Here is a 142,423-nt window from a genome sequence, read left to right as displayed (position 1 = left end):
CTGCGGCAGAATATTCCTTTAACTGGTTAGTGCCGGGGTGTCGCCCTCGGTGTGTGTCTGCGCCTTTTGTTGACGTGTATGTGGCCCGTTCACGTTGAGAAGTGATTGGTATCTTCACCAGATATTGTCTTTGACCTGTTTCCGTTTGTCTGCGCCACACCGCTGCCATGTGTTCTCTCCGATATTTGTGCTGTCCATGCGAGTGTGCACACGTCTGCGCTTGTGAATTGGTGGGAAAGTTGCGGCACTTAACTTGTGTAATTGGTCAGCAGTCATTAAGTAACACAAATGGCTGGCTATTTATCAGCGTCACTCTGCAGGAGACATGCACACGCGCACGCGCACGCGCACACACACACACACACACACACACACACACACACACACACACACACACACACAACCTAGCTGACTCTTTCCACTTGTCTAGACACTCATGCAGCAGTATTGTGGGTTGTTTTCAGTACACAACAAAGGCTACAACCTGCAGCCATTTGCCACTAAGTGTCTTGTCTGGTTGCTATTTTCGTGGAAAATAAAAAATAAAAATCTTGCCAACTCAGGAAAATGATGTATTTTCTGTTTTTGTTTGTTTGGCAAAGAAGTGATACCATCCTCAGAAAGCAGCATCACGTACAGAAACACCATCAACATGAGATCCCTAAAAGAGTGACATGGATGCCGAACGTAGTTTTTGACTGACGATCTCTGAAAAGTGCAGTAAAGAAACTTAATGATAACAAAATCTGGATGGAAAAGTTAAAAAAAACAAAAGATTATTTTGGGTAATTCATGTAACTGCCATCTTACATTTTATAGACAGAACAAATAAATCAACAAAATAATCAGCACATCCCATATTAATGAAAATATTTCATAGATAAAGCTGCCAATTATTATGATCTAAAGATTAAAGTAAAGTACATTCATACGACATTTAGTGCAGGTGAGACTTATATATATATCGCATGGATATATACATATATATATGTTTGATTCCTTCATTTGATGCAGTATATATATTGTTATACAGGTGCCTATGTACTGTGTATACTCTTCCCTCCATCCATCCTCCATGTGGGTTTTCGAGGAGAGCCTTTGGGACACTCCCAGTCAGACCACACACGATTGGCTCAAACCGCATCACACGGGTCTTCCTCTCGCCCATATATGGAGCTCGTGGGCAGGGCAGAAGGGGGGGGGGGGAAGTGTGAGAAAAAGGATCTGTCTGTGGAGCTGAGTGAGCGGTGTGGAGGGTTCACTCTGCAGGGGAGTGTGGAGGAGAGAGGCAGAGATGTCAGTCCTGATGGGGATGAAGGGTCCTCACGTTGACAGGCTGTTCATCTTGAAGGTTTCATTTTGTATCAATCACTGCAAATAGCAGCTCATTTTTGTCAATCTGATGGAGCTTTTTCTTGGAAGAGACAAACGGGAATCATTTAGGACTTTGTCAGTTTAAGTTGTGCTTTGGTGCTGTTGTCAAGGCGACGAGAGAGCTGGTAGTCACAGCTAAAGGACGCTCGCTGAAAGCAGAATTTGTTACCCAGTTAGTTCGGGCAGTTAAGTGAAGTTAACGGGAATGTCGGAGCGATGCAACATGAAGGCCCTGTCGGCCGCTCTGTGCTGCTTCTACCACAAGAACTCTGTCATCAACGCCAAGGTGAGAGAAGCAGGAGTGTGTGCATGCGTGTGCGTGTGCGTGTGCAGCAGGTATCGATCGCCCATCTCGGGTGTCATTGAACTCGTGTCAGTGTTTGTACTTTGACTGAAATCCTGTATGGAAAGCACGTCGTGCATGTGCACATGTGCAGGTGCTTTGCGCATGCCGCAGACTCAATGCTGTTTCCCGCCATGTTTTAATGAGAATATCAGTTAAAGCATAAATCTAAAGTAGTGATTTGTTTGTGGTCTTAGTATTACAAATTTCAGAATCGGCTTTATTGGCCAGGTATGTTTTCACGTACAAGGAATTTGACTCCCGTTGTAACTTGCTCTCTCGATGTACAAACGCAGAAACGGACATAAATAGACCTATAAAAACATAATATGCGGCTAAACAACGGTGCAATTACACCTAGTGCAAATGGTGATGGTGCAGTTGAGTATAGAAATATACAATTTTCTTTTAAGCATACATACTTTTTAGGACTTCTCTAATCTGTTGTTTAAAGAAGAGCACAGGAAACGTACTATAAGGAATTATTAAAAATAAAACACGACCCCATATTGCCCTGAAGAAAACAATCTTCGGTAACACCTCCAGCCGGAGCAAAAAAAAATCTAATCACACTGAATAGTCCTCCTCTTTCCTCCTCACTCTCTCTGCGAGTCGAACACTGGGCTTTTATTACTCGGACCAGACTCTCTCATAAATGACCGACTGTGTGACTGTCTGGCTGAGTGTGTGAGTGTGAGATATATGGCCGGCTTCATCCATAACCGGAGCTGGCGGCAGACAGACAAGGCAGTGTGTGACGGTAGCCAGGGGTGAAGACACAGATAGTTATAGACAGAGAGGTACCGGGACGAGGGCGACGGTCCTCATGCGGATGATAAATTACTAACTTGTGGTAGTTTGTCTTCTTTATGACGTCAGGCGAGTATATGGATGTCGTTAAGTGGATTGGATGGAGCGAGCAGCGGTGCGGGAGGCCGAGGTGACGTCGTCTGTCCCCCTCTGGAGATCAGCCAGGAGGTTCTCCTCAGCCAGGTCTCTAACATTTACAGCGATTGTAATGGTGTCTGTGCCTGGAGAGACGGGAGAGAGTGTAGATCTATGTCACGTGGATCTATGAGAGAAACTTCTGAGGTGCTCAGACCTCTTCCGCAGTCAGATATTTATTTGGATGTCCATCCAGAAAGGAGCAAAAGCAAATCTCGATTAAAGAAAAACAACAGTTTCACAACAACACAGTTCATTACAATCCTAAATGGAAACAGGAACATTATTTACAGACCTTCTCTGGACTGATGCACCAAGATCATGAATCAAAATCAAAAAGTGCTGATTTACCTCCCAGGAGCCCACGGGACCATGAACTGACCACGCAGTCTCACTACACGCTCCATTAGGTGGCTGTTCTGAAGCTTTCAGACATATTACACAATCTCCATCAGCAGATGGTTTTCAATCTGCTCAAATATAGATTTTTTTTTCTTTTCTTTTGGGCACTTTAGTGGATATTAAATCTCAACTTTAAGCCAACTTTGATGATGAGTCCTAAAAGAAAACAATGGACTTTCATGTCAGCATGCGGCGTCAAAGCTTTTGAAATTAGACATCAAAAATACGTCGTCCATGGAAACATCTTTCAGTTTTCACTTCCTCTCACCTCAAACACATATTTCACGTAGGTGTTATCCAAAGGCGGCTGCACTTGCTTGAATTTGTCGTAGATATTTCATCTCTTCGGTTCTAATTTACTGCGATTCGCCTCCAGTTAGTTAGAAGCGAAGAAGCCCTTCAGGTGAGAGGTGAAACTCGAGCGAGTCCAGTTGCTTTTGGACAAACACGGAGACTCAACATGACCTGGATGAACTCATACTTTTGTGTTGATAACGCTGACTTTCTGTGTCGGAGAAACAAATTCAGAAACACTGAAATAATGACTAACTGAACTGGTTGGTGCAGAAAACCAAGAATCTCCACTCACAAAATCTGATGTGCCTGAGAAGTTCAGCCTGAGTTTACGATGATACTGATCTTAAAGTATTATCTAAGTTACTTTAAAGATGGAGTTCATCTTTTAAGTTTGTTGGCGTTGAACTTGTTATTTAGTTTTGTTCCCTCCACGACTATCACAGACACTTCTGCCCTTGTCTTCCTCATCTCTTGCCCTTCTCTTGCCCTTACCAATTGTTTCCCTCCATCCTTCATCTGTGCCTTTCTCCTTTTTCTTTTTTTTTCCATCTCTCTGTCTCTACTTTTGACTCCAAACAGCCTGAGGTTTTGTTCCATTCACCCCTTTATTCCCTCGGCCATCTGCTTCTCTGGGAGGTCGCCGTTTATCCACTTCCTGTTTCTGTGCCTGCACATGTGCTGCTGCCGATGTCCTCAGTCGTCATCCGAGGCCTCATTGATTTTTTTTTTTTGCCATCATAAATCATCATAAACAATAATAAGAGACAGTCAGAAAACAGAGAGTACATAGGAGATTCAGCAGCTTATGTTAGCTACACAGTAGTTGTAAACATGCAGATTATATTTCCTCCCGTGGGAGAACAACCCAGAGCACGGAAATAAACAAACTGCACAGTTTATTGTCAGTCTGCTGTTGCAGCATAAGCTTATTTTTCCGTAGAATAATATATAATATTATATATATTATCTGCTAGATAAATATTTGTTACTGTTTTTTGATCAGTTATTTGATTTTATTGAGTCCTAATCTCATGCACAGTAGTTTCAAACCTAAAGAGGAGTCAGACTGGCCAGGCACCTATCTTGATCCAAAGTTACGGGCATTAAGCAGTGCCTCCAGGATTTCAAGGTTTTTTTTGTGACTTTATTTTGCCGCGCATTTTTCCAACCGTTGTGATGTAATTTGTGGAGTTTTAAGTGATTCTTTTGTGGTAAAATCGCTGGATTTTTTTTTTTTTTTATTTGCCAACTCCTGCAAATATTGCAGAGATTGCTTGAATTTGCGTTAATTATTGCGATCGCAAGGTTCACGATTAACGTGCTGCGCGAGCAGCCGTCGTTCCTTTGGTTTCAGATTTTACTTCTGTCTCTGCTTCTGTCCTGGTGTTTAATTTTGGTACATCTGGTAATGAGTCTGATCTCAAACACAAAGCAAATATAAAGTGACGCACACACCACCCGGTAGACAGCAGGTTCCTAGAGATGGGCAGTGGTGATGATTCCCTCTGACCAATCAAATGCCTCCTGGCCCAAACACAGGAAGATGCATCTATTTAGTTGAGTGTAAACAGGAAAGGTTGAAACCGTTTGATGATGGAGCCAAGATGTGAAGCTGCAGAAATCCAGTCATTAGCTTTCATCAGCCTTCCACAGCTCTGATACCGTCCATCCAATTCAATGTCAGAGACAGACGCTGAGTGTTATCATGAGAGTGAGTTCACCCGAAAGACACTTTTAGACATGACAGTTCAAAGCTCACTGGAGTTGGAGGTAATGAGAAGGTTTTCGCTGAGTTATCATAAAAACTTTTCCGTAACTTTCTACTGGATGGGTTTTCCAAAGTTGCTGCACTCCTGACTATTTTGCATTCACGTTGCAACTTTTCAAGACTTAACCTCAAGTTGATTTGACAGTTGGGTGGAGGCGTACAGACATACTGCTGAGTGCCAGAGACACAGAGAGACACTGCAACTGAAAACCAAGAAGAGAAAGATGAAGATAAGAGGAAATACCAGACAAACAGCAGAGCAACGTGTTGTTATTTTTATGATGATGATGATGATTGCCCCCCCCCCCCCCCCCCCTGAAGCCCAGTCGATGGTATCTCCTGTCTGCACAACTTCCTTTGTTGGTGTGTTATATGAAATTCATGAGATGATGGTTTGTGCCTTGTTTTAAGAATCACACACATCTTTCTACCTTTGCAAATTTGAAATCAACGAGATGAAAATGAGACTAAATGGTTGAGTGCTAAAAGTAAGAACAACATTGACTGTATTGACCCGATGAGAAAAGTAGCGGGGAAGCTGGATGCACATGTGCAGTTGATGTAACGCTGCACCATTAACACCACGATATGTCACTCCTGGCGCTGGGTTCCCTCTAAACTGTTGCAATGCCCATAATCCTGTGCAATGACATCACAGAAGGAGGTTAGCCTGAGGTCAGTTTGAGATCCAAACCACGACGAGGGCAGCTTAACTCAAAACCTCTTTCCCAGTGTAGATCTGATCCAGAACAGAACTTTTCTACTGGAAGAAAAAAAAACGAGCTCCACCGACCATCGATGGTTTTAGCGCCGTGTTCTTTCGGTTAACCACGCTGGCTGCGATCTGTCTCTCTCTTTCCATTTCCCACTTTTTGGCATCTAGTTGACACACATCAGTGCTGACGATTAGCAGAGTCGCAGCGCGTAGAGAGAGACAGGAGTTCTTAACTGGTTGCATTTGACAAAATGATCCCGACCGAGTCCGAAGCTTTATGCGAACCCGACACGCGACCCGTCGACCCGATCGTCAGGATGTGTCGGATCAGTGCCGACTCGTGAAAAATAACCGGGGCAGTGCTACAAAAGATTAGTTGCGGATTAAGTCTTGAACATTTTTTTTGCTACTGGAGCAGCGGGAGAATTTCCCTCTTTGGTTTTCTAGTAGTGTTTAAGTTGTAGCCTTAAACCGGCGTGTTGCTCATTTTAACATGATTCAAACTGAGCTTCTTCTTCCAACCATTTCTACAACACATAATACCCTGCACACTCTTAGAAGTGATAATGTTGAGCGCAAACCCAAAGGTCAGCAAATAAGCAAAAGAGTGAACCAAAGGTTCACTGCTCTCACATAACGCTGCAGCGCCGAGAGGATCGGGACAAGATGAGGATTATACATTACGTCCACCGGCGTGTAGCATGTGTGAGATGAGGAATCAGAGTTATTACGCTAAAAGGTTATTTGTGATCACCTCGCTGCACTCAAAGGGACAAGCAGCTTACACAAGTTGTCCGCCACTTCTGGTTGGTCAGCGCCGCTGAAGACCTGCATGGTCAAAGAACACACAGAATAAAACCTTTAGTTAAACTTAAGAGTTAATGGAAAAAAAAAAAACGTTCCATCCCCGTCTAAAATCCAGGAAATCCAAAGAAAATCCAATCGCTGTTCAAATCCTTGTGAACAATGGCCTTTGTTTGTCGTGGCAGATTACTTTAAGGGCATGTCTGGTCTTTTAGACCGCTGAGAGAAGCGGCGAAGGCGAGAATGGACGACGGGTCGAGTGGTCCTTCTGATAAATCTGATACTTCAAATCAAATCCAATGCAAATCACTGCCTTTATTTATCAACGCACGGTTGTCCAACCAAAGAAAACACACACTCACACATTCAGATCATTGTAGAAATAAGCGTGCATATTATAAATCTGAAATTATTGTATTCATCCTTACTCCAACATATGTATTAATCCTGGCAGCTGTGGACCAACATGGTCATTGTTATCATGTTCAAATTGATGCAAGCTGTCAGTTAATTTGTGATGTGGTCAGAATAGACATTTAGTACTATTTAATACAACTATAGCATTCAGTAAAGTGCAATAAATCTCGCTTAAATCACTGCGAAGTATCTTAACGAAGGCAGCTACTGCCGTGCAACTCTGATGTGTCTCACCAAATAAAATCTGGGTATTCTGTCTGTACGATTATTTGCAGGGACAACTAAACATTTAAATAGTATGAGTAGATCTCGATTGAAAGTCTGTTTTTTTCAGTGTGGAGAGGTCCGTTATGCATGATTGGAAGTGTTTTTTTTATATATTTGAGGTCAATAAACTAATATTAGTGGGCTACAAGGTTTTTTTTGCATTAATTAAGTTGTCTTTCTGTAACTCTTTACAGAAGTAAATAAGTTCCTTTCCCTTCCTCTTTGCTTCTTTAAGATCAGTAGAAACAAGTGGTTCTTCACACTTCCCTTCACCCTTCAGTCTACGAGTCCTCTTCTATCCGTCAGTGTCACGGGACGACGACACCGAAAGTGTCACGGGACGACGACACCGAAAGTGATTCTAGTTACTAAACAGGTTCACGTGAGCTGCGGCTCAATGTCACGGCATCACATGCTTCATATTTCATCTCCGCTGAAGTCATTCACTCCTGAAGGTGTCTCGCTTTATGGCTCGAGCTTGAAGTCGTAAACTTGTGCAATCTTTGAGCCGGGAGACGAGAAAATTAGGAAAGGAAATGAGGAAGTTGGAAAAGGCAAGAGGCCATAAAACAGGCCAGTACAGTGCTGTGTTGTGGTCTCACACACACACACACACACACACACACACACACACACACACACACACACACACACACACACACACACACACACACACACACACACACACACACACACACACACACACACACAGAGAGAGAGAGAGGCTGGTACAGTATAAATGCAGCCGCTCTGAGGATGACATCATATTGCGGGGTCGTATTAAAGGCCACCCTATACAAACACACCCATCCTCCATGTCCATCTCCTGCTTCTCCTCCCCTACATCCTTTCCTCTTCTCCTCCCCCTTTGCTCCATGACCCATCCATCCACAACCCCCCCCCCCCTCCCCTTCTCCCCTCCTCCCCCCTCAACATTTATATCTCCAACCTCTGACTGCAGATGTAAAACCGTTTTATTGTGTCTGTTGTAATAAGTCTAATAACCACATGGGAGCGTAATCAATAACAGAGCCAGATAAGCAGAGATTAATATTAACCACCGGGCCCTTGTGTTTTCAGTTCAGCTTGTGCGAGTCTAAAGTCGCCGTGTAGCGCCGGTACAACAGGAAAAGCATGCTGCTGTTATGAAGGGTGTAACGTTCGGCTATGTTAAATGCATCACAACACACAATGAAAGAAAAATATACGGGTGGGTAGTTCTGTTTCCTATTTTGAAGAAGACTTTGATCAAACAGGGGAATATATATTGGAAAAATTGTATTCAAAATTCATTTTTTAGTTCAGTTTTCTACCTCAAGATGAAAACAGGAAAACACACACAAAGTGTTTCAATCAATTGTTGATGCTCACAAAAAACAGAAAACGAAGTCTTTTTCTTTTTTCCAAATTCATCAGATAATACACAGACCGTAAGGTTACCGAGATGTCCATTGATTCAGTTTATAAAAGAAAACAAGAAGAAATAATGCTGAAATCACTGAATGTTTCTGCTGCACACAGTCATGTAATTTAGATTTAGAATGACAGTTCAATTGCACTGCCCCAATTACTTCCCACTGCTGCACACACACACACACACGCACACGCACGCACACACACACACACACACACACACACACACACACACACACACACACACACACACACACACACACACACATTAGATACAAGTCATGTAACACTGGCTGGTGGCTCCGGTTTAAACTAGAAAACAAACAAAATCAGAGCTTTTTGACGCCACGACTGGCGACGAGTTGGACTGTGTTTCTGTGTGGAAGCTGAAATACGAGATGTTGATTTCCTGTCAAGTGTGGAGACGTGGAGACGTGGAGACGTGGAGACGGAGGGCAAAGGGGTCTATTCTAATGACTTTAGAGGGAGAAAATATGAAGGAGAGAGGTAGAGATGCAAAAGAGAGGTGGAGCGATGAAAGGATGCTCCAGGTTTTAGTTTCATGGTGACACTTACAGACATATTTCTAATTTCATGCATGAACCTGCCTCAATAATTCCTTTTTCAGTGTTTGCTTGTTTGTGTGTGTGTGTGTGTGTCTGTGTGTGCGTGCGCTGATGTATCTCCGCCTGCCTCGACCCTCTTTAACGTTCACTGTGCAGCTGATTTTTATCGCCGTTTGCACAAAGACCTGATTTCAGTAACTTTCTGTAGAAAAAGTGACACATCTTCAGTCACATCTTTACAACTATTATATTGTTATAAAACCACATATCGAACACCTCATCCAGCGGGATTATCTCCCAGTTTAAGCTGTTTACACAGTGTTGAGCGGCTGCAAGTGTTACTAGCTCTTTATTGTGATTGGATGAGACATTAGTGACAAAGATCCTTCTCCATTCTTACGTGTCTCTGAAGATTAACTGTTGCCACACATAAAACAGGCACTGAGCCTTTTGATATTGATATTAGCATGAGCAAACAGTTGCGTAACTCTTATCCACTTTCGTTATTTAATGGAAAATTCGTCACTTCTTTTTTTGTCGTGTGCAGCAGGTAACTGGAAACCATGACGCCGGATGTCGTAAGCACACAACAGATCACTGATTAACCTTTGGTTGGTTTTTTTTTTTGGCAGAGGATCAGAATGAATATAAATATAGATTAAAGACCAAATTCAAAGGTGCCGTGTATCGACTTTACTGCAGCACAGGATTAACGTGAAATCATAAAGTAGGTGGAATTACTGTCCACAGGAACTTTCTCTGACAGTGAGGTTACAGAATAAAATCTTTGTGTAGATTTTAATATCTAGGAAACAAAAAAAACAACTAAAGTATGATGTATTTTACTAGAATAAGAAAAGAAGAAAAATCCAGCAACAGGTTAAACAAAGTTCAGGGAAGTGTCTGCGTCACTCGACTGTGTGTGTGTGTGTGTGTGTGTGTGTGTGTGTGTGTGTGTGTGTGTGTGTGTACATCAGTTGAAGGTGTGTATGGAGGCAGGTCTGGGCAGCTGGGCGGAGTCAGGATGATGACATCACATTAGGTGGGCGATAAAGAGGAAAATCACTGAGGGAGCAGACGAGGGCAGAGAAAGTGTGTGTGAGCACGTTGGGTGAGAAAATGACTCGTGTGTGTCCGTGTGTGTGTGTGTTTTAAAAGTGAGCTGAGATTATTTTTTTTTTTGTCATTGTGTGTGTGTGTGTGTGTGTTTGTGTGTGTGTGTGTGTGTGTGTGTGTAGAGTTTGTGTGCGTCTGCTATGAAGTTTGTGCTTGAGGAGAAAGACGGCACGATGCAGAGACCCAGCAGCTGTCATGTAAGTGTGTGTGTTTGGGGTGTGGGTGTGTGGGGGTGTGTGGGGGTGTGTGGGGGTGTGTGGGGGTGTGTGTGTGTGTGTGTGTGTGTGTGTGTGTGTGTGTAATGTGCTGCAGGTGGTTGTGCTGACTCGACATCCTGTCAGGATCTGGGAGCTTTCTGTCCTTCACTTTTCAACTTTCCAAACTTTCTTTATACACAGTTGGTGTCAAACTTACTGATCAACTCTTCGTCGTCTGAACTAGATCACACTGAGAAGTCATCTGTCCTGATATCTTCAATTTGTAATGTTTCATGTTTAGTGTGACCTTCACTCATTGTATCGTCTAAAAGTTATTATTATTGTCTTAAAGCCCTTTGAAAAAAACTGCCGACCTTTCGTTCTACTTTTGTTTCTTTCCAGATAAAATTTACTTAATTTGACTTAAAAATAATTCTTGTGGAATGTTTTTATGACCATTCGCTTTTTAGCTTTTTCCTACTATGTGTGGTGTAAAAATATATTCCTATTGTTATTATTAGCAGTAGTAGCTGTGGTGGTCATGATATTAGAAGATAAGGCAGAAGTGATGTAGTAGGAGTCTTTAATAGATCATAATAATTATATATCATTTACATCATTTATATTGCTAAATGTCACAGTGCAGGTCGAATGTTGAGTAACAAGATAGACAAGCATCATTTTTCGCTTTAATATGTAATTTATTTATTTATTTATTTTTTTTTATAATTTGAAGCTATAATGAATATTCAAATACAACTGGGATATAAATCACCTGGTCAGAGCCCTCTAACTGATGTCCCCAATGATGAGACGGAGTCTTAAATCATAATTTTTAAGGGATATAAAGCTAAAAATATTGTGATCTGTTGCGCTGCGCAATGAATGAATGAATGATGTGTCTTTGAGCTTTGACCTTTTTGATGTTTGTTTTATGTAAATAAGGAACTGAACTGAAATTCACTATTTAACATTCACCGTCATCGGTGATGTGGCTGGATGGACTGAAGAAGACAGAGTCGTGTGTTTCTGTGTGTCGCTCAGCAAAATGTCAGACAGATTAGTGAAGTCTGCGTTCTTTGTATTTATTATTTTCTCGCAGTTCTCCAGAGATCAGTTCATCCTGGACTGTCCGTCAGAGAAACTCCGCAGGGAGCTCGAGGAGGAGCTGAAGATGAACTGCGAGGAGCCGAGAAGCCACGCATGGTACCACGGGGCGATTCCCAGACAGGTAACACACACACACACACACACACACACACACACACACACACACACACACACACACACACACACACATAAATCTGAGTCACGAGTCCCTCCCTTTAAAAGCCTGGTTAAAAACTTGTTGAGCCAGATCACTTATCATTAGCCTGCCAAATTGTACACTCTGTGCTTACAGGAAGATTAAAGCTTAAGTAGTGGCCTCAGCAGCGGCACTCAGGTTGTAACATTGGGTCAACGTATAGAAAGCCCTCTTTCTCTGTGGTGGTGTGTGTGTGTGTGTGTGTGTGTGTGTGTGTGTGTGTGTGTGTGTGTGTGTGTGTGTGTGTGTGTGTGTGTGTGTGTGTGTGTGTGTGTGTGTGTGTGAGAGAGAGATAGAAAGAGAGAGATTGTGTGTTCCCTCAGAGGCAGCTCTGAGATGTAATCGTTTTTAATAAGCTCCTTCCTTTGGCTAAACTAAACTATCATTATATACACTATACAAACACTCTTAATTAAAGTCTGTAATTGTGTGTGTGTGTGTGTGTGTGTGTGTGTGTGTGTGTGTGTGTGTGTGTGTGTGTGTGTGTTTTAGGGAGAGAGAAAGAAGAGGGGCAGTAAATGTAACAAGACTTAAATGGAAATAAACAATGATCCAAACATAATTTTTTGAAATTACATATAAAGTCTAATATCTGTGAATCCGATTTTTTTTTTTATGTCTGTATTGACTCAGTGAACCGTGATCCATTGTTGAGTATCTGTTCCTGGGTTTTTTTTAAGTTACATAATTGCTTGTTTTGACACCGGTGCTTTTCATTTGGAGTCGTTTTAAAGTTTACTGTTGTCGGGAGCAAAAGTTTATATTCGTTATTTATCATAAATAGGATTCCTTCCTTGACTCTTTGTTCTGTCTTTGAAATATAAGAAAACCGTAATGACAATAAATGTCACATTCAAACTGACCTCAGAGTCCAAATATAATCGTTTTACGATCACAACAGACAAAAAAATGCATCAAATTCACACATTTAAGAAGCTGAAACTCAACAAATATTTTGTGTTTTTACTTTAAATCTGATATAACGTATTAAAATTTTCACAGAGTAATTATCTGTCATTTAACTGATTGTTAGATGTAATGAAATAACAAAAAATGCATCAAATTCAAACATTTGAGAAACTGAAGCTCAACAAATGTTTGGTACTTTTACCTGAAAAACGATGTAACATTTATTGAAGTAATTTTCGGTTATTTGACTGACTAATGCACTGAAACGCATGTTTGGATTGTGACAGTAAAAAGTTAGGCAAAGAAAATCTACAACTAATGAACTAATCTGTTTATAAGCTTTTTCTGGAGATCATATAAACCTGCAAATTCCTTTATGCTTTAAACATCAGTGCGAATATACATGAAACTGTTATATTATCTATATCTGTTGCTCACTGGATGAACAGTAAGAGGTTGAATGCTTTAAATATCTTCGTGTGTTATGTAACAACACAGACCGGCACTGAGCTCATAAAGATGGTAAAAGTATACCAGTCCACCATTATTAGATTTAATTAAATGTTTGTGTGTGTGTGTGTGTGTGTGTGTGTGTGTGTGTGTGTGTGTGTGTGTGTGTGTGTGTGTGTGTGTGTGTGTGTGTACGTACCCACGTGACCACTTCCCGTCTTCTTGTTCCAGGTTGGAGAAAACTTGGTGCAGCGTGATGGAGATTTCCTGATCCGTGATTCGCTGTCCAGCCCAGGAAGTTACGTTCTGACCTGCCAGTGGCGAAACGCAGCTCAGCACTTTAAAATCAACAAGAAGGTAAAATAAAGTCCATGAATGGTCTCAAACAAGCGACTACTCGAAAGGTGGTCTCAAAGTTTTTCTCTGCGCCGTGTCCTACCATCTTCTGTAGCCTCAAACTTCTTTAAGTTTCAGGACTTTTTAATCTTCTCTTTTGTTCATTTTTTGTTTGTTTGTTTATCTCATAAAATTGAGGCATATTAAGGAATTTTCTTACCACCAGAGAGCAAAAGGACTAAAATGCATCCTGATGAAATTTCGACAGTCCAGAATTTAAAGGGTGTTTAAGCGACTTCTTTCTTTTACTAATATATCGTTCCTTGTATGAGCTTCAGCAGCTCTCCTCAGTTTAACGAGCCGAGGAAGCGATGCGTGTCTGCAGCTGCAGGCGGCGTATTGATTCTCGGAGGGATCATTTCATTTACGCTTCATTTGAAGATTTATTAATAGTAAAAACAACCTGCAAGGTATATAGTAAAGGCTACAACTATTAGATCTATAGCTGGTAAATAACTTGCTGTTTGTTATCTCTCCTTCAGGTAGTGATGCTGAACGAAGCTTACTCCAGAGTCGAGTACCGGCTGGAAAGAGAAGGATTCGACAGCGTCCCTGCACTCATTAGATACTACGTGGGCAACAGGAAACCCGTCTCACAGGTGGGTTTCATGATTTTGATTTTCATCTGCGTTTATTTGTGAAGCAAGCACAGGCTTAAAACTGTGCGTGTAATGTGTCTCAAACACGGCAAAATACATCTGAAATGTTTGTTACGATTCAACAAAACGATAAATACTAATTTTTGAACCCATTTTTCACGATATCCTGTCTGAAAAAGACGACATGTTGAGGTTCTTCTTCTACCTGCACGTTAAAGGTGGTCGGGGCCATCATCTTCCAGCCGATCAACAGAGGGCTGCCGCTGCGCTGCCTGGAGGAGAAGTACGGCCTGTCGGGCAACCATCGAGAGGCGGGGCTTATGGCCCAGGAGAGGCGGAGTCAGAAGCGTCTCAGCCTCAACATCACCAACGGGCACGCGCACGACAACGCACACGCCGTGCACGACGGCACGCACTGCCAGGACGACGGCTCGGCGCGAGGCAGCCAGCTCAGGTTTGTGGAGCAGAAATGCACACAAACACACGAAGTGACACCCAATCAACAAAATTCTTCAGTGGCTCTCATCATCTGTCATTTCTAAACAATCAGACATGTGTGATATGTTGGATTTGATTGATTCTGTTTTAATGACTGTTGTACTTTTTAGCTCCAAGCAATGCACATGTATTTCATAAAGTGACTAGTGGGCTACAAACCTCATAAAACAACTTACTGCACTGCCGTATTTAAATAATGGAGACCCGCCGTCACTCAGTCATCCCTCCTCTTTGTTTCCTTTAAAGTCCCCTCACGCTTTTAAAGCTTTTAACTCGCAGCCCCGAGCCGTTTTACATTCATCACCCTGGCTGAAGGTTTGTATATACGACATGTTCCATATGTATCATAAGTCCTCCATAAATAAAAGAGGTGGTGTACAGCTTTTCTTCTCAGAGGAACTGAAGTGTGTAGATTTACACTGCGTTTCACTGCATTAAGCCTAATGTATGGGGCCCGCCCGAACCTGTCTGAGAGAAGACAGAGGGGGGGATGAGGAAGGAATAAATATATGGTCCAGAGAGGGACAGAGCAGAGAGACAGAAAAAAGAAAAAAGAAAAAAAAAAAGAGAAAGAAGACAATAAAAAGAGAAAGAAGACAAAAAAAAACAACTAGGAAAAAGACCAAAAAAAATAGAAAAATATTTTAAAAAAAGACCGAAAAAGGGGGGAAAAGGGATCAACGACAAAAAAAGACAAATAAAAAGACAAAAAAAGAGAAAAGAAGACAAATTAAATGTGAAAAAAAGACAATAAAAAAACAACAAAGAAAAAAAAAAGAGAAAAAACAAAAACGAGGGATATACGGGAACAGAAAAGTTTTTTATATTTAAAATAGGTTTGATTTATTTCTCCTCATGTGTCTGCGTGAATATGTTAATTGATGTTTTTGGCGTGTCATCACTCAGGCCGAAGGATCGCTGCGGCAGCCAACCAGCGAGTCTCAATCAAGTCCAGGAGAGGCGACGCCCGCTCAAGGCCCACCAATCAGAAAGCTTCCTACCTCTTGGTAAGTGAAAATCATGTACTTCAAAATAAGAGCCTTTGAATTAAAATTAGATCTAAAATTCTTCTCCTTTCTCCTGATCCAGGATCCAAAGCGCCGCCCCTGCATTCCCCCGACCCGCTCCTCTCCAGCCCCAAGTCTCCGGTGTTTCGGACGGGCAGCGAGCCCCTGCTGAGTCCTTCTGTCCCGCGTCGGTCGGCCGAGCTCCTGGCAGGTGAGCTCACATTTCGCAGGGCGAGGACCTGCGCCGAGTTGCCTAGCAACCGTGTTGTTTACCTATTCTTCAGGACCTGCTGCACTAAATCATGCAGCTAAAGAATTAGTCATATTACAGTATGGTTAAAGATGTAAACCTACACATACAGTTCTGTTGTCCTTTATAATAGTATAATAGGCCTTATTAATGCAGGACGTTTCATACACAGATTTCATTTATGGTTTTCTTTGAATTTTTCTGTTCAGATTTACTGAATTTAACCACTAAGGGTTAATTGTATGTAAAAAGCTGTAAATGACCGAATATATAAATACATTCGTTTTCTTTATACAGTGCGTTTTACAAGAGGTGCAGAAAAGAAAAAAGAAAAGGACACAGTAACACAACACGTAATGGAAAAACCTGAGACAAACCAGAATAAAATAAAATGAAGAATTGAATAAATACATATTTAAGCCGTAGCTGAGGAGAAGTACAGTAAATGAAGCTGATTTGTTGCTCTTTTTTTTGTGTGCGTCTGTCTGCAGGATGAGCCACCGCCGGTACAAATAGGAATCACCGATAAAATAAAGCAGCCTCGTTCCAGACCTCTAAATTACCGCACACATCTCAACTCGTATAGAAATAAATGAAGTGAAACTAAGTGGCAATTTAGTCTGATTATCAGGCTAAAAATAAATCTGATGCGCTCGCCAAGATTCGATAAAAAGCCCCTCTGGGAGGTTAAAAATGAATCAGTCTGCCCCCCCCCCAGTGTGTAGGTGTACACACTCACCTTATTTACTCCTGTGATTGCTTGATTGCGAGTCGGAAATTAGATTTAGTCCTGTTCTCTGGTGGCTCTCTTTCATATTAAACTGTCCACTGTCGCTGTAAACACAACAGAGCTTTTGTTTTGTAAATCAGATATCAAAGGGTTTCTACATGGAACGAATAAAATACGCTTCCAAATACGAACCATTTTTTTATAAACATGATAAAACATACAGGACCTTGTTTCTTCCTCCAGGTCAGGCGATCCGAGGCTCCGACAGCCAGCTGTGTCCTAAACCGCCTCCCAAACCCAGCAAAGTGCCTCTGGCCCGGCTGCCTCGCTCCCCCGGCCTCCAGCCTCTGGTTCCCTTCTCCTGCTCCTCCAACTTCACAGACTCGTCCCCCCCCATCTTCGCTGTACCTCCGCTGGACTCCACGTGTGTGGAAACTCCTGGTTCGTCCTGGAACGGAGGTAAATATATTTGTTTTTAGTGGCACGTTCATGAGCAACTGTATTCAGACAGCGAATAGAGCAGATTTTCTGTTGCCTTTTTTTTGATGTTGTTACGTGAACGCTCTTAACGAGGAAGTCAGACGTCACCAAGTCTGAACTTTCCCACTTTCCAGCTGCCTGAACGCACCATTACGTTTTTTATGGTAAAAATGGTCTTAAGTATCTCATTTAAATTGCAAGTTGGAGACTGACGTGAATGTTTTTCTCACTTTGTGGTAGAATAAAGACAAACTACAGTCCCGGAGATAGTAGCTGCTTCTCCTTATTTATAGGAAGCTAAGGTGTTTAATTCATGTGCTGTAGCTGCAGTTTATTATGTTGGATATGTCACATCTGTCCAGGAACTCCAGATGTCACATTTACACGAATATTTATCCATCGTTTTTAAGTAAACCGATTAACAAAGATGACGCGGTTGTTCTTCCTCAGCTCCTCCTGTTCCTCCAGCGAAGCCCCTGAAGTTCCAGCACCAGCTCCTCCTCGCGGACCCCCACAGCTCCTCCTTCTCCTCCTCCTCCTTCTCCTCCTCCTCTGGACTTTTACCCGCTGAAGGTGCTCAGTATCCCGACTCGGAGGCGATAACGGGACGGACCGACCGGCTGCAGCCGAGCCCCGCGGACCGGCGGTCCTGCAGCCCGCTGGAGTGGCAGCAGCCGAACCTCATCACGGACCACGAGCCGGGACTCCAGCTGTGCAGCTACGTGGAGCGGCTGAAGAGGGAAGGGGAGAGAGGGAGGGAGGAGGACGGGGAGGAGAAGGCGGCGGGAGGACGGAGGGGGCTGGACAGGAGCTCCTACCATCACGCCATCGCAGCTTTGGAAAACACCAGCGAGGAAGAGGAGGAGGACGCGGGGAGGGAGAAGAAGCAGAAGGAGGCAAAGGAGAGGAGCGGCTTCCAGCGGCCCGTCGTAGAGACGGAGTCGGCGTTCAGGCCGGCGGAGTTCGAAAGTCGACTCCTGCCGGCGGAAAACAAACCGCTGGAGATGGTTGTTCTGAAGAGAGCGAAGGAGCTGCTGCTCAAACACAATCACCACAGCATCGCCAGACACCTGCTGATGGCCGACTGCCAGGTACACACACACACACACACACACACACACACGCACACACACACACACACACACACACACAGCAGATAAACATAATGAGACAAGGGGCATGAAATGTGATCAAAAACAGCCACTTGTAAAATATTTTTTTTCCACCCTACAGGTTGCCAGGATACTCGCAGTGACTCCGGAGGTCAAAGGTCAGATGGGCGTGTCCTCCGGTCTGGAGCTGGTGACGCTGCCGCACGGTCGACAGCTGAGGCTGGACCTGATGGAGAGGTAACGTCCGCACGGAGTCCAGATGTTGTACACGCATTGCGATCCCTCCAACAGCCGTTGGGCGGTGTTGATAATATTGTAGTAAGAACTCCCCCCCCCCCCCCTTCCCCTCTCCCTCCCCCCTCTCTCTTCCGTCTCCCAGGCACCACACCATGGCAATAGGCGTCGCCGTGGATATTCTGGGATGCACGGGCAGCGTGGACGAGCGGGCGTCCACCTTGAACCGCATCATCCTCGTCGCCATGGAGCTGAAGGACACGGTGGGCGACCTGTTCGCCTTCACGGCCCTGATGAAGGCTCTGGACCTGCCGCAGGTAACACACACACACACACGCACACACACACACACACACACACACACACACACACGCACACGCACGCACACACACACACACACACACACACACACACACACACACATGCACACACACACACACACACACACACACACACACACACACACACACACACAAAACGAACATCATAAACATAATGAAAAAACAAACTCATAAAAAAAAAAATATATACTAATTCACCTGATTTTACCGTCAATAATTCTCCATTTTAAACTCGCTGCTACGCGACGTTACACGAACACGCGTCTTCCCGTTTCGAGTGAAAACATCCGGTTCGATCGAGACGCTCAGAGTCGACGTTTGTCGTGCAGATCGTCCGTTTGGAGGAAACGTGGACGACTCTGCGGAGGAACTTCACACAGACGGCCATCGGCTACGAGAAGATCCTCAAACCTTTCTACAAGAACCTGTATGAAGGCGCAGGTAACTCCACCGACACATGCTGATCCGAGTACCGGAGGTTTCATTATCGAGAAGTAGAGGAATCAGAAAGTGTGCTGCAGCCCTGATCTTTTAAAGTTTGGGATGACCTTTCAAATATTCCTTTACTGCATAGGTCCAAAATTATAATGACACTTTAGATCAAATGCTCTGTTCAGTTTTCTTTTACATTCACAGCAAAAAAAAAGAAGAAAAAAAAGAAATAAGACAATAATAAATATTCACCTGACGTGTCTCTCCTGCAGCGTCCTCTCCAGCGGTGGTCTGCGTGCCCCTCCTGCTGCCTCTCCTCACCTTGATGGAGCGTCCGTCCATCACGCCCGAGGGGGCGGAGCTCTGGGAGACCAGCGACCAGGGCTGTGACATCATGGTGCGCCACCTGGAGGCGGCACGCGACGTCGCTCACAACGCGCAGAGCTACACGGCCAACGCACAGGAGATCTTACAAGGTAAACACGAGGCCACGAATGAATTTAAAACAGAAAAGGGTGCCACGTGTTTTTCGGCTTCGTAACATACGTGTGCGCGTGCGTGTGTGTGTGTGTGTGCGTGTGCGTGTGCGTGTGCGTTTCGTCTTCAGGGTTTCAGTGTGACGACGACCTGCTCGAAGTGTTTAAGACGGACTTTCATCTGCGGCTGCTGTGGGGAAGCCGCGGAGCCGCGGTCAACCAATCAGATCGCTACAACAAGTTCAGCCTCATCCTCACTGCGTTGTCACGGAAACTGGAGCCCCCGTCTAAGACACAAACTTTAATCTGAATTCATTTTGAGCAAAAGACACGACACGACTCAGTTTGGACTCGGAGGAAAGCGACGTGAGGTGGATCAGACAACAACAAAAAAAACGGTGACGAAACTGAACTTCCAACGGATGAAGCGGGAAGTGATCGGGAAGCATTTCATCATCATCGTCTAGAAACGGGAAAGATCACGGAGCAAAATCTCAGAGCGGACGATCAGGATGACAAAATGAAAGAAAGATAAAACTGTTTCACCGCCCGCTAAAAAATATGCAAAAACGTTGTCACCAAGTTTAACGCAACATAAGATTTTCCATTTATCTCAAACAGATCAGGCAGAACTTCAGAAACGTCTAAAATAACGTTTGTTGTTTTCAGCGGACGGCGACAACGTTTCTTTCATGAAGTTTTACTCACCTGTTTACGTCCCTGAGATCAGAAGACGCCGATCACAAACTCCTCAACGGGAAACAGAAAAAATACAAAATAAAGACTCGGCCGCGAGCAGAACGGCAGCGGAGGGAATGACATTTGATATTTGTGTGAAGCTGAAACGTTGCTGCTCGTTTTGTTTTTACACTGAAGTTGTACTTTTAATCGAGGACGCGTTTGTTTTCGATCACGTGACCGGTGCAGTAAGAATCAATCGTCAGGATATTATTTTAAAGACGTCAACGCAACCTGATTCCAGTTTAGAAAATGTAAAAAAAAAAAAAAAAAAAAAAAAAATATCTTGAGTGTTTGATTTCTTTTTTTTGTAACAGTTAAAAGCACGGAGGAGAAAAACGAGGCCTCCGCGTGGAGAAATAAAACATGTATTTAACAATAATGATGAGTGACCTGAGGTGCCGGTTGCCATAACAACCACCCCGTCAGATTGTTGCTGGTTTTTAACAAGTAAAAAAAACAACAACAACAACAAAAAAAACAGGTCAAACATTTAAGATTGATAACAAATATATGAATGTCTTTTTTTTTATATTAAATAATCCACGGAAAGAAATCTGTTTTCACCAGAGCTGAAAATCTAAAACAAATTTAGTTCTTGTTCGAAAGAAAACACAAAAGCAGAAATGAGATTTAAAGCTGTACATATTTTGAAGCATGTTAATAATAGACTGTACATACGATCTGTAGAAGACTTGACAGAAAAAAGAAAAGATGTTGATGAATTTTAATATGTTTATATTATTATAAACTACTGTGGTAAGATTTAATAAATGTATTGATCTGTGGAAGTGAGCTAGCTTCGTAATGTACCGAGTTAAACATCCCAGTTGAAACTTTATTAAAAATATTAACCGTTAACACGCAGACAACTTAATTTTGCCAGATGTTGAAAGGTAAAATACTCAATTTCACACAAACTGTTCAATCAGAGGTCATAATTTTTTAAATAAACAATTTTTTTTCTGCTTCCAGCAAATTTCACACAAAACAAATCCACTTTTCTTTTTTTTTCATTGCTGCTTATTTTATTAGAACAATATTTTGAAAGAAGAAGAAGAAACAAACAAAAAAGCATTTTGTTCACAAAGTGTCCGACAACATTCAAAGTAAAAAGATGTGCACGACAATATGGAAAGAGAAGTACTGCCATAGTTACAACATGGTAGGAACACAGATTTACATGTTAATATCCTGCTAAAACACCCGGTACCTGCTGTTTTGTTTGTATTTTTTAATGATAAAAAAAACAAAATTAAAAAAAATTAAAAGCTGGAAAGTATCTTATCCACAGGACACACATGATGATAATTTTTTTTTTTTTTAAACAAGAGGAATGTGGTGAAGAAGATGTGTTATTTTTTTTTTTTTTGCCGAGTCGTCAAACGGCTCCTCGCTCACAGTAAAGAGCCGAGAACTTTTATCATATTTACGTTTGCATCTCGAAGATAAGCTTTTTATTTTCTGGCTTTGCATGATATTTAGACGCCATTAGGATAGGCGTAGTTTTACATGTTTATATTTATGATAGAAAAATCAACCGTTTCTAAGATGTTTTGGTGTTTTTAACTCCAAACTTGCCGATGAGGGAAACAGATTTGAAGCGATTAAGAGTTTGCAGGATATACTTGAGTTTAAAATGCTTTTTAAAATGAATAAATCCCGTGTCCGAGTGCCCGTTTACAGCTACGTTAAGCAGGGTTCATTTTTAGTGCTGAAACAATCAAGTAATCGACTTCACCAAGAAAAAATACCCAACATTCACTTGTTCCTGCTTCTTAAAAAGGAGAGAATTTTCTGCTTTTCTTCACTTTATATCACTAAAAGTCGAATATCTTTGGGTTTTTGGATGGTTTGATAAACAAAACCAGAAACTGGAAGACATCCACTTTTAATAAGTCACATTTTTTTTTAATTTTTATTTTTTTACATTTTATAGACTAAATAAAGATAAAATAACAAATCCATAATGAAAACCAGTTGCTGCCTAAATGCTGCACAGCTTTCAAACAAAAGGCCAGAAACATAAAGCATTGACGGATGTCTGTGCTCGTTTACAAGCCATCATCATAAAAATGCAAAAGAAAACTGAGCGGCTGCAGAAACCGACAGGTTACTTTCATATGCACCATTTTGCATCCCCAATAAAAATGAAACCCCCTCAGCGGAGGAAATCTTAAGAGAACAGTTTCTGGACATTTGCTTCGCCTCGCCCCTGGAACATAATGTCCAAAACTGTTTCTCCAACATCGACTGCAAAAATGGTCACAGACGTGAGCTGTGGCACGAAGAGGAAAAAGAAGTTCAAGTAACAACATCTACGGCATCGCTCTGCACATTTCACAGCTTCATCGAAGGAATCACAACGAAAGCGCGGCCACCTGATGTTCAGATTAGCTCGATAAGAGAGGAATCGTTAGAGGCTTTTTTTTTTTTTGTATTTAATTTTTTTTTTTTTTACTTTTTAAGTAGTCTAAGTGTGTAACTTGGTTTGTTAGTTTATTAAACAGGTACAGTGAGCGGTTTAGAAACAATCACCAGAGAGATGAAGGAAGTCAAAGAATCTAGAAAACCATGCAAAAAAAAAAAAAAAAAAAAGTTGGTCTTTGCTCGTCAAGAGTTACAAAAAGAGTATAAAACCATCAGAAGGAGAAATTACTGGTTTTGTTTCTACACAGTGGTCATTCATAAAGTTCACACAGCAGACCACACAGACGCTCATTCATTCACTCAGATTTCAAATGCTGTAGTACTTCAGGGCAAAGTGCATCGCTTCAATTCAAACCTTGTTGTCTCTAATGAAGAGGGTCAATCAAACCTTAACAAAACAAAAACAAAAAAACAATCACCATGGTAACACATTCAGCATGACACAACGGATGTTCAAATGTACAAATCATTCAATTGTGACAATTAAGTGTCACGCACGTAACGCGCGCATGTACACAGGCTTGCGTGTTTAATTGCGTACGAACGTGCGTAAAACTGACACGCCCGTCGCCGATACATGCGTGTACATACGTGTGGTCACATTCACAAATACAACTGATTACATGGGAGAACCTTTTCATGGAGACGCAGTTGAGAGTCCCCCCCCCCCCCCCCCCCCCCCCCAAGGAGGCGAGAGGTGAGCCCAGGTGGCTGATGAGAGATGTAGTCAGGCAGAAGCACCCGGATGTGTGTTGACAAAAAAAAAAAAAAAAAAGATAATAATCCCTCCACAGTAAAACGACGTGAGGTTTTAAGGCAGAGTCTTAACTGCAACGACAGCGGAGCTCCTCATTTTAGTTTGGTGTTTCTTTGAAGAAAAAAAAAAAAAAAAAAAAAAAAGTCCCGGTCCGGCTCGAGCTGAGCCGCGGTTCGGTGAGGCAAGGCCGCCATCTGCTGGTGGACTGGTGGAATCACACCCCAGGAGGGAAAAGGGAGAGAGAAATAGAAAGAGGAGGAGAGGAGAGGTCCTGTATTCACCTGATAGTCCTGCTATCTGCCTAATGAGACATTAAAAACAAACATAAATAAATCGCACTCATGCTGGAGCTTCATTAGAACAACACGTGGCATTCAAAACGTACAACACACACACACACACACACACACACACACACACACACACACACACACACACACACGGATGAGACACCCGGTCGTGACCGGGAGATGACGCGTTAAAAAAAATAAAAAATAGTAATAAACATGCGACTGGATGAGGGTGGAGGCAGGCATGAGGAGCAGAGCGGCTCGGGGCAGGCAGACATCACCAACAGAGCACAGATAACGATGACGACAGGAGTGAGTCGGAGCGCAGCTGATCATGTTAGTGGCAGCAAAACACTGTTAAAGAGTACCTGACCCTGAAAGACACGAAGATAAAAAAACAAACCCTGACGACTAGCTGGTGCTCTCTCTCATCTGGAGCTGGACAAAATGTCTGGAGGGGGGAGACAAACGTGTGTGGGATGCAGGAAATACTGCAAATGGAGAGGGGGGGTAAAAAAAAAAAAGGATTTTATGAATGTTTGAATTGAGAATTTCTCACTAATTTTACATTGAAGGTTCATTCTTGACCTTGAAACAACAGTTTAACAAAAACAAAAAAAGAAGAAGCTCATTACAAGCTTTTTTTCTTAGATTTCTCGTCAAACTGCTGCTTTATTTAATTTATTTTTTGGGGAGTAAAAGATGCGCACAAAAGAAAGCAGTCCCCAAACAGTCTGCCCAGCAGCTACAGAGGCAGGTTGATCCTGTTAGTGCTCAACACAGACAGGTGAGATGCTCCTTATTAATCATTAAAGGATAAATTCACATCATATCAGAGAGCACGTGATGCGATCTGAAGCCCTCAAAAACAGGAAAGTGGAAAGGTTGCAGCATGTTTGTTTCAAATAATAATAATAATAATAATAATAATAATAATAACTCAGCTGCTTGAAGCTGCACACAAACTGCTGTGCACATTTTGCCAGTTTATTAGGTACACCTTCCTAAAAACTGAGACTACATAACATGATGAAATGGACCAAATCAGACTTTGTTTTTGTGTGTGAGACTAAAACCCGAAATTTTGTCATATCATGTCAGATTTATATCAGATTAACGGATCTGGAAGGAAGTAATCGTTTAATAATCCTGGACCCGTTTCCTAACACGGCCAGTTCAGAATTTGACTGTGGGACAAATCGCATTACTTGAATGTGTAAATGTGTGGCGGCTACGAAACAATCGACACCAGATGATGTAAAGCAGCAACCCTGCATTAACGTCTGAATATCATGAAACTGCAGTTTGCGGTGTTGCTGAACTGCACGCTCGTGTTGTTTTTTTTTTACTGTGGTGTTCCTAATAAACTGCACGCTCAGCTGAAGCTGCTGCAGTTTTCACTTTCCAGTCTGAAAGGTCTTTTAACACAAACTGTCCCCTAAAAAAAAAAATTGTTTTTTAAAAAGTTAAATTTCTCCTCTGGGAACAAATCAAGATGCAACTTGAAGATATTAAATACGTTATTGCCCGTTTACGGCTTCATCTCTTCCCTCTTCTTCCTCTCGTAGCCCACGATGCTTTGCTGTTTTATGGACATGTGAGCATGCAAACATGCAAACCCTCCCTCCCAGCCTGCTTAATCTCTCTCTCTGTCTCTCTCTCCCTTTCTTTTCCTTTCCTTGTCTTTTTTTGATTGGTCACCACCACCATTAATCAGCGATCAGCGTGAACCCTCCACCAGCCAATCAAATCGCCCGGCCACTCTGCAGCCCTCAGGAACCTGCAGTCACACGGAGGAGAGAGCCGGTTACTAAAAACAGGACAACAGGAGACACACACACACACACACACACACACACACACACACACACACACACACACACGACTGAAGCTGAGGAGGTTTTGTTTCAACAAATTCTGGTTATTCAGCTGATTCACTGGGTGGAAGTTGAAGGGGAAAAAAAACAAAAAAACATCCGAGGAATCTTGCAGCCTCCGTCTGCTAATGTTATTAACATCCGAGAGCTGCCAGGACGAACCTCTCCGCTCTGTATTTATTTTGTCTGGGACACAAATTAAATGTCTGGAGCTTCTAATGAAGCGAAACGCTGGACTAAATCCACGACATGCTGCTGAGAGTCGGTGAGGCGACAGCTCAGCAGGTTCACGGGAAAGATTGGACTTCGTTTCGCTGCAGTGTGGAAACAGCAGTGTTAACTTTGTGCACATTTGGCAGCTTGTGTCGTTAATACATTTTCCTGGTGACTGAACGGATGAGGTGATGTCTTTAGCAGTGAGTCTGGGCAGCTCGCTGTTCACTCAGCTGTCGGCTGCAATAATAACTTCCTAAACATGACAATATTCAACTGGAAGAGTTATTGTAAAATACTTGCCCAGTCATTTTCTTTTTATTATTTAAATAACACGAATACCAGTGGAAACTCAGTGACGTCACGACAGTACGAGGAAAATGCAGGAAAACAAGAGCAATCCTACAATATTAATTACAGACACCTTTTAGTACTTTTAATTAATTGTTCCCACTTTTTTTTTTTTTAGCCACATCACATCCCATGAAAAGTTTTATGTGCCAATCAGATCCTCAGATATTTTATTCCTCCTTTTCAAGGAGCTCCATTTATTGTCAATAACATTAATGAGCCCTTCACCCCTCTTCAGCCCGATGATACGGGACGAGCCACTCTGCAAGTCCACAGGTTCTTTGGGTTTGTAATGTATAAAAAGCCGGGGTGATTTCGCTCATGAAGTTATTTCTAGCATTTTTTTTTTTTTTTTTTTTTTTTAAACCCCAAAGGAACATTGTTAACAAGGTAAAAAAAAAAATAAAAAAAAAATTAAAAAAAAATAAAAAAAAAAATTTTTTTTTTTGGGAGGGTTTGTTCCAATGCTGCTCATGAATGATAAAATATTTAAAAGGATTAAATGAGTAAAAACGCTCACTTCTACAGTCGGACTCTGGAAGAAAAATGCGAGCTGGACGTTTTCTCCTGATACTTTTCAGTGATATTAGATAATATGACTGCAGCTACATCCAGACAAAAAACTCTGGTGTGATGGGACCGATGAAAAAAATAAAATGTGCATGTACACACACACACACACACACACACACACACACACACACACACACACACACACACACACACACACACACACACACTGCAATCAGACAGAAACAAAGACGGATCAAATCAGAACACGTTTCACTTCAAATTGCGTCGACACGTTAACAAAAAGAGCTTTAAAATCAGGGAGCCTGAACGTCTCCGGTCTGAAAGAACAAAAGAAACATTCAAAATAATTAAAAGAACGGGTCAAAATAAAAATAAATTGTCTCCAATATATATTACATTAAACAATCTTTGATCGACAGGAAGTGGCGCAGCCTCGACGTGGGGCTCAAAATAGCAGCGGACGCACGCTTGTCTCACACGCACACACACGAAGAAGGTTCGTCCTGTGTGTCTCCGAGCTCAGACACCTCTGAGACGTCTGTCCCACAGATATGAGAGTGATCAGAGGGATAAGCAGACAGAAGGAGGAAGAGATGGGATGGAGACCAAGGGGGGGTGGGGAGACAGGGGACAGATGTCCATGCAGATGTTCGGATGCTGTCTTTTTTTTTGTGGCGTAACGCAGCGATGAAGGCAGAGACGGACAGAGAGAGAGACAGAGGACAGCTTCAGATGTAGGTGACAGCACCTTTGCTGTTTTTCTCCATGGTGATTTCTACGTAGGAGGTGGGGACGTAGCCTTCCTCCCCGCTCTGCTTCCTCGCCCGCGTCCAGCCGTCGCCTTTGTCCTCCTCGATGATGTACAACACCTGCAGGACGGGGAGACGGGAGGGTTTTAACAGAGGACGGTCAGCAGCCCCGCGAGGCTCTCGTCATGAACGGAGGCGTTTCCGTTCAAACGCTAAAGCTGAAGCTAATTTTTATGTTTGTTTTTTTTTTTTTTTTTGATGATGCCGATAAATGTAAAGTCAGAGCATCTTTCGGTGTTTCTCGCAAACAAATGTAAAATGTCCGAAAAATCACCAAAGTCAGTAACAATTGTGAATGACATTTACCGACAATTCATGAACTCGATTTTGAGATATTTGAATCTGGACCAAATGCTGATGTGGATAATTAACTATCGAGCGACAAGAAAACTGCTGACATGGATGTGTTCTCAAGAAAATATCGCTAGCAGAGAGTCGAGTGAAGCGGAGCCGGTACCAACAGCGGAGATAAGGTTTGCAAATCAGGAAAGGAAAAACTCATAAAATCAGACCTTCAATAAAATAATGAATTCAATAAAATAAGAGCGTTACCTCGTCTTCTGCCATCACCAGCGTCCCCTCGTTCTGACCTGAGAGTCAAACACAAACAGGTCTCAGGTCTCAAACCTGAAAATGCACATATTTGAATTTCATTTTCATAATTGATGCGTGTGTTTAGTGAATCCCCGCCATGGGATGCTGCAGGTGGTCGTACTGAAGGTCTTCAAGCTTCCATCAACAACAGTGTCAAGATATTTGACTCTTTCTATCGTTATCCGACTTCTAAATTTGGTCCATTACTCTCCCGCCCGATGAGTCTTTAACGAGTCGTCTCAGACCGGAGGAATTCTCCCGCCGTTTGCTTCTTACCATCGAAGGAGTACAGCGCCTTGCAGTGTCCGATGACCGGCAGCGGGTCGTCGTCGTCGAACTCGTCGTCGAACTCGTGCGGGTCGGGGTTGGGAGGCCCGGGCTGCGCCGGAGTCGGGCGGCGATGAGGCGTGTGATGCTCCTGGCTGGTGTCGTCCGTGTAGCTGCCCTCAGGACTGACGGGGAACGGGAGGGTTAGTGAGCTTTGTGCGCTTTTAATACAATAAAGTTAAGACCCAACATACATCAACGGTGCAGTAATATCTGCAGGTTTAAAGAAGTTCCATTTAAAACGTGTTAAGACCACTTTTGTGGAATTTAAGACCTTATTTGTACAAATAAAGCTGCTTGAATGAAGTTTTATTTTCACCTTAAAACTATGATTGTTGCAAAAAAAAAGAAAAAAAAATGGAGCAGAAACTGACGAGAAAAATATAAAAATGTCAACATAAAATATCAAATTGATGAGGAACATTTAAAAAAAAAAAAAAAATAACCAAAAAATTCACAAACACATACAGTTTCAAATTTTTTTTTAATGAAATTTTAAATGTTCTGTGTTCATTTATTTTCAATGAAGTTGATCTGATCACATTTCCTCAATAAATCTACAGATTCAGTTCGGATGTTTCAATATCGGATTCATAGAAACTGTATTTGTAATTTTGTTATTTTAAATTTGGTTGTCACAATTAAACGCTGCAACAATAGACTCATTAAAAGTTATGAAACATTCAACATTTTGAAAATAAGTGAAATTGGCCAACGAAATGCAGTTTGTTTGGTGATGCTTTAATTTTGGTGCATTCATAATCTAAAAAAATATTGTACATGACATTTTTTTTGGCAAACTGCTGTAATTTGAACTGCGTGTAGATCAGCTGACCTCTGTGTGTGTGTGTGTGTGTGTGTGTGTGTGTGTGTGTGTGTGTGTGTGTGTGTGTGTGTGTGTGTGAATTCGGTTGTGCGGGAGTTTACCTCTCTCTGCCTTGAGGAGTGTGATGATGGTTGTCGGCGCTGTGTCTTCTGTCTCCTCTGGAGCTCTGCTTTCCCTCCACCTCGGACAACCACGTCTGTCGACACGGAGAAAAGAGGCTTAACCGGGGAAATTATGACGATGACGCTCTCTTCATGTAGTCGAGGAGGCGGAGCTATCGCCAGCACAACAGCCCAGAAGCATGTACGCATGAAAAAACTGATATAAAAAAACCAAAACAAAAAAAACCCTCGTCTTTACCTCATTTTTGTGGATTTCGGAGCGCAGCTTCTCCATGTTACAAATGGTCTCTGAGATTTTGGGCTGCAGGCTGCTCGGGTCGCCCATCTGAGGATTCTTCTCGTACACGTCCTTCATCTTGTTCAGGGCATCTCTGGCGGAAACACACAAACGTAAACTGGCAAACTTCCCGGTTTCATCCCAGCTGTCAGTCGGACGTCGCCGCTGCACGAATCAAAGCCAGAGCTCTGCGACCCGGACTGGATGTCCTCGGCATTCCCGTGTACGTGTTGATGGTTCGGACCGGGTGAGGACTTCCTGCTGAGCGTCTTACCTCTGATCCACCTCTTTCTGGAGCTCCTTGTTGAGCTCGTCGATCCTCTGCTGCAGCCTCTTCCTCCTCTGCTCCGGAGGTAGGTGGCTGAAATCCTCCAGAGACGGCGCCTGGCGAGGACAAACGGCATTTACGGAAACTCTTTTTGTAAGGTTCACTTCATAACTTTGTCTCAGTGATGTCAGAGAATGAAAAAACATTTGTGTAAGTCGAGACGCTGCGGTTTGATCTGATCTGTGCAGCTCAGATTAAATGAAGGAATAGAGAAGAGATGGCAGACAGCGCGACTCTCTCATACCTTCAAACGACATTAAAACTGACCAAATGCTCGGAATAAATCTCACCACACGTGTCAATATGTAGCTTCTCTGGAGCGTTTGATTCGTTCACCTGAGCTTCCTCTGCAGATTAAGCTCATTCGGTTGTCGGTTGTTTTTCATTTTCAATTTTCTCCGAGCATTTTAAGGACCTATCCTTCATTTTGGCATCAAAGTTGATAAAAGTGTTATTTAGAATCGATAACTGGGGCTACATAATCAATAATATGTGATTATAACAATATATATACCTTCTAAGACGACAAGACATTAACACACAATTCAACTTTAACAGCTGTTCCTCTAAAACTGAGGATCTATTCATGTAAAAGAGTTTTAATTGAGTGAATAAACAAACTACTGTATATCTGACAGACAGCAGGGAGTCTATTCTAGCTGGACAGCTGGAGCTAACTTTACTATCACTACTGGCTCGGTGCTGTGTGTTAACCACCGAGGTGGAAGTCCTACACGGTGAGGATACAGGAGCTGCTAGTGACTAGTCTACACACTCACACACTCACTTACCATCTTTACTGACCACTGAGCCGCAACGAATTAAACATTATAGTAAAAAAAAAAAGAAAAGAAAAGAGAACAACATGGGATGCTGGTTAGTCGTCAGTAGAGTCGTCACACTGCCAGTTAGCTCCTGTGTTTCCTGTGAGGCCACATCATGACACAGCAGCAGGTCGGATTAAATATTCTCCTGCAGTTCATGTTTAATAAACACAGGAACTGTTTTCACTTGTTATGTAAATGAACATAAACTGTTGAATTTGTATCATGAGATCATTTTCCAGTGTGAAATATTTCTAGCAGCCTGTTCGTCCGTCTGTTCTTACGGATTTAGTAAATAAATAAATAAATTTAAAAAAGCAGCCAATCACAGATGGTGCTGACACAACTGACGGGAGCAACAAGCCAACCGAAGCTTTGGTTCGACGCCGATGCCGGGTGTTATTTACAAGTTAGTGTTAAAACGGTCTGAAAGCAGAAAGCTCCGTTTCACAGCTTAACGATAGTGTTAGCGCACGCACACGCACGCACACACACACACACACACACACACACACACACACACACACACACACACACACACAGTAGACTCAGTCCAGACCAACATCTGAGCAACACACCTAAAGTTGGCACCTTTTTTTTCCCCCTCCCAACACAACAATACCGCAAACATAAAACCAACCAAATCCTTAACACACACAAGTCACACCATCAATCACCAACGATCCTCCCTCTTGTGATTGGAGCAAAAATTCTGCATCATGAATGAGAGAAGAGAAAGATTCACACAAAAATAAAATAATTAGAAAGAGGAGAAAGCGACACCAAGCTGGAGAAACAATAAAAGGAGAAATTAAACTAACAGGGTGTCTGCAAGTTTTCTCAGGTCAGATATTAAAGTAATGACATCATGTATTTATCAAATCGGACCAATGAGAGTAAAATCATTTTCCAAATTTGGAGTTAAAATCTCTATTTATGTTCCTTTAGTTGAAATAATGATGTTTTACGCTGACGGAGGACCTGCAGAAATCCTGTAGAAAATACACCAATATCACATCAACCTGTCTCAACCAAACCCACTGCAGAGCTACTTCCTGTCTCACCCCTCTTCTCAGGCCCTTCAAATTCTGGTTGATTCTGGGTACTGTAGTTTTTATCTCAGACAGATAGTGGTTCACAAGGTCGGAGCTGAACCGGGGTGGGGGGAAGAGGTGGGAGGGGGGGACGGGGCTGGGGACGGGGATGGGGACGGGAATGGGGACGGGGATGGGGACGGGTACGGGAGGTCGAGGAGGGTGGTGGAGGGGGAGAGGTGGAAGGGGACTGGTGGGGAGCAGGAAGAGAGGACAAAGCCAGAGGTCAGCATGACATATTGTCTGGATGTGTGTTCAGAGTATTTCTTCAAAGTCTGCAGGAACAGATGGACGTAATGTTGATGTCATGGACCCCCAGAATATTTCCCCATTCACCTTCATTACAAAATAAATGTCCAGAAAACAATAAATACATTTTTGATAATCATTTGTACTTTTAAAATTTGATCCATTGACTAGAATAGAATTTTTGAATTCTCAGTAAATGATTTAATGTGATTGATGAGAGCAGGCAGGAAGTCACCGGGCGTGTTCACGTTGTATCATTTAAATTGTGATTAAAATGCTCATTTCAGCCTCCAGCCTCTGAATTTTAATTCAAAATATTGGGAATTTATGACACCAGCAAGTTTCGTATTTGTCGGGAAGAACTATAGAAATAATGCAAATGCACAATCTCTGGCAGTTCCATCAAAGTAAAAGCTCATTTTTAAAAAGGAGCTGTACACTGTTTATTTGTGTCTGGTTTAACTTGGTAGCAAACTGCAACACAGGATACTGTATGTAGTTCAACGACAGAATCAAGGCTGAAATGAGGGACAACCACACAACCAATAACGGGTTTTTGTTACTTAACAAACCCAGTTGCTGAAAGTTGATTTGACTGTTCTACAGAAATATTTCAGATGTTAATTGAATTGAATTGATTTTAAAGAACCAACTTCCACATGACACGCCTGGGAATATTTAGGGCACCGAGAGTTAAACGATTTGTACACAAACACACGCCTTATCCATATCACCCCGGTTCCTGAAACTGGGAGGCAGCTGATGACGCCGACATAAACCAACAGCAGACGGTTAAATGATTGACCAGCGCATATTTTATAGACAAGCACCGCGTACCTTTGGTTTCTTCCCGAACAGCCACAGCTTGTTCTTGGTTCTGCTCGTCGGGTGTTTGGGGTCGGACCGAGGCCCCGGGGCCCCGTCTTTGTCTCGGTCTCCTTTGGGCGTGTTGCTGATGGTCCCGTCGGAGCCCGTCCTGCTCAGATTCTGACTGAAGTCCTCGAAGGGGAAGTCGCCCGGGGGGTCGAAGCCGGACTTAAACGACTCCACGACTATGGCGGAATCCTGGGAGGAGGTGAGGAGGAGTACGGGAGAGAGGGAGGGAAACAAAGAGGGGAAAAATAAGCTCCCCGCTGACACCCGGGCCGTCCTCGCGTCACCTAACGGTCCTCTACGTACCCTCCGCTCATCTACGGCTTTGGCGGCAGAAACCATTCCTTCCAGACATTTGGAGATGATGGGAACGACTCTCCGCTCGGCCTCGGCGAAGCTTCGATACGTCTCTCCGAGCTTCACCGTCCGACGCTCGTCCATGTCCTGCAGGTTCTGAAACACGGAGCAGAGGATGTGAAAGAACTTCTACGAGCGAAAGTGAGCGTGCCGCGGTTGGCTTTTTTTTTATTATTTTTTTTTTACCTTGAAGATGTGCGGGATGTTGTTGTTGAAATGTTTCCACTGCTCCGCGTTGAAGTTCTGCAGCTGAGCCGCGTACTCGTTCTTACTCTCGTCAGCCATGTGAGTTCGCAGGTAGAACTGAGCTTTGGCCTGAAAAATGACAGACGTCGCATGAAACGCCGAACGACGCCTCGACGACCAGCAGCGTGTTTAATGTGACCGCAGAAGAAAATTCGTTTGATTTGGTGTCACGTGGATTATTACACAAAGGCAGAGATGTTGTAATTTAAGGAAAACTATCATATCAACCTTCTTTTCCCACAGTTCCAGGACGTAAAAAATTCTTAAGAGTCACATTTAAGATTTAAGATTCACTCGGCTGTGTTTTTGCTTCTTCTTCTTGGACCGTTTTATTTTCCTTTAAACTTATTCCACCAGGTCTAATTATACAGCAAGGAGCTACAGTATAATTTCATAGGCATCAATTACACGCACTACCGACGAGATGTTTAAAATGTGTGAGAAGATTCTGCTCAGAAGTCCATTTAAATAAATAAGATGATGAACTGCTCTTCCACCGCTGAGGAGCTCTGAACAAACAAGCAGCACTTCGAGGTCTGATTTAAATAAAGATTGTCGCTTCCTCAAACAAGATGATCTGCGTGTTCTTTTATAAGCTGTTAATGAATGAAAAGAGCTCCTTATCAATTTAAAAAGCAGCACAGATTTTCACGTCTTCAAGTCCTGTGAAGTTCAAAAATGGATTTCAAAATGGATCGTTTTGAGTTCTGTTCTAAATAAATGTAATAAACCTGCCAACTATAATAAGACATCCAGGTATTTTCAATAAGAAGAAAGGAGAAAAGCAGAAAACGATCTGTCACCGCGTCTCAGATTAACAGATGATTTACAGCAGTGTCGCTGCAGGCGGGAGCTTCCTACCTTCTCCACCTCCGACTTGGTGGCGTTGATGTCGTTATCTAACCGATCGAAGGTCAGCTGGGATTTCTCCGCTTCTTTGCACTCCCTCTCAAACTTCCTTTTGCTCTGAAATAAAAGAAAGAAAAAAAAAAGAACAGAGTTTCAAATACATTGAGAAATCTTTCCACTGCAGTGCAAGTGACTGTCTCGGTAAATAAAGCTAAAATAAAAAAAGAAAAAGCTAAAAATATGTGAATGAGCGGGAGATGAATCAGACAGAGGAGATAGTTTACTTCCTGCCAGCCCATCTGGCTTACGTTAGCAGTGAATAGCTGAGACATTACAGCTCAGTCACAAGGTAGTCACTTTTAAAGTCATGCAGACCACACACTGAAACGCTCAACAGAGGGGCTGCAGGGCAGAACATGTGACTGGACGTGGATTATTTATAAATTTTAACAAGCAGCAATTAGCTTTTTCGGCTCTTATGGAGTTAGAGTTAATTATGTGCGTTGCAAATGAGCAGATTGTTATAAAATAACTCGGCAAATGCAATGAGATGACCTCAGAAGGGAACAAACGCAATCGCCGTCTCTTTCCGAGGACTATTGGGAGACAAAAGGAAGGTTGTTGAGGGCCAAACGTGGCACATGGGCCTCGGCTTGCTTTGGGAGGGGTTCATCTGCTCTGAGCTCTGAGCTCTGTGTGTGTGTGTGTGTGTGTGTGTGTGTGTGTGTGTGTGTGTGTGTGTGTGTGTGTGTGTGTGTGTGTGTGCGTGTGTGTGTGTGTGTTTCCTGGTCCTGGCCTCTGTCCTTGGTCCCTGTCGCCCTGGGAAATTTGCCAGAGAGAAGAAAAGGACTCTGCTGTGTTTTCACAGTCAGAAACAAATGATTTAATATTATATTTTCTATTATTTTGGGGGCATAACAGCACAAAGCTGCTTCTTACAAAGGTTTCTGAAATAAAAATGATACCACAGGGTACCAGAAATGCCACGTTCGCCTCGTGTTTAACTGCCAGCATGCGAGGAATTAAAGGAGGGAAAATTGGATCCTGCTTGTCCTTCGGTTACCTTTGTTAGCATTTCTTTCATTCCTCGTGGGAACAAGTATGAGCTGAATGCAGCTGGAGGTCCCGAACGGGTAATATTTACACCAAACACTTAAATCTTTTTCTTCATCCCTCCTCCTCCTCCTCCTCCTCCTTCCCTCCTCACTTACATTGTCCATCTGTTTCCAGCAATGATCCAAACCCTGCTGGGCTTTTCTGCCCTCCTGTAGATGCTGTTCCATTTACACACACACACACACACACACACACACACACACACACACACACACACACACACACACACACACATATATACGAGAGACATTTACACAGAAACACAGAAAAATACATATAAATATGCGCACATACACAAGATTATTGGACTTTGTGTCATAGTTACAAACACAAAAACACTCCAGTGGAAGGAAAGGAGGTGAAGCCACCGATTTACTGGAGTCCAGTTTCTGAAGCAGTAAAGTAACAAACTGAGACTCAACGGCACTAAAATCTAGTAACTCATTACACAAGAGCAGCAACACATTATATAAGATTAGTCTGAAAAAAATATGTCATTTAACAAAATAATCTCAACTCTATGTCCTTTTTTTTCTTTTTTTTTTTTTGGTGATTTCACAAAGAAGTAATCAGCGAATGGAGTTTGCTCGGTTGTCACGGAGACGGCTCTGTTGACATACGCTGGCGGCAAGCATGTGACGTGGTTCAGAGAAGTTCAGAAACAAGCGAGCACTGTAAAGCAGACCTTCAGCTGGGATCAGCTGCCGGGCGTTGAACCATCGACCCACAGGTGTTGAACACTTCCCTCCTGTTTTTAGAATCCGTTACGAGAGCGATTGATTACTTCCAGGACTCTCTACATCTCTAACCTCTCACTGTTGTAGGAGCCAGAGCACACGGTGGTTTGAGATCCTGCGGTATTTCATTTGTTCCAGCTGAACATTATCGAGTTGTTTGATCATTTGAATTTGTAAAGGCGTCTTTGAGTACCATGAAAAGCACTTTAAAAATAAAATGTATGATTATCATACAAACTAAAGCACAAGGACGAAGCTGAAGGACAAAACATTTGCAGTCACGAATTAGTGACATCTTTTAAATCCTTTTATAAAACATATTTCTATGAAAAGAGCCCTTCTTGATTTTATTTGTGTATTATTTGAGTATTGGTAGTATTATTTTATGTATATTATTATTTCTGATTTTCTCCCCTTTTTAAACATTTATCAATAATTCCTTTTTATCTCAAAGCACCAGACTTTGTTTTAACTTTTAACTGATGAATTTGATTTTATTTGCTGCCCTGACTGAAACATGGTGTAATTTAAGATTTGACATGTGCTCTACAAATAAAGATTATTAATATTATTATTATTCTTACCATCATAGCAAATAATGGCAAGAATGAACTTTAATTCATATTTTTTTTTAGATCAAAACAGATAAGAAGTCTTAAAAATGATATGGATGAAACGAAATGATAAAAGCTAATGTATAAAGTCAATCCATCTCCATGACAACTGACTATGTGACTCAACTCTCAGTTTTACTTGTATAGAAACTTTCATACAACAGTGCATCCCAAAGTACTACACAGCACAAGATAATAAAAAAAGAAAAAAAAAAAAGATTAAAACAATAAAGCACCAATTAAAAGCCGAGCTAAAAACATATGTCTTAGGTTTTCTTTAAAAATGTCCAGAGGTGGATTTAACAGGTGGTAAAACAATGAAACTCGGGTCCTTCATTATGACATAATAACATCACGTTACGGATGCACTCTGTTGTCACCGACAGGCAGAGAAAAAATGTGCCATAAACAGTCTTTCGACATCAAAATACAAACTAGAAGTCCCCGGTAATCATAGTTTTAAGACATCAGATCACAACTGCACACTGTCCCTGTTTGTGAATCATGAAATAATGGGATTTATTTATAGCACAAAACAAGAAGGGGGCGCTGTTCTTCCAAAACACATGGATTTCAATTTTCAGTTTATGCCATCAGCAGATGGTGGGAGACATAAAAGGCAGATGGTTAACATCCCATCCAGCATATTTATCCTCTCGAGTAAAGCCAAAACACAAAACAAATGCACACGAGGTGACACGGAGGATAACAAAGTGCAAACGGCAACATCCGTTCTTATGACAGGAAGCAACAGGTTTTTTTTTTTGTTTTTTTTTAACCAAATCTGATCTTAATTAACAGAAAACACGCTGAAAACAAAACGTGCGTGTCGCGGTCATGAACGCTTCACTCACGTGTTTCCTCTCGGCTTTGAGGTCCTGGCTGTACCTCATCAGCTCCCCGTACACCTTGTGAGCCATCTCCTCCGCCACCACCTCCCTCTGACCGGCGTAGTCGTTGAGCTCGTTCAGGATGGAGTAGAACGACAGACATGATGTGAACCTGGCAAAAAAAAAAAAAAAACAGGCACGTACATTAACGCGTACGTGGAACACGCTTCGCCTCGTATATCTCCACGTGTTTCAAACAAACACCCACGCATTTATATATTTGGGTTCTGTCACACAGCGACCTTCACCAAGAAGTCGGCTTTGGTTTTTGTGTTATAGTGGACATAAAAACATAAGGAAGACCCTTTTTTTTTTTTTTTTTTTTTTTTCAATAATCAGCAAAAGATTCAGCAGTGAGTTATGCAAATGAGTGTAACTTCCAATCACTGTCAAGGAGAACAGACAAAAAAAACAGAAAACATCATACACACTGATTTTTGGATTTTATTTTTGCAGTTATAAAATATTTCACGCAACAACAAAAAGTGCACTTCTGTTTCACTTCAGCTCCATGTGAAGCTTTTCCACTTTCTCTTAATATCATTTTTTTCAAAATCTGACTTGTTTCCTGTATTTGTTAAAAGTAAAGCACACCAAGATATCCTTCTGCATGAAATGTTCTGCATAATTAAAGTAACGTCTCTCACCTCGGCTCCTCTTCTTTGGAGCGCTTTGGACAATATTTCTTCACCAAGCTCCTGTTAAAAGAGACAGAGAAGCAGATTAACACACACACACACACACACACACACACACACACACACACACACACACACACACACACACACACACACACACACACACACACACACACACACACACACACACAGACAAAGAAAGCGAGGGGATCCCAGTATATTATTAAAGATGAATCAAAGATTTAAACATCAAAGTCTTTGCCTGTCCGTTCCCTCAGGCTCTGACAATACACACTACAGTGATTTAATGATTTAACTAGAGAGCAGAGGAATGTGTGTGTGTGTGTGTGTGTGTGTGTGTGTGTGTGTGTGTGTGTGTGTGTGTGTGTGTGTGTGTGTGTGTGTGTGTGATGTCATCAACAGTAAAAGAAGAAAATACAGTAAGTGTTTCTGAAACATTTATTGGTGAAACATGTACACGGTTTCACACAAACACAATTGTATCTTTGATCATTCTTCAGACCTGCAGCAGTGTGTGTGTGTGTGTGTGTGTGTGCGTGCGCGCTACGTATTCAGAAGAGATTTCCTCCCTTTGAAATCACACATCAGCCACCGCTGGGACTCGGCTGCTTTTTAAATGAGGGTTACTGGGTTTGTGCTTGTTGGGTTGCGGAGAAGCTTTGAAACACTTGAATGAGCAAGAAATCACAAAAAAAAAATGTTTTCCACGTCATATTTCAAAGTTTTACACTGCTGAGCATTGATGTTATTAAATCTGGAGCGTGAAGGTGAGTCCAGTGATTAACTCTGAGATCAAACACACGGCACAACATCAGCCTGACGATGGCTCGTCCTGACAGATGTGTGGTGTCTAAAAAAAAAACTCAATACTTAGCTGAAATTATAAAAAAAAAATTTTAAAAAGTGACTTTTTTTTTTTTTTTGGGCTGTTTTCCACAGGGGTTGCATTTACTTGGATTGACTGTTGACAAAATATATTAATACTTTTGGGGACGCCAGCAGTATTGGCCAATATTTACCATCGGCCTCGACCCAGATTTGACTTTTTCTGTCAATAAGACAGGCCACTAAAATGATGCTTTAATTAACTCTTGTGTCAAGCTTGAAAGAAGTTTGACCCAAGAGACCCAGGTATGCCTGCAGGGAAGAGGGATTCAGCAAGGTCTCAAAACCCAGTACTGTGTTCACCGCTTTGAGAGGACTTGAAGTTGTGATTTGTTACTATATCAATAAAACTGATATTTCCAATGATTGCTCAGCGCCGGCCAAGCGAGACCATCGCTGTCCTTCCACATTACATAACCTCGCTGTCCATCCTATGAGCCGTCATCCCAAATGAAATATGTGCAGCTGTATATATATATATATAAATATCAGACGGGGATTCAGTCCCGAGAGATGCTGTATTCAAATGAGTCTGATCAGATGCAAAATAGCTCAACTGTGACATCCAGGGTATCAAAGGATTTTACAGTGTGTGTACAAGAGAGACAGAAAGGGTGTGAAAGCCTGTGTGTGTGTGTGTGTGTGTGTGTGTGTGTGTGTGTGTGTGTGTGTGTGTGTGTGTGTGTGTGTGTGTGTGTGTGTGTGTGTACCGTAGCTGCTTGGCGTAGTTTTGCTCTATGTCCAGCCTCTCCTTGACAAACTTTGCGTAGCGCTCCAGGAAGTCGATGCTCCACTGAGTGTGTTTGTCCAGATTGTCAAACTGGTCCTGAAGGACAGAAAAGACAACAAAATAAAATTTTAGACATAAAACAAATTAGGGGTTAAAATTCACGGTTAGATCACTCGTCAGTTTTTTTTTTACTTCTTACTTCTTTTCCACTACTGCTGCTGGACAGAAGAACCCGTGTTAAACAAGAGGGCACGGAAATATGTTCATTCCTGAGTAAAATAATTAAAGCTGCAGATATTTTGGCGGGTGATTTGTTCACATGATAACAGCTTTTGTCAGTTAAAATTGGACCAATTTGCTTCCCATTGGGAGAAATCGGTGCAACATTATGTGATGCCACAAAGGCCTGACTATCCTCACAAATCAATGATGAAGAATGGATCGCTTTCATTGAGTTTGTTGTCGTCTTGTTTTCTTTTCTGTGAGTATGCATACAGTAGTTGAAGTGCATCTTATGAAAATGTCTTGTTTGATTCTCAAAGTTATTAACAAATATAATTTCTTTCATTCCTCCATCATCAGACATCGAGATTATTTGAGCACTTCGATCGGGAGCCCAAAGAAGAGCTGGAGATCAGTCGAGAGATCTTTTTTTCACCTTCACTTTCTAGTGATTAATAAATCCTATCATTAACATAAACCTTCTCGTGCGTCCGGACCGTCGTGCCAATTTAGTGAATCAAGACGTCAACAAGAAATCTCGATCTTGTTGGTGTCAGATTGTTTGTGTCAGCGACAATGTCTCCGCTCAACTGGAAAAACACAATCATTCACAGTCCCCTGAACACACACACACACACACACACACACACACACACACACACACACACACACACACACACACACACACACACACACACACACACACACACACACACACACACACACACACACACACACACACAAACACAAACAGAGGGATAATAGCAGCTGGTTTGTTGTCAGATGCCTGTTTGTATTGACATCAAACAATCTCCACCCTCGTCCCAGCAGGCCGGCTCTGGAAACTGGAAGTATTACATTTACAGTCAGATATAATAATCTTCTTCTTTTTTTCTTTTTTTTTAAACTGTCATCTTAGAGAACATATCTACTATGAAGTCTTCAAAATAAAAACATAAAAAAAACTTTTTTAACGTACATACATACACGTCATGCAAAGCCCTTTGTATTTTAACAGAGAAACATTTGAATGTTTTCGCCCACTTAAAGGAACTTCCAGAGGAAGGTGATCATCTTACAACTCTTTATAAATCACTCATTTAACTGACTGTATATAATATCATTAACGTGTGTTGCCAACAAGAACTGCATTAGAGACGGGACTGCAGGATGGCCCCTTTTATAATGCCAGAAATCAGCATTTTACAATATTTACATATGTTTTTCAAATTTTCCAACCACATAGTTCAACATTGCTCTCTGGCAGCCAAATATCCAGCATCCGGCTGCACACTGACACACACACACACACACACACACACACACACACACACACCGTTACACACACCGTTACACACACACATTTACAGGAAATAATCCTGTAACCGCATAATATCCATCGAGTGTGCAGCCGTAGCTACCGCTCTGCACGCTTTGGGCTGCCTTTTGTGTAGGAACGTGTGTGTGTGTGTGTGTGTGTGTGTGTGTGTGTGTGTGTGTGTGTGTGTGTGTGTGTGTGTGTGTGTGTGTCAACACAAACTGGAGCACATAAGGATCGCCAAGGGAAATGCGACACTGTGTGCGAGACAGTTGACCTTGATTGTCCATTAGTCATTTTCTTCAAAACACAAAAGAGGAGCAGAGAGACTCTCCAACAATACGGCCGATCATCACCGAGTGTTTGAGCTGCGGCCACGTGACACGGACGCGTACGGAGAAAAACAAGCTGTCGGGAGACGGAAGTCGATGAACAAAATGTTTGGTTTAGTGGCTCCAACATACAAACTAGTAGTGACATTATCTACAATAACATCTGCATTAATCCCATCGTCGGAGCACCAATCAACTCAGGATGAGTGTAGTTCAAAAAATGTTCGATATTGGTTCCTGAATGACCTTTTTTTTTTTCCTGCACCAATTTTATTAAATTCATTTTAGAACAAAAAAAAAATGACATAACACAAATCTTTACCTTTCATGCAGTTTAGAGGGGAAAGTGTAACCCAGGTTGTCCTCTGTAGCTACAATTAACAGACGTATCCTAAACGCCTCATATGTAAGCTATAGTATCACGAGATGCATTTCACAACAAGTGAAATTCACCATGTTTGTTGGACCGCTGTTCACTGAAGACTGCTAGAAGTATTTAACTCGGCTTGTAACTCGGGTCAGATTTCCACTGTAAACTGTGGGAGAAAATGTGGCCGATTCAAAAACCAGAAAACAAAAGAGAGCGCCGCCGGTCCAAAAAAAAAAGCAGTCTCGAGTTTAACAATCGTCTCACAAATTGCTGCTGCTGAGAGAAACAAAAAGGAGCCCAGCGTGTTTTTAAAAAAAAAAACAGCAGCGAGATGGAAAATGGAGCCTCTGTTGGTCTCTTTAAGACCTCCTGGCAGCTTTCTAGCACATTTTGTTGTTCAAACACAAAGATCCCCCCCCCCCCCCCCCCCCCCCAAAAAAAAAGAAAAAAAGATGTGAAACAGTAAGAAGCTGATCTGCAGGATGTTAAATGTGAATTTTTATTTTTGTTGGGGGGGAGGAGGTCAGTGTAATCTACGCCCTGCCCTGCCCGTCTGCTTGCATCTGGTAAATGCCTACCAGCCTGGCCCTTCATCCACAGCCTGTCCGCCTCCTTTTTTTTTTTTTAGCAGCAGCAGCAGCATGTCTGTCTGTGGTTGCGTCAGCCTGTGTGACGGCGTCTATGAATAAGTAATAGAGTATGAGCTCATTCTGTAGTTTGTGGCAAGCTGAGCGTAGACGGGCTCACTGGGGAAATGACAGCATCTTCGGGCTCCCGGTCTCTCAGCTCCCGGGGATGAAAAGTGGGAGCTGCAATCTGCTCTGCACCTGTACCGCAGCGACACTTTTCTATTCACGCAGTCCGGTGTTTCATTTTTCCTGCCATTCACTTCCCCTGATCTTGAATAAAAATAAGTAGGCCAGCGGTGGCTACTGATACAGTACTCGTCTTATAATTCCTACATAATCAGCCCACGAGATAAACATACAAGTACGCCTACAGATTATTTAAAAGTGGCTTCAACCTCGACAGATCGTGTTCTCTTGGCTCCCAAAAGAATGACGATATTTTTGTTCTTGCAATTAGTAAAGACAATAGATAAAAACCCCAATAATATATGAAATATACATATTTTTAAATTATACCAATGAATGAAAGGTTTATGCCCTAATTTTGTCGACTGCAGCGCCCATAAAAATAATCTATGATACTTTGGTTTTTACTTAACTGACCAGAGAACACACCACAGATTGTATGTAAAAATGGAAGTAGCTTCCAGGTCTGAAAAGTGGAGCCAGTGTGGAAGTGGATTTAAGTGCAATACCACTGAGGGCCACTAGGGGTCCAAAAAACAACAACAACAAAAAAAACAATGACTCCAATAGACTCCCATTCAAACACCAACAAAGTCCAAAGAAATTCCACCAGTCATTATGGTGCCATGATCTGGTTTCTCGCAGTCCTTCTAAAAATAATTACATCCTTAATTAGATATTAGCCCTCAAAAAGCGGTATGTTTGGGGGCGTGTCTGGTTTGATTGACAGGCCTGGGGTGCAGTAAGGTTTCTAACACGGATGGGCGGGGCATAGCGTCCTCAGGTTCTCAGGCAGAAGTACAAAAATGTCATTTTAAAAGGGAAACCATCAAATGATGCGTCAACCAAAGTACGATTATTTTTCAACACTCAGCACACTTCTTTATGAACACAAAGTTGATATCAAATTTATTTTATGCATTTATAACATTTCGCATTTAACATTTAAGTAGAACAGCAACGAATGTATCATTATTTTATTTGAATCATTTATATCATTATCTGCCTTTAAAGTCTAGTAAATTTAAACCATTAAAACTAAACTGTATAATTGTTATGTCGGCACATGCCTCTTCAGACACATGCCACCGTGACTGGCAGACAAAGAAATCCATTTCCTTCCCAGATTCAAATCCAAAAATGGGTCACAGATCTGCTGGTGCTGTGTTTCCCACTGACAAAGCCACTGCTCTGCTTTAATGAGCTTCGATCTCAGGGCGGGAGAATAATTTAGTCATTTATCTCCCAGACGAGAAGGGCTGAAGACGCCCTGTGTGCACATTCCAGCTCTAACACTGTCTTCTGTGCACCCTGATAACCAATCAGACGGCCAGACAGGGCTCCTCCAGAGCCAATCAGAGAGCCCGAAGGGGCTGGGAGCATTCCACAGGAGAAGGCAGGGTTAATTAGTATAGAAAATGCTGCGAGGACAATAGACTAATTACACACTACAGCATTCAAGAGCAGCGAGCACACACACACACACACACACACACACACACACACACACACACACACACACACACACATACAGGTTCACACATGGCAGACACTGGGTGGGAAATGTCAACTTGTCTGAAACACTGGCATCACTGAAGACCCCGAGGCTCCGTCTGCACTGTGTGTGTGTGTTTTGTGTGTGTGTGTGTTTTGTGTGTGTGTGTGTGTGTGTGTGTGTGTGTGTGTGTGTATGGATCTGAGTTTATGCTCCTCGAAAACACCCCCCCAACAAAACAAGAGCCTCCTCCAAGAATGTGATGGTGAAGACTAGACAAGATTTGTTTGTTTGTGTGTGTGTGTGTGTGTGTGTGTGTGTGTGTGTGTGTGTGTGTGTGTGTGTGTTGGATGTTGAGGATGGAGTGTGAGGGAGGAGGAGGAGATTGGAGAGAGATTTTAAGAGGGGAGGTAAAGAAAACAAGAGGAAAGCAGGAAGAAAATTGGACAGCAGAACAGGCCTGGATGTGTGTGTGTGTGTGTGTGTGTGTGTGTGTGTGTGTGTGTGTGTGTGTGTGTGTGTGTGTGTGATAAACACAAATCACACAGATATACCAGATACACTACAGGGTTTTTATATATATATATATATATATTATTTTTTGTGTGTGTATTATATATATTTTTTATATTGTCAGTTTATATATTTTTTTTCCCCATCAAACATTCCTTTAACCCGGGTATGAAACTATAAACTTGTGAGGCAATTATATACACAGATTATAATAACTGCGTTCATTAAAAATTTTACTTTTGGATTTAGGGGGGAGCTGATCGGACAAAAAAACAAAAACAATTCACAGTTCAAAGAGCTGACCTTCAACTCCTTAAAGCACACATAGTTTATACCTGAGTAAATCACACACACACACACACACACTTTGCTTTTTACTTGCTGAGAGCATCTGGATTTGAATAGACTTGGATTTGTAGCTACAAGGTTGTTGTGCTGAAAAGTCTCCGTTTGCCATCTAAGGGTAAAAGCAGACAGGAGCAGCGGCGTGCTGCCGGTTCGAATCCCGCACTGCGCTGCAGGCAGCAGAAAGGACAGCTTCTTCAACTGGTTACAAACCAGCTGCTACAGGATTTCTTTTTCTTTTTCTTTTTTTGAGCACAGATTCCCCAGCGAGCACTCAGCGGAGAACCCTCCAATCCCATTAACCTAATTCTGTGTTCAAGGGTTTGATAAATGGATAAGCACGCTGCAGCGCTTCACCTCCCTTCACCTGCACTCTTACACACTCTCCTGCTTTACAACCAACAATAAAAAAAAAAATAAAAAAATACACATTTTCAGAGTTTTGGACCTATTTTTAAATCGCCTGGGATTTCTCCATGAAAACGGAGCTGCAGTAAGTGTAAAATTAGAATAAAACAGCTCAACGATTGTGCAAAATTGGGATTTTGTTGTGTTTTTTCCCCAAGAACCACTGTTCTTCCTCTTCCTTTTCAGTTTTTGCCCATATTTCTCGTTTCAACTCCTAAATGATGATGATTAGATGTTTTTCTGGTTATTTTAACATATCAAAATATCTAATTTTGGTTATTAGTTTCTAGGTCAAACAGGTAATTTTCAGACTACAGCATAATTTTTTTTTTGTTCTTAATGTCTTTGAAACTCTTAAATATCTCACGCAGCCTTGAAAATTGCTGACTTCCAGTTTTATAGCTGTTAATTGCTGCTAATTGGCGCTCGATCCAACATGACCCACGTTCACAGCAGTGTTTTCTTTACTTTAGTTTAAATGAGCTGTTTACACTGTTTTATTTACACCCTGCAAACACACACACACACACACACACACACACACACACACACACACACACACACACACACACACACACACACACACACACACAGTCAGTGTTTGTTTTGCCTTGCCCGATCTATTATTCTAAGTTTCTGTCTTTGGAAACTGAAACCATGCTCAACTGCAACTCACTAACTGGCTGACCACACAAACTGTAGAGAAAATACGTGATTCATAGCTCTTTAAATTATAGCTCATTTCAGTGGATTAAAAATAAATCAGATAGCGAGTCTCGTGGATTACGGTCAGCTCCGAGTCACTCCTGCAGACGTTCCCTCCCCCGACTCCATGTTTAACACTTAAATCCAGAAAAAGAGGTTATTTTTTTTTTAACGCTTATTTAATTTTAAAGTTAACTGACCTCTAGTGGTCACATGAATAACGACCGTTTTGCGTTCAGAAGACGTTTGTCCGCCCGTTGTTTTTCCTTGTTATTGGACGCCGGTTGGACGAACGGTTCGATGCGACTGCCGGCTTCCCGAGTCGAGACGATGACGACGAAGGTTGCGTAACTTTACGGAAGTATCGACTTTGAAGCACGACATGTTTCACGTCAACTATCATCTTTCTCTGAACTTGTAGCTTTTGTGCCGAACGACCAGGGGAATTTAAGAAACACACATTCGAGGGTGCGAACAAACAAGCGATATCGTCGCCTGGGGTTGGAGGAGTTGTTGCAAAGGGCTCCTGTGAGGTCTTCCAGCGACGGCCAACGCATTCCTCTACTTCACTTCAAACGGTTCAGCCGAGGTGCGCGTTTCTTCCTCTCGTGTAATAGCGGAAGCTTTTTGTTTTCCGGCCAGCGTGTTGTTTCCTGTTCAAATTGGATAATTATCTCAAACACACTGCAGTGATTTACACCCTGCTCACAGCTGTGCGGCGCTTACAGAAGAATCGTCTGGCGCTTCGCATTCCACAGAAAGTCCAAAGTAAAGAAAAGTCGTATCCACGTTTAATAATCTAATAACAAAAGAATGAAATGAAATGTTTGTGTTGCAGCAATCTCGTGGTATAAAAGTCACAGTGTCTTTGTCTACATGAAGTTTGACCCTGATGAAAGGCCAGCAGCAGAAATATTAAAGTAAATATTAAAGTTGCTCCACGTACTGCGGGCGTCGCTGGAGTTTTGACCTCTTTGAAGTTTAAACAAAGATTTCTTTTCTGGTTGTGGAGCTACTTTCTCTGCAGCCGGTGAGCCAACGAGAGCTACGACGAGGCGTCTGAGTCGGACTCGGTCAGTCAAACATTAACCTGACGCTGCCTCGCTGAGAACAACCACCAGACTCGGCCCGGTATCTGCACAGGGGACATCCGGTGAACGTTGCCTCGGAAACAACATTTTTATATCTTTTTCACAAATAAATATTATGCTTTAGTGGCCACTCCCGTCCTTAAACCTGCTAAACGCGCGGGTTTAAGGAAGAACTGAAGAAGAAGAAGAGAAAAAAAAAGTCACAAAAGAGGAAGTTGCTGTTAAAATAAAACCATAAATCAGTGACGGTCATGTAACACGCCTTTTTGCTGACTCAGGGAAGAATGGCATCCGGGTAGCAGAGTGCACACGTGTGTGCATAATGACCACAGATGATGTCGTCGCTGTCATGTGACCACAATAGACACTGTCTGTGCAGGCAGATGTTTTTTTTTTCCTTTTTTCTTTTATATTAACGGAACAACAAGTGATTCTATAGCTGATGGTCGATGTCGAAAGACGACAACAAGCCTTAACGTGTTTTAATGTGAGAGAGCAACGGCAGTTCATTTCTGTATTGGACTTCAGAAGTGACATAAACGTGTTGTGACATTTTCAATAAGATCCTAGTTTGTGCAAAACTTTGTCAAAACGTAAATATTAACAAAGACGGAAACCAATTATATTCCAACAGTCAAATATCTCGGACGAGCACGGTGGATCACTGCAAGAGTAGAGCACTAAGCAATATGTAACGTCTCTAAAGGGGAGAACACACATTAGGAAAACATACGTAAAAATAGGACAAATCGTCTCTCGCCGTGTGCCAAGGACAACGCAAAATAAGCAACTAAGATGTTTCCAAAGGAGGTTGTGGTGGAAACTTTTGCCCTGGAAATATCTCTCCTCGGATGCAGAAAAAAAAAGAAGAAGAAAAAAAAAAAAGAAGAGTCATTCATTTTGAGTCTTTTCAAGGATTTATTTTCTCGATGGCAGAAATAACTGGCGAGTGTTTGACTGCAGGCCGTTCACGTAGTATCTAATACCTGTCTGAGGAAAACACAACTCACACCTGCGCGCTGCTGTCTGGAGGCGGGCTAATCAGGTTTCCGCAACCTGATCTCCTGATCTCCTCTATTGTCTTGCTCCCCTGCTGCGTCACACACACACACACACACACACACACACACACACACACACACACACACAACCTGACAAGACTGGTTAGACGAGAGGGTGAAAGAGACAGGAAGAGGAAGATGATTGGATATCAATCTAATTCAGACATGATCATGTCCCAGCAAGCAAGGGACGCAACCCAGCTCTCCACAAAGTCCGTCTCATGACGGTTTTCACGTCTTTTAAATGTTAGCTGCTGTTGACGTGGTGACGCTAAGAGAGAAATGTTAATATTGGTGCTTCAGAGGAGACAGGAAGTGATTCTGCTGAGCCAACACGGACCCTGAACACTCGCAGGTCGACCACGGTTTGATTTAAAACATGGCGTCGGTTAACTTCGACTGCTAGAAAGACGATTGTCCACCAGCCTCCGCCATAAATGAAATTATCCGTCTCTGTCCAAAGATCAAAAGGAAACAATATTATCCAGACGGTCCAACTGGCTGGCCGTCCAACATTAAAGTCAGGTCAGATATGACAGCTGTACGTTTCGTTTTATCTGCAGCATACTGGGATGTCTGAAGATGCTCAATCAGCTTCATGCTTTCAAAATATTAAAATAAAATAATAAAAAAATAAAAAATAAAAAAAAATAATTTTGGTTTTAGTTTTATCTTTCAAGCCTCTTGTTGTCTATGATGATAAATCAAATATTTTTTTGGCTCGGTGGGGCAAAATAAGTGATTTGAAGACTTGTACTTGAGAAAAATGAGACTTTTCACCATTGTCTTACATTTTATAGACCAAAAATGAAATGATTAATTAATAATTCAATTCATGATGAATCAGCAGATTATCAATCATTCAAAAAAAAACAACTGTTACTTTCAGTCCTAAAATCGACCTTCGATTTAAATAAATATATAAATGAAGCAACCAGTTTTATGAAGTAGCTTCTTCTTCTACAGCACAGTGCAAAATCTCTCAATTATTTAATTCGTTCAAGTGATCAGACAGACCGTCAAAAATGTGCTTCAGATGACTGCAGTCATCTTCACATTTCCAAATAAGAAGCTCCCAGACTCTCGCTCACTCCTCCCTGCTTTCACCGGTAAATGTGGGACAGCCACTTTGATCAGGACCCCGTTAAGCTCGTCTCACCCTCCGTCCGACCCTCATCGTCTCCGATCTGAACCGGGGTCGACCGGCGGACTTCCCCCGGGTCACCGTCTGATCCCGAAAGACTGCGGCAAAGGAAAACCGTCTTCTTTCGGACAGGAGGATGAGGACTCCCTTTCATTAAACACGCTTCAGTTTGAGCGGCCGCACGCGTCTCGGGATGACGTCAGTTCACAAAAAAAACAACAACAACAACAAAAAAACATCGGGTCTGAAAAGGCTACGCACACAAACTGCAATCAAAGCACAGCAGAAAAACAGTGTTTTCTGCTGTGGTGGGCTGGATGGAGTCCAACAGGAAGCTTTTCTGCTAACATTTACAAACAAACACACACATAGGAAACAAGGCGATACAGTTACAGCACCGCTATATATTTCCACATGAACCCAACATCCGTTATTACACAACTATATGAGTTATCAGCTTTAATAGCCTGAGGCTTTATGTTTAATAAAAACACTGGGTGTGGTCAGCTGTTGAGATGCAGAGGGCGGCGATGGATGTTTTACAGGTTTAGTTCAGAGCAGCAGAACGTATTTACGGTTGAGATTTATTTATTTTTTCAGCGCATCAGTCCTTCAGTTGTTTTGTGAAATCAGTTTCTCTCACTTGTCTACAGCATGATGTGTATTTGCCGCGTTACAAAATGAAAAAAAAAAATCACTTAAGTGTAAAAATATATAGCTTTTTGACAACACTCGACAAAAAAAATTGGGCTCGTAATAAGAGTAATTTATCAAAAGACCTGTTAAACAAGCTGAAATGTGCAGAAAAGCACCGCCTGCCGTCCTCCATTCACCACTGATGTCTTTTACACAAATACACAGAAGCACACGTGTCGCAAATTGTTATGAAGAAACTAAAACCAAAGCTGCAGACTGTGTAACAGTTTGACCTAATTAGCCACTCCCAAACCAGCACCTCCTGTCCAGACCGACATTACGCCACATCTCTATGAGCAGACAATTACGAAGACTGGGTTAATGATTAAAGGAACATTTCTATGGTGACATAAAATCCTTAACTTTAATAAGTCTTTTGAGATCATAAATTTTCCCTCTGCCGCTATAAAAGCAATATTTTGTCATTACTGTAAAAGCTTTGTTTGAAATACTGGGGAAGGACAAATTGACAAGCTGTTACGCTGATATGCTTAAGATATAGATTTAGATCCATCCATTAGCACCACCCTCCTATCCTAACACACGCACACGCACACACACACACACACACATCATTCATCTAAAAAAAAAAAAAGCCACAAGATCCCAGTTATCTAACCGCTGACTCAAGTGCCATAATTACAGTGTGTGTGTGTGTGTGTGTGTGTGTGTGTGTGTGTGTGTGTGTGTGTGTGTGTGTGTGTGTTGACCGTGACACCTTCCCCTCGCAGTGTTCACGCTGGTTAGTGCGGTCGACACTCGGTTTGAGTGCTCACAGCTGGCGCTTTTCTTCAGACAACAAATACATCACGTCAGTTTCAGCGCATTCAACACTAACAACCGCAAATCTCTCATTCACGGGAGGGGGGGGGGAAACAAAATTAAACGTGTTCGACCTCCGTTCTGATAGTTTGACCTCTAACTAGCAAAGCAGCAGCAGCAGCAGCAGGTGTCGGGTAAAACTACACATAAATAAACACGTTCACATCCAAGTACGCACAGTGACCGGTGAAACAACCCCCCCCCCCGGCAGACAAACCGTACCATTTCCTGAGTCAACGAGGTCGGGCTGAACAGTTCAGCTCTCCCGCAGAGAGTCACGAGGGAAGCTTCAGCTGGAAATCGATTCGCTTAGCATAAAGACTTGTCGGGGGGGAAAAAAAAAAAAAAAAAAAAGCGGAAAAAGAAGTAAAATTCCAAGAGTAAAAACAACGAGTTGTGGTTTCACAGTGTAACAGTACGCCGTGTTAATATGTGCGCTTTAGGAGACAACTAGCCGCGTCTCTCCGTTTCCAGCCTTTGCGGTGAGCTAAGCTACGATATGCGAGTGATAACAATCTCTTGGAAAGTTTGCCATAAAATGCTGAACTGTTCCTTTAACGTTAAAGTCGATAAACACACTACGATTTATTTTTTTTAATGGATGACACTTCATAAACACCCCCCACGCAATCCCCTTTCAGTACAGATGAAGAGAGTCTCAGTGACTGTTGTCACTGGAATATTCCCGACAACATTACCAGTGTTCCCTTATATCCAGCGGAAAATCCCTTTAAATAGCTTTTGAAGTGAAAAACTGCCTGCATTCAGTGGAAACATCTCCTCAGATAAGTCTTTACCACAGTATAAATAAAAGCATGCAGAACGGGCCTTCAACTTCCTGCAGGGAGCGACGGAGCATGACCACCCTCGTCATGTGACATTTTCGACTCTCTGCTCGGTCCAAGTTCATGTTTTCTTCTTCTTTTTTTTTCTCCTCCCTTCTTCCCTTTGCTGTTTGCATGTTTAAAAGGTGGAGAACAATACATAGAGGTGCGCCAGCGTGCTTCCCTGTGAATGCGTGTCATGTGGATTAACTAATAACTTCAGCTTTTATGACCAAAACACAGCCACAACATTAAAGTGTATTACAACAGCCCAGCAATAAGTCATCCGTTCAGAAAACACATTTTCACATGTCGAGAAAATCCTGTGGTCATCTCAATTATTAATAATGACAAGAATCAGGTGAACTTTGACGACTGTGAGCCCTTCGTGTGCATCCTTGTGTGTACAAAAGTGAAGAGGGTATAAATGAACAATGTCGAGCGCAGACTAGATCAACACAGAGTCGTGTTTGTTAAAGTCGGCAGTGGGAGACAACAGACGGTCACGGAGTAGGTTTAAATTGGTTCACAAACGACTGCAGGAATCTGAATCCTGTTTGGAGGCTTTTGTTGGCGTCTCGTTGAGGACGGGTCGCCGCACTCGAGTCTCTGCGATCTAGATTTGGGCGATTCAAGTCCAGGTCAGGTAGTCAGGGACAAAAAAAATATCTCTTTGAAGGCACTTTCCAACTAAAACGACAAGAAATCCTCATCGCTCGTTTACACACACAAAAAAAAAAATCATCTTTTCTGACTTCGGAGGTCGACCGCTGTTCAGTAATGTCAACATGCATTCTTCTGCTCTCTTGACTACCTGACATATTATACTGTAACCAGTGGGGGGGGGGGGGGGGGGGGTGACAGTGCGTGCTTTATCCTGAGGTTACCAAGGTAACCGGCAACCCTCCATGCTGAGCAGCTAGAGACAGCGAAGGCAACACAGAGCAGTTTTATTGGGCTCTGAAACTTCGTTGGCCAAATAAACAGCCTGGGAAAAGTAGAATTAACATTGTTTCCTCACAAGCAGACAGGCTGTATGTTAGACGGGGGTGGGGGGGTGGGTGGGGGGGCTGTCCTAGTTAAGCTTGACCCATGTATATACCCTCCTGCACATGATGGTGTTTATTTATGGTGTGTGCAAAGTGACAAAATTCCCGACAGGAGCCAGCGCTTCCCATGCATACGCTTATCAACGGCAAGAACGCACCACAGATACGTCCTTTGTGTTACTTGTACACAGCGCTGACTGCTACATCAGCAGAGGGGATCTACAGGAACCTTTGGAGATGACTCCTGGAAGTCCAGAGTTGTAAGAAAAATAGTCCTCAGAGTCTTTAACCACGAGGGTCTGATGCTGGTGCCACCGGAAACTCCACATTTTCTTGTTCCCCCTCATATTTTGTTGATGAAAAACGAATTCAAAGGGCCGAAACGATAATTTATAGATTTGTTGTTGAGTGGTTGATTAAAAAGGCCAAAACCCACATGGTTAGGTTCAAGAAAAGATCCTTCTGTGGGTTAAGATGCGTAACTTTACCCGAGTAATGTTACATGCGTCGCTCAATGTTACCGAACGTATGTTGAGTTAAATATGTTACGTGATTGAATTAATGTTTCAGAAAAGGCAAGTAAATGGATCTATAGCTGGAATTAATAATGTTCACAATTAACTGAATTAAACGGGTTGGAAAGTAACATTTCTGTAAAAAAAAAAAAAAAAAAAAAAAATCCATTTGGAGCTCACTCCATGCTTTTGAGAATAAAACTCAAATTCACATGATAAAATGTCACCTTAACTGTCAAGACAAAAAAAATGCAAGAAATCAATAAGAAACCCTGGTTTAACCTTATTCGGTATCTCAAATTAAAGAATGGATGACGAGCTGCGCTGTTTGACTAACACACTTCACAAATAAAAGTGTTGCATTCAGTTTAACTCAAAAGCAAAACCGCAGAAGAAAAAAATCATCCCTTATTGGGCCCCTGAGAGAAAACGTATCCAAACAGCATGTCCGCAGCACTAAAGTCTATTTGAGGCCCCGTGACATTAAAACCATTTTTTAAAGACTTCCCATTTTATCTCGGCCACTGTGGGAAACCCCACCCCACCCCCACCCACCACTCTCCACCACCCACCCCCTTACATAGAAGTATCTGTGATGGACAATTATGGATGCGATCCCGAGGGAGAAGGGTAAAAGGGGTCGGGCAGAGGAGATGAAGAGTGTTGCCACGGCGATCGAGAGGCGCAATTACCGCCAACGGGATACGGAGGGGGCTAATGGTTTATCATCATGTGGCAAACAACCCCCCCCCTCCCTCCGCTGGTCATTACTCACATGAATACACACACACAAACCGCGGGACAAAAAGGTGCTTGATTCATTCGTGCTTGATTTATTCTCCATGTGCCTACGATGGAACAACAGTCGTGTACGTTTAGTGCATGTGACTCTGGGCGAGACGGGTCTATTAAAACCTCCGTCTCAGTCCCCGTCCCTTTGAGGGACACGTGATTATCAAACCGGGTTTCTTTTTTTTCTTTTTTCTTCCCCAAACGATAGAGTCATTTCCTGTTGTATTCCGATTGGTCGGTTCGTAGATGTGGCCCGCACCCACCGTGAGAAGTTTTTTTTTGTTTTTTTTTTTTTTTTGATGGACGACCACAGATTTATTTACGTTTCGCTTAAAACTGCTCAACTCAAGTCAAAGGCGGATATCGCTTGGTTTGAAAGAGGCCCGGTGAGAAGTAATAATAACTTGGATACAGATCACTTCAATTTAAAGTGAAAGGACGAGTTGCTCAGCGTTTTGTGTTTGAGGCTTTTTGCCAATAAGCAATTCAATATTTGTGTCCATTCACATACCAGATAGCATCAGTGCAGGCAGGTGAGCAGGTTTATCCGGCAGCTGATGTGTTTAGTACACAACAACTAAAGGACATCAGACGGAGGACATCTAGTCCAACTCTAAATGTTGTTGCAGGTTTTCCAACAGGCGCCACATGACAACAACTTTAACTTCACGGCAGTTTTAAACAACAGACACCCGCCAATGCGCAACTTTTTGAACTCTGCAACTGATGATTTATTTATTTATTTTTTTTTTTTACCGATTCATGTACGAGTTACATTCTTAAATAGCTGATTCATTGTGTGGTCAATGAAATGTCAGAAACAAACGGGTAATCCTCACGTTTAAGAGTTGAACCAGAAAATATTTAGCATTTTTGCTTTTAATAAAAGCTTTTATACAAAATAACTGCAGCATCCACATTGTTGTGTGTCATACCACCGCCCCCCCCCCCTCTCTCTCTGCTCCTCATTTCCTGTCTGCATTTCCACCTAAGCTATCCAATAAATTGAAAAATGCCAAAAAATAAAGACTTAAAATCCCCGTCTACACAAAAATGTGGTGTTGTACAGTTTAATGTTTGACCTTCACTGATTTATGTACAGAGTTTAAACCAAAAGGGCTGTTTTTATATTCACCTACTGAGGGGCTTCTCTGCTCCATGGAAATCAGATTTTAAGGGGCGGGCCTTTGAGCAGGGTTTGTGACATCACAAATAATTGGGAAAGTCTATCCTGTTCTACATGTATTCCACAACTGGAAAACTCCAGTGCACAAATAAATTATGCGACTTCTTGTGTCCAACAGTTACAATTTTGAAATGAGGTATATTTGCATATTTATAGAATCTGGCATTTTTTTTTGTACGAGTTAGAAGGAGAAGTTGGATTTTAAGGTTTTTCACAAGAAAAAAAGGTATCAGACACACATTATATTCCAAAAGTGGAATATTTTACATACATCTTTATGTATTTCTGGAAGGGATCTTTAAAAAAGTACTTTAATCATATATCAAAACCTTAGCTGGAGACGGACTAATTTTATCAGCTAATTGTGGCCTACCGCAGAAAAATCTGAATTGGAGTCAAGGTCTGATATGAAAACGACGATAAAGTTTATTCTTTAATTGTAAAATATCCGTCCTCCATTACATAACCACATCAGTTCTATTCTGCTGTCTGAGAGCTCTTAATACAAGCAGAGATTGACAGCAGCTCGCCATCCAGCAGAGGTTTAGTGTAATGACTGGGTTGGAGTCCTAGAAAAAAAAAAAAGAAAAACATCACCAGAAAAATTCCCCGACATCTTCCAGTTTTCCACGTGTCCTGAAGCTTGCATTTTTATCCGCTGGCTAATAAAGCAACTGACTAATAAACAGACAGAGTGACTCCTGGGAGACTGCACAACAGAGAACGCAGCTGCAGATCCCACCGAAGCCTCGCACCACAACTCTCAGAGGGTCTGGAACCGTTTCTGTCTGTGGTGATTCAGTTTTTACTTCCTGGAAAGCCATTATAATAAACACTGATGCTGCAACAGCAGACCAAAAATAGTAATAACATGTTATGACTGGTATGACTGATGCAAATATCTACCGCAATATCCAAGAAGAAGCCAGACTTCTTTCGCTCCCTTTCTAAGAAAAAATAAAATAAATGTTAACGCTCCAGGTGGTGTACAAACAGTTAAAGTCAAATAAATCCTTTTCATACTGCAGGATTCACACCAGCAATGAAACCCCGACAAAAGCCACGTCACATGACGTTGACCCAGTTAGACGGGACAGGAAAACCCGCTTTCACCTCCGGGGTCGGCGCGCGCGGCCCGAGAGGCGGGCAGGTGTTGATGGAGTCCAAGATGGAGCTCGACTCTCCAAACAGCTGGCCGGGTTTGGATGCAGCTGCGGTCGCGTCCAGAGGGAGGACGAGAGGAAGGAAGAGAGGGAGGACGGAGAGGACGGAGAGGAGCAGCGGGGACAAATTATGAGAAAACCCCCGAGAGGAAGGAGGCTGTGTGTTGTTGTGTGTAGTTGTGCGTAGTTGTGTTCGTCCTCCAGAGTGAAATTAGCTTTGGACGACTCTGGACTCCATAATTAATTTGTCACCGCTTTCTTTTGCTCGTTCATGTCATCCGTGATATTTTCCGAACACCATTCACACACAGATCAAATCTCACTATTGCCTTTCTGAAAATTACACCTCGCCTATTAGAGGAAGACAAACGAACACGGTGAACGATTTCTGAGCTCCGCGACTGTAATGTTAAAAAAGCTCCAGCAGGTGTTTCCAGTCTTTTCTCATCAGGCCTCCGCTGGCGTCGAGGTCGTGCAGAGTCACGTTACGACTCCTCTGCGGTTACCAAACGCCACGTACTAATAAGGAATGATAAATGTGCGATCCGTCCCGCTCTAACAGCTGCGATGAAGCTAAAAAGGAAACTGGGGGAAGACGATGAAAATCCAGTTTAAGGAAGAGATGCATGAACGCATAAATAATGAGCCAAACCGTGACCGTCAGAAATCTATTTGTGGTCGACATACTTTCACTCCCAGAACAAAAGCGCACTCCAGAGCTCCACCCCGAATGTTTTGGCACTACTTGTTGCCCGTCAGCTACGTCGTGCTAACAGGGTTTAGCTTTGAAAGCTGATTTGTTGAGCCGTGATTGGTAGAATCCATCGACGTGGAGCTCACGCAGATCGTAAACATCAAGTCGTTTTAAGTCCGGTGTAAATTCGGCACTTTTGAATGTATATTTATTTTGAAAGTAAATGATGGCGTGCCATCGCACCCCGTGGACCCGTTTATCTAAAGTCTGCCCTGACTGACATCCCATTCATTCTTGACATATCCTGTTACCACCAACTTCCCCACAGGGATCATAAAAGTTTCATCTCGTCCATTATGTCTGTAAACTCTGCTCGTCTCTCAGTCCGTCGGTTCACCTCGTGCCACCCAATGAAAATACCCCCCCACCACCACCACCACCACCACTCCAATTATTAAACCTCCTCCCTCCCTCCCTCTGCTTGTCTTTATTCCCACCTCTTTCCTTCCTCTCCATCCTCATCTTCCTCTCTGTGTCTAGGAGAGGTGTGTTAGCACAATTTGTTTTTATTAAAAAAGACACACACACACACACCAGCAGCAGCAATGTGGGTTTCAAACTATCATCCTCAGACATCCATGACTAACATCATGTTCTCACTCACACCTACAAAAACACCTCCCTTCACATGCACACGCACACGCACACGCACACGCACACGCACACACACACACACACACACACAAAAGTGTTGACAAGCCTGGCTGGAGCGGGTGTAACAGCTTGTCGTGTCCAGGCCAGCGCCCTCAGCTTCAACATGGCTTTATTCACACCCACTGTGACCTGCGAGAAAACCAGACGACCGCCCTGCCGAACAACAGGAAACCTCTCACGTGAGCTTCCGCCACCACGGAGAGGACGCAACGAAGGGAGGTCGGAGATAGATCCGCTCGGTGTCTCCGAGAGCTCCGGTGTCCATATCAGAGGGTTCATTTCAAGTCTGGTTAATTCTCCGTGTTCATCACCACTTCCGTGCTTTACTGGAAACGCCTCAGGTCACTGATTTATAGCAGAAAATTACCATTTTCATTATCACCGAGTTGCTTTTATATTAACTAATATAAAAGCAAGGACAATGGGCTGAAGAGGGAAAGAAAGCTGGAGGCAGAAACCATCAGCTGGGTGTGAAAAATCTGACCCAAACCAGCTCAAAGAACAAACCGAGGAAACGCTGAACCCCCAGTTCAAGATCCAGGAGGCTCTCGCTACAGCCAGACCGATGAATCAAGCAGGCTGTAACGTGGGCCCTTATCACCTCACTGCAGGATCAGATTCTATTGTATTGGTGCTTATGTTGACCAATAAGGTAGCCATCAAAGGCAATAACGCTGACAAGTAGATTTTTTTTTGCAATGCAAAATGTCCCGCTCAGTCCCCCCTCAGGGGGGAAGTTAGGAAAAGTTTTAAACTTCAAGTAAATGTTCTCGAGTGCATTGCGAGCGACAGCTGCAGCCGTCTTTATTCCAGCAGAAACAGAAGTATAGAGTCGTTTAATAGTCCACCACGTGAAGGATCTCTGAATACAAATCGGATGAAAATCAGACTTCAGATCAGTTTAAACAACAAGCATAAAGTAAAAAAAAAAAAATTTTAAATAAAAGGCTGCAAATAATGCTACTGAATGGGAAAGGAGCCGTAAAACAGGAAGTGAACTATGACACATAAAACCAGCATGTAATATGGAGACATCGTAAACCATCTGTCCAATCAAAGCAGAGTGTGTAAATAATGAGCTCAATACAACACACACCAGAACAACAGATTCATGAGGAGCCACATTCAGACAGTTACTCATATACATATATATGAGTGAATGCACCATAAAAAAACAAATGATACTGGACAATAAATCTCCATCCTGCAGTTGATTCTATGTTTCATATAATAGCTCAAGGTGACCTTTTCAAACGGTTCATGTTTGTCCAAATTAACCGCCGAGTCCAGACTTTGAACTGTCTAACAGTTTGTATTTACACTGACACAGAACAGAAAAAACAAAACAAAAAAAGCAAATTTGAGAATTTCAAACCAATGAATATTTGACATTTTATCTTGATAAATTAATTAATTAATTATGTCTACTTTTGTATCGCCGGCAAAACAAAAGTGCGTCTAATATTCGATATGTTCCCCAATCCTCGGGAGGGTCGTCCCATAAAGCGAGACAAAACAAGGGAGATGCTTCCCTGCTGTCAGTAAAACAGGATCACAGCAGACTTTGATATATGGCAGGCTACAGTCCATAAATATCACGGAGATAACGAGCACCCTTCGTCTGAAGTCCGACGGCCACCTGATGCCAATAATACAAACAACCCTCGGGCAAAAAAAACAACAACAACAAATGAAATATTTTACACCCCCCTCCCCCTCCTCCCCCAACAACACCCTGTATTCTGCACCTCCCATGGGTCACATGAAGGAAGGCAGGAACAAACCTTTTCCACATGACGGTGAAAGAGGGTGAAGACGAGGCTCGCTGCCTTCCGTTCCACTTAACAGCTGACGGCCTTCAAAGTAAAGTCATACGTCCAGTCGGCCGTTTAAAGCCCCCCCCTCCTTCCTCCGCCCTCGGCACCTTCTCCACTCTCCCCCTCATCCTTCGCCTTTCACTTTGGCCGATCAGCAGAGACGACCGCCTGTCCGTCTCTTGTCCTTCGGTCGGAGACTTGGCCGCTCCACTCTGCTGGCCTCAGGCTCACCTCGCCCAGACAGACCAGAGCACAGCATGGCAGCATCCTGGCACCGACGCACACGCAGGACGCAGACAGAGCTTTTATTCAGGCAAACACTTCCTACTTTATGTGTGTGTGTGTGTGTGTGTGTGTGTGTGTGTGTGTGTGTGTGTGTGTGTGTGTGTGTGTGTGTGTGTGTGTGTGTGTGTGTGCGTGCGTGCATCGGAGGGCAGGAAGCCAGCGCGGTAATAGGATGTTCCTCACTTGCTTTGTAATGTCTCAAAAAGCCGGGAGAGAGCCAAAACGCAGCGCAAAAGCACGGATGGTAAATACAGCCGGCCGCTTGAGAGGCTTTTTATTTATTAAATATATTTTTTTTTAAAAAGCAAATGATGGAATTTTAGAGATGAAACGGGTGTACAGGTCCCCAGAAACAAGGGTCGGGATGATCGAAAGTAAAAAAAATAAATAAATTTAAAAAAAAAGGAAAAAAAATAAAAAAGAAAGCATATTTCTGCCACAAACAATGTGTTCTGTTTCTCTAAGATCCAACAAGCTTCGTTTCAATGGGTCGCAGTTAAAAAAAAAAAAAAAATGGGTATCACTAGATTTGTTTGTCAACAAAAAATAACCTGGCTTGGAAAAATAGCCAACTGCAGCTGCTTATATCTCCTTAAAAGTGAACATTTGCTGCTTTTCTTTGTTTTGTACGGCGATAAAATAAATATTTTTCACTTTTGGATTGTTGACATTGAGTTTTGTAAAATTGTGATGGGTGTTTTCACAATTTTCTAGCCTTTTACAAACCAAAGGAGATTAATCAACAAATAAAAAAAAACAAAAGTGCTCATTAGGATCCAAGTGAAATTAAAGCAGATCCACAGTTTGTCTGCATATATACGACTTAAAATCCTCTTCAAACATGAGACAACTAGTATCTCTACTATTAGACAGCCAGTCATGTTTCATTTGAAATTACAGGGCCAGGTTAAACTGGGATTTTGTAACAAGATTAGACAGGGAAAAAAACAAACAAACAAACAAAAAGGACAGCAACAGCCAATCAACAGTTTAACGCATTATCTGCTGGACGATAATCCTTAATCTGACATCAGACGGCCAACACGTTAATCCCATCAGCGGACGCTGAGGATTATGACGGTCTGTCAAACAACGTCTCCGCTCAGCGGATCCGATGTGCTCTGATTCACTACGACACCGACGAAAAAGACGACACGGAGACAAGATAAAAACCACATGCTGAGCCAGAGAGGGCATATCGTAACATTTTGATTTTTGCTTCGTTATTTCACTTTCAAAAGATTTAGCGTGGCGTTTTGTGTCCCCTGTTGAACTCTATGTTAACTTTCTGTAATCCAAGATGTCTTCCATTGCTACTTACATGTTGCAAAGCTTTGTGGGGTGTTTAATTGGCTTATTAGAGAGGCTAAAATATATAAACCCATTACAATTGCATGCGATTGCTAAGCTTTTTCAAATAAACTAATCTAAATAGAGAACTGTTCAAACTGTGGGATAAAAACTGAAGGATATGTGTACACTTCACTTTAAACTGATACACGTATTAGTGAATAATTGATTAGTTCAAGATGATGATCATTTCCCTATCTGTCCATTAGCTGTACCCACTTATTCCTCACAGAGATGAAGCATCAGAGCCAATCCCGTACGATGTAATGTTGTTCATTAGCAGGGGTGTAGTGCAATTTCTTAAAGACTGTGTAACCACTGTCGAGTCAAGTTTATGCACAATAGTTAATGTAGCCTCAGTAGTTCAATCGCTTTTGTTTTATTAAGTAAACTACATAAATCTGCTATTTTCATCGATTGTTTTGGATTATTCATCAAAAGTGTCCAATTTAACACGTTCCTGCAAATGTTTCACAATAAAAACCTTGTTAAGAAATGAAGAAAAGGGTTTTCCAACAATTGAAACACTCCAGAGCTTTTAATTTGAAAGAGACACAGGAAGTGTTGCAGTAACTTCAGCAGGGCAAACGGAAGCAGATCAAAACAAGGCTTCAAGTTGAGTAAATCAATCAAACACATGAAATGTCAAATGTGTCTTTGTTGGCTCTCTTGCGTGACATTAGATTAGGAGAAAATGTTAACTTTAGTGTTTCCATAAGTGTTGTTCCTGTGCTCCAGCAGCACTACATCTGTTTATTAGGCTACAACGCCCGCTGGGTTTAGTTTTTCAAACGTGAGAAATTGCTTTTTTTTAATGTTTTCTGTGTTAATTCAACATATTTTTATTGTTCTTTTTACATTTTAGCGATATAAATGATGACTCAGTCATATTTGTAATACAGGGGGCTCACAAGTATGTATATTTCTCTTCCAATATTAAGTCCATTTACGAGCCAGTGTCTCTCTCCATCTGTCTATCTGACACTGCTGACTGTACACTCACACTTCTTTATACTCAATCCACAGGAAAAAGGAAGAAGAAAAAAAAGCAGGACAAAAAACTGAATGGAAAAAAAAAAACATGAATGGGAGTCACAAAAAAAAAAAAAAAAAAAAACCTGACAAATCATATCGGTGTCTGTGCTTTATTTCACAATCCTTTTGAATCTCTGACGAGCCCACACTTATCTCTTTGTCTGCAGCAGCGTGGTCATTTTTCTTTTAAAGGGCTGAGAAAGCAAAAAATTAGGTTGTTTTAAACTGCAGATAATAACCACCGAGGTCAGCTGGAGGAGTATCATCTCCCTCTTCCTGCTAACACACACACACACACACACACACACACACACACACACGGACACACACACACACACACACACACACACACACGGACACACACACACACACACACACAGGGGGAGGATGCTGCTGGTTGCCTCTCTGGTTACACAGCTTGTGATGGCCAACACCCAAAAAAAAAAGAGAGGCTGGAGCCCAGCACTACTCTAATTTAAAATAGGGGTGGGGGGGAAAAAAAATCAATTCAACAGAGTATTGCTTTTGGTATTTTGAACAGCAATATTATATCGATACCAAGTCTGCACAAACCAAATATCAGATTCAAATGACCAAATCAATTGCCATACAAATAATCTCAACCAGGGATTTAATTGTCTTTTTGTCTTCATTTTATGCCACTAATAATGTAAAAGCCTAATAATAGTTTAATAATACAAGTTACGATAAAGAAAAGAGCCTTTTATTGATATTGCTAGCGAGCCTTGACACATATAAATAGCACTGGATGACGTAGCTATACGTAGATGACGTAGATAAATGGCCACCTTTTCACTGCAAATCCAACAAATCACCTCCTCCAACGTATCGGGGCTTTCCTTTTTCTCATTTCAAACTAAAATGTACCCATAGCAGGATAAATCCACGCTTTTAATGTTAATAGACACTCAGCAAAAATGCGGTTGGTTGATTATCAGAGGTTAAGCACCACCGAGATAAACAGTGGGCCACTCATGTGCCATTAAACCACAGAGGACGCGGGAGATGAAATGAGATGTTACCATAAATAAAAAAAAATTAAAAAGTCAACACTGGTTGTTATTTTCACCTGTTTCTATCCAAATAAATGGAAACGATTCAAAGGATGCAAAATTGCTGCAGTCAACTGTCAAATAATCATCACCAGGCCCTTTCTTGAATAGTTGTGACCTGCCTAATCAATACACAGACACCAAGTAGCAACACTTTATAAGAGCCAATAATATGGTGATAATATGGCATCACGGAGACTCTGCAGAGGTCATAAACAATCCTCATTTCAGCAAATATGTATTAAAATAACCGCATGCTGTCAGAGCTAACTAATGAAATTGAACAGCCTGTCATAGTTTTGTGACCCCTTTTTATTTACATCAATTAAATAAATGAGTATATGAATATGTTTTGTTCTCCAGACCCTTATATAAGAAAAATGCTTAAAATTGCAACAATCTCGTATTATAATCTAAATATAGTGAGACTCTGCAGAGGTGATAAACACCCCTTGTTTTCATAAATATTCACTGATTTAACCACGTGCTGCAACAAGCAATTATAGTATAAGACGGGGGGGGGGGGGGGGGGGGGGGGGTTGATATAAAAAGAGATCATCTTCTAAAAACACTTCTATTTATCCCGTCGCAGTTACATAATATAATTATGTTATTAAAAAAAAATGTATAGGAGTCCCGTCTACTCACATGGGAAGTTCAGACAAAAGAGTGGATAACTGAGCACACAAAGGGACACGTTACGCCCATCAATGAGTGAATCAAACAGGCCGGGAAGTTGAGGTTAATTTTCAAAGGAGGGGAGAGAACCGAGCAGGACGGCGGGCTCCCCTCCACCCCTGCTGCCGGGAATCCCTGCCAGAAACAGGGTGTGACACACCACCAAACGCCGGACGGATACAACTTCGCAACTTGCCACAAAAACACAACAAAAAAAACAACAAAAAAACAACAAACTCCATTCAACAGCAGGGATATTATCGAAGTAGACAACCAGAGGAGGCACCGTGACCCCCCCCCCCCCCCTCCCCGTCCTCCCCTTCAGCCCCGCCGGTGTGTCTGCAGCCTTTTGTTCCGCCGCTGTCACATCCGTTAAAGGTGCACCGCGGATTAGATTTAGGTTTATTTAATTTTATTTATTTTTTTTAAACCTCGCCGGCCATCAAAGCTCAGCCGGCCAGTTCAGCCTCGTCGTTCGCCGCCTTTCACACAAAAGGTAACACGGCACCTTTATTTTCCCCTCCTCCTCCTCCTCCTCCTCCTCCAAAAACAAAAATAATAAAAAAAATAAAAAAAAGTCGCCGCAAAAAAACACAACACGAAGCAAAACAAAGCCGAGCGGTGTGAGACCGAAGAGAGGAGAAACATACCCAGAGCTCGGTTCCCCAACTCATCGCGGATTCCTCCCTCTGAGTTCTCCCCGTATTGGACGCAGTTTTTCCCCGCTCAGGCGTTCCTGAACTGCCGCTGGGACTCCGGTCCTCCTCCTGACTGACTGTCTGCCGACTAACACACTCCTCCTCCTCCTCCTCCTCCTCTTCCTCCTCCCTCCTTCTCCTGAATCCGCAGGGCCGCAACAACCAGGGGGGCCCTGGACCTCAGGGGGCCCTTAAAAAAATAAAAAAAAATAAAAATTAAAGAGTTTAAGAGTGACCAATTTTTTTTATTTTTTTTTTTAATAAATTTCTCATTAATTCTGATTTTAGACACATAAAAAAGTGTACAAACCTGAAATTAAACTACGAATAGCAAGTATTTTAAACATATAGGCTGCATATTTCCTGCAATTCAGACAATTCATTGTGTTTTAATGTATTATTAATTTAAGAATTACATTCAAAATCAGGGATAAAAAAAATAATTGGATGAGAACCAGACAAACCAAATATTATGGTATTTTCTGAGCACGACTGAGTAGTGTAATCAATTGTAATTTTATTTCAGTTTTAGGCTTATAAAATTTTGTCATTGGACTTTTAGATTTTTACACTGTCTATGTGACAAGATAACAACTATAAATACAAAAACAGCAAATACACCAACATAAAGCACAAAGTAATAAAGTGACACTATGCATCTATACGGCCTGTTGTCCTCACACTGCACCCGTGTCACTAAAACTTTAAAGAATTCAATTATTAGCATTTAAAGTTTTAGTGACACCTTAATATTAAAGGTGTCTATATTTGGGAGCTTGTTTATATTTCCCAAAGCATCATTACACGTTGTATGAGACCTGAGGCGTACCCTGCACCTTGAAAATGCAGAAATTATTATTTTTCGTCGTTTAAATAGACATTTTTATTCACACAATCTGCTTTCAAATGATCAACTGGCTTCTTAGAGACAAACATAATGTACGTTTAACACTTGATTTACGTTAGAAGCGTGCACAGAGTTCCCAGATATCTCCTCCTGATGCAAAATGTTCCTCTCGGGTTTACTTAAATCCAATGACCCACAACATAAAAAGAACTGGAGATAAAAGTCAGTTCATTTAATTAACTTATCAAATGTGAATTAGCAGCTCCCTCTGGAGGCCTAAATGTGTCATTACAGATGTTGTCACAGAAGGCAGTAAGTCAAAGCATAAAAAGTAAATCCATGCCTCTAATGTACAGCGGCAATAAAAGGGAAACGTTCACCACTATTTCCTTGCGTTGTTTTGTTTTTTCTTTGATTATTTGATGAATGAATTTGTTGGTTTGTTTGTTAATTTATTTAATCTACACACTCCGCCACAGTAGGGCGCGGGATGTGTCTTTAACGCTGGTTTGCGAACAGAAAACGTAGAAGAAGAAGAAGACGAACAAGAAGGAGATGAAGAAGCGCAATGGTGCGACTATTTCTGACTGAGGGTTCATTTTAGCTGTTAAAAGTTGTAATAATTAGTTGTATTACAGCACACACACACACAGAGACATGCACCGCTGCACGGTGAGGTAAGAGGAGCTGCATTTTCTATCCATAACACCCATGTGGCCTGCATTTCTTTATTACTTGGGAGCGCATTCAGACGACCTTTGGCACAGTTAAGAAGAGATACATCTCCAAAGATACATAGTCCTACTTTTACGCACAAAATACGTCACCACATATTCATAAATATGATTATTTTTGTTTGTTTATATTGACAAAACGTGATATAAATGTTCCTGTCGAGAGGCTTGTGAAGTAACTACCGTATAACCAACATGTTTATATGCATGCATATGAGTGTTTGCAGTGAAGCCGGTTTCAAACGTTTATTAGCATTTAAAGGCGTCATTCAAAGCTGCAGCTTGTGTGAGTATCTACATTAAAGTGCATTCAAAGTCTATTCAAATAGATCAATAGCTCGGGGGGGTGGGAGGGGGATTTCAAGGTATTGATCTTTTAAGTGTCCAGAAGTGATCCAGCCAGCAGGGGGGCTCCAAAAACGAGCTACAACGGGTCACCAATGTGGGAAATGTAATTTAGTTCATTTTTTTGTATTATTTTAATCTTTCAAAGTGTTCACAGTGAAATGTTTATTTTTGGAGATCATAATTTTTTTTTGGTGCTCTTGAACTGTATTAGCTTATGCCAAGAAGTGTTCCTAATATTTTGTCCACCACAATCATATGCAGTAACCCTAATTGTTCGACATATTTGTCTGATATCATTTATTCTACAGGTTGAGATTCTTTCACGCGATCGTCGCATCTTCTCCTTCGTTACTGTGTAATTTGTCAGGTCGTAAAACACGTTGTTTTCTCGTCTGAATCTGGTGGTGCAGGTTTGTGGAGCAGCGCTGGCTGCGTTCAGTCCGCTGTATGAGCTCCACGGTCGGGAGGAGGAGAGCTCTCCGCAGCGCCTTCCCGGTGCTGGACCTGCCCCTGCAGCCCGTCCACCAGCACGTGTATGAAGCAAACCTCCGGAACAGCAGCGCCTGTCATAAGAAGTAGGTTCTGCTGAGGTCAGCATATGTTTTACTTAAATTGTCTTTTTTTTTGAAAGTCCAATGGCGGTAGTGCATTTCATAACACTTTTTTAAACGGTAAATTAGGGTTTCCCCCCCTCCCCCCCATGTTGTTCTTTGTTTTGTTCGTGCTGCACATGTCCTCAGAATAAATAAGAGCATCTCTGTCTGTTTGCCAGGTACACAGAGTTCAGTGAGAAGGTGAGGAGAGGAGGAGGGGAGAACGCCACAGCCAGACACACTCAGAGGAACAAGAAGTTGCTGGTCAGGGATCGGCTGGGCCTCCTGTTAGACGATGAAGACTTCCTGGAGCTGTCGCCATTTGCTGGTCTGGGTCTGCCGTACGGGGACATTCCTTCAGCCGGCTGCCTGACCGGTCAGAAACCGCTCTCGCTTTCAGGCTGTCCTGTGTTTTTGTGACCGCACGACAATCCCAAGTGTTAAGCATCCGCACCCGTCCGTATGTGTACATCCAGGCGTCGGCAGGATCAACGGCCTGTGGTGTGTGTTCATTGCCAACGATGCCACGGTGAAAGGCGGCACGGCGTATCCAATCACGGTGAAGAAGCAGCTACGAGCGCAGGAAATAGCAATCCAGAACCGCCTGCCTTGCGTCTACCTGGTCGACTCTGGAGGAGCTTTCCTACCGCTGCAGGTCAACACACGAACACGCCTCAGATTTAATAACTGTGTAGGGAGAGGAGAGATGGGACGGCTGGTTGAATTCTACCGACTGCTACTCTTAATTCTAATTCAACTTCTTGCGTCCAAATGTCCAGTCCGAGATCTTTCCTGATAAGAACCAGGGAGGAAGGACGTTCTATAACGAGGCCATCATGTCTTCCATGAAGATCCCGCAGGTAAAAAAAAATCACGGAGAAACTGAGCCATCAGTTTGATCAGTATGAAATACATGCTGCTCCTCTTATATCCATGGAAAACATGAAGCGGATCCAAACATTTAATATAAACAAAGTGGATTAAACCAACATACAGTGCTGCATATTTAAAGGAACCTGTTTGCTCTTGTGTCGCCTGTTTTAAGTTCCTTCTGTTTTGCATTTTCAGTATCGCAGAACCAGTTTTTGTGCACGTTAAGTTAAAAGTTTAAAAGCTTTAGTAGGGATTCATGCAGCTTTTGTATCAGGATGGCAATATGTAAGTGTAGCAGACCCGCTCTGTGCTTTTATATTTATTTATGCCTTAGTCTTTGGGCCTTTATCAGGAAAATTGACTTGTTGGTACATGGTAAATGCTCACTGACAGAAGATTTCCTGTCATTTGATAAAGAGAGAAAAGATTCTTTGGTTCCTTCCCATTCGAGTTTTTTTTTGTGTCACGACATTGTAAAACATTACTGTCAGTGTTAACAGCAAATGTCCAGACACATATCTGCATTATAATGTAATAAAAAGTCACAGCTTAAATGTCTTTTGAGTTGCAGTGTGAATTTCAAATCACTGAATGCTCCCAAAGGTGTCGGTGGTGTGCGGGTCGTGCACGGCGGGCGGAGCTTACATCCCCACTATGGCGGAGGAGGCGGTGATGGTGCACCGCATAGGGACCATATTCTTGGGAGGACCGCCGCTCGTCAAAGCCGCCACGGGAGAGGAGGTGACACCGGAGGACCTGGGAGGAGCCCGGCTCCACGCTGAGTAGGTCCATAAATCAAACGCACCCCCAACCAGACTCAGAGCTGTTGGTTCGTATTGCCCGTCTGTGAGTTTACCGTCCCGTTTCAGGGTGAGCGGCTGCGTGGACCATTTTGCCTGGGATGAGAAGGAGGCGTTCAACTACACGCGGAACATCATATCGACACTGAACTTCCACCTGCCCGAGGAAGACGAGGGGGAGACGAAGAAGAGCAGAGCGGAGGAGGAGCCGCTGTACAGCTCGGAGGAGCTTTCGGGGCTCGCGCCGCAGAGTTACAACTACACTGTGGATGTTAAAATGGTACAGCGAGCAAAAACACGCAAAGCTACCTGCCGTGTAGATTTCACCAGCTTGTGTCTGTCATGTTATTATTTCACTGTCGAATGATTCAGCATTAATAACACAGCTGCTTGTTTCGGTCTGACGGTCTGTCCAGGTTGTCAGTCGGCTGATAGACGGCAGCCGCTTCCAGGAGTTTAAAGCTCGCTACGGAACCACACTCGTCACTGGCTTTGCAAAGATACATGGGTAACACACCCACACACACACACACACACACACACACACACACACACAAATTCACCATACACTCACCGAGCACTTTATTAGGAACACCTGTGCAATCTAGTGTAATCCAGTACAACAGCTCTTCCATAAATTCAACTGGTTGACATCGTGCGTTCCTAATATTTTGGCTCTCTCAGCGGAGCGGACAAAATATTGGGAACACTATTTAATATAATGTCGATCTTATTACTTGTCATTGTATAAAATTACTGATCATTGTAAAAATGTTTATTCATATGGCCAGCAGGATCTCTCTCCCACTGGCCAAATGTAAACACAAATGTTGAATGGAGGATTAAAATAAATCGGCCACATATGATTGGCAGTTTGTTGGTAGAAACCTGAGCTTGACTGAACCAGTGACTCTATATAAAAGTGTTCGTAGCTTCCGGGTCTGAAAAATGAGGCCGATGCGCGAGTGTCTTCAGCTGCAATACCACCAATTGCCACTAGAGGAAAAACCTCCGGCTCCATAGACTCCCATTCAACTTGTCTAATTCGAAGTCAAAACATTTTTTTCCACAAGTTATCTCGGTGTTGTTAGCTAAAGTCGCTCCTTCCTATTAGTTTTCTTGAGGTCCATCTGAAAATAATTCCATCATGAATTAGAAAATAAGCTTGAAAAGGCGTGTCCTTGGGGGCGTGTCCTTTTGATTGACAGACCTGTGGTGCAGTCAGATTACGGCTATCGGTGGGCGGGTTCACAAACCAACAGGTGACGTCGCCGCTAGGACTGAACTGATCGGCCTCTAATTTGATGTTTTAAATTTAAAAATTTGTTTGTGTAACTTCCTTGTGTATGTACCTTTTGTTAGCCACCTGGTGGGAGTAGTAGCCAACAACGGAGAGCTGTCGTACGAGGCCGCGCTGAAAGGAAGCCACTTCGTCCAGTTGTGCGACCAGAGAGACGTCCCGCTCCTCTTCCTCCAGAACACGGCACCTACAGCTGCAGCAACACCGTCCATGAAACGGGTACTCATCACCGCCTGTAAAACACACACACACACACACACACACACACACACACACACACAAACTGTCCAGGTCTGTGCAAATGAAAGTGCTAATTAGGGTTTATGATGTTGCATAATATATGTGAAAGTTGATCAATCTTATTTTACCTTTCAAAAAAGATGTTTTTGGAAATCAAAGAACAAATCGGCTTCAGAATTTAAATAACTTTTGACGCCTCGTCACTGTCAGTCAAACTGACCTTAAATACCATTATTTTCTTTTAAATCCCTCTCCCGTGTGTCTGTCACGCAGGCAGAGATCAACACGAACCGTCTGAAGGCTCAGGGCTCCATGATGTCCGCGGTAGCGTGCGCCTCCGTCCCCAAAATCACCGTGGTGATCGGTGGTTGCCACGGTGCCGACAGCTACGCCATGGTGAGCGACTCATTTCACACATTTCTGGAGTTCAAAAGTTTTAATATCTTTAATGTAGAAAGTTGCATTGTCATCTGTGCTGCAGATGTTAAAAAGAAACAGCTGGTTTCCGATGATTTGAATCTTGCTTCCTGTCCCGCGCCTGTCTCCAGTGCGGACGCTCGTTTGATCCTAATTTCCTGTTCCTGTGGCCCAACGCCAGAGTGGCTGTGACGGCCCCGGGTCACGCCGGGTCTCTGCTCCCCCCCGACGCCGAGCAGCAGGAGGAGGAGAGACTCAACAGGAGATTAAAGGAGGAGAGCTCAGCTTTCTTCTCCTCGGGCAGGATGTGGGACGACGGGGTCGTTCTGCCTCAGGACACCAGGAAGGTAAAATAACCTTTAGTTTAAAGTATTAAAACGAAAAGCACTCTGCGGTCCTTAACGTTGTCGTTTGTCTGTTTTTCGTCCACAGGTTCTCGGAGACTCCCTGGACATCATCAAACAGCAGCAGTATCAGCTGTCTACAGAGAAACTGCGGTCGACACTTCTTCGTATGTAGAGGCGTCGATCCTCCTCGTCACTTTCTCCGGACGCTACGAGCCTCCGTCTGCCACTTCCGTTTAACGGTCCCACATTTTGCAGTTCTCAGATGTTTTATTTGCGGTCTCGATATCCATAAGACCACGTTTAGACTTAAAAGATTAAATATTTATAACAAAAAATTTTACTGTTTATATATTTTTACAACCATCTGCACTGTACATAAAGCTATTAAGTCAAAACACTCGAGAAAGAGACTCCTGGAAAATCCTGCGAAAGTGCCTCATCAGGTTTTGTTTTTCTTCCTCATATTTCCATTAAGTGTCAGAACTGTGAAGGTTCGCCACATCTCGACTAGCGGATAGTCACCCAGTAATACAACACGTGAGGATTTGTCGCGTGAAGTGATGCTCGGGCTTCTGTTTGGTCTTTTTGAGCCTTAAACCAGTTCAGAAAAGGAATCATTTTTTTAAGGAATTTTTCTTTTTCAGATTATTATGTGTAAAAATAATTGAATCCACTGTCTAAAATCACTTCATAAGAACTTCAACGTGTGGCAACGTAATGGTCAGTCATTTCAGGATTTTTTTTTTTTTTTTTTAATTATAAATGTGAAGTAAATATAGTAATATTGCCTTTTTATTTGTATGAAATAAGATTAAAAACATTTTCAAAACTTGTGTTTTTTTTAATTGCAGCTCTTGACTAATCTCAATCATGGATTTAAACATGCTCACTATCGTAAATGTGGCTGTTTTTGACGAAGTCGGAGTGAAGCATTGTTTGTTGTTGTCACATTGATTTAAAAAGAGAAATTTACATTAACATGAGATTCAAGACGAGGAACTAAACAACGGTATCATGTATTTTCCTAATAATCAGCGTACAGAGTACTGAAACTTAAAGCTGCAATAATTGATTTAATTGGCCAGTAGGGGGCATAAGACAACATATACCAAGTAATTTTACACATGTACACATGTAATACAGCTAATAAGTTGATTTTAAATGATTTTTTTTTCTGTAATCAAACAATCATTTAGATGATTTCAAACAAAATGTCAAATATTTGATGGTTTGTTGTCAGATTTGAGAATGTACTGATTTCTTCTGTTTTAAATCACAGACATTTTAAGATCTTAGGTTTTTTTTTTAATGCTGGTAGGAATAAACAGGATATTTCATAAATTTGGCTGTTGTGAACTGTGATTAAAATTCAAATGACTAATCGATAATTGTTGTTACACGTAGGGCTGCCGACAAGCCGAATTATCAGTCAGAGATCAGTCCACTGAGATTCTTCAAGTCGAGCAGTTGTGTCTTTTAACATTTTTTTTTTAAAGATTTACATTTATTTTACACACAGACATCAAAATATTGGGTTTTTGTACATATATGTTACCATAAGTTGTCTCTTTTTGCTTATCGTGTCGAAATCAGCAAGCAGATGAAAGATTAAAATGTGATCTCCAACAACAGCTCAAAGGAGCTTTTATGTAATAATTTATTTGACAGGATCTGATGTCTAAATAACAACATTAACAGGTGATTTCAAATGTTTTTATTTGTATAAAAGTGTTTAAAATATCTTCAGCAAAAATATTGTTTGTATTTAATTGCAGCTCTTGCTTTGCAAGGATGATTTCAGACATGTGGAGATGCCATTTATTGATTATGAAATACGATGTTTCTCATGCAGCAGAAGCTGCTGTTTTTGTTAAAGGACCACAGTTAGTTTCTGTGTTCACATTGCTGCTCTTAGCCAGCAGCTATACGACAGTTCAACTGATTATTAACATGTCATTTATCCACACAGTACATGTTTTATAATACGTCCCATGGGTGTGGTGAAGAAAAATAATGCTTACTGTAAATGTATTATTAGTTCAGCAGCAGCTTTGCCAGAAACTATTTTGAAGTTCATTTCTAAATAAAAAAAATTACTTAGCTGGCAGGAAAGTGAGATGGACTGGTGTGTTTGGACAAAGGTCAGAGGTCACGGTTTGTACATCCCGTGCAAGGTGACGGGGATGATGGTGTTGACCTCGGCCCTGGCGAGCTCCGTCAGCTTCACGGCATCCAGCACCAGCAGGAAGCCCGGTCTCTCTGCACCCGGTTTCACCACAATACTCAGCAACACACCTGCAAAACCCCCAGACATGTCCACTTATTATTTATCTTCCATATCTGTCGGTATTCTGAATTCAACGATCGCCTGCAGCTCACTCTCAAGTCGTGAATGTTGGAGCTTCCTATTAAGCCTCCGTGTCGCTCGCCTTTTTTGCAACCGGCTTAAACCTGGGGTGCAGAAAGCTTTTGTCTCCCCCTTCTGCCACGGTAGGGTAATTACAAAAACATCACAGGGCTCTGCGCTAAGCCGGCTCCGTCGATAAATTGTTTTGAGCACAACATTTCCTGTGAAAATGCGTCATTTCACAAACCCAATTTGATCCATTCGGTCCAATAACATTTGAAAAGTCTAGTAGAGCCACATGATTGAAGTATTTTATGCCTCATTTAAGTTAGCAAAGAGCTAAAGTGGGAGTTAGCCTATGGTCGGCTCGGGAATGTCTCACCAGACACCAGATTTAAAAACTGATTTGTACAGAGATTTACTTGGTGGTGTTGCGTGAACTCGACTGGCAAAAGCTCGAGTGTAACAAGACGCTCTTTTATATGTAAAATTCTCGGCGCTCAACCTTTAATATTTATATTCATCAGGGTTTTTCCCTCCAATTATAAGACTCGCGAGTCTTTCTGAGTGCACCGGCCATAAAAATATTTCGTTAGTTTTAATGTTGCAGGACTTTTGCGGAGGCTCCTGTAATGTGTTTTGCTGTCATAGAGGAAATAAATCCATGACGAGTGAAAATGAATTCATAGCATGAGCTCGATAAAGAAAGTTCCCCCCCCAAAAAAAATAGTCAAGAAAAATTGAGAAAGGAATCAGCGCGTGAGTTTGACGTGAGAATGTGTCCCACCGTCGTCCTCCTCCGTGGCTCCGGGCGTCGCTACGAACAGCGGCTCCGATGGGTAACAGTCCTCCTCCTGCCACACCCACGTCTCTTTGGTCTGCACGTTCAGCTTCAAGATCTACAGCAAGTTCACAAGAGACACCACGCAGCTGTCACCACCGCCTCCACGCCGGATGTGCCGACGTGCCAGTTCACCTCATGAGACCCGACGGCTGTCCTCACCTCCTGCTGTGAATGAGTGAAGCGCTCCTTACCCTGTCGGGGATGAAGTGGTTGAGTCCGAGGCCGTAGGCGAAGGAGTACTTCTTCCCACAACACTGAGAGTAGTTGATCTGTGGAAACTCGAACGCTGAGAGAGACACAAAGAAAGACATGGGGGGAAAAAAACAAAAAAAAGGGGGGAAAAGACAGACGTGAAAACAATATTAGCAACAGTATAATGTGTGTCCTGTTAGAATACACATACAAAGCATACATATTAAAGTATAATGTTTGATATCTGCATAAAAGTCACATACAAACTGCACATTTGACTGAATACTGAGTTTTTTTCTGGCATTAAGAGTTGTAACTAAATATACGGTGTGTGTGTGTGTGTGTGTGTGTGACTGCCGGTTCATGCTGCTGTATATTGTGAATGAGCTGTGTGTGTGGTACCCTGTCGAGGTCCGGAAAACAGGACTTCAGGTTCGAGCCAGATGGTGCCGTCGCTACGAAGGACCGCAGTCGCTGTAGTGTAGGACAGAGACACCAGGTTCTTCCCCTGCTCCTCCTGAACACACACAAACACACACCAGACCTTATTGCCTTTCATTTATTTACATGACAATTTTTTTTTTTTTTAAATACAAAAATAATTATAATTATTGCCTGTACACAAGGTAGTTGGATTATATCTTCACCAGGAGGCATCTAAGATCTAAAATATTATTATTATTATTATTATTATTATTATTAATAATAATAATAATAATAACATAAGGAGCCAATTATGATGAATGCTGTTCCTGAACATGATTAACCACATTAGTAATAATCAAGTGGCAACTAACAGTGACGTCGCCCATCGGTGTGAAAATGACCGTTAGCTCGAGTTCGTATTTTGGCCGGCGCCACCTCGCTAGTCCACGAGCTGTGGATCTGACTCAATCTGATTGGAAACCCGACGATACTACGTCCCGTCCACCGATAGCAGTGATCTGACTGCACCACAGGCCTGTCAATCAAACCTCCCCCCGCCCCCCCCGCCAAAAAAAAACCACGTCCTTTTGAAGCGTATTTTAGAATTAAAGATGGAATTATTTTCAGATGGACCGCAAGAAAACTAATTAGAAAGAATGACTTTAGCTAACAACACCGAGATAACTCATGGAGAAATTTGATTGGCTTAGAATTTCCTGAGAGAAGTTGAATGGGAGTCTACGGAGCCGGAGGCTTTTTGGAGCCGACCTCTAGTGGCACTCGTTGGTATCGCAACTTAAGGCACTTCTGCTTCGGCCTCATTTTTCAGACCTGGGAGCTACATTCATTTTTATCTAGTGTGTGTGTGTGTGTGTGTGTGTGTGTGTGTGTGTGTGTGTGTGTGTGTGTGTGTGTGTGTGTGTGTAGACTCACCCTGTGAATATCCAGCGGCAGGACGTATCTTCTGACCTCAGGCTGGGGAGCTCTCATCGCTGCTTTCTTCACCTCCTCCCAGTCCTCCTTCAAATTGGCCAAGTACAGGTAGCTGTACACAAAGTCGTGGCTGCGCAGACAGAAAGAGAGAAAGATGTCGGCACGAGACGGTTGCACACAAAACTGTCACCCACAGCGTCACGCTCACCCTTTCCACGTGCAGAGGTCGACCACGATGAATCCCTCGTCTTCGTAGGCGTTGATGTGATGAAAGAGGTTGAAAGCCGACGTCCTGAACTTGTGGCTGCTCATGTAACCCGCTGGGTCCTTAGCGGCCAGGTGGAACCAGGTCTGCAACACAGAGACGTGGTCACGGACGATATTTTGTTCAATGGCAACTCAAATTTAAACATGCGAATAAAAAAATTCCCTGACGCTCCATCGGCTCGGCCCGACCCGGCCTTACCCCCATGCTGCAGTTGGATTCAAAGCAGTCCATGTAAGTGGCTCCTCTGAAGCTCCACGCCGACAGGAACTTCAGCAGGTTGATCTTCACCGGCTGCTCCACAAATACAAAATAGTTGTCCGTCATACCGAAACTACAGACAAGCAAGCAAACGGAGAGAAAGATTAAAGTTCGTTTTTTTAATGGTAGGGCATCAAATACGGAAGGTATTTCTGAGACAAGCGTACCTGTGAACGTAGGAGGGCTTTAACCTCTCACTGCTCGGCAGCTGGACCACCACTTGGGATTTCTCTAAGGGGTCTGATTTATCTGGAAACACACAGATACAGATACAGATACTTATCGTTTTACTTCTCTTTTTTTAGCTGCAGCAAATCGTGAAATAGACACGCCTGTCCACTACAGCAAAACGTAAAGTAGGTACGCTTGGCGACGTCCAGGCGTGACAGTTACACGTTTTCCTGTAGTGGACAAAAAATGAAACCCAATGTGTGCTTTCAACCATGTGATTTACAGGAAAACAAAACTATTAGCAAAAACACATGGTTGGGAAAACAAAATGGTTAGCGCGAACAGGACTCACCTTTCTGAGCAGGTGGGATCTTGACGATGTTATACGCCAGACTCAAGTTCTTGCCAAAGCAGTTTCCGATGTTATAGACTGTACCATCTGCCTCGATGTGGGGGTGGGCAGTCACCCCGTTCACTGAGAGGTACTTACACAGGTCCACCTAATGTAGGGTCAAACACACATGACAGCGAGCGAATTAAATAAATAAGTTAAAATATTGATGTTTAATGCTGCGAGTGACACTTTTAAAAACGCAGTTTTCGTACTTAAATGGGCAGATGGTTTCTATGGTATATCATCCTAAATCAGTAATCATTTCAAAGGTGTCATCAAACTTTAAATACTCAAAGATGTGATCGACGTTTAAATACACTCATGAGGGTGTCATAAAATATTTATTCTTTCATCTCAGGCCTGTAAGTTCTGGAAAATAATGATGGATTCAAATTTACACTGTGATCTTATTAGTCCTCCACAATCTGAAGCCACACGCCACAAGACGTGGATATTTCAAGTCGAAAAGGGGAAATCCCCGATGATCTAGTCGGAGGCGCTTTTCCATGGAAACCAACTCTCAGATTCGCCGTTCTGTCTTTTTATTTGCAGTAAATCTTACGTTCAATAATTGAGCCTGATTTTGGAAGACGATTTTTTTTTTTTTCTCGACACAACATTCCCACCTTCTTTAACGTCTCCAGCGAATCGGGATCAACCCTGGTGATGTAATTGGTCTCGGTGACGGCGTAGAAGTCTTCACCGATTGGATAGAGGTTCACCACACAGTTGTCGGTCACCTCGATGCCTCGGAAGTAAGTGAAGAACCTAAACAGATACGAGGAAAACTGACGATAAGTTTATATTCCACCAGTCTTTCTGTTAAGTCGTGACTATTTTACATTAATCACCCACAATATTTTTGGACCAATCAAAAATTCAGCTGGAAAGTTGACTAACGTCTGAGCACGCAGGTTCGGGGGTTTACCTGGAGAAGATGTTTTTGCAGGGGTCCGGATAGGCCGCGGTGCCAAACTCGGTGATGACCACTCGGTTCTCGGTCACGCCACGAACGTACGCATCGGTCCGGAGAAACCTGAGCACAAAGATCACACACAATTTCATTTCAAAGTGCTTGAAACAGAAAACATCTGAATTCTCAGAGAGGTTCGTTGGGGGATTTTTGTGGTTTGTAGCTGTTTTATGTCCCTGTTTTGTTTTTGTCTCTTACTCTGCAACATTCCAGTGAATTTACTCTCAGCTGCACCGAACTGCATGCCAAAAATCAGATGTTATAAAAAAAAGCCTGAATCTGGAGTTGGATCTGCGTGGGATACATGTGCCAGATTTTTTTTGAAGAGTAAAGAGAAATGAAAACAATAAAAATACGCAAAAATGCCCGACACAGCGATGTTATGTAACCCCTTAAAACAACCGCATTTATGTCCAGATCGCCGCCAAAAACTAGTTCAGAAGCACAAAAGTTCACAACTTATTTGAAAGGAGCACTTTTCAAAGCAGCACTACAAGTGCGTCATTAAAGAAAGAGACAAAATCACATGAAGATAAAACAGCATGTTTTAAAAGTGTGGAAAAACTGAAATAGATGTAGCTATCATCTCAGAACAGGAACGGGAAAAAAAAAAAAGTGCTCTGATTTTGTAAGACATTGAGAAGTAGTCTTACTTCCTGTAGTAGGTCACCTGACCGTCCTTCAGGTCAAACTTGTGCATGAGAGCCTGTCCGTCAAACAGGTGGTGAAAAGGTTCGCTTCCCATCTCGAACAGACCGGGACCCATCCTGAGAAGACTGCCGCCCAGCCATGATGGGATATCACCTGCGTACACACACGACGGCACAAATGAAGGACTTTTTTTTTTTTTTGTATTTAACTTCACACAATCACCTTGTAATTCCAGAATATTTTAATTCACAGGACTGATGCAGCAGGTGGAGGCCTGAGGCTTGGTGACAGGGACCTTTGATCACTGCACAACATTCAGTTCAATAAAAAAGTTATTAACGTGGAAAAATACACTTAACAAGTTTATTCAAAAGAAAATATTTGTCACCATTTATTCCTGACTCGTACAGTAGCTGTCTGAAAACCGTTTGTCGGAGGGTGTTCGCTTCAACAGAGGAGGTTAAAGGTTAAAGTTAATCCCGTCTTGTGGAGCCACCTCTAGAGGGTGTGTGTGTGTGTGTGTGTGTGTGTGTGTGTGTGTGTGGTGGTGGTGGTGGTGGTGGGGGTTCTTACCGGTGATTACTGCCGGTATCGGTTCATTCAGCTCCTCCACCGTCTCAAAGATCTTCTTGTAGCCTGCAGCAGGATGCTCCACACTGGAGAGAAGAAAAAAAATCATTCCAACTAGGTCACAAAAATGTCTCTAGTTTCTTTTGTATGAAAAAACAACAACAACAACAACATGTTAGTGAGTGGTTTGCTGTTGAATCAGGACAATCTCTAAACACTGATTTATTCATTCTAAAATGCAGAAAATGGACCTTGTGGTGTGTTTGTTTCCTTTCTTGTTTCCACACATCCCCTTGAACTTTCCTTTTTTTTTCTTATCCTTTTTTTTAAAAGCTTTTTTTCAATCATCTGCATCTCCGACTTGATTTTTTTTTTTTTGTCATCTTTCTGGTCACATAAACTATCAAAGTTTCATTTTTCTTTCTTTATCATTTAAAAAAAACAACTTTCTTTACTTTTGTTTCTTTTTGTCTTTCTTTCTTGGGAGATTTGATGACAAGACTCAGAGCTTAGTTGAGTTTTTCTCCTGTTACGGTGAAAAAGATCAACGGGAAAACTCTGCATCGTCTAAAAATCTTCTCAGTTGACTCAGAACAACAAGCTGCCTCCTCCGATTTCATTCCTGAGAGCCAGTAAACGGGAACTTTGAGAAGTCGTTCTAATGTTTTGTTGTCTCGAACATTTTATTTTCAAGCATACACTGGAAAAAAAAAAAAAAAAAAAAGGCAAAGCTGCACTCACCGGCTGACCATGCTGCTGAATGCTCTTCACACACTTTCTGAACTCAAACATGCACACCACTTGTTTGCAAAGGCGAGAGACTCTGGCTTGCATTTAAACCACGCAGATTTCCTGTGGTGAGCGATGGAAAAAACTGGGACCCCTCCTCCCTCCTCCAATTTCACACTCCCCTTTTCCATCCTTCCTCGCTCCCTGTCCTCCTCCTCCTCCTCCTCTCCTCCCGTTTCCTCTTTCATGCCTTTTGCCCCCCCCCCCCCCTCCCTCCACCCCACCCCACCCCACCCCACCTTCCCCCAGTCTCAACCAGAGCTGAACAAACCGGCTTTGTCTCCGCTTGTTTCAGCCGTCTTGGCTTCCCAAGCAGGATTTTTCTCCAGGTCACTTAAACAAGGTCTCCACTAACCTGGGAACACTCACACACCTTCCGGTGACGTGGGTCAAACTAAAAAAAATAAAAAAAAAAATAAAAAAAAGAATTCAGCTTTGAAAAGCAGTGTGTTGTCGTTGTTTAAAGGTGGATGTGCATGTCGAGTGATCCTGTCTAATTAGTTCCAGACATCTTCGACTGACACTGAGCAGGGAGGGGGAGCAGCACACAGAAAAGTTCAAGGGAATAACTCCATTTTTTTGTTTTTGTTTTTTTGGTCCTCTGTCATCTTGATAAATGAACACTGCAGCTCTGAAGAGGAGGAAGAATTGAAATGAATGGCTGCATTAGCCAGAGCAGTAATCATTCATCCAGTGAGTGTGTGTGTGTCCCTGCTGGGAGCGGGTTAACGAAACTGATGTGTGGTGTCTGCCTGTGAATACATCAACAAAACAAAATGGTGTTGCAAACAGCTCCACCAGCCTGAAATGTTTATCACACATTTAAAAGTTTGATGTTTGTTTGACAGAACGGCCTCAGGAGGGAATTTAAATTAAATTTAGGCACTGAAAAAAAAACAAAATTTTTTTTAGTTACTGGCAATGTTCGTCTGGCCGTAAACCGCTTTGGATTGGATTGAAATATCTTTAACAACCGCTCGATGCATTGACATGAAGTTCTGCACGAACATTCACGGTCCTCAGAGGAAGGAGCTTTCCAACTTTGGAGATACTTTGTGTTTTTGATGCTGAACTGTTAAAACGTTGATGATCTCTGGACATATTTATTTTTTTTATTTATCACCATCCTCATCTCTAAATTGTCCAATACTTCCGTGACCAAATACTGGTGAAAAATTGGCACCAAAAAAAAAAAAAAAAAAAAAAGGTGTTGAAGTTGACCTTTGACCTTTAGGATATAAACCGTCCTCACGTTATCGTTTCATTTTTATTTGTGTGTCAACTTTTGTCGCTGAGTTATGGCCACAAATTTAAACAAAATTCCCTCAAGGTGTCCCTGTGATGTCGCATTCACGAGAATGGGACAGACAGATAGACAAACCATGAACATAAACATGAACATGAACATAAACATAATCAAACATAAGAAAACCAGGGCTTGCCACTTTCAGTGGGCTTCATCCTCTGGAAACCATGAATATCGGCAACTATTTACGTGGTAACTGAGCCGGGGTATCTTGAACAAAATAAATGTCCCAACTGGAAAGGTTCATCCTCTGGGGATCACAAATGTGCTCAGTACACTTCAGAGCTACATGAAAACTAAATCTGGAACTGAAGTATAATTAAGGCAAACTCTACAATAAACATCCATTTAATCCTGATCAGTTACTTTTTACAAGTGTAATGAACGATCACATAGGATATTATGGGCGTTAGTCCTCATAATTATTTACTAATAAGCAGTTATTTGGATGTTTGTTAAGCTGTTTTGAGGTTTAAGTTAATAATCAGGATGTAAAACTGTCAAGGATGAAATCTGATGTGATGATAGACAGTACAACCCACAACTAAAGCAATGTGTATAAGGTTAACATGATTATATCACCTGTTTACATGCCAGTCACATGTTCAGTAACTTAATATAACATAATATATATACTTAATGCTATTATAAAAACAGGACAGAGTCCTACATAAAATAGCTGAACAGGTTTATTTCCCAGAACTTTGCATAGTAAACAACATAGAGGAGTTGTCAGTATTCATTACACACTCCTCTTTGCCAAAATAAAAAAACACTGTTGATGAATGCGCAAATGGTTACACACATCTGTGCACCATTTTATCTGAGGTATAAACAAACACACATCCAGGTAGAACTAATACTTCATATCGCCGAGGATACATTAAAAAAAAAAAAGAAAAAAAAAAAAAAAAGGGGGGGGGGGGATAGTTTGACATTTCTTCAGACACCTGACATGGTGTGGGTTCAACAAATCACTTCAGCTTACAAAGTACCTGTTATATATTTAAAAAAAACAACAAAAAAAAACAAGTCAGCTGGCACCGCCTATTAATTTAGCTCACATGTGAAGAAAAACATTTTATGAAGCTTTAATTAGAAGCTGTAGCAACCTTTTACCCCAAAACATAACAGGTGTCGTGTGAAAGGCTCGGTCGGGGAGCGTAATATGCATTAAATACATATAAATGAACCGCTCTGATGATTGACACAAGCTTACTTGGCTATTCGCAATGCCTTGAACCCAGTGCAAAACATTCCTCTAAGCAGGGAGTACACACAGAAAAACACAAAGAATAAACTGAAAAAGACTTGCACCATTTAAAATAACGGATTTTTTTAAAAAGACAGAAAAATCTGAAATGATTCCCAAATGAAACAAACATAACCGACAACTTGATTTGCTCCCAATGTGATTGCCGATATAAATTAAAAACGATGTCATCTATCTGTTCCCATATCGACCAGTGATGTCACATACAACAGGGGGAAGGAAAAGAAAGCAAAAAAACTCAAACAACAACAACAAAATTCTACTTCACAAAACCCGTTATATTTACAGGCTAAGTGGTGTAAACTACCGTCTGTCCCTCTGCCTTCATCTTACTCAGCTGCCAACACACACACACACACACACAGACAGACAGACAGACAGACAGAGAGACAGACACACAGACCTTTGTAAAAGTCTCCCGGTCTGCATTAACGGTAACAACAGCGTTTCCAAGGAAGCACAATGTTCATGGCCGCGAAGGGGAAAAGGACTTTTTCCGATTCTCCTCTCGGGAGAGAGAGCAAATATCAGTGCAGTAATAGTGCAGCAACAGTTTTGTTTTAGTTCCTGATGCCGAAAGCTTTGGTCTTCTTGATGTTGAGGAGGGCAGGTTTAATCTTTGGCTTGCTGCTGTCAGTCTTGCTGTCTGAGGAGGGGAAGCGGCGTCCGTAGATGTCCGGGTATTGTTTCTGAAACTACAGCGAGAGGACGAGAGTAAGACACAGAAAACGACACACTCGTCATTTAAGATGTGCGAACTTGATTCACAACGTCAACCTAAAGCCTCGTTATTGATCAGCTACCCGGAAGTTACTGTACAAACGCACCATTTCCTGCAGTATTTTCAAATTAAAAGCCCAATAGTGTTTTGGTTTTTCAGACAGAAACCCCTAATTTCTTAACAAAAAACAAAAGGCTTTTATTGTGAAACATTCGCAGGAACGTGTTGTGAGCGAAGTCGGGCGATCACAAGTCAGATAGAAATATACTTTATTTAATTGCCACCAGTGTTTACACCGGAGAAAGCTCCAGCACGTTCCCGTTAAACCGAGTTCGACTGGTGTTCATCACCTGCTTCAGTTTCTTGCGTCGGTCCTTGTCGCTCATGTTCTGGTCCGTCAGCAGGATCTCCAGCAGCTCCTCCATGGCCTTCCGAGAGGACGCCTGCTTCTGCTGTTCGAACTCGGCGCCGCTAATCTGCTGGCAGAACGTGTAAACCGGCACCGGGACGCAAACCGGATCTTCTCCCTCGGCGTTGGAGACGGAGTCGATGGGGACCTGAAGACCAGGGACAGCGAGAGCACGTCGGTACGCCTGCCGGGATTTCAGACGTCCAAGGCGGCGACCTCCATGTTCATGCTCACTATTTCTGCGTTAACGGCATCTTCCTCTAAATTTCATCCCACTTAAAATCTATGAAAACATTCTCAAAACCACCTAAATGTCACAATAACGCGCAGAATCAAAACATAAGTAAAAGGGTTTCGCCGGTTGTCTTTGAATCTGGTAACAACTGGTCACAGTCTGAAATCTGAAAATAATTTAACATTAAAGTGAAAAGTCCTACAAATAGGATGAATCTTTATACTGAAATAAGAAATAAGTTGAGTGAAATATTTTAGCTTCTCACTGTGCTTTTACTAAAGGTTAAAATCAATTTTAGCATTGGGTCTGGTATTTACATTGTTAATATGGGAACTCACAACTATATATTTACCTGACTTCCATATGAATTTACATATATTTGAATTTACAACTTGTATTTCCCTATTTTGTGCAGATACTCGTAGTATTGCATCGTGTGCTACTGCAGGAGTCACGTGGTTCGCTTTGGTCAACACGACCTCTAACAGTTTTGAAGTCTGATGAAACCCTAAAAACTCACATTTTTATTCAGAAGATAAACAAATCGAATGACTTGAAAGCGACTTAGCGGATCGATGACTACATGCAACCCCCCCCCCCCCCCCCCCCGCTGGCAGCCTCAAAGTTTACAGGATTGGGTCCTGATGTTTGTGGTGTATGAAGTCCTGCCTGTTTGAAAACCGTGTCTGATTTCACTGCCGGGTCGGACATGCTCAGCCCCATGACTTAATAATACATCTTCTACACGTACAGGGGCTTTTTGATTTTTTTTTTGTTGTTGTTGTTGTTGTAAAGGCGTACCTGGGCTGTGCGCAGATACAGTATATGGTCACTGATGGCGCCGTGCAGGTACTCCGGGACCGACAGGATGCTTTGCTGATGGTCCATCAGGAAAGACACCAGTCTGGTCGCCAACAGCTCGTCCAGGTCGCACTCCTCAGCGCTGCCCAGGACGCAGCCGGAAAACGTGTGAACCATCTGGAGGGACCACAAAAAAACACACACACACACACACACACACACAGAGGGACGATTAAACAAAATAAAAACATTCAAATCAGACACGGGTCACATATAAGGAACGCCGTCCGTCATCTCCTCACCAGTGTCCGGGTGCCGATGGCGGGGTGGAGGCGCGGCATGTCCACGTTCTGGCTGATGCGCGACATCATCCTCATGAGGAGCTGCAGCTTCCTGCGGAAGGCGGGGGGGAGGAGGAGGGTGCAGAGCTGCAGGGCCTCGATGGCCACGCGCTCGCACTGAGGCTGCAGAACGCCTGCGCACGCGCACGCACACACACACGCACACACACACACACACACACACACACACACACACACACACACACACACACACACACACACACACACACACACACACGGTGAAAATACGATGACGACAGAGAAGATTCTGGTTCGGCACAGAAACGAGCGGCTGCAGAATCCCTCTTCAGGGCCGCATTCATCCATCGCTGCATCAGATCGGACGGACGGACGGATGAATGACGAGATGAATCCGCTACGGTGAAAGATGAGTCGGCTAAGAGTTATGAACGTTGTACGGTGTTTGTTAAAAAGCAGCCGAGAGTCACTCCGGGAGTCTGCTGCCATCTTTGAGGTTGAGACGGTTCGTACTGGCGTTAATAGAAAAATGTTTTTTTTTTGGCTCCTTTACAGCCACCTAGTATTGTTTTGTTTTTTTCCCTTAAGTTTGTAGGTGTCTGGAAAGATTTTAAAGTAGCAGGAGAAGCATGCACAAGTGTGGATAAAGGCTCCCACAGACAACGCTCATATATATTTTCTGAGCTTATTAAACTGTTATGTCACTTTAAATATATATATTTCTCATTCTTCAAACCGCCTTCGTCTTTTTGTTACGGTCCATTTCAAGTTTCCACAGCCTCAAAGCTTCATGGAGCTCACGTAAGCGTGTTGTTCATCACATTCTAGAGTTGTGGGTAAATATGACACATCGGAACAAAATCAAAATCAAAATCAAAAGCAGGACATAGAAAAAAGAACAAAGCTAATGTATGCTGCAACTGAACAGGTATAGAAACTCTATGATCCCCTGAAACTGTATGTTGTTCTTGAAACCTTTGCAACGATAACCTGCTAATGCAGAACACAGGAAGTGAGGTCGTTTTCACATCCCTACTTCCTCTTTTAAAAATCGGGAAAATAAAAATTAAAAAAAACAACTCTCCTGCTGTAGAGGTTAGATGTTAGATGAGGTTAATCTGATCAGACATCAACACAGAAGCAGACACACACACACACACATGCGGAGAGAGAGAGAGGTAGAGGGGAGGAGGTCTTACTGTGCTCAGGTTTGGGTTGGGGGGGCTGGGAGCTGCTGGCGGGCAGACAGACAGGCGGTTTGAACAGCGAGACGGGACGAGAAGGCTTGGACACGTCCACAGAGCTGAGGCAGCGCCGGACGACGGCGGGCACGGGGAGCGTCAGAAGATTAGAGGTACTGGAGGCCGATCTGGGCCCGCAGGGTCCTGCAGCGGCGGCGGCGGACCCTTGTGCTTTGGTTGCAGCAGGTGAAAGAGGGGGGGAGGAGGAGGAGGAGGAGGAAGGGCGACAGGAGGAAGAGGAGGGACGATGGGAGGACAACGAGGGAGGGCGTGAAGCTGAAGCTGAGGAGGAGCGATGCCGGCAGGCTGGAGCGTTCACGCCGAGGCAGCTGCTCGCTCGACCCTGCCGCTTGACCTCGCCGACGTCTTCCTCCCTGGTCTCCATGACGATGTCCAGACTGCTGCCGACGCTGCGCGCCCGCGAAGCCCGCAGCGGCTGTGCAGCGGACAGTCCAGCCGCGGACACCACGGACAGTCTACTTCTGGCTGCAGCCGCGGGAGCGTTTTCCCACATGGCGGGGACGCTGTCCTCGCCCCCGTTGCCACGGGCGCAGGACGCCAGGCTGTCGCTGGACTGGAACAGCTGCTGCCGGGTGAGACAGGCGGAGTCGTCGAGGATGGTTTCCATTGAGCAGCTCCTGGGCCGAGGCCGGACGGGAACAACCGCAGAGAGGCTCGTGCAGCTGCCGCCGAACTGACCGGCGGCGGCCGCGCCTCCTCCCAGCGCCGCCAGCCGCGACTGAAGCGTCCCGCCGAGCACCTCCCACATCGGCGACTCGACCTCGTCGCACGTCCGCTGCCTGAGCAGCGACAGGAGGAGACACTCGGTGGAGCGAAACGACGCCTTGGCCGCGGGGGGGGACCGAGGAAAGGTCGGACATCTTGCGTTTCCCGCGCTGGTACGAAGTGGGCGCCGCGATGTACCCGCAAAACACTGAAGGCAGCGCGGGAGTAAGTGAGAGAGAGAGGGAGGGAGGGAGAGGGGGGGGGGAGAGCCGAGCGGTGCAGGCAGAGTGTCAGTGCAAGCAGTGAAGGGGAGGGAGAGGGTTCAGTTAGTTCAAAACCTTTACAGAACATACAGAAACCATCAGCTGGTCAGAGAAAACACAAAAGGAAAAAGTACTGCAGCTCATATCTGTTAGGGACAACCAAAACCTCCGTTAGAGGTCAAAGGGCACCTTTAGAGGTCAGGCAGTCAACTCGTAGCAAAGACAGCAGCTTTGATCGTTGTAAACGACGAAGGGGAAATGGTCGACCTACCCAGGACGTTGATAAACAGTTCGTACAGTTCGTACGTGAGCAACGGCTGCGGGAGGCTGTAGAAGTAGTCGGACACCGTTCTGAAGACGTCTCTTTCGAAGCCGGGATAAGACGGCTGCCCGCTGTCGTACTTCGGCCCTGAAAATAAACAGCGAGTCGCGGCAGCCGTCGGCGAGACTGAAACCAAACACTCATAAAGATAACACAAACCGTGTGTTGGTTGTTGAAGTGGCTGGTTTCTACTCACAGTTGGCCAGGCTCTTCATAGCAGACAAAACCCAGTGTGGAAGGTCGTCTGGGCAGGTGATTGACAGGTTAGACTGGTTACCACTTGAACACACAGTTAACTGATAATGTGACTGTTGGAGGCCGGAAAACAACAAACCTGTCCATAAATATAGAAGTAGGATTGCTCGTAGGCGGTATTACAAAAACTAAATAATTCAAGTCATGTGACCGAACCTCATATTTCCGAGGATTTTAGTTATTTCAATAAGAACAGAAGACGTACTGAGAAAGTATTAAACCTGTGGTCTAAGTTGATATTCCTGCCGGCTCGTGAATGTTCTCTGTTGATAAATGAACCTACTGGTTTTGTCGTCCAGCGTGACAACTCCGTGTTTGTTGACTTTGGTCATGTTGTGGATGATGTTCTGCGGGTTCACGTAACGCTGGTCTAAAACCCCACGGAGAGATCCGTCACCCAGAATCCTCTGAAGGCTGAAACACGCGCACGCACACACACACACACACACACACACACACACACACAAAATAAAAATAAATAAAAAAATCCTTCCACACCATCTACTTCCTGGATTTTAAAAACCTCTGCTTAGGCCTCATGGATCAGGTACGAGGGCGGATCGATAGGTGTGCAGCAGGTGTGTTTTGAGTGACATTTATCGTTTCCGTGTTGTTGTTGTTGTTTTTTTTACATTCACGGGGCTGTAAACCGTAAACTGTCCCCAATAGTTTGTCACTAAACTTTGGTGCCACTCTGTGCTCAACAGGAGCAGCCTCCGAACTTATTGATTCACCCTCGTAGCGGTTAGTTTGCGTGTCTTTACTGGGTCAGGGTGACGTCTCTCCAGATGTCGCGTTCGTCCTCCGCCGTCAGCTCTCGTCTCTGCGCCGGCTGCTCGTCCGTTGGCCGACTCGCGCCCTCGCTCTCCGCTTGGAGGGCGGGATCGACATTTTCCTGAAACGGAAAAAAAAACAGAACATAAACCACAAATCACAAAATGTTGCATTTTTTTGTTGTTGGATAAAACTGTGACCGTGAAAGCAAACGACATATGCGATAGATTTTATGAATGTTTTACACGGGTACATGAACCCGCGTGGCGTCTGACTCACCAACGTCTCCTTCTCCTGCTTCTTGGCGCTTTTGAATCTGAAGAAACCTTCCCTGTCCCTGAACGAAGGTCTTCTCTTCACCGAGCTGGAGGCCGACGCCGTAGCTGGACAGGGAATGGGCTTCAGAGGAGAAGTGGAGGGGAATCTGAAGACAAAACACAACAATCGTTTAATTTTTCTCCCCCCCCAAGTGTTTTGTTAAATAACTATAAATTTAAAAAAAAAAGAAGCTCCGCCCGATGCCGACCTGTACAGCACGTTGTTGTCCTCCAGATCCTCCGTCCCCCAGCGACTCTTCACATCTTCGATCACGTGGTTCTTCAGAAACTTCTTCAGGAGCTGGACCGTTTGTTGCCTGGTGACATCGGGGCCGAAGTTGCTGTTGCTCCGGAGCAGCTGGTGCATCCAATCCACGGCAGCGCAAGCGGTGAAGCAGGAAGAGTGGTGCCTGAGGTTTTGGCGGTGCTTCCTGAGCGGCATGCCGGCCCGAAACAGCTGAGTCACCTCGTTCCACTGAAGGAGGACAGAGACCGAGTTTAGCGGGAACATTTTCAGTTTGGTTACAGGTTTACAAACCTCTTTTAAAAAAAAAAAAAAAAAATATTATTATTATTTTTTGCATGGAAACAAGGCAATGATGCCTCTGTGTGTAATAAATTGCTCAACAACAAAATGCACCGCAATTTAACACTTTAAAAAAAAAAAAAAAAAATAGAAGTTGTGCTGAAATTATAATTCATGAATTAGTGGTATTTTAAGGTCAAAACTCCCGTAACAGTTGGGCAGTGTGAAGAACATTATTGCAAGACAAACACTTCGGTTTCCAAATAAAGTTATTCTTTACAGTACAGATGTTTGTAACTGCGGGAGGCTCAGACGGTGGAGTGGGTTGTGCTCCTCCTGTCCACATGCCTAAGTGTCCTGGAGCAAGACACTGAACCCTAAGTTGCTCCCGATGGTGTGAATGTTAGTCTGTCTTATTAGTGTGTGAATGGGTGAATGGAAAAAGGTGATAAAGCGTTATACAAGTACAGATCATTTACCATTTAACTGCTGAGGATTTGGGGGGGGGGGTATTACATATTTCTCTTCTTTATGAACCCCAGAAGAAGTTTTTACAACAAATCCCTCCTCTGGTGGATCAACAGTAATTCAGCGATTCTTCTTTTAAATCAGTTATTGATGTAAAATTACAACCATTTGCAACTTGATAATGTCAGCTGAATTTTCTGTTTATAATTTGATATCTTTCACGTTTTAACTTTTGGTTGGAACAATAAAGCAATCTGCAGACTTTAAATTGTTTGCCCCTTGAAATGGAAACTAGTGATGAGAAATCACAAATATCTGAGGATTTTATGGAATAAAATGATCAGTTAACAGACCAAAATTTTAAAAAAAAAAAATTAAAAAAAATGGTGTATACATATATATATATATATATCAGTTAGTTTTATTAATTAAAAGAAAGTTAATCAGCATTAACATTAATTATGACAACGATAGAGTATTTTTTTGTAAGCATAAATAGCAAAATAATCCGATTTGTACCCTCTCGTCCTTTTTTTTTTAATTTTTATTTTTAATAGGGTAAAGATGATCCTTTGGTTTCTGATGTTAGTTGTTGACATTTCACAAACCAAATGATTAATTAAATGATGATATAAAAAAAAAAAAAAACACAGTTAAATCGCAGACACAGTTTCTGGAGCACTTTAAGCCACGTAAAGTTACCGGAAGAAGGAACAACGTAATTAAACCTTCAGGTTAAAGTTTTACTCGTTTGGAATTTCTCAAAAAACAAAAACAATAGTTTTATAGCACCGAAACAAACAAAAAGGTTATTTAATTCCGTTGTTGCTTTCAGTCCAACGGACCGCTAACGACTTATCGGCAAATGGACGTTAACTTACCAGTTTGGTGGCTCGGTACGGTCCAGGGGTGATAAGATGGGAACTCATGTTTATCACCACAACAACAACAACAACAACAAACAAACAACTTCGCGCTAAAGTTCTCGCTTCATCCGATAAGAGGTAAAAACATCCATTACTCGTGAAGTTATTGGCTGATGTTCCGGCTCGCTTGTTGGAGAACTCACGTCGTGCTCGTCTCCGGAACCGTCCGTTCAAAATTACGAGCCCTTGCTCTTCTGGCCGCTGATTGGACGAACGTCGTACCACGTGACCAGCGTCGCCCTTGAAACGGGGCGGAGGATCAAAATAAAAACGTCCCACTGGAAAAAAAAACAAAACATGGAGCACAAAAACAAGTCTTTTTTGTTTTAAATCCAACAAATCTCAAAGGACCACCATACTGTTGACTACAGTAGGATTGTGTAGTTATGTGCTGTGGTGGAGAACGCAATGAAAGTGCATTTTCTCATGTTGTGTTGCACATTTTCTGTAAATTACACAATATCATTTATTCAGGTTTACAACATATTAAACAAATAATAAGCTGTAATCTAGTCTACTTTTTTTTTGTCTCGTAAATAAAGTACAATGTCAGATCGCATAACATGATAAAATGTGTGTGAGCTTTCTTTACGTGGCTATATTTAAGCTTTACACACTGATGGACGCAGATATTGTGATGTGAATAAGATCTGCTGTTGAATGAAGGGTTAAATTTAAATTTGTGTTTTACAGTTGGGACCCTCCTGTCTGCAGAGTCAGCAATTCAACCAGGGGGAGTCAGCTCTTTTGTATTCAAAGTTAAGTAGGCAATAGGATTGACATTAGCATCTCTGAAAAGGCCCTCCATGGGGGAAAACATTCAAAGGCAGAAAAGGAAGGAGGGACCCAAGAAGACAAAAAGACAGTGGAGGTTAGAGACATTTCCAAATGGATAGACACTGGGGTTGACTGGTCTCATGCTAATGTCTGAAAACAGTGTCCAAGCAACTTTAAATCAAGCTCTCTGCTTTGTGAGTACATTTACTGCATACAGCGTGGCGCTATTACAAATTACTTTTCAAATTATGATTTTACATTGAAAATAAAAAAATGGATGATCTCTTGGACGAGTTTGATTTTTTATTTTGTGAGCTGTTCTGCTGTAACTTCCTCACTGCTAATGAATTACACCATTTAAACTGAGGCTGCATCAAACTACACGCTGGTCATTTGAATGATGGACCCTTTTCTTTAAATTGATGATTTATGTGCAGATGAGAAGATAATACCTTCTTCCTTAATGTAGAAAACTGTATCTCTTAAACTTAAAAGCACAGAAATGATTCCTCTGTTGGAAGGCATTGTGAAGCACTCTTATAATATGTATGTGTTTTTATTATGACAAATTTAAAGTCATCAATTTAAAAAAAAGCCTTTAATTTAAGTCATAACTCTGCAGCTTTGACAAATGTGCATAAATGTGTTATTAGTTTATCCTGTTTAGTTCAATAAAACTATTGCATTTTTTTTTATCAGTGGAAATAAACCCTTCAAGATTGTCTTGGCTGCTCTGCTCCAATTTACTCAATGCCTGATCAACTCAAAATCTCATAAAAAAAATTAAATAAAGATATTTAAGACTTGATCACATTTCAAGGCCTTGAAGGAGGATCAGATTGTTCACAACTCCTGTGCAAGGCTGCACGCAGCTGGTCATAATTGGACCTACCATCTGTTTGAAAATCATTCACTATGATAAAATATTTTGTCTGGGGTATAAACAAGCATTTTTTTTTTTTAAATTTTTTAAATGTAGTATATATACAGCATATGTATACAAGAGTTATTATCAGTGGGTAGAGGTCAAATAGGTTTTTGAATATAGGTATTTACTCTTGCAATTTCATTTGCAGTTTTTCTTTTAAAAAAAAAAAAAAACAGGTCAACAAGTTCCGAAGGAACATTTTGAGAACAGTGTCCATTTACTGGTTTTGAGAAGAAAACTGTAATTGCCCCGAAAACACTGCCGTGACCCGGATTCGAACCGGGGTTGCTGCGGCCACAACGCAGAGTACTAACCACTATACGATCACGGCGAGCTACGGTGTGGACGGCAGCGAGGCGGTTTCAATGAAATAAAGAAAGTTCTGATAACAGCAGTCTATTAATATACAATTAGAATAATTACTGATAATATCAATTCAGGAACAAATAAAAGTTAAAGAGTATGTGTGTCTCTGTTTTCATTTTATCCACAGTGTCTTTCTATGTTCATATATCGCGAAGATCGTATATAAATGAACAGACTCCTCACTCCGTTCTAAAACTGTGAACCGCATTCCGGTTCAGGAGAGAGACCACACAGAGGTCTACTCTGTTGAATCAAATCTTAATTCTGACTACCATCATTACTTTCACGTTGACATTTGTAAGAGAATAAACTAGTCCTTTTTTTTTGTTTTTTTGTTAGAAGTGTCCAAAAATACGATTAGAGTGACACAGCGTAATTTGTATTTCCTCTCTGTGTATGGGCGTGGTTTATGGCAATTTAAACGTGTAGTCGGCCACTGATTGGTCAAAAGCTGTGTATTTGTACAGTTTGGGTGTTTTCTCTTTACCCATTGGACGTGACGTAGCGACCTTTCGCTTGTGATTGGCTGCTTAAACAACACGACCGGATTTCAAACACGGCTCGTTCGTTGTTGAAGGAAGCATGTTTTAACGTTTGCCAGTGAGCTTGTCAGCATCGTTTTGTGGGCATTTACAGCAAACTAAAGCTTAGAACTTGACATGTAGAAAGCTGTTAAGTTCCCCCTTTTTTTTTTTGTTTGTTTGAAAATGTCCGAAACGATGACTTCAACGCAGAAAGGATTTCTGGACTTCAGTCCAGTGAGGAGAAACGACGCCAACAAGGAAAACGATGTTCCGGTTCTGAGTCTGATCCAGTTTTCAAAGGCTCCTTTCGTGACATTTGGATCGGTAAAATTAGGCACCTCCAAGTCGGCGGTTCTGCGAGTTGAAAACCCCACAGAGGACGCAGATGCGGAGGTTACTGTTGACAAGATCCCCTCAGCAAAAGGTTTCTCTGTGGACCAAAACACGTTCACCGTCCAGGTATGTTCGAGTTTATTCTCCGGGCACCGGATTCATATTTATCGTAGACACGATGAACCACATCAACAGTCTTGGGTGATATAAGATGTTTTAAACTAAAACAACCTTGCAGCCCTATCCCACGTCCCACAGGACTCCCCCCCCCCCCCCCCTCCCCCACCTCCTCTACATGCTTAAACATATCAATTAATTACATCCTTGATGGTTTTTAGTTCTGCCCTTTGCATCCACTGGTCCCAATGGGTTCTTGTGCTTTGTTTTTGTTTTTTTTTTGCAGTCTGAGAGCTCATTCAGTCTGACGGTCACCTGGACTCCCACAGAGGAAGGTGGGGTCAGAGAGCTCATCCTCTTCAATGCCAACGGGGTCCTCAAGCACCAGGCCGTCCTGCTGGGGAGAGCAGAGGCACCCAAAAAGAAAAAGGTAAATATCCTCAGCTTAACTCGGATGCTGCAGCGACTGTTGCATTCAAATACTTGAACGATTTAAAAAAAAAAATATATATATATTATTAAGTCAGAACTGCAAAGGTTGACTAATTGACACATTATTGATTTTGTTTATTTATTATTATGTTTTGATGATCGATTAATGGTTGAATCCATTTCTTGGTAAGAAATATGATCTTGTTTGAAGTTCTCAAGTAAAACGCTATCTTGTTTTCCTTCTTTTAACGTTATAGCAGACAAAACAAGACTTTTAGTCACCTTTCATTTTCCCCTGTTACAAAGTGATGGGTATTTTTTGTCACCGTTTTCCGATTCAACAACGTCATTGGCAGCAGAAGTTAACATATACATCGAAATCTTCCATCACTGCAGGTGCAGGATCGCCTCGTCCCTACTGGACATCATAACCGAGTTACATGCGTATGTAGTGTGAACAACAACAGTTTGTGTGCCGGAAATCAAAATGAAATCAATGAAAAGAAACTGATGCCTTGTTTTTTTTTTGGCTTGTTTTTTTGCCCCTCAATCACAGTTTTTAGGGGCCTTCTGAGATTTCTTGGGATATTTTTTTCTCCTTTGCCTCGCCTTAATTTCTTATGATGATTCATTGATTATTATGACTCGAGCCCTAATTTGCATGATTTGTACTTGGCTGAACTTGGATCACGTTGGAGACAAATTCAGAGTTATGTTTGAGTTCTCATTCAAACATAATCGGGGAACTTCACAACTTTACTTTGGCCTTAGACATGGCATTTACCGCGTATACTTCTTTGTGTGTGTGTGTGTGTGTGTGTGTGTGTGTGTGTGTGTGTGTGTGTGTGCATTTCAGAAGAGCTTATGGGACACAATCAAAAAGAAGAAAAGAGAGGGTGAAAACATGGCCGTGCAGAGGAGAAAGAAAACGGAGATGCCCCTGAAGATGGCGGCCAATAAAACCTTCCAAGTGTCCCGAAAGCCGCAGTACAAACGGGACAAGCCCCGCAGCCCGCTGGCTTCCCTGAACGAGGGTAAAGCCGTCCGAGAGCGTTCCCTGACGACGCAGAGCTCGTCCGACGATCGCAGCCGGAAATCAGAGGAGCGGCGCGTCTTCAACGCCAACCGGAGGCCGCCGTCTCTGGAGCAGGAGATTATCCAACACGGGAACTCTCCTCTCGTTCTGCTCGTCCCGTCGGCGAAGCCGATGGACTCCAGCAGATCGTCTCCGAGCCTAAGCGTCTTGGCAGGAAAACCTGAAAGTATAGATCTTACCAAATTTCTTAACAGGACGCTGTCCCCTATCGGGACACCGGAGAGGTTTAAGAAGCTGATGCCTTCTATTCAGACAGAAAGCCCGTTACCTCGTCCTCCGGCCGCTGACACGGCGTCAACTACAACCCCGCCTCTGTCTCTGAAAGACGCCCTGGCCCTCATCGACTCTGACCTGAGCCGGGTTCACACCAGTCCCGGAGACACGAGCTCCACCTGTGACTTTTCAGATTCGCTGGAGTCCAACGAGCCCAACGAGCCCAACGAGCCCAGACTTACTTTCTTCGTCAAGACGAAGGCAGCCGTGAGCGAGGTTGCCGTTTCGGAGGCCGGTAAGGCAACGGAGGGAGCGAGAAAGGCCTCGTTCACCTCCGCCACGGTGACCAAGAGCAAAGCGCCGGTAGAGGCGGACACTTCCAGCGGAAGGAAGATCAAGAAGTCAAGGCGAAGGCTGTTGGAGAAAACTCTGGAGCTGTCCGACGGCAGCGGCAGCCAGTCCGAGTCTGGACCCGGCACGCCAATCCTTCCCGTGATCGACCCGGACACGGGAACCAAACGGCGTGAGGACAAGCGTCCGATCCCGGACTTCACTTCCTCCAGCCCGACTCCAAGGCTCGCCTTCTCGCCTCCGTCGGTGGCTCCCTCTCGCTTCTCCTTCTCGGCCGCCCCTCCGCCTCCGCCCGGCGCCGCTCCCCTCGCTTTCACCATCGCCTCCTTAACGCGGCCTCTACACCGCCACCTCTTATCAAACTCCTCCAACGCATGCGAGCGGCCCCCGGCGCCTCCCTCACCGGGGGAAGACTCCTTCCCCGTTCACGTGGCGGGGAAGAGCAAGAAGAGGAAGAGCGAGGAGTATTTGAAAAGCGACGGGAAGAAGGAGGACGCGGAGAAAACCGAGCGGGTCAAAAGGAGCAGGGTGGTGGCGGGAAGAACGGAGCCGCCGAGGTCCGTCCAGGAGAGACAGAGCGCGTCACAGCGGCAGAAATCCACAGGTGAGCAAAATTGTCGTGGCAACGCGCCATATTGCACCGCCATGTTGTTGTTTTTTTTACAGTAGCCCAGAAGGGACAAAAAAAAAAAAAAAACTGGATCTAGAGACGGACTTTTGCATTCTTTGCAACTTAGATTCTCCTACATGCTCTTATAGACCCGACCCACCGCTTCAGTAGTGATCTAAACCCAAAATTGTGGATTCGTTAAAATTTTGGATTTGCTTTTTTATTTTTATTTTCTTCTTCCAGGCTCAGTTCGCTCGATGACGACATCGTCTCTAAAGACTACGAAGTCTGTCGTTCCTGCTCAGGCGAAGAAAACAAACTCCAAACCCATCTCACGAGGTACGAATGCAGGGATGTGAAGGTCATGTCGGTGAGCGAGGGTTAAAGTGCCCTCGCAGGAAATTCACATTCACAGCCTAAGTAAAGCCAGAAAGCAAAGCTCAGACTAAAAGATGTGACGTCATTAAGATGTGTAAGCTGCTGCTAAATAGCGTTTTCTGTTGTTCACAGGTGCTGCATCTCTGAAGGCGTCCGGCGCCTCGTCCGTGAGGATGGCAAAAGTCGCCGCCGTGGCGCAGTCGAAGCTGACCTTCATCAAGCCTACGCAGATGGGTATTTGTTGCCGGCACGCTCTGAAACCAGCTTTTGTGGGATTTTTTTTTTTTTTTACCCGTTAAACCTTATTTCGTTTTCCGCTTTTTTCTTTCAGCTTTACCGAGACACCCGATGCCGTTCGCCGCCAAGAACATGTTCTACGACGAGAGGTGGATCGAGAAGCAGGAGAGAGGATTCACGTGGTGGATCAACTACGTCCTCACCCCGGACGACTTTAAGGTCAACACTGAGGTCGCTAAAGGTAACAGACACACACACACACACACACACACACACACACACACACACACACACACACACACACACACACACACACACACACACACACACAGTGAGCAGGATTTCACCGCGGAAACATCTTGAACAGCACACGTTGCTGTGGATTATTTCCTTGAACCGGACCTCCTTCGTGTGTTTCTCGCGTAGTGAGTGCCGCGTCGCTGGTCATGGGCGGCGGCGACGACAAGTTCAGCGTGCCCAAAGCTCCCACCAAAGAGGAGATGTCCTTCAGCACCTACACGGCCCGGCGGAAGCTGAACCGCCTCCGTCGCTCCGCCTGCCAGCTGTTCACCTCCGAGGCCATGGTCAAAGCCATTCAGAGGCTGGAACTGGAGGTGGAGGCCCGGCGGCTGCTGATCCGCAAAGATCGCCACCTCTGGAAGGACATAGGTAGGACATAGTCCTGCGTTTTTAAACGCTCCGAAGCTTCCTGTCAAACTGCCAGCTGAGCTTCAAAGTAATGTTGTTCTTTCATTTTTTCCATTTCAGGTGAACGCAAAAAAGTCCTCAACTGGCTCCTGTCCTACAATCCTCTGTGGTTACGGATCGGGCTCGAGGTATTTTCATACATCAGTGACGTCTTTTGATTTTTACAGGGCTCCCACACGTCAGGGGATTTTTAAAAGTCTTTTCCAGACAGGGAACATCTGCGGATTTGATCATTTTTTTGACACCATGTCACAGAATATAAGAACATTTTGTTTGTCATTTATCAAAATATAATATTGCATTATTCTAATTTAATATATCCATGTAGTCTTGTTTTTATTGGTGTTATTTTAGGTGTTTCTAGTTTTTTTTCTAGTTTTTTTTTTAACGCCCTCTCTGTTTGTCAACAAGCACTTCAGTAAAAATGTCTTGTAGCTGCAAACATGCAAGAAAATGTAGATTTCGAGAGCTTTGGCTACAAAATGATGACTGAAAACTGGGCGATTAGAAATAGACGACAGAAAGGCAAAGACTTCTTTATAGATCACTGAATTTCAGCTGTTTAGTTGGTGAAAGTCAGGAAATTTGACGTGGATCGGGAACCCTGTTTTTAACATTCGTCTTTGCGAACACTGTCGTCGGTTTCTTCACCGTCTCACCGTCGCTCATCCTCAGACGATCTTCGGGGAGCTGATCTCGCTGGAGAGCAACAGTGACGCCTTGGGCCTGGCCATGTTCGTCCTCCAGCGGCTGCTCTGGAACCCGGACATCGCCGCCGAGTTCAGACACACCAGAGTGCCGCACCTCTACAAAGACGGTAATTTAAGGAATATTCTGGAGTCCACATTAAATTAAAGGGTTGTTACTCGTGTAATCAGCTCAGGTTTTTTTGTATTTTAAAAAAAATAATTTTATTGGTTTTTTTTGTATTACACACTCGAGCGGACACACGAGCCTCCTTCACCCTATCATCAGCACACAGAAACACTTTATAATTGAAAATGAACAACTTTAATTAAACGACTCAGCAGGTATCTCCAAAATAAGGGCGTCCAGTTTATTAGTCGGTGGATCGGTGTGCATGATGTTAATCAAATTATGTTGCATAATCTAAAACTACCTGAAATTTAAAGCTGCAACTTACATTTATTTTCTTCAGTGAGTGATCTCATGATTATTTGCTCATTTACTGACATTCATTTAGTCAATAAAATGTCCAATACGATTTCCAATACAATTTATACATCTATAAAACATTAAATCATTACTTTTAAAAGGAACCAGAGTGTTTTGAGCTTTTTCCCTAAAATAATACTACGTTTATATTTTACATTGATAGACTTATTAATTATTAGAATAATCATTGCAGCCCTGCTGGATTTCAACATTTTCTCAAGCTCTGTTAATTTAATGTTCCAAAGTCTCAAGTTTAATTTTAAACTATTCCACTAATATACTGCAAAGCTTTAAAGTCACTCCAAAACCAACTTTGTTATAGATTTTATTATTATTATTTGACAGATGAACCATGTAGGTTTTGATACTGTTTAATTAAGACCTGTTATGATCAAAAAGGAATATAATTCCCTATGGTATAAAAAAAACCAAAACGTGTTTTCTGTTCATTTTCTGAATATTCTCTGTGCACATTTCCCACCTATGTTACTTTGGACTCGTGTGAACGCCTGTGTACCTTTTCTCGGTCAGGCCACGAGGAGGCGCTGTCTCGCTTCACTCTGAAGAAGCTGCTCCTGCTGGTGTGTTTCCTGGACAAAGCCAAAGAGTCCCGGCTGATTGAACACGACCCCTGTCTGTTCTGCGTGGACGCCGAGTTCAAGGTAGGTTGAGGCCTCGCTTCGCCAACAACAAACAAAAATAAATCAAAGTCCCATTAAAGCACAGAGGTAAAGTCGTACATTTGGTAAATGCAAACATAAAAACTTGATTACTGATCTCTAATATCACTGTAGTCTTTGTGTCTTTTCTCAAAATGTATCAGGAGATCTGATGGTGTTTACTCGAAAATCTTAAGCAAAAATGTGTTGTTGTTTTTTTATTTTTTTTTATTTTATTCTATAATAATTAAGATGTAAAAGTCCAGAAAGTCAGACAAATGGAGAAATTGGTTTCAAACAAATACATTTTTTGTATTGGGTTTTAATATGAAAGGTGTCACAAATAGTTGAGTTGCAAATGGGGGAAAAAAAGAGCTAGAACGAGAAGTACAATAACGAGTCCATCTGAAACTGACCTCGGCCACGCCGCCTGCTGCCTGTCTCTCTTCCAGGCGACCAAAGACCTGCTGCTGGCCTTCTCCAGGGACTTCCTGAGCGGGGAGGGCATCCTCCCCCGGCACCTCGGCTACCTGGGCTTACCCGTCTCCCACGTTCAGACGCCGCTGGACGAGTTCAACTTCGCCGTGAAGAATCTGGCAGTCGACTTGAAGTGCGGCATTCGTTTAGTGTGAGTGGGACGGCGTGAATCTGAAATGGAAAAAAAAAATATTCCTATGCATCATCTTTATGACCCCCCCCCGCCCTCCCATGTGATGTTGCTTCCAGGCGTGTGATGGAGCTCCTCGTTCAGGACTGGAGTCTGTCGGCGAAGCTCCGCCTGCCGGCCATCAGCCGCCTGCAGAAGGTCCACAACGTCGACGTCGCTCTGCAAGTGCTCAAAGACAAAGGAGTCGACCTCAAGAACGAACACGGTAACGAATTATGAATCTGAGGGAACGTATGCCCTCTGATTTGTTTTTATTTTTTTACAGATAAAGTGTTTTATTGTTTTTTTTTATTGAGCTGTATTTGTACTTTTTTCAAACATTCTCATTAGCTGCTATTCTAACTTGAGCGCGAACGCCTTCAGTCTTCTCACATATTCGTATAAACTGTTTTCACAATCGCATAAAAAAAAAAAAACTAAAACTAATTTATAACATTTTATTTATAATATGAAAACGGAGATAATCCTGAGAGGATTTTTGCTTAACAAAAAAAAAATCACTTGAACACGATTAACTGATTTTAAACCGTCATTAAAATGGTATTTAAGCACTGTGTCTTTATTTTCAGGCGCCACCATTGATTCAAGAGATATTGTGGATGGACACAGAGAGAAGACGCTGAGCCTGCTGTGGAAAATCATCTTCGCATTTCATGTGCGTATCCCGTTTAGTTTCCAGTTAAAGTTCTACTCCAACAACAACAAGTTGAACTGACGTGCTGCGACTGAACGATGTGTCCAGGTGGAGGTGATCCTGGACGAGGACCAGCTCAGGGAGGAGATCGGCTTCCTGAAGAGAACCCTGAGGACCAAACGGAGGCTGGCGTCTCTGAGGGCCGACCGGGGCCTCCAGCCGAGTCCGGCGAAGGCCCGGGTGCCGTACGAACACGGCAGCGGCAAGATCGCCCTGCTGATGGACTGGGCCCGCGCCGTGTGCGACTTCTACAACCTGAAGGTGAGGCTGACGTTTTACTACCGCAAGAAAAACACCGCTGTGTTTGGAGTTGAAGCGACTCTGCAGCGTTTTTCATTTGATTCTGTCTTTGATGTATTATTGAACCGTTGGAAGTCTTTGGATCTGTAGCTTTTCTGCAAGGTCTAAACAGTCCGTCCTCTTTCTCTCAGTTTCACCTGGAAACACTTAAAAACAAAAACAACGTGAGTGTTCTGCGTGGATACGGTAAATTGAGTCGTGCGTGTGTGCAGGTGGAGAACTTCACCGTGACGTTCTCGGATGGCCGCGTCCTCTGCCACCTCATCCACCACTACCACCCCGGTCTGCTGCCGGCGGCGTCCGTCAGTCGCAGCACCACTCAGACCGTGGAGTGCTCGCCGAGGGGCCGCCTGGAGCTCAGCTGCTCAGCCAGCGACTCGGACAGCTCCTTCGACTCCCCGCCGACGGGCCCGAACGGTACGGCTGCGCTTTAAAAAAACAACAAAAAAACAACAAAAAAACAAAACGTGTTCATTTAGACGCCTGTACGTCACACGGACATTAGTGGTGCTTCAGAGTGTAAAACAGCCGGTTTAAAAGACCTCTGATGTGCTCAGAGAACTCTACAAATGATAAAATGCAGCATCTGTTATATAAATTAATTAGATTTGTTTTATTTCTGTACTGCAAATCTACCCGTTCAGGATGGTGACGGTTTATTGGGGGAAATGTTTTTTCCAGTTTATTAAAGAGTATTTATTTTGCACCTTAATTAACTTAATTTCCTGCCGGTCTCTAAGGATGAAATGATTTCTCTCAGTTATAGTAACTTCATTTCAGGAAAAAAGGGTGGACGGTGGTTCCAAAGTTAAATGTTGAGACATTCCTGACTTGCGATGACAGTTTCGACGTTACTTTGCGAACAGGCCCACATTCGCCGTCACCGGAGTTTAAAGAGCTCCTGGAGAACGAGAAGAACAACTTCAGGCTGGTCAACTCTGCTGTGGCCTTCCTGGGCGGCGTGCCAGCCATGATCAACCCGGCCGACATGTCCAACACCATCCCCAACGAGAAGGTGAGAACTATACTCTTTTTATAATGGTGGGGAAAACCCTGATATTGTTTTATCAGTTGACCGTTTTATCGAGGAAAATCTCAGGAAATAGTAAAACAGCCGAAAACCTGAAAATATTCAGTTTACACCCACATGACAAACAAAAAAACATCTATTATTAACTTGAGAAGTTGGAGACAGAGTGTTAGTATTTTAGTTAAAAAAAAAAAAAAAAGACTTAACTGATTAAACTGAATATCAGAACTTATCAATCTAAGAGTTATTCAAATCTTCTTAAATTTAAATGTCAATATCCACGAAAAAAAACAACCTCTAAGGTGTCTTAAGAATCTGTGTCAAAACCTGCGTGAAATACTGCAGCGCCGCCCTCATTTGTACTTGTTTATTTCCAGGTTGTGATGTCGTACCTGTCCTTCCTGTGCGCTCGTCTGCTGGACCTGAGGAACGAAACCAGAGCGGCTCGGGTCATCCAGGGCGCCTGGAGGAAATACCGACTGAAGAAAGATCTGCAGCTCTACAAGGTCGGTGCTGGATTTTTATTCATCTGATCACATTTAAAACATCTCAAACGACAATTTGACAACAGTGTTACAGCGTCAATACGATTGCTTGTAGAAATGATTTGCATCAGGCTGCTGCTTTCAGTTAAAAAGGTTTAAACCCACCACTGAACACGACCTGCTCAGCAGCAAACGGCGGACAGACAAAACTGGAGATGAACCGGTGGACGTAGTGGAGAAAAGAATCGTGCTATTTAACTCGGGAGATGGTGCAGACCAAAAATGGAGCTAAAAGGAGGGAAAAGTTTACTTATATTTGTCAGGTGCATCAAAATAAATCTCCCCACGTTTAAAAAAAAGAAAGAAAAAAAAAAAGATTCCAGATTTAAATGGCAAAGAATCAGTCTCTCTTCCGTCCTTAAGTTTGCACCTTCTCTGTTTTTTTTAAATCGACTGCATTGTTACTGAAGCTAGTGATTTCAGGCCAGTAAAGACAAATATGCGTGAATAATAGTACGTTTTATAATGTCTCTCGTTTGGATACAGGAAAGAAACACGGCCGCCGGGAAGATCCAGGTAGTGGTGAGGAGTTTTCTGCAGAAGCGCAGAGCGAACAGGCAGAATCAGGCTGCCGTTGTCATCCAGTCGTTCTGGAGGGGTTACGTAGCCCGCAACCGGCTGAGGCTGGAAAAACAGGCTCAACTTCGAAAGATGCAGCACGAAGCAGCAACTGTCATCCAGGTAGGCGCTCATTACACACGAGAAGAGGGAAAGGGCTGTAAACAAAGTGTAAATAACAAAGTTGTACATGATAATCCATTTAGACTTCACTCAACTGAATATAAAAAAAATACTGTCAAGTGTTGATCTGATTTAGTTTTTCTTACTTCAGTGATTCCAGTTGTAAGAGAGGACACATTATTATTCATTGTCATGATTTATTATTTTTATTTTTTTTACTGTTTGTCTGTTTTGTTACAGCAGGAACGTTTTCTGCATAATGAATCTGCCGTGTGCAATTGTTCATTGAATAGACGGTCCTTATCTTGTCTATGCAGGCTCAGTGGAGGATGTTTTCGGCCACGAGGGCTTACCAGCGCCTCCGATATTACACCATTGTCGCCCAAGCACAATGGCGGATGAGGAGGGCGACCTGCGCTTACGGAAAAATCCACTGGGCGGCGACCGTCATTCAGAGGCACTCCCGAGCACGGGCTCTGTCAAGGAGAGACCGGGAACGTTACCTGTGTCTTAGGACCGCCGCGGTGAAAATACAGAGAGGGTACAGAAGATGGAAAGCTCAGAAAACACAAAGGGAGAACCGTGCTGCCGCAGTGATACAGGCCGCGTTCAAGAAATGGTACGAGGAAAAAGTGGGCGAAAGATGCGGCGCGGCTGTAAGAATTCAGTCGTGGTACAGAATGCGGACGTGCCTCCGTCGATACGATCGGATGAGGAGGAGCGCCGTGCTGGTTCAGGCCCGGTACAGAGGCCACGCTCAGAGGCGCCACTTTCACGCGTTGAAGCTGCAGCACCGCGCCGCTGTCGTCGTCCAGAGTGCCTTCAGAGGGCGCGTTGTCAGAAAACAGGCGGAGGAGATGAGATTAGCAGCGGTCGCAATCCAGCGGCGGTTCAGGGCCTCCGTGACGAGAGACGCGGAGAGGAGAACGTTTGTGAGGCTGAGATGCGCCGCCGTGACCGTACAGGCGGCTTACCGGGGCAAAGTGGCCCGAGAGGCGCTGAAAAAGCAGCACGCGGCGGCGATGCTGATCCAGGCGGCTTTTAGGGCGCGCGCGGCCCGGAGGCACTACCAGATCTTGAGGAAAGCTGCAGTTGTAATACAGCAAAGGTATAGAGCAACAGTTTTAGCCCGTAGTTTAAAGAATGAATATGAGGCTCTTCGGAGCGCCGCGACCATCGTACAAGCGAACTGGAGAGGCAGAGCCGACAGGAAGAGGATAGGAGGGTGGCATCAGTGTGCGACGCTTATACAGGCTGGCTATCGTCGGCACAGAGCGCAAGCGGAGTACAGAGCCAAGAAGGCAGCGGCCGTAGTCATACAACGTCATTACAGAGCCTTTGTGAGTGGAAAGGCGGCGAGGGCAGCGTACGTGCAGGAGAAAGCAGCCTGCGTCGCCCTCCAAGCTGCATTCAGGGGCATGAGAGTCAGGACGGCGCTGAGGGAAAAGCACCAGGCGGCGACTGTCATTCAGTCATCAGTGAGGATGTTTTTACACAGGAAACGATATGTTCTCCTTCAAAGTGCAGCGATTATCATCCAAAGCCGATACAGAGCTCTTCTGCTCTGCAGGGCGCAGCGAAATGAATTCAGAGAGCTGAAGATGGCCGCCGTAAAGATCCAAGCGGTCTTCCGGGGATTTAGAGGGAGGGCAGACCTGAGGAGGAGGCACAACGCCGCCACAGCGATCCAAGCTCGGTTCAGGATGCACAGGACGCGCATGGCTTACCTCGCCACTAAGTGTGCCGCCCTTATTGTTCAGGAACACTACAGGGCCAAAAAACTCAGGGATCAACAGATGCAGAATTACAGAGCAATGAAATCCGCAGCTGTAATCGTCCAGGCAGCGTACCGCGGCCACAAAGTCAGGACGGAGGTTGCAGAGATGCACCGAGCTGCTGCAATCATTCAGCGGAAGTTTCTGACCGTCCGAGACAGAAAGCAGTTCCTCGCTGTCAAGGCAGCAGCTTTGGCCTGTCAGCGGAGGTACAGAGCTGTGACCCTGGCGAGGAAAGACCGCCTGGACTACCTGTCGAAGCGCAGGGCAGTCGCTCGTCTGCAGGCGGCGTACAGAGGTTACGAAGTTAGAAAGCAGCTGCGTGTGAAGCGTACGGCCGCTGTGACGATTCAGTCTCACTTCAGAAAGCACCAGCAGAGAACCAACTACAAGAGGCTCCGCTGGGCGGCCAGTGTACTGCAAGCACGTTACAGAGCCAACAGAGAAATGAGAGCGGAGGCGCTCTCCCTCAGCGCCCAGAGACACGCCGCTGTTGTCTTACAAGCTGCCTACCGTGGAATGAAATCCAGACGGATCATAAAACAAAGGCATCAGGCTGCCAGCGTTATCCAGAGAGCTTACAGAGCCCACTGCCAACGCAGGCAGTATCTGAAGATGAAGTTGTCCGTCCTTACCATTCAGAGGAGATATCGCGCCTCTGCAGCTGCAAAGAAACAAATGCAACAATATCAAAAGATCCGAAGAGCTGCCGTCATCCTTCAGGCCTTGTTCAGAGGACAGCAGGTCAGAAAGGAGGTTGCTCGCTGGCATCAGGCTGCGACTGTGATCCAGTCAGCTTTCAGGAAGCACAGAGAGGAAGTTAAATACCAGGCCATGCGCCTGTCTGCCATCATCATCCAGAGACACTATCGGGCTCGTGTTCTTCAGAGACAAGAAAGGGAAGAGTTTCTGAAACTAAAACGATCCACAATCCTCCTTCAGGCGGCGTTCAGAGGTCGTCACGTGAGGACCGACATGGTGAAGAAGCAGAGAGCAGCTACGGTCATTCAGGCAAACTTCAAGAGGTTCAAACAGCAGTCGGCCTTCAGGAGGCAACGCTGGGCATCATGTGTCTTACAGCAGAGGTTTAGAGCTCAGAGACGGAGAAACCTTGAGGTGAAACATGATGAAAAGGTTCGAAAAGCTGCCATCGTTCTCCAAGCTGCATATCGTGGAATGAAATCCAGACAAACCATCAAACGAAGGCATCAGGCTGCCGGTGTTATCCAGAGAGCTTACAGAGCCCACTGTGAACACCTGCAGTATCTGAAAATGAAGTTGTTCGTCCTTACCATTCAGAGGAGATATCGGGCCTCTGCAGCAGCAAAGAAACAAAGAACGCAATACCTGGAAATGCAAAGAGCTGCCGTCATCCTTCAGGTCTCGTTCAGAGGACAGCAGGTCAGAAAGGAGGTTGCTCGCTGGCATCAGGCTGCGACTGTGATCCAGTCTGCTTTCAGGAGGCACGGAGAGGAAGTTAAATACCAGGCCATGCGCCTGTCTGCCATCATCATCCAGAGACACTATCGGGCTCGTGTTCTTCAGAAGCGAGACAGAGAGAACTTCCTGACAATGAGGCGCTCCGTTGTCGTTCTTCAGGCAGCGTTCAGAGGTCGTCACGTGAGGACCGACATGGTGAAGAAGCAGAGAGCAGCTACGGTCATTCAGGCAAACTTCAAGAGGTTCAAACAGCAGTCGGCCTTCAGGAGGCAACGCTGGGCAGCATGTGTCTTACAGCAGAGGTTTAGAGCTCAGAGACGGAGAAACCTTGAGGTGAAACATGATGAAAAGGTTCGAAAAGCTGCCATCGTTCTACAAGCTGCATATCGTGGAATGAAATCCAGACAAACCATCAAACGAAGGCATCAGGCTGCCGGTGTTATCCAGAGAGCTTACAGAGCCCACTGTGAACACCTGCAGTATCTGAAAATGAAGTTGTCCGTCCTTACCATTCAGAGGAGATATCGGGCCTCTGCAGCAGCAAAGAAACAAATGCAACAATATCAAAAGATCCGAAGAGCTGCCGTCATCCTTCAGGCCTTGTTCAGAGGACAGCAGGTCAGAAAGGAGGTTGCTCGCTGGCATCAGGCTGCGACTGTGATCCAGTCTGCTTTCAGGAAGCACAGAGAGGAAGTTAAATACCAGGCCATGCGCCTGTCTGCCATCATCATCCAGAGACACTATCGGGCTCGTGTTCTTCAGAGACAAGAAAGGGAAGAGTTTCTGAAACTAAAACGATCCACAATCCTCCTTCAGGCAGCGTTCAGAGGTCGTCACGTGAGGACCGACATGGTGAAGAAGCAGAGAGCAGCTACGGTCATTCAGGCAAACTTCAAGAGGTTCAAACAGCAGTCGGCCTTCAGGAGGCAACGCTGGGCATCATGTGTCTTACAGCAGAGGTTTAGAGCTCAGAGACGGAGAAACCTTGAGGTGAAACATGATGAAAAGGTTCGAAAAGCTGCCATCGTTCTCCAAGCTGCATATCGTGGAATGAAATCCAGACAAACCATCAAACGAAGGCATCAGGCTGCCGGTGTTATCCAGAGAGCTTACAGAGCCCACTGTGAACACATGCAGTATCTGAAAATGAAGTTGTCCGTCCTTACCATTCAGAGGAGATATCGGGCCTCTGCAGCAGCAAAGAAACAAAGAACGCAATACCTGGAAATGCAAAGAGCTGCCGTCATCCTTCAGGTCTCGTTCAGAGGACAGCAGGTCAGAAAGGAGGTTGCTCGCTGGCATCAGGCTGCGACTGTGATCCAATCTGCTTTCAGGAGGCACGGAGAGGAAGTTAAATACCAGGCCATGCTCCTGTCTGCCATCATCATCCAGAGACACTATCGGGCTCGTGTTCTTCAGAGACAAGAAAGGGAAGAGTTTCTGAAACTGAAACGATCCACAATCCTCCTTCAGGCGGCGTTCAGAGGTCGTCACGTGAGGACCGACATGGTGAAGAAGCAGAGAGCAGCTACGGTCATTCAGGCAAACTTCAAGAGGTTCAAACAGCAGTCGGCCTTCAGGAGGCAACGCTGGGCATCATGTGTCTTACAGCAGAGGTTTAGAGCTCAGAGACGGAGAAACCTTGAGGTGAAACATGATGAAAAGGTTCGAAAAGCTGCCATCGTTCTCCAAGCTGCATATCGTGGAATGAAATCCAGACAAACCATCAAACGAAGGCATCAGGCTGCCGGTGTTATCCAGAGAGCTTACAGAGCCCACTGTGAACACCTGCAGTATCTGAAAATGAAGTTGTTCGTCCTTACCATTCAGAGGAGATATCGGGCCTCTGCAGCAGCAAAGAAACAAAGAACGCAATACCTGGAAATGCAAAGAGCTGCCGTCATCCTTCAGGTCTCGTTCAGAGGACAGCAGGTCAGAAAGGAGGTTGCTCGCTGGCATCAGGCTGCGACTGTGATCCAATCTGCTTTCAGGAGGCACGGAGAGGAAGTTAAATACCAGGCCATGCTCCTGTCTGCCATCATCATCCAGAGACACTATCGGGCTCGTGTTCTTCAGAGACAAGAAAGGGAAGAGTTTCTGAAACTGAAACGATCCACAATCCTCCTTCAGGCAGCGTTCAGAGGCTGGTGTGTCAGGAGGGACATCGGCCGGCAAAACCAAGCCGCCGTCGTGATCCAGTCGCGCTGGAGATGCTCAGTGCAGCGGCGTGTCTTCCTGAGGAAGAGAGAGGCAGCTGTGAAGCTGCAGCGGAGCGTCCGGGCAGCGCAGCTCGGCAGGTTGGAGAGGAACGAGTTCACCCGAACGAGGCAAGCTGCCATCACTCTTCAGAAACACTGCCGAGCCTGGATTGCAAGACGACAGGTAAGGGGCCAAAGGCCACAGACTGACTTCCCGACAGTCCTCGGTTTGCGAGCAATTAACGTTGTAGAAACTTCTCAAAACGGGAAATCCATCGCAGCAAACGTGCGTGGTGGTTACAAAATTAAAATAAATATACTAAAAAAGGGAAAATTTAAAGGGAACCAAAGGCTGTCTGGAAGGAAACTCACCACGTCAAAATGATAACTTTCAATGAACAGGCTAAAAAGAGCGAAAGGTTAAGAGGTTATCGTGTGTTTCAGGTGCTGGACGCCGCCCGGGCAGAGAGGAGGCTCCGCTTTACGGCGGCGGTTTTCCATCATCTCAGCGCCACAAAGATCCAACGAGCTCTGAGAGCTCACTGGGCTTTGGAGTCGGCGAAAAAACAGATCCTTCCAGTCATCACCATACAGGTACGAGCAGCAAAAGAGCACACGGAGCCTATTGTGGTGGAAAAAAACACAACATTTCTTAAAAGTGGTTCCCTTGTGTTTTCTTAGCGATGGCTGAGAGCGAGGCAGCAGAGGAGACGGTATCTGGAGGACAGGAGGAAGGTGGTGACCGCCCAGAGAGCCGCCAGGCGCTGGCTGGCCCGCCGCCACAAGGCCGCGTCCGTCATCCAGCGGGCCGTCCGGAAATTCCTCCTTCTGAGGCGCCAGAAGAGGGTTCAACGGGGTATTGTCAAGGCTCAGGTACGACTTAACGTCTTTCCGTGTTTCTGTATTGATCGTTGTCAGGCTTTGTTTGCTGTAATCCTTCCTCTTTAGAGATCTCCTAATTAAAGTGCTTCAAAATCCACAGTCCCCCTTCAGGGCAGAAGTATAGTCAAAGTTCATCTGGAGTTCAACCACCCGAGTTAAAACAAATCAATTGAATATTCGAAGTTTGGCTCAGCCGAAGTTTTTTTTTTTTTCTTTTTTTTTTTTTTTTTCCAAGAATGAAAAATGCCTTTTAAAGTAGATGTTTGCCTTCATTCAGTATGTGTTAATCTCTAAAGCTAAAGAAAGCAAATAGTACACGCTACAATCTCAACTCATCCCTCCGCTGCTCGATGACATGAAAGCTCCGCCCCTAAACTGTCAGGATTGGTTCCTTAGGTTTATGATGTATGAAACCTTGACAGTCTCACAGTGTTTGAGACTGTCAAACTGTCACTGCAGTTACAAAGTGGAAATGCTCCGCTATGTTACTGACTGCGTGGGCACATTAACAATAATAAAACTTGATTTTCATTGTGAGGGTCTGAATGTTCTCATGGACAACTGAAGACAAACTTGTCTCAATGCCTCAATAACACAGTTACAGAATTGGCAAATAGTCTCCATAAAGTTGCTCTAGACAGCTCTTATGACATAACTCAGATGTTGTGATGATAATAAATAATACCACTGAGGCCAGAGTACAGTATCGACCCCATCAACACCTACAGTGGGTCTTTACTGTCATTCTACATTGTTGTGGTTTCAGTTGACATTTTAGCTGTAAAAAAATCACAAGGATTGAAATATTGCCTCACTCGTTCTGATATTAGTAGTAAATAAAGTATAGTTGGTCAACAAAATGTTGCTCCAAACTTCAAACTAGGACACGTGAACATTAAGGGCTGTAGGAGTCTTCGCCAGGTTCTTTCAGCGTGAAATTACTTTCATTTTGCTGCTAACGTTGATGCCGTAATTTATCTCCACAATTTGTTTACTGGCAGTTAATTGAATACCTACACCATCCCAGTCCTCAAATATGTTCCTCCCTCCAGCATGAAATTACGAACATGCTCTGATCCGATGCCTGAATGATCAGCAACTAATTGGAAGGTTTTTTTTGTGTGTGTTTTGTCCTTTCTCTCTCCCCCCCCCATCTTCTCCCTCCAGGCTCTGTGGAGAGGACACCGCTCCCGCCGACTGAACGACGACACCGAGCTCGTGAAGTTGAGGCACCGCTTGCGTAAAGTCTCCGCCAACGTGCGAGAGGAGGACAAACTGCGCAACAAGACGTCGTCTGCGCTGGACTACCTCCTTCGATACAAACACTTCTCCTACATTCTCGAGGCCTTGAAGAACCTGGGTGAGACTTCTCCTGCTATTTACACGCATACGAGGAAAAAAAAAATACAAATAAACTCTGGAGCTTCCAACTGGAGCCTCTTGAAGGACCGCAAGTAAAGACGGTTGCATACTCCCGTACAGAAACCGCCACCAGGCTGTCCCCAGAGAGCTGCGAGCGGCTGGTCAAGAGCGGAGCCACCGACGTCATCTTCACACTGATCCGCTGCTGCAACAGGAGCGTCCCATGCATGGACGTCATCACCTTCTCCATCCAGATCCTCCTCAACCTCTCCAAGGTAACGCAGATGCTTTGACATTAAATCTGCTCTTTTCAACCTTTAATGTAGAAAGGTTTTGCGAGTCTTGATGTCGGGTTACGTTGCTGTAACTGTTGCTGAGCACACGGGACAAATTTATATCATTTAGCTTATTTATGCATTTAAAAAATTTTTTTTATTTTTTTTTCTTCGTGGAAGCCCTTTAATTTAAAGGTTAATTCCGTCAAATTCTCCAACAAACCTCTCGTACAGAAACAATAGGAGTCGAAGGAACATGTATTTAACAAAATGAGACATCTTTTGTTCGCTGCCGCTTCATTTTAAAGTGCCATCAATTAGGAATTTATGATGTTTTCTTCGTGTTTGTCAATTTTCAGTGAGTTTGTAATTCACAACCTGAACCGCCAGGACCCGATCGGTTCGGATGCGATTATTTAATCATTCCAGTGGGTTTGAGAGGGTCAGGCTCAGACAGCCAGAGGAAGCGTTGGTTAAACAAGCATCAGATAACAGCTTCTGCTTTTAATCAACTAAAAAGTGCTTTAATGACGCAAGTTCTGCTTTCTGTACAGTTCAGCTGCGCTCAGCAGAATCGCACAGGATATATTTTGTGGTTCTGGTTCTTCTAACGGCATTAATCCGTTTGCTGATGTTGACTCTACCAGCACAAACCGGGGCTGCAGTTAACCAGTGTTCTGCTATTTACACGTGATGCAGCAGCTCATGAGGCAATTTATCACAGGGATTTAAATGTGATTGTGTGGAGTACGAGAATTCAGCTGAACCAAAGCAGAAGGATACAAAGTAATAGCAGAAGAAAAAAACCGATGTTTACTCATCTTGTGTGTATTGTTTCAAACCTCCACTGTGTCAGCTTCTTGTTGTAGTATCATGATTACACCTCTACAGTCAGACGTTACAAGATCTCGTACAAAAATCAACTTTTGGTTTTATGTTTTTTTTTTTTTTTTTTTTGCTATTTCGTGGCCAGGTGTGGTGAGTTCCTGCCAATCTCTCATATTTACACTGAGTTTTTGGTGAATATTAAACGGAAATGACACATGTTAAATAATGAGCTTAAGAGGAGTAGTGAGGTGGATTATTTTTTAGATATTTTAAGTCAGACAAGCTGTCTGTCCCGCTTAAAATTTTAACGCTGAACTAAGCGAACCCTGTTTTAATATTTAACATACAGATATAAAAGTGGCGTTGAGCCTCTCATCTAAGTCTCGGCAAGAAAGCAGATAATAATGTTCCCAAAATGCCCAACTATTCCTTTAACTACAGCTCAATCTTTGTAATTGGAGTAAAAATGCACCCTTACTTTTAACAGTTAGTCCTTGTAAGTTTTTGTTGGTCCTTTACAGTCCAAAGACTGGACATGGCGCCGAATAACAAGTGACTATCAGGTAATTTGTGACCTGAAGGGAGGAGTTCAGAAGTTTAATCCAGAGAGTTTATCTGAGGATGCATTGAGAGCATTTCCTCAGCTGCCCTGATCTCTCACCTCCCTGCAGACTTTCTGTTCCTTTAAATCAGCAAATTGACATTAAGGCTCAGTTTCTGTTCCGTACAGACCGAGGACATGCGTCTTTGTTCGTCCTCTGTGGTTTTACAGTGACTTCCTGTTTGCGTGCATTTGAATTGGGACATTTTGTAAAGTCAGCATTTTTCTTCGTGGGAGAGAAAAAAAAAAGAGGAATAAAGAGGAAGAAAGTGATTCTTCGATGATAAAATGACTGCAAATCTAAAAAGTGAAAGTTTTACTGCAACTGTCACACAAAAAGAACCAGTACAATGAATTATTGTACAAGTGCTAATTAAGGTACTTTTGTACATTATTTTTTATTTTTAGACATTTTGGGATTACATTTTATGTTTAACTGACCAATACAATATACTATATATACTTTTTACTAACAAAAGTATTGAAGTTCAGACAGTTGCTCCACCATCAGATGTCGTCCTATTTGAGTGTTTTGTTGCTGTTTGAACAGAGACGGAGTGCCGGCACATCATTTAATAGCATCGTGCCAGCAGGTTGCATTGTTTGAAACGGAGCATGATGAAATAAAAACATTAAAGACTGTAAGAGTCTGTTTCCTGGAAGGTAACTGACCAAAACTAGAATTCCTCTTTTTTTCTTTTCCGTTTGTTTTCATTGATTTCTCGCTCTGCTCTGTGGACTTCGATTGCTCGTTTTGGAAATGATCAGCTAGACTGTTGCAGAAACATGCAGGCAGAGTAGACTCGGTCATTCTGTTTTATTTACTTATTATTTTGAACATCCTTCCCGGTTGGTTTTAATCTCCTCGCAGTAAAGTATGCTGATAGTGCAGATTAACAAATGTTACTGTCATGTTGCAGTTTTAAACTCTTGCCAGCAGGGACATGTCTGTGGCTTTTGTTCAGGTACTATTGGTCACCAACAATCAGGGTTTTTTTATTTTTGGGGGGGGGGGGGGGGAAGGGGGGGGGAAGGGGAATTAAGTAAGCTGATGTGGAATTCATGTGTATATGTCCTCGAGTCACATTTATAAACGAGAGTTGAATAAACTGCTGCACAAACAAGAAACGGAATCAAAACGAGTTTAAAAAGACAATGGAGCGATTAAAAGCAAAAAAAAAAAAGTTCAACAATTACCAATATAAACATTGGACCACCTTATTTATAATGTACAGTCATAGTAAATCAATACTGAAATTAATTAATAATGAAAATAAAAGAAGGTAAAACATTTACAATGTTCACAATTTTTATTTGATTAAATTAGTTAATTAGCAATAAATACAAAGCGCAGACAAACCTGATGGGACTGTTGATTTCGCAGGTGTTTGGTGACGCCTTCAGTTTTCATGCATCACCAACAGCAGGTCAAAATGTCAGTGAACACGTATATGACACAGAGGTCATCGCAATTCATCCTGAGCGTGTCATTGAAGGTGTATCTGATGATATGATAATCTAACTCTGTTTAAAAAAAAATATATATATATATATATATATTTCACATTTTTCGTGCAGGAGAAGTCAGAGAATCTCTGGGATTCATGGCGGTGCAGTCAGTAGTTGATGTTTCAGCGTTAACATGGCTCAAATTTGCAAAAAGCCACTCACCCACTCCCTTTGGATGTCTTCCCTCAGTACCACAAGACCATCGAGGCGGTGTATTCGGTGGAGAACTCCGTGGAGACGCTGCTGGACCTGCTGCAGAGATACCGGGAGAAAGCAGGGGACAAAGTGGCGGAGAAGGGCGGCAGCATCTTCACCAAGGCCTGCTTCCTCCTCGCTCTGCTGCTGCAGGACAAGCGCCGCGCTGAGGTCCGTAGCCACGACGACGCACAGACTGCAGAAATATCAAATACTTTGCAGAAGAGGAAATGTAATGTGCTAAACTTATTGTGTTTTTTTTTAGGAGGTCATGAAGCTGCCCAAGATCTTGGACAGGATACGCAGCATTTACCGCCTCACTGCTCGCAAGCACAAGATGGACGCGGAGAGAACCATCGTCAAACAGAAGATGAGCGCGTCGATCAACGGGAGCTTCTTCGTTGCGGCGACGCCTCGTAAATCTCGCCCTGCACCGAAGTGCGTATATAAAAAATTTTTACACAGAGCTGCATGTGTCCGTGTGAGTTAAACTGTATACTTTTTGTTTGCAGTGCTAATTGATCTTTTCTTTATTTCTTTTTTTTTTTCAGATTCGCACCGGACTGGGTTCTCCGAAAGGACAAGCTTAAAGACATTGTGGACCCTCTCAGGGCCATTCACATGGTGGCGGACACACTGTCTGTTGCGTTGTAAAAAAAAGAGAAGCTTTTACATTTTGGTTCATCATCTCTTTTTTTTTTTTTAATCGACTTCAAAAAATATTGTTTTATGTTTTTTCTATTTTTGCCACTTCGTTTTCATGTAAATATTAAAGTGGATCTGTCTCTTTCAAATGCGTTGACGTGGTCTTTCTGGGTTACATTTACAGACGGCATGAAAATGTAAATCACAGTCATCTGTCTCTAACAAATTGGGGCGCTTTAGTAACTTCATTAAATGTAGTATCGGCTTGCTGACTTGCTCTTAATGATGATATTTCCATATTCATTTGTAGCAGGTCATATCGGCCATATTTCCTTTTTTTATTTAGCTTTACGAGGTGAGATAAAAAAAATTCAGAGATTGTACCTCGCTCCATTCATAACCTTTGGGAGTACGTTTTAAAACTAAACATCAGCACGGGTGTTACAATCATTTTTAAAGTACAAGTACAAACCGGACCGGACACTTGTCAAAATGGGGAAATCGGCAACAATTAATTATTATACAAATAGTTAAAATGCTTCACAAAGGCTACGGTAATGAAACAGTGAGTTGGGGGAAGTGTTTTGAGTCACATTTGTGTTTCAAAAGGGGAAGAAAGTCACTGTCCAAGACGTAAAAAGGCACTTTTTCTTTGACATTTGAGGAGTTGTGCACCAAAGATTCATCCCTCAGGGTCAGACTGTCAACACCCATTTCGACTGACGTTCCCGAGAGAAAAGACATTTGGTGAAAACCACCCGAACTGTGGCCGGATGGCACTTTGGTTCTCCAACATGACAACGTGCCCGCTAACAGCACGTTGAAAATGTGTAAGACTTCTTTATGTTCTTCAGAAATTTGACTCAAAATCTGAGGTGCTCTCTCTGCTTCAGTTTCAGATCCATGGTGACATCACTGATGCAACGGTGAGTCAGAAACTAGGTGAAATATCCAAATTAATCTGCCAAATTTAAATAATTAAACTCCTTTTTTGTAAATACATCAAGGTCACAGTTGCACAAACGATGTGGGTCAAAACATGTCTTTATTTTACTGTATTTAAGATTTAATCAGTGTTTCTGAATATATTTGTATTCTGCAGATGGACATATATTATCCCTAAATATTTATGAAGGATTAACAAACTAGTGTTTTCAAAGGAGTAGGAACCTAAACAAAACGGGAAGTAATCACTTTATCCTGATAAAAAAAAATGTAAAAGACAATGGACTAACAGAACAGGTATGTTTTATTAAAGTCCATTAAAGTTGACAGCACCGAAGTGGACACAACATCGGGTCATCGTTGGATGATCAAACTATTTACTCTGGTGAATCATTCACATGTTTGTTTGCTCCCGCTCATCACTTCCAGTTGATAAAATCAGATTTACTGGCAGGTGGGCAGGTTCATCACACCATCGATACACCACTGTCGCATCGGCTGAACTCCGTCATGTCTGCGCCCTCTGAGACACACAAAGTCTATTACATCATTATGGGTTGAATAAAGCTTCTGTTGATGTGTGTATCTGAACATGATATTATGGCTGTTCAAGTCATCTCTATTCACAGTGCACGGTTCTGCAAAAGATAACAGATAAATATCATCTTGTTAATGTCAGTAAAACACAAATGTACTGCACACTCAATATGTAATTTTTTCTTTTAAGTCTTGATTGGAAAAATATATTCAGTTGTTTACCCAATAGTTATTCATGCAAAATTCATATTTTATAGTTGGGTATGTTTAACAGCTCTGTATTTATACAGTGTTAATAAACAAAGTTCGACAGTACATTCAATCCTAAATTGGAAACTAAAGGTAGTTTCACTTTTACAGAATACAAATAGAATTCAATATGTGAACCATAAAGGGAACCGTAACTCACTGAGGCATCTCATACGTCCAGTCCATTGACCGTTGAGGCAGGTCATGTACGGCTCACCCTCCATGGTGTAGAGATTCTGACAGATGTATTCAACCCTGTCATTGTGATTGTATTTGAACAAAACAGAATTCTTGGTGTCTCCGCCTAAAAGAGCTGGTGGAGTCGCACACGTCTGTGCATCTACAAGAGAGTGGGCAACAACGGAAAAAGTACAAGTTGAGAAGTTGTTCTGTCCCATTTACCACATTTTCACCGTTGAGCAACGGATATTTGAGTCGGTAACACAGTTTTGTGGAAATACAAAGCAAACATCACAGAGATATTATTTTTACAATTGGCACCTTTACACAAATTAAAAACTGATTTATCTTTGATGTTGATTTACGGGCCGCCACATCCTGAGATAAAATTCTTAGCATCAAAAAATTCCTCCAGGAAACATCTAGAAGCTGCGTCATGGATTTTCTTCAGCCATTATTTCCACTGATAAGGAACAACAAAACTGACTTACCTTCACATGTTGGTATTGCATGACTGAGCTGTCCGTCTGCTAAACATTCAAGTGTTGCCATCCCTTGAATAAGTTGTCCGTGAACTTGACAGACAAATGTTAACATTTCTCCTTTCCTTAGTTGATTGCCTTGTACACGGGAAGTTATTCTGAGGTTGTTTGGTAATATTGGGATGTTGCATCTCTCTGTTATGAAGAAGAGAATCCGTTGTTGTAACGTTTATATTGGCTATATAGAAGATTTTTAGACCCAATAAACCCAAATATGATGTAAATCTATGTCCAAATCATTATTCTGATTACACCAAAACACAGTAAGTACATGTGGAAAATGTTTCTTTTGATGAAACAGCCTATAATAAAGAGTTAGACACTGACATTAAGCCCGAGAGCCAGGTAGAATTTGTCTGAGGAGTTTAATTGAGACCAAACATGTTCATAGCTTCTTTCAATGGCCTCAAAGGGCTAAAAACCACAAACTGCAGATGTAACTACAGGAACATATATAACGATCCTTGATGGGAAAGCACACAAACGCTAAATTATAAATAAAACTAGCGTGCAAAACTCAAAATCTTGAACAACGCTGGATGCATCAAATAAAAATAGAATACCGGCAATATCAGATTAATATACTTCAATCAGCATCACGCTGATGATAGTTTAGAGCTCAAATGCATCTGTTTTTTTCTAATTAATTGAAGTTTATTGATCTGTGAGCACCGGTATTTGTTTCACATACTCCAAGTTACCCTTAATATTCCACTTTAGCTTTGACCTGTTGTCACGTTTTGGAGCGAGTGAAACTTCTCGTAATTTAATATCCTCAATAAGTTGTTCTGTGAATCTTATTAATATTCAAGGTCATCTAAAAGATGGTTAAAGACAAATATACAAATTAAAAGGTCATCAGATCAATTAAAATAAGTCCCACCCAAGTGAAAGTGAACTTACTCAAGCAGGTGGGGAAAGGGCTGTTCCACTGCCCAGTTCGTAAACACCGAATTTCTTCTTGCCCGTCCAGGTCATAGTCAGCCGTGCATCGAAACCATAATCTACCTCCAATCATCACTCCTTCATTGGCTGATGGTAATCCATCTGCAATTATATTTGGGAGCAATTCGCCAACTTCACAGGTGATGCCTGAGAAGAATATAATATCTGAGTTTATGTCACCGTTATAATATATGCAGTCGTTATAAAGTTAGAAGGCATCACTTAAATCTTTTTGAAAGAGGAAGTAGTAAGCGTCATTTTCTGCTAAATCTTTTACTGTGACACCTCCACAGCTCAAAGCTGGAGATAAACAAAGACTCACGTTCACATATTGGTGCACGTTTGCTCCATCCTTCCAGCAAACACGTGCTGTTGTCATCTTTACCCACCATTTGGTACCTGCAATGAAAACTATGATGAAACCTTCTTGTCTGAGATGAAAACACTAATCGACCAGACGAGTTACCAAATGGAGAAAAAGGTTAATGTCTAAAAAAAAAAAAATTCAATTTATTGTCGGTAACACTTAATCTTAATAAAAACTTATAGGCAGCATACAAAGAACAACTAAACATATGTAGTTGTAAGCACATAGTGGGCATTTTGAGATTTGTTTTGGTGATTATTAATGTATTTGCCACTAATTGTTATGTTACTGTGAAACCCATCAGTCCTAAATATTCTTGTAACTACATTGTAGTTTATTCTAAATAATATCGTGTGTGTATACAGTACTTCTGAAGCCTGTGTTACCATAATATTTAGTTTTAATGAATAATTTTAGATCCACATACCCTTCATTGCAGAAATATTGGATAACTGTTCCAAACACCAACTCGTCGCCAATGATAATCTTATAATAGCCATTGGGAGTATCATCAGGAAGTTCACATGGCTTTACTGAAGAGAAAAGAAAAGATACATTATTCATCAATCTTTTTTCTCAGTATTTTTTTCCCCTTCTGTTGTTGGATTTTAGATGAAGACACTTGCAAACTGACAGTGGTGCGATTAAATTGAAGGCTTTTTGCAGCCAACTCGTGGATAGAATTTACTGTCAGAAACAACATACGTCATTTTTTCTCTCAGTACCACATTTACAAATTCCAAGTATCAACAATTATAAACTACTCTGGTCAAAGGTCTAAAGTTGTTTGATGATATTTTGAAAATATAGTGAATTGCAGCCAATGAAGGATTCACGTTTGCCGTCACCTGATAACTGCAGTCACCCAAACAGCAACCAAAGAGAGAGTAGGACAGAAAAAACATTGAACTCACGGTAGCATCTTTCCCGAAGGACTTCCAGCCAGCCCCCAGCTATGCACACATACTTGATGGTCGAACTTGATATGTAACCCGTTTCACACGTGAAATCGATCACGTCCCCTTTTTCGTACTCGGCTTTTTGGGTCGCGTCTGACACGAAGGCCAAAGGAACGAGTGGGAGCTTTGAACAAGCTAACAAACACAGTAGAAAGGAGAGGAAATTGGACACGTCTTCACAAAATCAATCCAACACATGAGCAGGAAAGAGCTTTAGCTGGGTAGGAAAACAACTGAGACTGTACTCTAATCCTCATGTGATAAACTCCACAAAAATGTCAAATTTAACTCACTTAAGTCACTAAATATCTCTCTTTACGACCATTCTCACTTTAACCCTCATGTTGTCCTTCGGTCAAAATGACCAAGTTCTATTTTATGTTCATATTTTTTGGGATCATTTGGTGACAAGGAGGCTGTGAGGGTTTATTTACAGAATGATGACCAATGATCCCAAAAAATATAAAAATATAGAAATAAAATAGAACTTGGTTGAACACAGCTGCACACTTTTTGACCCGAGGACAACACGAGGGTTAAACTGAGCATCAAACTACAATTTCAAATTTCAAATTTTTTTCAAAAAGTCTGTCTCACCATTCTGTGATAAAGAAACTTCCACTTTCCACCACAGCTGGAGAAACACAAGGATGACCGACAAACGCATTTCAAAAGACAAAAATCGACCTGAGCCCGACTCCTCTGACAGACTGTGTCCTGTGTGTTTGGGAGGGCTGAGGGTTACAACACGGACTGACCCATTGGGGTGAGGAGGGGGGTGGGGGGTTGGGGGCATTCCTCTCTACTGACTTTAGTATGGAAGGAAACATACATCTCTTCAGCATATTTTGGGTTTACGCTTTTTCTCAATTATTTTTGATCTTATTTTGGACAAGAGGCTGCGATGGATCCGTCTTTATTACTAGTTTTTATGTTTGTCTGAAAATGCATGTGGCTGCTGGTCTTGGCCAGGACATCCTTGCAAAAGATTTTAATCTAAATGAGGACAAAGTAGGGATATAAATGTGATGAAAAAAAACATAAAAACTAAAAGTATTCTATACAAGAAATTAGGTCAGAAAGTGAGTTTAGTTACTTCAAAATCTCAGTAAAAAACAACAACAACTGTTGTTACAGCTTGTTAACTTCCTGTTATATAAATATATTATACACTTGCATATTGTTTGACGTCACAGATGATAAAATAATGGATTTTGTTGGAGAAGATCATTTGCATGTTAAAAATGGTTGTAAACAGCTGATTAATGAATAACAAATGTGATCTATTTAACCATAACACATAAATGTGAGTGTAGAAAAAGACAATGGACTGACGGAACATATAATAATTGAACTTTTTTTTGTAAATACATCAAGGTCACAGTTGCACAAACGATGTGGGTGAAAACATGTCTTTCTTTTACTGTATTTAAGATTTAATCAGTGTTTCTGAATATATTTGTATTCTGCAGATGAACATATATTATCCCTAAATATTTATGAAGGATTAACAAACCAGTGTTTTCAAAGGAGTAGGAACCTAAACAAAACGGGAAGTAATCACTTTATCCTGATAAAAAAAAATGTAAAAGACAATGGACTGACAGAACAGGTATGTTTTATTAAAGTCCATTACAGTTGACAGCACCGAAGTGGACACAACATCGGGTCATCGTTGGATGATCAAACTATTTACTCTGGTGAATCATTCACATGTTTGTTTGCTCCCGCTCATCACTTCCAGTTGATAAAATCAGATTTACTGGCAGGTGGGCAGGTTGATCACACCATCGATACACCACTGACGCATCGGTATAACACCGTCATGTCTGTGCCCTCTGACACACATGAAGTTTATTACATCATTATGGGTTGAATAAAGCTTCTGTTCATATGTGTATGTGAACATGATATTATGGCTGTTCAAGTCATCTTTATTCACAGTGCACGGTTCTGCAAAAGATAACAGATAAATATCATCTTGTTAATGTCAGTAAAACACAAATGTACTACACACTCAATATGTAATTTTTTCTTTTAAGTCTTGATTGGAAAAATATATTCAGTTGTTTACCCAATAGCATATTCTGTCATGACACAAAGAGTAAACATTACTATCTAGTAAAACGGACACAGGTTAAAGGTACGTTGCCTTCCTTTCCCCTCCCCATTTTATTACATAAAATTAAATTAAATCTATGTTTTGGCAGTCTTGGCTTTAATTTTCCTTATTGATCTCCTTTTTCTTTTCTGTGTTTTGTTTTAATCTCTAAAAAAAAAAGAAATGATGATTAATTAGTCCTTTTGTTATATTTTGTTTACAAGCGTGCAGCTAATGTTAAACATTTTGTAAACAATGTTTTCTGTCCTATACGAGTTCGTATTTTATAGTTGGGTATGTTTAACAGCTCTGTATTTATACAGTGTTAATAAACAAAGTTCGACAGTACATTCAATCCTAAATTGGAAACTAAAGGTAGTTTCACTTTTACAGAATACAAATAGAATTCAATATGTGAACCATAAAGGGAACCGTAACTCACTGAGGCATCTCATACGTCCAGTCCATTGACCGTTGAGGCAGGTCATGTACGACTCACCCTCCATGGTGTAGAAATTCTGACAGATGTATTCAACCCTGTCATTGTTATTGTATTTGAACAAAACAGAATTCTTGGTGTCTCCGTCTAAAAGAGCTGGTGGAGTCGCACACGTCTGTGCATCTACAAGAGAGTGGGCAACAATGGAAAAAGTACAAGTTGAGAAGTTGTTCTGTCCCATTTACCACATTTTCACCGTTGAGCAACGGATATTTGAGTCGGTAACACAGTTTTGTGGAAATACAAAGCAAACATCACAGAGATATTATTTTTACAATTGGCACCTTTACACAAATTAAAAACTGATTTATCTTTGATGTTGATTTACGGGCCGCCACATCCTGAGATAAAATTCTTAGCATCAAAAAATTCCTCCAGGAAACATCTAGAAGCTGCGTCATGGATTTTCTTCAGCCATTATTTCCACTGATAAGGAACAACAAAACTGACTTACCTTCACATGTTGGTATTGCATGACTGAGCTGTCCGTCTGCTAAACATTCAAGTGTTGCCATCCCTTGAATAAGTTGTCCGTGAACTTGACAGACAAATGTTAACATTTCTCCTTTCCTTAGTTGATTGCCTTGTACACGGGAAGTTATTCTGAGGTTGTTTGGTAATATTGGGATGTTGCATCTCTCTGTTATGAAGAAGAGAATCCGTTGTTGTAACGTTTATATTGGCTATATAGAAGATTTTTAGACCCAATAAACCCAAATATGATGTAAATCTATGTCCAAATCATTATTCTGATTACACCAAAACACAGTAAGTACATGTGGAAAATGTTTCTTTTGATGAAACAGCCTATAATAAAGAGTTAGACACTGACATTAAGCCCGAGAGCCAGGTAGAATTTGTCTGAGGAGTTTAATTGAGACCAAACATGTTCATAGCTTCTTTCAATGGCCTCAAAGGGCTAAAAACCACAAACTGCAGATGTAACTACAGGAACATATATAACGATCCTTGATGGGAAAGCACACAAACGCTAAATTATAAATAAAACTAGCGTGCAAAACTCAAAATCTTGAACAACGCTGGATGCATCAAATAAAAATAGAATACCGGCAATATCAGATTAATATACTTCAATCAGCATCACGCTGATGATAGTTTAGAGCTCAAATGCATCTGTTTTTTTCTAATTAATTGAAGTTTATTGATCTGTGAGCGCCGGTATTTGTTTCACATACTCCAAGTTACCCTTAATATTCCACTTTAGCTTTGACCTGTTGTCACATTTTGGAGCGAGTGAAACTTCTCATGTAATTTAATATCCTCAATAAGTTGTTCTGTGAATCTTATGAATATTCAAGGTCATCTAAAAGATGGTTAAAGACAAATATACAAATTAAAAGGTCATCAGATCAATTAAAATAAGTCCCACCCAAGTGAAAGTGAACTTACTCAAGCAGGTGGGGAAAGGGCTGTTCCACTGCCCAGTTCGTAAACACCGAATTTCTTCTTGCCCGTCCAGGTCATAGTCAGCCGTGCATCGAAACCATAATCTACCTCCAATCATCACTCCTTCATTGGCTGATGGTAATCCATCTGCAATTATATTTGGGAGCAATTCGCCAACTTCACAGGTGATGCCTGAGAAGAATATAATATCTGAGTTTATGTCACCGTTATAATATATGCAGTCGTTATAAAGTTAGAAGGCATCACTTAAATCTTTTTGAAAGAGGAAGTAGTTAACGTCATTTTCTGCTAAATCTTTTACTGTGACACCTCCACAGCTCAAAGCTGGAGATAAACAAAGACTCACGTTCACATATTGGTGCACGTTTGCTCCATCCTTCCAGCAAACACGTGCTGTTGTCATCTTTACCCACCATTTGGTACCTGCAATGAAAACTATGATGAAACCTTCTTGTCTGAGATGAAAACACTAATCGACCAGACGAGTTACCAAATGGAGAAAAAGGTTAATGTCTAAAAAAAAAAAAAAATTCAATTTATTATGTCGGTAACACTTAATCTTAATAAAAACTTATAGGCAGCATACAAAGAACAACTAAACATATGTAGTTGTAAGCACATAGTGGGCATTTTGAGATTTGTTTTGGTGATTATTAATGTATTTGCCACTAATTGTTATGTTACTGTGAAACCCATCAGTCCTAAATATTCTTGTAACTACATTGTAGTTTATTCTAAATAATATCGTGTGTGTATACAGTACTTCTGAAGCCTGTGTTACCATAATATTTAGTTTTAATGAATAATTTTAGATCCACATACCCTTCATTGCAGAAATATTGGATAACTGTTCCAAACACCAACTCGTCGCCAATGATAATGTTATAATAGCCATTGGGAGTATCAGGAAGTTCACATGGCTTTACTGAAGAGAAAAGAAAAGAGAGATTATTCATCAATCTGACTATAAACGTGAACAAAGATTTTAATTTTTGTATTTTTGTGTTCTTTTTTTTCCCCTTCTGTTGTTGGATTTTAGATGAAGACACTTGCAAACTGACAGTGGTGCGATTTAATTTGAGCTTTTTTGCGGCCAACTCGATAAAATTTACTGTCAGAAATAAAATACGCAGTTTTTCACTCAGACTTCTCCTTACCTTTACATTCTACTGTTTTCTTCCACTGGCCGTCGACACATGTCGCAGCGCCTTCAGCTGTCTCTTCAGGCACGACACACTGATAGTCAATAATCTCTCCGTTCAAATATTCATCTCTATTCGATGTGAACCTCATCGTCTGCTTCTCGTCTTTGATCTTGTCACAGTACACTGAAAATACAAGGCAGACAAAGCGGTCAAACCCTGTTTCCAAGACAATAAGTCATGTAGTCTATCTAGTTTTCTAGTTTAAAAAAAAAATGTTTACGTATGTAATTGCCATGTTATTTTGCAGAACTTCAACATTGGAAATTTTAAAGTGTGGTTAGGAAATGAAGGCAATCTTAACTTATTTTGAGGTCAACAGAGATTCTGGTTCTGTGCTTATATTTTGAAGGACATATGTTTCTCTGGTTTCTCGTGATGGCTCATCGCGTTTGCAGTAGCCATTTTCTGCCATGACAGTAACGACCAAAACTGACACATCGGCAGATAGCTCTAATTTCAAACATCTGTCTTTTTATTTCATACAGCTCAGTTTAGATTCTTAAAAAGTAATAAACATCACGGGTTTAAATTTGTTTGAAAAAAGGACAAGTGCATTCTTGGATTTTTAGCTCTATTTGTTCTATTTTGTTGTACTTATTTTAGTTTCTGTTTTTAACAGTGCAAAAAGACATTGTGCGATACTGTACTTTTTTTTTTGGTGATATAAATTTGAACGGCTCAAAAACTGACGACTTCATAAGAAACAAAATGTGGATCCAGAGGCTGGATCAGTTAAGAAACACTGGCCAACAACATGAAATGAAAGCCTTATTTGCCTCACGTCTTGGTCTGTTCAATTACCTCGTCTGTAAAGTAATAACAACACAATGGGGTTAAAGATTTTTGCATTTCTCAGGGTATTCAGAAACACATTCAGAAAACTGAAAAAAAATAAAAATCTAACCCAGCTTTAAAACTGGCATCATCTCAAAGCTTTCATCTTTGTGAAATGCTTTTGTGTGTACGTACGTGTACACGTGATGTTCTTCTCCTCCCATTCCCCGTTTGTGCATCTAATTTTGTCTTCTCCCGGCGCAGTTGTGTACTTATCACGGCACTTGTACGTTACTTCAGAGCCAGAAGAGTATTTCTTCTGATACGGCGCCGGGACGACAGCGTTCTCGACTTTCGGCGGCGGGAGGCAGTGTTCACCATCAGCTGTGAGAGGTGACAACACGTACAGGTTTTATTTATACCCTGCGATCTTTTTTGTGAACACATCTGATGAAGTGATAATGAAGGTGACTCACGCGTGCAGAGGCTTTTGAGGAATGACTGATCTGATGGCCATGTCCCATTTTGACAAGTTACTTCGTTAAACTGAGGCAAATATCCTGTGTTGCAACTAATCTTTAAACTCTGTCCATACGGTTCTTCAAATTTCCCGTTAGGAATCACAGGAGGTTGTCCACACAGTCTTTTATCTAGAGTGGAATAAAAACAATTAGGTTTGTATGTTATACATTCTATATATTTGATATATGTATTATAAAAAGAATGGGTATTTAATGGGGAACACTTTAAGGTAAGGACCAAGCGGCAACCAACAGTGACGTCACCCGTTGGTTCGTGAACGATCATTATAAAGCCTCGGGTTCAGAATTTGGCCGGCGGCATTTTGTTAGTTCGGAGCGGTTTGGAGGCGGTAGTGACCATATGGGGAGTCTTTGGAGCCTGCTTGGATGCAGTCAATGCAAAAACAATAGGCAGCAAGTGTTTCTAAAGAGAGGTTTTTGTTTTCACGTGTTAGTTTGTAATTCCAAAACTTAATTTGAACTTCTAACTTACGGTCTTGTACATCCCAGCTTGACATTGACAGTCTTACATTCAACATACTACTGTGAGCTGTTTGATTCTTGTTACTAATAATCAGACATGTAAGGCAATAAAGATGAATTACCAATACATGGCTGGAGTCCAGACCACTCTCTGCCATCACATTCGGCTTCACCCCACCAGCCTTTGGTGGAAAGCTTATAACCGACCTCACAGCTGTAGTACAGTTTGTTTTCACGGACAACTACAAATCCATTATCATATGGCGGTATTGGACACCTGTTATCTACAAAAATAAAAGGAAGTTAGTAACAATGCATTTTAGCCACGCTGGTAGCACAGCTGCAGAATTTGTTTAATGCACATCCTTAATCTGATTACTAACAATGCAATTCAAATTTGTCATAACTGTCTTGAATTTTTCTATTAAAAAACAACATAGGTCTTAAAACTGTATTTGTTTTGGTTGTATAATTTTACCTGGACATGTCAGAATCCCATGCCATTGACCTCGACCACAGGTGCAAGCTAATGTTAAACATTTTGTAAACAATGTTTTCTGTCCTATACGAGTTCATATTTTATAGTTGGGTATGTTTAACAGCTCTGTATTTATACAGTGTTAATAAACGAAGTTCGACAGTACATTCAATCCTAAATTGGAAACTAAAGGTAGTTTCACTTTTACAGAATACAAATAGAATTCAATATGTGAACCATAAAGGGAACCGTAACTCACTGAGGCATCTCATACGTCCAGTCCATTGACCGTTGATGCAGGTCATGTACGGCTCACCCTCCATGGTGTAGAGATTCTGACAGATGTATTCAACCCTGTCATTGTGATTGTATTTGAACAAAACAGAATTCTTGGTGTCTCCGCCTAAAAGAGCTGGTGGACTCTCACACGTCAGTTTATCTACAAGAGAGTGGGCAACAACGGAAAAAGTACAAGTTGAGAAGTTGTTCTGTCCCATTTACCACATTTTCACCGTTGAGCAACGGATATTTGAGTCGGTAACACAGTTTTGTGGAAATACAAAGCAAACATCACAGAGATATTATTTTTACAATTGGCACCTTTACACAAATTAAAAACTGATTTATCTTTGATGTTGATTTACGGGCCGCCACATCCTGAGATAAAATTCTTAGCATCAAAAAATTCCTCCAGGAAACATCTAGAAGCTGCGTCATGGATTTTCTTCAGCCATTATTTCCACTGATAAGGAACAACAAAACTGACTTCCCTCCACATGTTGGTATTGCATGACTGAACTGTCCGTCTGCTAAACATTTGTTTAATGCACATCCTTAATCTGATTACTAACAATGCAATTCAAATTTGTCATAACTGTCTTGAATTTTTCTATTAAAAAAACAACATAAGTCTTAAAACTGTATTTGTTTTGGTTGTATAATTTTACCTGGACATGTCAGAATCCCATGCCATTGACCTCGATCACAGGTGACAGTAAATTGCGTGCCACTGTTTGTGCACGTGTATTGAACTTCTTCACCATGGCTGAAACGTGCCTTGTTGTTGTTGGAAATGGACGCATGTTTAATGGTAATCTTTTTGCACCCTTTCGCTGTAAAAAATACAAAAAAAACAAAAACTGAAGTTAGATGAAGATCTAATTTGTTTCTATTTTCCTGCATCCCCCTGATCTACATAGGATTTCATTTGTTGAATAAAATCTCCCAGGAATTAAAAAAATAAAAAATACTTGTAACATGAATAAAGAAAAATAGAATGCAAAAATAAATGAGCTTTAAGGCAGAGCTTTGAATAAAATCACAGGCCCCTTTATGAGAGACACACAAGTGAACATCTCTGATGTTCTTTACAGTCAATTGAAGCCCTTTGTCTCCTTAATGTGGCAATTTTTATTCAGAAAAATAACAAAGCTGTATCTTTTGGTTTGCACTAATTAGGAAAACTGTTCTTTTGGTTGAGATTTGACGCTGAAGAATCTTTTTGTTCCTCATGTTCTTCACCAGAATTTTCTTAAGGCAATCAAGTTAAACAAAAATGTGCAAAGCAAATGAAACATATGTTGAATTTGGCAATTCTGTCAATTTTGTGAAATGTGTTCCACCCAAAATAGTTGAAAGGGGACTTTTAAATTCTGGTTTGGTCTCAGAAGGAGCAGCTCTTAGTCCCGTTGGGTGGAAATGACCAATCCAATCTGTCTTTTTCCCCACTCTCACAAATATAAAGTGAAAACAAAGACATGAAACCAGAAAGAAATATAATAAATACAAGGTTAATGTAACGATACCTTGACAAAGAAGGGCTGGCATCCATCCATCTCTGGTGCATCTGGCCACAGTGTCAACACTTGGTTTTTGGTAACCTGTTATACAGGAATAACGGACAGTGGAATCCAAGTTTGTTTGGGCCCAAAATGGCCACCGATTTAAATGAGGGTCTTCTGGTCGGTTGCATTTAACCTCTAGAAAAAGAGAAAGAGAAAAACAAGATTGGTAATCTTCACTGGAGGGTTGATGAACCACCACACAGTAAAGAAGAATTATCTGTTTCTGTTTCATACCGATGCATTCTGGTTCGTTGTCCCACTCCACGTTCTCATTGCAAGCAATCACTGCTGAGCGGGATTTTGAGTTTAAAATCCCGTACCTTTCTCCACACGTTACCGTGACGGTGTCACCAGCTAAAAACTCAGTTTGATAGGGAGGATTATATTGTGTTCCTACGGGTCGGGGCGTTGGCAGTTTACATTTTTTCACTGCGAGAAATTAAACATATTATTTGTTAGTTTTGTTGTACAGTAACAAGACAGCTCTAATAAAAATAAATGAATAAAACTAAATAAATATATATAAAAACAGATTTCTTAGGTTATACTTACGTTTACACAATGGTGTGGGACTCCACTCTGCTTTTGACCCTACTTTAATGCATTTGGAAGTTCTTCTGTCAACGGGCTCATATTGTCTTTCACAACCAAAATCCAGGACTGAGTTCTCTTTGTACTCTTGTGTACCTCCACGCACCGAACCGTTGTCAATCACAGGTGCTGTACATTTGATCTCTGTCAAAAATAAACGTTAACATTAATATAATAACTAATTAATAACATTGTAAAAAAAATTTTTTTTTAAAAAAGGCAAATGAACAGTAAGCACTGATTAACCTGATTATAGACTAAAATTATGGACCCGTTTCAAAACTTTTATAAGAAGTATAATTTATAACAATGATGTAATATAATAATAATGAATGGCAGAACACAGTTGGATAAAAATACTTCCTTGTGTTAAATTTTTGTTTTTACTCTGCACTTTATAAGAACTAAATTCCTGATAAGAAATTGCTGTTCTTATTGACCAATTAATAAATAAAGTAGAATAATTCTACTTTTATTCTGCCATTTATGAAACTTGACACCAGTGGAATTTTTACAATTCAGTTCTGAAGCAAACAGAAGGAACATTTCAGTACAATTTTAGGAAATGGAGTTAATCAGTTACTGATCTTTGATTTTGTTGTTTTTAAAATTATTTTTGAATGTTTGTAACTTCATTTATGAACCTGATGTTAAAATCAGGACAGGGTATGTTGGGTGTATTAGAGCCAGTTTCATGTTTTGTCCAGGGGACAGAAAAATATCAAGAGAATTTTTCACAGTCTTTGTGCACTGTCATACTGACTAAATAAACACAAGAGTGGTATCAAGAAAGCCAAAATATTTCCTCAAACAGTTTCAATTTCAAATTTTGAGTTCTATAACAGATATATTTTGAGCTGGGATGAACCAGAGTTTTATCCCAAATGTTATTAAGATGAACAACAACTTAATATTTGGGGCACACTGTACATTTTGGGTTTTGAGTCACCTTTTTGAAAGGGAATATTTAACATGACCTTGAACACAGTCCTGATTGTCTGCTGTGAACCCTAACTGAACTCTAATTCATTTCTGCTGGTTGTTAGGTGGTACAAGGTGGTCATTGGGTGATTAGTCGTCCTAGTTAATGGCTGCTGAGTGAAGTCTTTTCTGAATGTGTTTTCCGTTTTCATTGTTGACAGCCTCCTCTACCTTGGCATTTTGGAGCTTGGCCACTCCACTCTCCGTATTCGTTGCAATAAATCTCTGTTAACCCGCTCAGCATTAGACCTTTGGACTTGCAGCTAAATCGAACTACGTTGCCATAGGTTGCTTCTTCGGGATCCCCCATCACCTGGACATTACTGTCCACGTGAATGAATGCACACTTCTGGGCTGGAAGGAAAAACATGATAAAAGTCAAATCAACTGGATGACTAAAAAAAACTCAAATATTGAGTTAACCCTCGTGTTGTCCTTGGGTCAAAATGACCCGCAGCTGTGTTCAACCAAGGTCTATTTTATTTTCATATTTTTTGGGATCATTGGTGACGAGGAGGCTGTGAAGGTTTATTTAAAGAATGATGACCAATGATCCCAAAAAATATAAAAATATAGAAATAAAATAGAACTTGCTTGAACACAGCTGCACACTTTTTGACCCAAGGATAACACGAGGGTTAAAAGCAGATATGCAAATAATAAAAATAAAAAAATATATATTTCCAAAGGATCAGGTTTTACCTTCACAGACTGGAATAACACCATCCCAGCCTCCTGCCATGCAACGCCGGTAGTTTGTCCGAGTGACCATTTGATAACTGAGTTTAAGGCAGAAAATTAACAATGGAAATTACTTCAAAAAAAAAAACCCTCAAATTTACATGGAATACACTCAAAGCACTCGGAGGTGACATTAAAAACTTCCTGTTGTGCACGAACTGATCGCAGCACAGTGATGAAGCATGGAGCAGGAGGAGGCTATAACTTTGGTCACTAAGCATTCCAAGTTACATCTCTTGATCAACATCAACACCTGAGTTACACACATTTTTGTGACCACTGGTATGTGCGCACCATCAATTTTACCGTTGACATCAAATTTTGTGCCTAACTCCAGAAACTGGCAGCCGAGATCCTTCAAATGCTTCAGAAAGTCTTTGGCAATGAAGCAATGAGCTGAGTCCAAGTCCGAAGAGGAGCGGCCAGGTGGGTGTTTCTTCGACATTCATGGGGTTGTTGCACCGGGAATCCATGCGACTTCCCAAAAGTTTGATGTGCTCTCTACTCAAGTTTCAGCTCCATAGTGAAATTTGTAAATCCGCATGTACCAATGGTCACAACCAGTGGTGCCCATGTTGATCAAGCAATGATCCTGCTCCATGCTCATTACCACGCCGAGTTCCGTTCGTGCACTACAAGAGCAGTCTCTTTAACCTTTTGATGGCACCAAATAAGATATGACATTCAAGAATAAAAACAGAAAAGCACTGTGATCAACACTATTTTCATACCCTCTGTGGCAGGTGTATGCAACTTTCGACCCAAAGACAAAATCTTTTCCAACCTCGAGTTCAAAATCTGCATACAGAGCATCGCCCGGATGACCACAAGATCTCGCTTAAAACATATGAACAGAGAGAAGGTGATTAAATACATAGCAGTCGATAACAAAAGGAAATTCGATCTTCTCTTTAATAATAGTACATCTACAGATGTATCATTTGCTACAAATAATCATCCAAAGTTTGCCTTACTTTGGAAATCATACAAACTACTGCAGTGTCCATTTACCAAAACATGCTCTGACACTGCATGACATAGTGCTGTTATGTATGCTACCGTTTTCCATTCAAAATACATATTTACAACAGGAAGAGAAAGTAACTTACGTTCACACTTGCTGCCTGCAGAAAGCCATCCTCTGTCGGTACACGTCAGCTTGAAAAAGCCACTGAAGCCAACATTGCAGCCCACTCTCACTTGATTTCCACCGGTGTAGCTGTCCTGCATACTCGTGGTGTCAAAGTTAGAATCATACATGTTGCTGTTTAAGAACATCTCAAGTGTGCAGTCTGTGAGAGCAACAAACAAGAAATTATTATTAATATTATTTATTTAAACAACAAAACATGAAGCAAAAAAATGGAATGGACCCCACAAATGACGAAGTCTTACCATTGCTTTTCACGAAGGTGAGCGTGTGCATCCACAAAAAAATCAGGACAGAGCTTCTGATTATTACGTGCATTTTATCTTCATTACGGTGAACCACAAAACAGAACGAGAACCTGGAGACTGAAGAGCTATTATGCACAGAAGGAGCTGTGGATTTCACAGAGGAACAGAAAAAAAAAAAAAAGAGATTGCACAATGATTTACGCAAGTCTGTTCCAGCCCCCAAACATAATCTGAGCCATTCAGAGCATTACTAATACTGGACCACATATAACTGGGATTCATAATGCAAACTAAGCTCAATAAATGATGGGAAACGATTCAGCAAAATAACATAAACATATGGTAGTCTTTTTTTTTTTTTTAAGGTATTTTTAGTGCAATGCAGAAATTTCATGCCCTGTGAGGTTACTGTGTTAATCATTCAGTAACAAACCTAAAATGCCTAAAAATGTTTTGTTTGTTTTATTTTCCCGGTAATCATTTGCAGGAATCAATTGCACAAACAAAATATGTTGCATTTCATCATGTCCTATCAGAGTCTTCTCATCTCGAGTCAACAAAAAACTTAAAAAATAGCTCCAAAAGATGTGGATTATCAGTTTTAAAAATTGGAAACTATCCTGAGATTCTCTTGGCGTGCGTAAATATAATAGTTTGGACTACACTTCAGCACATGCAGACAATGGATGGCCCTGTAAGGTTGGAAATAGCTGCCAAAAAAGACTGATAAACAAACAACGAAGAGTCTGACCAGTTCAAACTAAATCTAAAGGTTGAGTAACGCAGGATTTTCCCCTCATTTCACAACATCTTTACGTTACTCATGATACTTCTTTTGAGAACTCTTGCACTGATTTGTGACCAGAAAACTGTTCCGATCATGAATCAGCAGGTGGGACGTGTTGGCCGGAAGGTAAACAAAAATCGAGGACAAAAATGTGTTTCCACCCTTCGTGTATTATTCTCAGTGTTTTGCAATTTTTTTTTTTCCAGCAGAAACCTTGATTGAAGACTTATGAGAAAACCACACAGTTATCTGTGTTGCCTTTCCTGTATAGCATTGATCAGGGCAATTTGATGCTCCAGAGTGGAACTACTTCTGTTGAATGTTTGAGGACAGTGAGAGCTGCGTGCTTTGCGGCCGACCTCCCCCCTCCATCAGAGAGATGTGGACTAATGTTCGACTGATTCGGCTTCTTTTTTTTTTTCGCCCGTTAGCTTGAAAAAAGCTTCAGGCATAATATATTCCACCATGGATCACGCAAACTAAAGCTTAAAAGTCACAGTTTCATTTAAATGTACCTTATGTGTCGGCTCTACTGTCAATTCAAATTAAACATCGGGGAGATTAACTTATTTTAAACTTTACAAACATCTTTTTCTTAAATAGTACACACGGGTAACATTAAACCTTTCTCTGAACATGTCTGTCATTTATGTGGCAGACTAGACTTCCTGTGCTCTGAAAGGAGTTGCATTGCTGAGGTCATTAACTATTACGAGACAGACAACAGGTTGTTACCGAGCTTAAATATGATTCAAAGATCTCTACATAAAGTGCTAGCTTGTGCAGTTCAACCCATTTCAAATAAATCTACTTAGCAAATACTTGTGTCCCCCTTTTTGTCCATTTATGGATGGTAAAAATAAGGAATCTTTGTGGTTTATTATTTATAGTTCTGTCTGTTGGTATGGCATTAAACTGACTAAAATGAAGTTTCCTTTGTGGATAATAGAGACCATCTAATCTAATCTATACAGATGCACTCCCATGAAGGCACAGCTGTTTCAGGAGTTGCTCTGCAGCGACCTCCTGAGGAACTAGAAAAGTGTTGCTGCACACAGACGCTGCTAGAAATACGATTTGATTATAAACTGGAGGTCCAAAGCAGAGTTATTTCACTGCTTTTCACACAAAATAGTTCATTCTATATGTAAATAAGTATCAGCAACAATACGGATACATGAATCATTTCTGTTTAGATGAGCAAGTGTTCCTTGCATTTCTTTTGGGAAGTCAATCAGCGGGGAGGAGAGACGAGCACGCAGATCTACACAGTAGAGGTTAAAACAGATGGCGCTGAATATTCAAATTGCGTCAACAAAGATTTGTTTGGGTCTTCGACTCGAGACGGTGCATCTGTTCGGTGTTCATTCGGATGTAGTTATAGGAATTACTTACTGAACACACGAAGACAGAAAGCATATGACAACCAAATCTGTACAGCTTTCTAAATTCACTCAGGATTCAGCACATTTGTCAATACGACTGTCATTCACTGACAAGATCAACACACAAGGAAATGATACAAGATGGGTTGCACGTTGTATAAACTGTGGCTTTGATGTGTCACTGCCTGTTTTTAATACTAATTTACTACATATTTAATACTTACAAAATTTTTTTTCAAAGATGTGAAGCTATTATTCCATTTTGTTTTACAGTTGTGAACTTCTTTTTCTGTGTGGATTGCAGCTTGGGTGAATAGTATCCACAGCGCAATCAATAATCTACTTTATTTAGTCTTTACTGCATATTATATATTAAGTAAACTTCATTTTGTCAATGAAAAAATAGTGTGGGGAAAAACAAAACAAAAGAAAAACCTCCAAAAACAGCAACAACAAAAAATATCGTTCAAATTTTTCAATTAGAGAATTATAATAGTCGATTAAGCATTTGTCATCTACAGGGTGCCTTAATCAGTTATATATATATATATATATATATATATATATATATATATATATATATAGTTATATATTTACAATAAAGTACATGCACATTTTTTTTGTACAGTTGGTGGAACAAGACAAGCAGTGTGATTCACATTTTATTTGTTTTCAACAGTAAGTCTTCAGTGCATTATTATAGACACGCCCGTCTACTACAGCAAAACGTGAGATGGCTTCGCTTGGCGATGTCACGCTCAGTCACCCCTGAGGGCTTCTCCGTCGTTTGTAAATGAGGTGGTTGAAACAAATGCATAATCTTGAGGATCTTGATGTTGGATAAGCCTAAACCATAAGTATGAATAATGAGATCATTATGTTTTGTGGGTCAGTCTTAAATTCCCTCTGGACCTCCCACACGGACTCACTGGGCTTCACTGTATGAATGGTGGCTCTTACTGTGGGCCTGCAGAGACGGTGCACTGGCTAAAAATATCCACCTGCAGTATATATGGATTATTAAAGCGCCATGTGTCCCACATGTACAAACCAAAAATACATTTAAAAACTGCAGGACTGTTCACAAACCAAAAACGTATTTTAAACGTGTGAAGAAAAGGAAAATGAATTAAGATCCACAATATCACTGTTTAATCACAGAAGTAATCCAAACAATTTTCAAATACTGACTCTAAAACAATATTTATTTATTTTTTTAGAGAACAGTGCTTTTGTTTGCGCCCCTTCTTTACTTCTCCACTAGAGGGCAGAAGCGATCCACAAGGATGCCAGAACAGCAAACTGAAGAGGAAATGTGGAAAAAAACACAACCAAATAAACTAAATAAATAAATAAAACACAGGAATCCAATGGAATATTTTAAAGTACAGATTTTCTATTATTACTGCATGGTCGGAGAGGAACAAAAATGGACACCAGCTGGTTTTATTACTTGCAGTAACCTTATCATTGACCTGAAGTTTCCTGCTCTGGTTGGTTTTTTGTTGCACATGAAGGAGAAAAAATATGCAAAATGACATAAAGGGAAAGCGATTCCTGCTTTCTGACCTTTACACTGTGTAGGTATTTTGAGGGGGAACATTTCCTATTCTCTGTTTCAGCCCTCTGCATCACACTCATTTAAGTTCCATAAATTTACGTTGGTGGAAAGATGGAGCACTAAAATTTGAGAGAATTTGGGCTTTTTTCTGACAACATGCACTCAAATCTATACAGCATGTACAGCAAAAGAGGTTTCACTCCTGTAGAAATTTCACATCTGGATTTAGTAAGCATTTATTAACTATATTTACAGGCTTTACAGCATTTTCATCAGCAAAATAAGGAATTCGAGTTCCTAAATTAATAAATTAGTCAAATATACAAGATTTTCAAGTGTTAGGAGTATAAATAATTAATATGACACAATTCATTTAAGAATTATCTCATAAATAATTCTGCTACTTTTTTAGTTGTGGCAATTTTAACTCTTTTTTCTCTTTCTTCTAAATGAATGAAGAGATTTTTCAGAGCTGGTCAGATGTCTGTATCTGCAAACATCGTTAATGCTCTTGGCTGATCTGTGTGTGGTTGTTGCCGGAGCAGTTAGCATGTTAAGGATGAGATAATCTGAGCTTGTTTATTCAACAGGATGAGCATGAATGTTTGAGCCCGCAGCAAACAAACAGCCAAGAATTTCAGCTTAATGCTAATGACATAAGCAGTAACAATTATTTTATAAGTTAATGAGCTGGGTGTTTTTTTAGCCGAGCGGGTGATTTCCTTTTTCCAGCACTGCAAAGGCTGATGTGTGAAAATGACAGATTGTCAAGATAAGCGTACTCTTAGCTGTCGTTGCCTTTCTGCAGAGTCGATACTCATTTATGTTCCAGAGCTTCTCCGACTTTGATCCTTGTGTTTTTTTTTTACAGCAGACTGTCAAGAAAAAAAAAAAGCTCCCTGTTAAAACACATGGCTGACCAACTCAAATCCAGTATATCTTCTTTTTTTTTTTTTTTTCTGCAGCTGAGCCTCCTGCAGCTCTTTGCTCACAAAGGAATAATGAATGATTCAGAGTGATGAAACAGGAGGTCGCTGCAGAGTTCAAGCCCTTGTTTCAAAAAGCTCAAGCTTGGCCCGTCAGTGCACTGGCAACGTTACTTATGCAAAACGTGTAGATTGACAAAGCAGACGAGGCAGGTCTGACATCTGAAGGGGGCGATGAGACACGTCAATAAAAACTGTGGGTGTCAAATAATGTATTAAAAGAATGACTGCATCGCAAATACGTGTTGAGGAGTTGCTCTTCTTCTGCCTGCAGGCTTGACTCCGTGGCAGGGTTTGACTAATGTTGCTGATAAACAGGCCGTGATATTGACTTCTCATTTATGCATGTACGACCGGGGTTGAAGAGGGAGGTCATGTCATGAAGTACAAAGAGTGATAAAGTCCCAAGATGGAAGGAGGTCAGAGGCGGTAGGATGCAACCAACAATACTTATTTTAACCTAAACTACGTGTTTTTTGTGTCTAACCCCGAACCAAATTGTGACCTTGTCATATTTAACCTAAACCGTGCCATCTTAATTTATCACGCCCAGGTGAGGCAAAACCATAGACTGTAGATAAAAGTGGATGTAGCTTCCGGGTCTGAAAAATGAGGCCGATGCGGAAGTGTCTTAAACTGCAGTACAATCGAGGACCACTAGGGGTTGGCTACAAAAAGCATCTGGCCCCATAGACTCACCTTCAACTTCTCTCATGAAATACAAAGTCAATAAATGTTTTCCACGAGTCATTATGGTGTCATTAGATAAAGTCACTCCTTCTTATTACTTTTCTTCCAGTCGTTCTGAAAATAATCCGTCATTAATTAGATATTAGGCCCCCAAAAAGCTGTGTTTTTTTGGGGGGCAGGGGGGCTGTCTGTTTGATTGACAGGCTCCTGGCTCCAAACTGCTCCGAACTAGCAAGATGGCGACGGTCAAAATCTGAACTCAAGGCTGGCGTCATTGCCGAGCGCCGCTTGGGCAAAACGTGACACTGACACGGTGTCAAACACACGGCCCGCGGGCCGGATCCGGGCAGGGGGGGGTCCAGCTCGGCCCGCCGGATGACTTTGCTAAGTGTGAAAATTACAGAAAGACATAAATTGCATTTCTATGAGAATATGGAGGTTTATGAGTATAAATGTTTTGTAATTTTTTTTTTTTTTTTTTTTTTTTTTAAATCGATCAAGTAATTGCTTCAAAAACAGCGTAAATGCGACGTCTGCTCCGGAGGCAGCAGCGCTCGCTGCTCGCTTTGTGACGCGGTTGACGTCAAATGCGTCACAAAGCGAGGGAATCTGCAGAGGAGAGCCCTGGCAGATAAACAGTGGGCTGATGTCTGAGTTTTTGGTCTTTATGTTTCTAGTTTATTATAGAAAGACCTTAAAATAGGGTTTATCATCCAAAAACCTTCACCAATGATTTAAATATAGAGAAGTATTGTCGTTATTATGCTATGATTTTACTGGTCTGGCCCACTTGAGATCAAAGTGGGCAGTATGTGGCCCCTTAACTAAAATGAGTTTGACACCCCTGACTTAAAGTATACATAAAGTACTCATTCTGGTGAGCTTTATTATGTAAAATATTATTAGCTTATTGTTCATTAACATGTAAGGAGCATTTTAATGTCAGCTGGTCAATGTGAATTTGATTTAAACTAATTTTTAATTAGTTTTCTACAAAAAAAAAAAAAAGTGCGAAGATTTTGGATTTGCTGCTTTTTACAAAACTCATGAAAGCAGCTAACCTTTTTTTTTTTAAATGTAATCTTACATAAATGGCCACTCCCCCCCACCACACACACACTTTCTCAGTTTTACAGCCTGTGACTAATCCACAAAAGTAGCTACTGCACTCACATACATGTAGTGATGTAAAAAGTACCGTATTCCTTTTGAAGTGTAGAGGAGAAAGTAAGAAATACTCAAAGTACAAGTACCTTAAACTGCAGGTCAAGAATGAATGTGCTTGGTTATATTCTAGCACTGCTGAAGGGTTGCAGTAAAGGGGAGCTGAAAAGCTCTACCATTCTTTTGGTGAAGTTTTCAGCATGGTCTGCGGGGGGTTTCAGCGGGTTTCCTACCTTGACGAGAACAAAAACTGCAGGAGAAACAGAATATTCCACGGGGTCAAGATGTTAAGAACTTGAATGCGGTCTAAAAATACAGGAAATATGTCCTCGAAATCCCATATCAGTCAAAACAGAGTCTGTATGTCTCTCTGTCTTTCTGCCCTGTCAGCAGAGGAGAAAGCTGAAAGTTGGCAGAGCTCACAGTTCTCAGTATACAGAAATAATTCAACAAATGCAGCATGTGCGGGCTGATGTAACCAAATGAACTTTATTCCCGAAGGCATACGTTGTGACAGACGGAAAAGAAATGCATTCTGATTTCCAAATGATCTGCAGCAACCTTCAACAGCCCAAATTGCCTGACCCACTGTTTCATTTGGGGGCTAAAACTCAAGGTCGGATGTTTTTTTTTTTTTGAGTAAATAATTGTAGCTCTGGGACTTGAGAAGAAAGTAATGGCTGCCTTACGGTTGGAGTAGGAGAACAGAAAGCCTGATACTTGCTAATGTAATGAGGTGACAGAAAGAAAAAAAGCGAAGTGGAAACCTTAGAGAGTGTGTAGAGAGGTGTTTTCAGTCAATCAGGATTTGACCGTATTGCTAAATATCTAACCATGCAAAGTTTGTGCCTTGTATTATGTAAAAATCTCCATATTACCAGTAAAAGATACAAATGTATGATACAAAAAAATTTGATGACATTTTATAGCTAAAAGGTCAAAGGTCAACTTCACTGCGACATCATTATGTCCTGCAAAAGCACTTTTCTGGCTTCTGGGAACTGCACCCCGTCCACCTCTAGCAAAATAACCTGACTGTGCCACAGAGGCCTGTCAATCAAACTGGCACGCCCCCAAATATACAGTTTTTTGAGGCCTAATATCCAAGTAATGTTGGGATTATTTTCAGATGGACTGCCAGAAATCTAATAAGAAGGAGAGACTTTAGCTAACGACACCAAAATAACATGTAGAAAAAATGTATTGACTTTGTATTTCACGAGAGACGTTGAATGGGAGTCCGTGGAGCCAGAGGCTTTTTGTAGTCAACCCCTAGTGGCCCTCGGTGGTATTTCAGCTTCAGGCACTTCGACATGGGCCCTAATTTTTCAGACCCCGAAACTACATCCACTTATATTTACAGTCTTTGTGTGTTCCTTGACGTCTCGTGACAGAGTGCACTTCAAAAATGATTAACCTGTTGTTTACTTAGTTTATTTATTTAAAAAAAAAAAAAAAAAAAAAAAAAAAAAAACATCCTTAACTAGACCAGTATTACTTTTACATAAGACAAGTGTGGACTGGGTTTGTTGGTATCAGCAATAGAGCAAAAAGCATAAATCTTTACATTAGAAGTCATCCAGTTTCCCCGCTTATCTTTCAAAAATATACATATTGCTCTGCTCTGTTTCAGCAGACTGCAAGTATATTCTAATTCAGCTGCCTTTTATCAGTGGCAGAGCAGTTGGCAGCATGACACTGG

General features: G+C 42.2%; 7 protein-coding genes and 1 non-coding gene across 14 annotated transcripts in view; 3 read left to right on the top strand and 5 right to left on the bottom strand.

Moving 5' to 3' along the window:
* Positions 1-21,443, top strand: part of bcar3 (BCAR3 adaptor protein, NSP family member) — a 67,348-nt gene extending 45,905 nt beyond the window's left edge. For 2 of the 4 annotated variants that reach the window (XM_069153024.1, XM_069153025.1), the window contains 13 exons: positions 11,727-11,855; positions 13,521-13,646; positions 14,168-14,284; positions 14,503-14,738; positions 15,689-15,789; positions 15,872-16,000; positions 17,013-17,228; positions 17,700-18,340; positions 18,483-18,598; positions 18,741-18,912; positions 19,266-19,377; positions 19,641-19,844; positions 19,976-21,443. In XM_069153024.1, the coding sequence (XP_069009125.1) occupies positions 11,727-11,855; positions 13,521-13,646; positions 14,168-14,284; positions 14,503-14,738; positions 15,689-15,789; positions 15,872-16,000; positions 17,013-17,228; positions 17,700-18,340; positions 18,483-18,598; positions 18,741-18,912; positions 19,266-19,377; positions 19,641-19,844; positions 19,976-20,154 (2,478 nt within the window). In that variant the 3' untranslated portion in view covers positions 20,155-21,443. Of the gene's footprint in view, positions 1-1,276; positions 1,661-10,393; positions 10,625-11,726; positions 11,856-13,520; positions 13,647-14,167; positions 14,285-14,502; positions 14,739-15,688; positions 15,790-15,871; positions 16,001-17,012; positions 17,229-17,699; positions 18,341-18,482; positions 18,599-18,740; positions 18,913-19,265; positions 19,378-19,640; positions 19,845-19,975 lie in introns of those variants that run through there. The other 2 variants (XM_069153026.1, XM_069153027.1) reach the window with 2 other exon arrangements.
* A 2,447-nt stretch (positions 21,444-23,890) lies between these two features.
* On the bottom strand, positions 23,891-65,711 carry fnbp1l (formin binding protein 1-like). Of its 4 annotated transcripts, XM_069153032.1 has the most exons (17): positions 65,603-65,711; positions 40,421-40,536; positions 38,814-38,864; positions 38,131-38,278; positions 36,021-36,083; positions 34,822-34,926; positions 33,901-34,029; positions 33,664-33,810; positions 33,322-33,549; positions 33,233-33,243; positions 32,206-32,347; positions 30,264-30,373; positions 29,951-30,083; positions 29,692-29,786; positions 28,714-28,889; positions 28,396-28,433; positions 25,848-27,903 (listed from the first exon to the last, which is right to left on the bottom strand). In XM_069153032.1, exons 1-17 carry the CDS (start codon positions 65,624-65,626, stop codon positions 27,763-27,765), a joined length of 1,857 nt encoding a protein of 618 aa, XP_069009133.1. In that variant the 5' UTR covers positions 65,627-65,711; the 3' UTR covers positions 25,848-27,762. The 4 variants fall into 4 exon arrangements, with proteins under 4 accessions (XP_069009131.1, XP_069009132.1, XP_069009133.1 ...); XM_069153030.1 differs by lacking the exons at positions 32,206-32,347; positions 33,233-33,243 and adding an exon at positions 23,891-25,839 and having other exon boundaries at positions 27,783-27,903; XM_069153031.1 differs by lacking the exons at positions 32,206-32,347; positions 33,233-33,243 and adding an exon at positions 23,891-24,070 and having other exon boundaries at positions 27,783-27,903.
* A 1,325-nt stretch (positions 65,712-67,036) lies between these two features.
* On the top strand, positions 67,037-72,978 carry LOC138200401 (methylcrotonoyl-CoA carboxylase beta chain, mitochondrial). The gene is made up of 12 exons (XM_069153022.1): positions 67,037-67,174; positions 67,990-68,154; positions 68,352-68,548; positions 68,649-68,827; positions 68,952-69,032; positions 69,649-69,827; positions 69,915-70,125; positions 70,262-70,353; positions 71,208-71,364; positions 71,659-71,781; positions 71,934-72,149; positions 72,235-72,978. The coding sequence occupies exons 1-12, from the start codon at positions 67,155-67,157 to the stop codon at positions 72,319-72,321; spliced, it is 1,707 nt and encodes a 568-aa protein (XP_069009123.1). The 5' UTR covers positions 67,037-67,154; the 3' UTR covers positions 72,322-72,978.
* Positions 72,979-73,010: 32 nt separating this feature from the next.
* On the bottom strand, positions 73,011-81,017 carry LOC138200402 (retinal Mueller cells isomerohydrolase-like). The gene is made up of 14 exons (XM_069153023.1): positions 80,918-81,017; positions 80,180-80,262; positions 79,609-79,759; positions 78,911-79,018; positions 78,609-78,750; positions 77,941-78,088; positions 77,585-77,666; positions 77,358-77,490; positions 77,100-77,242; positions 76,892-77,021; positions 75,935-76,049; positions 75,532-75,626; positions 75,284-75,395; positions 73,011-74,444 (listed from the first exon to the last, which is right to left on the bottom strand). Exons 1-14 carry the CDS (start codon positions 80,926-80,928, stop codon positions 74,299-74,301), a joined length of 1,599 nt encoding a protein of 532 aa, XP_069009124.1. The 5' UTR covers positions 80,929-81,017; the 3' UTR covers positions 73,011-74,298.
* Positions 81,018-83,350: 2,333 nt separating this feature from the next.
* Positions 83,351-91,852, bottom strand: depdc1a (DEP domain containing 1a). The gene is given in 13 exon segments (XM_069152871.1): positions 83,351-84,239; positions 84,616-84,822; positions 85,711-85,887; positions 86,013-86,185; positions 87,230-88,130; positions 88,132-88,205; positions 88,532-88,669; positions 88,779-88,826; positions 89,121-89,251; positions 89,602-89,732; positions 89,891-90,035; positions 90,138-90,403; positions 91,804-91,852. Coding segments are annotated over 13 exon segments (2,574 nt in total). The 5' UTR covers position 91,852; the 3' UTR covers positions 83,351-84,104.
* A 1,960-nt stretch (positions 91,853-93,812) lies between these two features.
* trnah-gug (transfer RNA histidin (anticodon GUG)) lies at positions 93,813-93,884 on the bottom strand. The gene has a single exon. It is a non-coding gene; the product is annotated as a tRNA-His (tRNA).
* A 677-nt stretch (positions 93,885-94,561) lies between these two features.
* aspm (assembly factor for spindle microtubules) lies at positions 94,562-116,523 on the top strand. Its single transcript, XM_069153010.1, has 26 exons — positions 94,562-94,902; positions 95,180-95,323; positions 96,182-97,589; positions 97,839-97,934; positions 98,106-98,207; positions 98,305-98,451; positions 98,637-98,879; positions 98,979-99,046; positions 99,594-99,735; positions 100,626-100,756; positions 101,206-101,381; positions 101,480-101,625; positions 101,990-102,075; positions 102,163-102,375; positions 102,627-102,831; positions 103,281-103,429; positions 103,822-103,950; positions 104,476-104,670; positions 104,988-110,267; positions 110,528-110,677; positions 110,765-110,956; positions 112,133-112,325; positions 112,448-112,602; positions 115,730-115,906; positions 116,001-116,173; positions 116,287-116,523. Exons 1-26 carry the CDS (start codon positions 94,627-94,629, stop codon positions 116,387-116,389), a joined length of 10,479 nt encoding a protein of 3,492 aa, XP_069009111.1. The 5' UTR covers positions 94,562-94,626; the 3' UTR covers positions 116,390-116,523.
* Positions 116,524-117,611: 1,088 nt separating this feature from the next.
* LOC138200394 (complement factor H-like) lies at positions 117,612-134,252 on the bottom strand. The gene is made up of 27 exons (XM_069153009.1): positions 134,146-134,252; positions 133,860-134,042; positions 133,482-133,587; positions 132,712-132,788; positions 132,181-132,363; positions 130,990-131,172; positions 130,672-130,866; positions 130,399-130,572; positions 129,541-129,705; positions 128,853-129,032; positions 128,238-128,399; positions 127,588-127,761; positions 127,307-127,495; positions 126,290-126,460; positions 125,955-126,057; positions 125,479-125,555; positions 125,115-125,303; positions 124,159-124,344; positions 123,648-123,827; positions 122,893-123,057; positions 121,060-121,239; positions 120,573-120,678; positions 120,101-120,177; positions 119,737-119,925; positions 118,783-118,968; positions 118,272-118,451; positions 117,612-117,963 (listed from the first exon to the last, which is right to left on the bottom strand). The coding sequence occupies exons 1-27, from the start codon at positions 134,216-134,218 to the stop codon at positions 117,770-117,772; spliced, it is 4,227 nt and encodes a 1,408-aa protein (XP_069009110.1). The 5' UTR covers positions 134,219-134,252; the 3' UTR covers positions 117,612-117,769.
* Positions 134,253-142,423: the final 8,171 nt, after the last annotated feature.

The sequence above is a fragment of the Embiotoca jacksoni genome, unplaced genomic scaffold (assembly GCF_022577435.1).
Source record: "Embiotoca jacksoni isolate LCO1_2020_lvr unplaced genomic scaffold, fEmbJac1.0.p SCAF_19, whole genome shotgun sequence".
Classification (NCBI taxonomy): Eukaryota; Metazoa; Chordata; class Actinopteri; family Embiotocidae; genus Embiotoca; species Embiotoca jacksoni.
This window is presented reverse-complemented; position numbering and strand designations above follow the sequence as displayed.

What these genes read in the sequence shown, in the direction of transcription:
- LOC138200394 (XM_069153009.1), bottom strand. Translation starts at nt 134,218, where the DNA reads ATGCACGTAATAATCAGAAGCTCTGTCCTGATTTTTTTGTGGATGCAC. An exon ending in ACGTGCACCAATATGTGAAC is followed by an intron (nt 125,304 to 125,478) that starts GTGAGTCTTTGT and finishes TATTCTTCTCAG; the next exon opens with GCATCACCTGTGAAGTTGGC. An exon ending in TGGACGTATGAGATGCCTCA is followed by an intron (nt 123,058 to 123,647) that starts GTGAGTTACGGT and finishes TATCTTTTGCAG; the next exon opens with AACCGTGCACTGTGAATAAA.
- LOC138200402 (XM_069153023.1), bottom strand. An exon ending in GATCCCACCTGCTCAGAAAG is followed by an intron (nt 77,667 to 77,940) that starts GTGAGTCCTGTT and finishes GTGTGTTTCCAG; the next exon opens with ATAAATCAGACCCCTTAGAG. An exon ending in AGCCACGGAGGAGGACGACG is followed by an intron (nt 74,445 to 75,283) that starts GTGGGACACATT and finishes GGGGTTTTGCAG; the next exon opens with GTGTGTTGCTGAGTATTGTG.
- fnbp1l (XM_069153032.1), bottom strand. Translation starts at nt 65,626, where the DNA reads ATGAGTTGGGGAACCGAGCTCTGG. An exon ending in GTTGGGGAACCGAGCTCTGG is followed by an intron (nt 40,537 to 65,602) that starts GTATGTTTCTCC and finishes TCTGTCCTTCAG; the next exon opens with GACCAGTTTGACAATCTGGA. An exon ending in CCGAAATCCACAAAAATGAG is followed by an intron (nt 29,787 to 29,950) that starts GTAAAGACGAGG and finishes CCGTGTCGACAG; the next exon opens with ACGTGGTTGTCCGAGGTGGA.
- aspm (XM_069153010.1), top strand. Translation starts at nt 94,627, where the DNA reads ATGTCCGAAACGATGACTTCAACGCAGAAAGGATTTCTGGACTTCAGT. An exon ending in GGTTACGGATCGGGCTCGAG is followed by an intron (nt 99,047 to 99,593) that starts GTATTTTCATAC and finishes GCTCATCCTCAG; the next exon opens with ACGATCTTCGGGGAGCTGAT. An exon ending in CGAGGCCTTGAAGAACCTGG is followed by an intron (nt 112,326 to 112,447) that starts GTGAGACTTCTC and finishes ACTCCCGTACAG; the next exon opens with AAACCGCCACCAGGCTGTCC.
- LOC138200401 (XM_069153022.1), top strand. Translation starts at nt 67,155, where the DNA reads ATGCACCGCTGCACGGTGAG. An exon ending in TTCAGCCGGCTGCCTGACCG is followed by an intron (nt 68,549 to 68,648) that starts GTCAGAAACCGC and finishes GTGTACATCCAG; the next exon opens with GCGTCGGCAGGATCAACGGC. An exon ending in CTTCCATGAAGATCCCGCAG is followed by an intron (nt 69,033 to 69,648) that starts GTAAAAAAAAAT and finishes ATGCTCCCAAAG; the next exon opens with GTGTCGGTGGTGTGCGGGTC.